Source organism: Sarcophilus harrisii, chromosome 3, assembly GCF_902635505.1.
Source record: "Sarcophilus harrisii chromosome 3, mSarHar1.11, whole genome shotgun sequence".
Taxonomy (NCBI): Eukaryota; Metazoa; Chordata; class Mammalia; order Dasyuromorphia; family Dasyuridae; genus Sarcophilus; species Sarcophilus harrisii.
In genome coordinates this window covers 325,475,028-325,619,206 of record NC_045428.1, presented here as the reverse complement: position 1 = coordinate 325,619,206, position 144,179 = coordinate 325,475,028, and positions in this window count along the sequence as shown.

The following is a 144,179-nucleotide window of genomic DNA, read 5'->3' as shown; positions in this document are numbered from 1 at the left end:
GATCTTAGATCAAGGAAAAAAAAGTAGATCCAATTAAAAGAAATGTGGAAGGAAACTACATCCTATTTAAAGGTACCATAGATAATGAAGTAATATCAAGTCTAAGCAAATATGTTCCAGGTGATATAGAATCCAAATTCCTAGAGGACAAGTTAAGAGAGCTGCAAGAAGAATTAGACAGTAAAATTATACAAGTGGGAATCTCAACCTTGTTCTCTCAGAATAGGATAAATCAAAGCACAAAACAAAGAAGAAAGAAGTTAAGGAGGTAGATGGAATCCCAGGAAAGTTAGGGAAGATAGACTTTAGGAGAATATTTAATGGAGACAGAAAGCAATATACTGTTTTCTCAACAGTATGTGAAACCTATGCAAAATTGACCAAATATTAGGGTATAAAGACCTCAGAATCAAATGTAGAAAATCAGAAATAATACATGCAAGTTTTTTTCAAATCATGATGCAATAAAAATAGCATGCAATAAAACACCAGAGGAAAAGAGATCAAACATTAATTGGAAACTAAATAACCTGATCCTAAAGAATAATTGGGTGAAACAATAAATCATAGACACAGTCAATAACTTCATCCAAAAGAATGACCACAATGAGAAAACATGCCAAATTTTATGGGATGCAGCAAAAGTAGTTATCTGGGGAAATTTTATATCTCCAGAAGCTTACTTGCATAAAATAGAGAAAGGGAAGATCAATGAATTGGGTATGCAACAACAACAACAAAAACTAGAAAAGTACCAAATTAAAAGCCCTCATTTAAATGCCAAATTTGAAAAAAGTAAAATTAAAAGAGAGATTAATACAATTGAAAGTAAAAACAAAAACTATTGAATTAATAAATAAAACTAAGAGTTGGTTTTATGAAAAGCCATAAAATAGACAAACTTTAGTTAATTTGATTAGAAAAAGGGAAAAGAAAAATCAAATTGTTAGTCTCAAAAATGAAAATGGAGAACTTTCCATCAATGAAGAGAAAATTACATCAATAATTAGGAGTTACTTTGCCCAACCTTATGCCAATAAATTTGATAACCTAAGTGAAATGAAGGACTATCTACAAATATATACATTACTCAGATTAACACAAGATGAAATAAATTACTTAAATAGTCCCATTTTAGAAAAAAAAAGAATAGAACAAGCTATTAATCAACTCCCTTAGAAAAAAATTCCAGGGCTAGATGGATTTACGCGTGAATTCTACCAAACATTTAAAGAACAATGAACTTCAATACTACATAAACTATTTGAAAAAAAATAGGGAATGAAGGACTCCTACCAAATTCCTTTTATAAAACAGACATGATTCTAATATCTAAACTAGATAGGATGAAAACAAAGAATAAAATTATACACCAAGCCCTCTAATGAATATTGATGCAAAAATCTTTCTCCATAAGCATCCTGGTTTGACTATTCTTGTAAGAGCTTTTCTTTTTTCTAGAATTTGTGGGATTTTTTAAGGCCAATTGTATTAATTTGTATATATGTATATATAGAATGTTCCCTTAGAAATTGAATTAGGACCATTATCATTGTATTATTCACATAGTTGATCTCCTACTAGTTTCCAATTATCTGCCTCTATTTCTTCTCCCTTGAAGAACCAAGGGGATATGTATTCTAATGTTTCCAAAAGTCCACCAATCTGCTCCCAAGTTACAAGCAAGCCTTGCCTCTTTATTAGTCTAAGTATGCTTTCTATAGAGCTCCCTCAGGGTTGGGGTGGGGGTGAGGTGGAGGAGAATCTTTTCTTAATATCTGCCCCATTTCAACTAGAAAATGAGAGTTACTAGTTTAGCTCTTAACAAAGTAAGTTCCCTGTTTGTCTATTTTAATATTCACTCTATTTTCTGGTCACAGGGACTTCTTCAATAAAATTAGGGTCCTTGGTCCATGCTGGCACCAAATGAAAAGTACGGGCTAGCTCCCTGGAAGGCCTTAGGGTCAGCCAGAGTCAAGATAAATCAAGGTCCTTTGTCTTTAGGGAGAAGTGAAGGAGGCAGGCAAGCTGCCACTTGGTTTGCCAAAGATGTATCCTGGATTCTGGAGGCTGGAGTCTCCAGCCTCTCTTCTCCTCTTCCTACCACCAAGTGACTCTCACTTTTCTCCCGCTGCCCTCCAATCCTTGCCTATGATTATCTTACTCAGGCAAGTACCAGTGGTGAGGATAGCCAGCATTCAAATATTTGGTAATAGAGCCATTGTCTCACATCGAATAGGTAGCCTTAAATGTTCTCCTGTCTGCTTCATAGATTTAGCCCTCTACATAATACCATTCTTTATGTCTAGATCATGAACCCATTTTGACCTTATGTTGGTATACTGGGTTAGGTGTGGATCAATGCCTAGTTTCCAATTTTCCCATCAGTGGGAATAGTGAATTCTTATCCCAAAAAGTGGGGTCTTTGGGTTTGTCAAACACTAGATTCTATTGTCATTGACTATTTTATTCTGTAAACCTAACCTATTCCACTGATCAACTAGTGTAATTCTTAGCCAGTACCAAATGATTTTGCAGACCACTGCTTTATAGTTTTAGATCTGGCACAGGTAGGCCACCTTCATTTTTTTTTTCATTCATTCCCTTGAAATTCTTGACCTTTGATTATTCCAGATGAATTTTGTTGTTATTTTTTCTATGTCAGTAAAATAGTTTCTTGGGAGTTTGTTTGGTATAGCACTAAATAAATAGATTAGTTTAGGTAGTAATATATAAAAATAAAAAGTAGCCAAAATATTTGTGGCAGCCCTGTTTGTAGTGGCTAGAAACTGGAAAATGAATGGATGCCCATCAATTGGAGAATGGTTGGGTAAATTGTGGTATATGAATGTTATGGAATATTATTTTTCTGTAAGAAATGATCAGCAGGATGAATATAGAGAGGCTTGGAGAGACTTTCATGAACTGATGCTAAGTGAAATGAGCAGAACCAGGAGATCATTATACACCTCAACAACAATACTGTATGAGGATGTATTCTGATGGAAGTGGATTTCTTTGAAAAAGAGATCTAACTCAGTTTCAATTGATCAAGGATGGACAGAAGCAGCTACACCCAAAGAAAGAACACTGGGAAGTGAATGTAAACTGTTAGCATTTTTATTTTTCTCTCCAGGTTATTTTTACCTTCTGAATCCAATTTTTCCTGTACAACAAGAGAACTGTTCAGTTCTGCACACATATATTGTATCTAGGATATACTGTGACATATTTAACATGTATAGGACTGCTTGCCATCTGGGGGAGGGGGTGAAGGGAGGGAGGGGAAAAATCGGAACAGAAGTGAGTGCAAGGATAATGCTGTGTAAAAAAAAAAAATCGCCCAGGCATGGGTTCTGTCAATAAAAAGTTATAATAAATATAAAAAAACCTCTTTATATTCATATGAAAAGGTGCTCTAAATCACTATTGATCAGAGAAATTCAAATTAAGACAATTCTGAGATACCACTCCATACCTGTCAGATTGGTAAAATGATAGGAATAGATAATGATAAAATTTTGGAGGGTATGTGGGAAAATTGGGACACTAATACATTATTAGTCTAGTTGTGGACAGATATAACCATTCTGGAGGGCAATGTGGAATTATGCCCAAAGGACTATCAAACTATGCAAACCCTTTTACCAGCAGTGTTTCTACTGGACTTATATGCCAAATAGGGAAAGGGACCCACATGTGCAAAAATGTTTGTGGAAGCCTTTTTTGTAGTGGTTAGAAACTGGAAAGTGAATGGATGGTCATCAATTGGAGAAGGGGTGAATAAATCATGGTATATGAATGCTATGGAATATTATTGTTTTGTAAGAAACAACTAATAGTATGGTTTCAGAGGGTCCCAAAGGGACTTACATGAACTGATCATAAGTGAAATGAGCAGACCCAGGAGATCATTATACATGGCAACAACAAGATTATACAATGATCAATTCTAATGGACATTGCTCTCTTCAACAATAAGATGATTCAGACTAGATCCAACTGTTTAGTGATGAAGAGAGTCATCTAATCCCAGAGAAAGGAATGTGGGAATTGAGTGTGTTTCACAACATAACATCTTCACTTCTTTGTTGTTGTTTGCTTGCATTTTATTTTGCTTCTCATCTTTTTTCTGGTTTGATTTGATTTTCCTTGTGCAGCATGATAATTGTATAAATATGTATATATATACATACATATATATATATATATATATATATTGGACTTAATATATATTTCTACTATGTTTAACATATACTGGACTACTTGCTATATAAGAGAGGTGCTGGGGAATGGGAAGGAAAAATTGAAACATGATATTTTGCAAGCGCTAATATTGAAAAAATATGTCCACACATATATTTTGAAAAATAAAAGGCTTCAATAAAATTTTAAATTTAATTAAATTAAAAAAAATAAAAATAGCAAGAAAATTCATCTGGAAGAAGAAAATATCAAGAATTTCAAGGAAATCAATGGAAAAAATTAAGGAAGAACACTTAGCCTTTCAAGATTTCAAACTATCTTAAAAAGTAGAAATCCTTATAACAATCTGGTATTTCCTTTGAAATATAGTGGTGGATGAATGGAATACATTAAGTTTATAGCATCGAATAATAAATAACCACAATACTCTAGTGTTTGTAAAAGATCCAAAGTTCCAAGCTTTTGAGACAAGAACTCAACATTTAACAAAAAATGTCTTGGTGCTGTAAAGCAATTTGGAAGAAACTACCCACTGATAAACATTATACTCAGCTTAAGAAGATATGGTGAAAATGGATAAACTACATAGAAAAAGTTGTATCATAAACCAATTAATGTATTTTTCAGATGTATGGGTAAGAGAAGACTGTATTACTGAGCAAATATTACAGTTATTATTAAAGGGAGTTAAATATAAAATTTTAATTACATACAATTAAAAGCTTTTGCAAAACAAAAATAATGCACCCAAAATTAGAAGAAAAATAAGAAATTGGGGATTATTTGCAGCATCTTTCTCTTATAAAGGCTTTATTTCTCAAATATATTAGGATCCAAACTATGCCTATAAAAATAAAATCCATTCCCCACTCCATAAATGGTCAGAAGATATCAGTAGTCACATAAAATGCTCTAAATCACTAGTGATCAGATAATTCAAATTAAACCAACATTGAGGTACCACCTCACACTTATCAGTTTGATTAACTTTACAGAAAAGGGAAGTAAATTCTATAGGGGCTGTGAAAAAATTGAGATATTATTGGGATATTGTTAAGGAGTTCAACTAATCTGGAGAATGATTTGAAACACTGTTTAAAGGCCTATAAAACTTTCTGTACTTCTTAAACCAAAAATACTGATACTGGGTTCATATTCCAAAGAGATAAAAGAAAAGGAGAAATGATCTATTTGTACAAGATTATTTATAATCATTATCTTTGTTTTGACCAAGTTTTTAAATAACATATACTTATCAATTGAGCAATGATGAACAAATCTTGTTATATGGTTGTGATGGAATACTATTTTGATATTGATATAAGAAATGTTGAGTGGAATGGTTTAAGAAAGAAAAAAAAAACTGAGAAGACTTACATGAAATCATACAAAATGACATAAGCAGAACAAGGATAACAGTGTATGCAATAGTAGCAATATTTTAAGAATGTGAAAGATTTGAAAGATTTGTGAAAGATTTACTTACTCTGATTAAGACAATGATACATGAAAACTCCAAAGGACTCAGGATGAAAAATGTTATCTATTTCCCCAGGGAGAACAGATACATTCTGAATGCAGATGGAAGCATAACTTTATTTTTCTTATTTCATTTTGTTTGTGTTTTGCTTAAGTGGAAATATGTTTTGTATGACTTTACATGTCTGATATCAAATTGCTTGCCTTTTTTAAGGAGAGGTAAAGGACAGGAAACGGAATTTGGAACTCAAAATTAAGGAAAAAGTTGTTAAAATTTTTATATGTTGTTGTGAAATGTTTAATTAAATAAATAAAAATATTTAAAAGATTGCAAAGGAAGGACTACACACAGAGTCAGTTGCAGCTCCATAGATGAAGGCTTAGAAATCTACTGGGTGCCTTATTGAAAATCATCTGGAAACATCCATTGATAAGAAGTAGGAGAAATGTCTGCTAAGGTTTTGAAGGAAATCCAGTAAAACTGTGTAGCTTCCAAGAGAAAAGGAACTAGTTAAAAATAAAGAGACAATTAGGAGAAAGAGACACAAACCAATAGATCAACCCAACTATTCTTTTGCTAGTATAGGGTATTATTTGTATACAAGGTTGTTTAACTCTCCAGAAGCTTCAGGTTTGGGCATCTTTGATGCAGTGTCTATTCAAAGTAGAAATATGAGTCTGAGAACTGTTTCTGAGAAAGGCCCAATGGAGATTATAAATATTTAGCCATTTAACTTACCATCTATCCTACCCAGAAGGACTACCCAGAAGAGTAAATGGGATTGAGGTAGGACTTACTGTGATTATGTATAGGTTTAGGTACAAGGTTTTTATGCTTTATGTTAAATGAAATAAAATCTAAACTATAGTTGATGTCTTGTGAACATTGTTCCTTTATAGAAGGTAATTGTATCATTTCTTTATTTTTTCTTTCTCTTTGAAACTTAAACTTAAATATCAATTGAATTCCAATGTTCCTAAAGAAAGATTTCCCTTTGGGTCAGAGCATAAGCCAAGGTGAGTTTTTCAGGGAAAAGGCTCCAACATTGTAAATCCTGAAGCTATTTCTTTGCAATGAGGGACTATGGAATATACCTAGTATCATAGGATTGGAATTGAATATGAATTTAGAGATGATCTATTTGGACACTATTATTTTAAAGATTTTTAAAAATTGAGAGTTAAGGTAATATGCAAATTATGTATTCTTTCCACTATGCTAGAATTCCTCTTTTTTTTTTTTCAGGACATTGCTCAGAAGTTGCTGGAAAAATAAAACAAAACAAAAAGGCTTTCTTAACTTCTTTGTATAAACATGAAACAATTACACTCACAAACATAGGAGCTCTGATAATGATAACTGAAAACAAGGATTTTTTATCCATAGAATAAGTAAGAAAAGGACTCTATATTTATGTGTGTGTGTGTGTGTGTGTGTGTGTGTGTGTGTGTGTTGGAGCGTTTGTATTTGTAGCTCATTTGAAGCATTACAACAAACTCAGAAACACTAAATGTCACTTCTACAGCGACCTTTAGCAAAGAGTGATTTAGAGATGAAGTAATGTGGAAGACAGAGCCCTGGTTTGTGGTGTTATAGATCTATTTCAACAATGTTGACATTAATATACTTTTTAAAAAGTCATCTCAGTGTCTGGCTTGGGAGAAGTTGAAAAGGACCACCTGATAATTATAAAGCTGACATAAATTTCATTTGGGGGTTTTATTAAAACAGATCTTCCTCCACCATTTTTAATGTAATCCATTTTAGAAAAATAACATAAATGCCATACTTCTTTTTTTAAAGCTTTTTATTTTCAAAACATATACATGGATAATTTTCAACATTCACCCTTGCAAAACCTTGTGTTTCAGATTTTTTCCCTCCCTTTCCCCCACCATTCCCCTAGATGGCAAGTAATCCAATATACATTAAAAATGTGCAATTCTTCTATGCATATTTCCACAATTATCATGCTGCACAAGAAAAAAAATTGATAAAAAAGTTTAAAAAATAAGAAAGGAAACAAAATGCAAGCAAACAACAAATGGAGTAAAAATGCTATATTGTGATCCTTACTCAGTTCCTTCAGTCCTTTCTCTGGGTGAAGATGACTCTCTTCATCACAAGACCATTGGAACTGGCCTGAATCATCTTATTGTTGAAAAGAGCCACATCCATCAGATTTGATCATCATGTAATCTTGCTATTGTAGTGTATAATGATGTCTTGGTTCTTCTCATTTCATTCAGCATTAGTTCATGTAAGTCTCTCAAGGCCTCCCTGAAATTTTCTTGCTGGTCAATTCTTACAGAACAAAAGTATTTCGTAGCATTCATATACTTTTCAGTCATTCGCCAACTGATGGGCATTCATTCAGTTTCCACTTGCTTGCCACTACAAAAAGGGCTGTGACAAACATTTTTGCATAAGTGGGTCCATTTCCTTGCTTGAAGATCTCTTTGGGATATAAGCCCAGTAGAAATCCTGCTAGATCAAAGGGTATGCACAGTTTGATAGCCCTTTGGGCATAGTTTCAAATTGCTCTCCAGAATGGTTGGATCACTTCACAACTCCACCAACAATGTATTAGTGTTCCAGTTTTCCCATTAATTAATTTTCTTCACTCATTTTTTAAATATCTTTTTCTAATTGTCCAACTGAGTTTTTAAGTGAGTTGTTTTGTTCTATGGAATTTTTTTTCCATTTAACCAATTTTTTTTTTTAGAGAGCTATTTTCTTTTTCCAGTTCACTAATTTTGTTTTTCAAGGATTTGATTTCTTTATCTACTATATCTTTAAATGAGTGGGATGACTTCTCCAGACTCTCTTCCAAGCTTCCTTTTCCTTTTCCCACTTTTCTTTTAGCTCTCTTGTGAGAGCCTTTTTAATTTCTTCTATGAGAGTCTTCTGTGTTGAGGACCAGAATTCCCTTTGGGAATTCATCCAGAGACCATCTGTTTTTCATCTCCTCAGAGTTTAAAGTCTGCTCTCTATCCATATAGAAGCTATCAATGGTTAGGGTCCGTTTAAATTTTTTGTTCATTTTGTCAGAGAAGAATCAAAGAAGACAAATTAGCAACAAACAAACAAACAAACAAATGCAGCCTGATTTTTTGGGGGGTGGGGTGGGGGTGGGGAGGAGGGACTGGATAGTGTTACCAAGCTTCCTCTACAGACTGCAGGGGACAGCAGCGAGGCACTAGCAGGACAAGAATGACTGCACTGTGTCTGCACTCTGAGGCAATGAGAGTGTGCTGAGACACTTCAGGTAGGTGTGGCCAAGTCCTGAGAGATCCTAGCTTTTCTGGGTTATATTCTTCACCCCCTGTGTTTTTAGCTTCTCTTCTTGTCTAGTGTGTTGCTGCCAGGGCAAAGTATCTAATAATGTAGTAAAGTTCTCCCCACAGAGACGGCTGAGATCACACCCTACCCTCCTCCTGTCTGCTCACCTGTGAGCTGCCTGTTGTGCTCTTGCTGCTGCTGCCTGTCCTCAGCCTGCACCACATCTAAAACTGTCCTTGCTCTTGAGCAAAAACAGACCTTTTCTGGTGAATTTCAAGGATGTCTTCACTTGGTAATTATTATTATTATTATTATTATTATTTTCAGTCAAGCACATATTCTGAGACATGTCATGAAAAATTCTGAGAGAAAATGCAAAGCTTAAGTAGATGTGTGTGTCCTCTCCGCCATCTTGGCCGGAAGTTCCAGTATATTTAGTTTTGAAATTATCTTTACTCTCTCTTTGGAATTCAATGTAGGAATCATCAGGATTCCATAGTTATGATTCATATCTGACTCTTTGTGTCTCCATTTGAAATTTTCTTGGCAAAAATATTGGAGTAATTTGCCTTTTGTTTCCATAGTTCATATTACAGAAGAATAAACTGAAGACAACAGGGTTAAATGACTTGCTCAAGGAGAGACAGCCAATTAGTATTTGAAGCCAGATTTGGACTTACAAAGATGAGTCTTCCTGACTCCTGGACCAAGCACTTTATTCACTGAGACACCTAACTATGGTTTGTTTTTAGACATGATATTTTGTGACTTTCTCAGTTCCCCAATGCTTTTCTCTAAATACTAGCTTTCATTTATTTTGTAGCGACTTATATATTTCTCCCCAGAAAAGAAATTGAACTCTTCAAAGGCATGGACTCTTTCAAGTGTGTATTATCCCTAACAGCTAGCATAGTATCTATTATATAAATATGCCTGATAAATGCCAGTTTGTTAATATTAAAGCAGAGGCAGGTTTGGATAAAAAAATTTGTTTTTAATCAGAGGGGTGAATTTCATAATTAAAGATCATGGAGATGAAAGTTTTAGGTGATGCTGAGATCTAATAGGTATGTACCTCTGAGAATACCTGAGATCAATCAAAGATATAGATCATGAGAGGTGAAGTTGCAGAACTTAAGGAAGTTCTTGAGTATCATAGCTAGGTATGAGAACAAAGAAGGCAATGGACAGGCACTAGGAAGAGGTAGTCAACAACAAGAAGTATCTAGATAATATTATATTATGTAGGCAACTTCTTCAAAAGAGGAGAAATTGATTAGTAACTGCAGCAGAGATAGTCTAAAAATACTATGCCTCCATCATTGTGTCAATCGTCAGAATATAGGAAGTTTGAAAATGAATAAAAACACAAAGAAACCTTCTCTCTCTCACTCACCCATCTCTATCAATTTTTGATGTTGCTTGCTATCTTTGAGATTCTATTTTGGTGTTTTCTTGTTAAAGACACTAAAATGATCTCACATTTCCTTCTCTAGCTCATTTTACAGATGAGGAATTGAGGGAAACAGGATTATGTGACATACCCAGGATCACATAGCTAATAATTATTAGAGGACAGATTTGAACTCATGAAATTGAGTCTTCTGATTGCAAGCCCAGAACTACCTAATAACAAATGGTAACCAGTGTGGCACAGTAATCTTTGCCTTCTTGGTAATGCAATTGTCTTTGTTGTTATTGTTATTAGATATAAACTCCTTGAGGAAAGAGGTATTTATCATTTAAATTATTTTGTTTGCTATTAAAGACATCCATTTACACTTTTTTCAGTGTCTTGAAGTTGTGTGGTGATGAATAAAAGGGATAAATGCTGCTTTTTAGTTATTTTTAATGTACAAATCTAAGGTACTTCTGCAGTGAAGACACATGAGATATGTATTAAACTACAGGGAACAATATTTGCAGAAAACTGAGAGTCAACATAGAATGTAATCCCTTTGTGGAATTATGAGTAACCATGTGGCATCGGAAACATTTTGTATTGTGTGGGTTTTTGGTACTAGTTTTCATTAGCAGTGGTCTCAGGTGCTTTCTTAAAAACTCATCATTTTCTCATCTTGACTCTTTCCCCTCAGTTTTTGAAATATTAGTCTGCACTTCTGATGGACATACACATTACTAGCTTTATCAAAGCATGACATTCCCTCTGAGTCTATAATATTCCTCACAGATGGTGTTTCTCAACATGAACTACTTTGTCAAACATGACATTTATTAACAAGGTTGCTCAGGTGGATTAGTAGCTACCTCATATTTTCTGGAGCTACAGGTCATTTTTGCATAATTCCCATTGATAATGTTTTAGTCACACTTCTTTGCTATTTGGAAGATGCAGTTTGCAAGCATTCAAATTTCTTAGATTCTTCTGTTTCTTCTCTTTTTTTAGAAGCTTCTAATACAATTTTATTTTTCATTATTTTTTGCAAGACTTTTTTGGGTTCTTTTTATATCACTGGGTTTCTTTTTATAATGTTGTGTGCATGTTTGTCTTCATATACCTTAAATTTGGTGTTGCTAAAAAGTAATAAAGTTTGTGGGAGAGAAAGAGTGTGTAGGAAAGAGAAGGTGAGTGGCAAGAAGGGAGAATGAAAGAAGATAATTATCTAAAAAAATCATTGTAGGAAGGCATCTCAAAGGCCATCTAGTCCAATCCTTCTACTTCATCTCTAATAAAGTTTCCTTTAGTTTCCATTCGAAAATATAAAATGATATAGAATACACTAGCTCCAGAAGCAGCTAAATTCATGTTTAAGTAGATATTTGTCCATGATTTTAGGTCTAGGCATTTTTTCTGGCAAAATTACTTTCTTCTAGTCACATACCCTTCTTACTTCCATCAAGCTTTTTTTAATGTGGAATCTTCTATGCTACAATACATCCATGCTATTAAAGTCTATGTTCCATGCAATCTCCCTAATTGGTTTTCTCTGGATGTTACATTAAAAGTAGAAAAGCATTCATCTATGGTTGAGAGAAAACCAGACTCATTTTATAAAGCCCCTGCTTCCAGACTGTACTTGCCCAAGTATGTGAACAGCCCTGGTATGAGAGGTCTTAGCCTGTTTTGGAAACAGGCTCACTTTGTGTGTGTTGTTTTCAGCACTCATTGGTTGGTCTGACTTCTTTGTGAATAATGTCCAAGCTCCTTTAAGTGCTAAAACTCATTCATATAACATAAAGACAGTCACAAAAACCTTCAAGACAACCTTGATGGGAACTTAACTTTCCAAACCCTGTCTTATTACCATAAATTAAGAAAGTCATAATATAAACTGTATCAATTATAATTGCATACATAAAGGAAGTTAGCTTTCCCAGACTATCTTGATTGGTATATCTTTAGACAGGTCTGGGAGCTGGTCTGACAGGTGCATTCCATCTAGTTCTTCCCTCTTAAGTTCATGCCTTTACTCCTGGGAAAACCCAAGACTATATTTCCCCTATAAAAGATCTGGTTATGATCTTCTTTTTCTCAGGACCACTATGAGGTAATTCTCTCTTTCTCTTCTCATGGTATCTTTCCTCTAATGTATTCTTTCTCCTTACTCTGGCTAACTTTGGTTAGTCTAACTATATGCTCTTCCAATTCTATTTCATATTTATCACTCCTGATGTCCATTGTATCCCTTTATTTTTTCTATAACCTTTTCCCCTAAATAAGCCTGCCTTTTGTCAAAGAGAATGGCCATTGTTAATTTGTCATGTGTTTATTTAGAATTAAATATCACTATGCTGACTCCATCACAAGAACATAGAAACTTTTATAACACTATTTTCTGTGCATTCAAATGATACAGAGCATTTTGATCTCATAATTCTTATAGAAATTTCAAAGAAAAAGAATAAAACTTGATTGTAATTCAAAGCAGCAGAATTGCCTATAGCAAGATGTAATGGGACAAAAAAAAATAAACCATATGATAAAGTCCTGACTGTTGGGTGTGGTAGGGCACAGAGAAACTAAACAATTGATTCCTTAGGCCAATAAGGAGAAGGCAAAGATAGAGATCAGCTTAACCCTGTGATCCAACCTTCTGGGAAATCAGAAATCCAAGATTTATGGGTATCATCTGGGATCTGGGATCATGAGCAGCTTCACCTTTCCGTGTCCTGTCAGAAATTTCAGTCATGGTCTTGAAGTTAAATTTTTCTTATAAAATTTACTTATGGCCATAACTCTTTGCCCTTCATTGGGTCAGCCCTCCATGGCACTCTGCCTCATGGTGACTTTCCCTTTACCCCTTCTCCATGGCATGTGATATCTCCCCTAATTTTACTGTGCTTCCCATCCCCACCTCTCCTTACACTTAACTAACTCTTTTAAGGTGCTAAGTCTCTTTCAGGATTTAGTCTGACAGCTAAGGACATGCCCCAACCTTATGGGGTACTCGCTTTCAACTGGGTAAATATGAGTTCCATTGAGGAAATTGTCTCTCATATGCTCTCCTACTCTATTTCATATTTACAATTCCCGGTATCTATTGTACCCCTTCATTTTGTCTGTAACCTCTTCTCCTAAATAAATCTACCTTTCGCCAAAAAGAATGGCTATTGTTAATACTTCACATGACAGAACCTCAACATTTGGTGCCTATCATCATCTGGTGTCTACATCACTCACATCACATGGCTTGTAGTTAAGACATGTGAATACAAAGTTCATTCAAGACTGGAAAAAAAATAAAGGTTTTTTCTGCAAGGTCAGAAGAACCAAATATGTACAAGACAGGGCAAAGACATATCATGTTAATTAATGTCATGTTAATACTCAATAGCCAATGAAGTTAATTTCCTTATATCCCAATAATATCATTTATCTTCGAGAAAGACATTAAACAAACTTATTAAAAATATATATCCTTTTAGGAACGATTAGAGAAATGTGGACAGGAAGATAATACTGTTAGATGAAATAAAAGGTAACCAAGCTACAAAAACCAAAATGAGGTAAGGTCTCCTCTCCTACCACAAAGCTCAATACTTGGCTTTTTCTGACTTTAGTATTTCTCTACCAGCAACTTGGATAAATATACAGAAAATCTGCCTATCAAATTTGAGGATGATATATAATTGAGAGTGCTTGATGTGCTTGAAAAGAGAGTATTTAAAAAATACTTCAAGTTGAAATGACACCTTAATATGAATAAGATGAATTTAATGTAAATATGTGCAAATAGAGGCTTAAATATAGGTTAAAATCGATTATATGGATATGGGATGGAAAAAATCTGGCTCAAAAACAACAAATCTGAAAAGGCCCTGGGTGTTTTGATGAAAAAGAAACTCAATATGCAGAAACAGTTGATTTAACCATTGGGATAGATGCCAATGAAATTTTAAACTATATTGCTAAAAAACATCATGTCAAATATAATAGTCCCAATTTATGCTGATCATAGAACACCTGGCATTATTTCCAGTTCAGGGAATCATATTTTATAGGAAACATTGACAACTATGGAGCATTCAAAAGTGCTTGCTCAAGGTTATGTCATAGAAGGAGATAATCTTCAACTATGTGTATGGTTTTCAAATGGAGTAAGTCTTCCAAAGGACCAAATTGAAACCTAGTTCAGAATAATAATTGGAAACTTTGAAAATGGAAAAGACTGCTATACAGGCACTAAGTGGCCTGATGATTAAGGGAACAGAGGCTGAGTTACCAATTGTAAGACAAATGACAAAGGTGATTCTAAATTGAATGAGGATAGAAATTTCCAAGATACTGTGACTTTTTGATACTTTCTATGCTTCTAGAAGTCAATCCCTAGGGAGTACTGGAACATGGAGGTCTGTGAATGAAATCATTTGAAAATAGATATAATTCTTACTACAGACTTGTTCCTGATAGAATTAGAGTGAGAACTTCATATGTTTAATTATATAAAATAATTTTATAATGTATTTTATAAGGAATAGATTGGAAAATCATCATCATCAACAACAGCAAAAACATCATCTAGCTCATCTAATCCAACCTCCGCATTTTACAGATGCAAATATTGATGCCCTGAGAGATCCAGCAATTTGTTTAGGATTATACTGCTAACTGATGCAAAAGAGAAGATGTGAATAGAAGTCTTATCATGCTAAAAATATTCTTTCCACTATATCATATATCATGTTATATAACACCTGTTGCTTGAAAAAAGACTCTATTTCATACTGTAGCTATTATATGTTTTTTTCATATACAGCATTTCCCAAAAGTATATGTAGTTGAAGTTTTAAAGTTCAGTAGCTTAAAACTATACTAAGAATATGCAAACACACACAAACAGAGCTGTGTTCTCTAGAATGTATTATTTTGTTCTTTTTTGTCTCTCCAAAAAGGATTTCATCTACCTTGAAAGTAATAAGACATCCTTTATGACCAAAGCAGAACTAGAGATCATTACTGATCACAAAATAGAAAATTTCGATTATACCAAACTGAAAAGTTTTTGTACAAACAAAACTAATGCAGACAAGATTAGAAGGGAAGCAATAAACTGGGAAAATATTTTTACAGTCAAAGGTTCTGATAAAGGCCTCATTTCCAAAATATATAGAGAATTAACTCTAATTTATAAAAAAATCAAGCCATTCTCCAATTGAAAAATGGTCAAAGGATATGAACAGACAATTCTCAGATGAAGAAATTGAAACTATTTCTAGTCATATGAAAAGATGCTCCAAGTCATTATTAATCAGAGAAATGCAAATTAAGACATCTAAGATACCACTACACACCTGTCAGATTGGCTAAGATGACAGGAAAAAATAATGATGATTGTTGGAGGGGATGCGGGAAAACTGGGACATTGATGCATTGTTGGTGGAGTTGTGAACGAATCCAACCATTTTGGAGAGTAGTTTGGAACTATGCTCAAAAAGTTATCAAACTGTGCATACCCTTTGATCCAGCAGTGTTACTACTGGGATTATATCCCAAAGAGATTATAAAGAAGGGAAAGGGACCTGTATGTGCACGAATGTTTGTGGCAGCCCTTTTTGTAGTGGCTAGAAACTGGAAACTGAATGGATGTCCATCAGTTGGAGAATGGCTGAATAAATTGTGGTATATGAATATTATGGAATATTACTGTTCTGTAAGAAATGACCAACAGGATGATTTCAGAAAGGCCTGGAGAGACTTACATGAACTGATGCTGAGTGAAATGAGCAGGACCAGGAGATCATTATATACTTCAACAACAATACTATATGATGACCAGTTCTGATGGATCAGGCCATCCTCAGCAATGAGATCAACCAAATCATTTCTAATGGAGCAGTAATGAACTGAACTAGCTATGCCCAGAAAAAGAACTCTGGGAGATGACTAAAAACCATTACATTGAATTCCCAGTCCCTATATTTATGCCCACCTGCATTTTTGATTTCCTTCACAAGCTAATTGTACAATATTTCAGAGTCTGATTCTTTTTCTACAGCAAAATAACGTTTTGGTCATGTATACTTATTGTGTATCTAATTTATATTTTAATATATTTAACATCTACTGGTCATCCTGTCATCTAGGGGAGGGGGTGGGGGTGCTAAGAGGTGAAAAATTGGAACAAGAGGTTTGGCAATTGTTAATGCTGTAAAGTTACCCATGTATATATCCTGTAAATAAAAGGCTATTAAATAAAAAAAAAGAAAGTAATAAGACATCAATATGAGAAATTTTATTTAAATGACCAAAAGATGCAAAGCAGTTTCATAACTAAGTCCCTTGAGAGTCAGACAAACTCTTTATCAGAGTAAAGTCCTTCATAACCTAGTCTCTCCCTATCCAGATTTCTTACCCTTTACTCTTCTGCATGTTCTCCATGATCCATGGACATTGGTCTCCCTGCTATTTTTGGAACTGGACATTCAATTTTTAACTTTGAAAATTTTCACAGGCTGTTCCCCATCCCTAGAATTGTCTTCTTCTATTATTTTCTCCCTGACTTCCTTCAAGTCTTAACTAGTCTCATCTTCTGCATGAACCTTTTTTCTGTCTTCCTTAACTTTGGTGTTTTGACCCTGAGACTATATTTTGCATGTACATAATTGTTTACATGTTGTTTCTACTATTAGATTATGATCCTCTTGAAAGCTGATACTGACTGCTGTCTTCTATTTTTGGAAATATTTTGTAAGTGCTAATTGACTGATTGATAATTCTCTTGTAGATTTTATAACTTCAGAATCAGAATCTATAATTTACCATGTTAACACTATCAACAAAGGGAAATATCTGAATTAATCACATGGGTGCCTGCTTGCACCATTTTTCTATCAATAGAAATAAATACAAGGTTCTATTCTTCCCAGCCCTGACCCCATGCCTCATTACTCTGTGGTGCTCATAGTTCCCTGTTACATTATCAGTCTAGCCCTCACAAGCACTAGGCCAGTGAATTTGCCTCTTCCTGTTATGTCTCTATGACTGTTTCAGATATTTTTTTGTTTGTTAAAGAACACACATTTAAAAAATTTCCTCCACTAATGAAAATCACTTAATTCTTTGTAACTTAAAATCATAGAGTTAAGCCTATAAATGATGATGTAGGTCCTTGAATTCAAACTTCTCATTTTATAAATGTGAAAAAAGAAATGACCATACATTCAAGTAAATGCCTGTGACAATATTTGAACTGAAGAGTTTCAATTTCTTCAAATTGAAGATTTGAACTGAAGATCTGTACATTGAAGAACAGATGCCAAGTACTGCATCTTATTTATGCTACCACAAGGCTTAGAGATTTAGTGGATTGCCTAAAGTTAAGTTATCTGTCTATGGTCACTCAGATAATTTATATCAGAAGCAAAATTTGGGTCATAATATGCACTTAATACATTCTTTCTTACTGACTGGCTAATTCTTCTTAACTGTGAAGCCATTATTCTTTTAACAATTGTATTGTGTTGGTTGTGTATTAATTACCATTCTCAGGGTATGTGATTTGAATTTAATTATGCCCAAATCTTTGCTATAAAATATGTTTTATTATGGGTTCCACTTGAAAGAAACACTTAATAAATGTTTATTTACTGGTTCACCACAACTGTAGCTCCATAATCCCTATCTTCAGGTTCATGCTTACTAAAGGCTTTGGAATCAAGCCATCCTTTAAGTATGGGGAATACAAAAACTCCTGATCTTGTGGCTTGAAGTAATGTTGTGTTTGATATGAGACATCATTCTATTGGGGTTAAAAAGGAGACCCAAAAAAGGTTGGGATTCCAAGCTGATGTTGCAAAGTGTCTCAAAAGAATTTTCAGACTTTAATCTAATTCTAAGTGAAGGGGCAATGGTAATGCCAAATGAAGGGGGTTTAGTTCCAAAAGAATTTAGCAAAGAATCAGGAGCAAGAATATAAGTTTATAGGAAAAATATCAGATGTTTCATTTCACTGATATGCTAATTTTATGGCTTAAAGGTAGAATTGAGAAATAGTCTTAGAGGCAGAGTTGGGGAATATTGAATTCTATAGCTTAGTGGTGGAATTGCACTTTAATATTGAATAATATTGAATTCTATGACTTAGATTCTTTTAAATTGTTATTACTGACAGATTGTTATCTGAAATTCAGCATTTGTTTTGGAACTATAGCATTCCCAAGCCCAGGTAGCCTTAGATTTATTGCTACATTCTCTCTATTTCCACACTACATCAATTCTATCCAGGGGTCCTCAAACTACGGCCCATGGACCAGATGCAGCAGCTGAGGACATTTATCCCCCTCACCCAGGGCTATGAAGTTTCTGTATTTAAAGGCCCCACAAAATAAAGTTTTTGTTTTTACTATAGTCCGGCCCTCCAACAGTCTGAAGGACAGTGAACTGGCTCCCTATTTAAAAGTTTGAGGACCCCTGAAAATAGGTCCTATTGGCCAATAACCAAATTTATTAAAGGAAAAAAGAAGTACAGAAACTCACTGAAGAAAATGACTCTTTGAATACCCGATATAGGTCAGTGGGAATTAATTACTCCAGAAAATATCAAAAAAACAAATAAAACAAATTTAAAATGAAACAAATTTAAATGAAGAGAAAACTAGGAGAAAATATGGGCTATTTTATCAAAAAAAATGTTGGAAAATAGATTGAGGAAAAATGCTTTAAGAATTTTTTTTTATTACGTGCAATCCATGATTCCAAAAATGACCTAAACATCATATATCAAGAAAGTATAAAGGAAAACTGTCTTCATAGCTTAGATCCAGAAGGTAAAATAAAAATTTAAAGAATCCATTGATCACTTCCTGAAAGAGAAATCAAAATAAAAAGATCAGGAATATTTCATCCAAATCCAGAGCTCCCAGGTCAAAGAGAAAATATTGTAAGTATGTAGAAAGAAAATATTCAAGTATTGTGGAATCTCACTCAAAATCAGTAATGATTCAGCAGTTTCCATGTTCAAAGTAGAGAAGAACTTCGTATATGATAATCCAGAAGGGAAAGGAACTAGGTTTGGAACCAAGAATAATCTACCTAGCAAAACTGAGCAAATTACTTGGAGGAGAAACTGAATATTTAATGAAATAGAAAACTTTCAAGCTTTTCTAAGGAAAACACTACAGTTGAATAGAAAATATCATATGAAGACACAAGATTCAAAAGTACTATATAACATGAAAGTGAATTCATAAGAGATTCAATGAAGTTAAACTCTTTACATTCCTATAATAGAAATTGATATGTATAACTCCTAATAATTATCATTATTAGGGAAGATATTCAGAAGTCACCAATGTGAATTAATTATCTTGGGAAGATCTAAAAAAAATGAAGTGAGAAAGAAGGATGAATTGAAAGAGGAGGGAAGAGCAATATAGAATATATTCATTCAAAGAAGAATTTTTATAGTGGAGGGAAAATGAGGAAAGGTAGAAAATTTTTGAACTTCAATTCTTTTATTAGAATTGGTAAAAAGAGGGGATATGTATGTGATATTAACTATGTATATGCATGTTGCATGTATATCATACTACATATAAGTATCATAGTATGTATATGTATATTGTGTGTACTCAATTGCATATGGACATCTGACTTAATAGGGAAATAAAAGAAGGAACCCAAAAGAGTGATTAAAATGAGAGAAGATTAAGGCAGGATATGGCCAAAAGTAAAACAAATCATTGGGGAGGGACAGGATAAAAATATAAAGGGAAAAAAAAAAAAAACTTAAGAAAATAGAATTGGGTGAGGGGCAGCTAAGTGGTACAATGGATAGAGCACCAGCCCTTAAGTCAGGAGGAAATGAGTCCAAATTTGGCCTAAGGCACTTAACAATTCCTACTGTGTGAACCTGGGCAAGTCACTTAACCCCTATTGCCTCTGGAAAAAAAGTTTTGGGGTAAAAGGATACACAATTAGTAGGTATAAATGTTAATGTGAAACTGTTGAGATCAACCATACAAAAGGAAGCAGATCAGAAATCAGAATCCAAAAATAAGTTGTTTAGAAGAGATATGCATAAAAAGAAAGACACACAGAGTTAAAATAAAGGCTGGAGCATAATTTATAATGCTTCAATGAAAGTAAAGCAAGCAGGGGTAATAATCATGCTCTCTGACAAAGGAAAAGTAAGAAGATAAAAAGTAAAAGAGATGATCAGGGAAACTACAACTTGCTAAAAAGTTCCATGGACAATGAAATAATATTCGAATGTTACAGCAAATTGAGACCACATTTTTTTTTCATATATGGAGGGCACTGAATCAAATTTGTAAAGAATAGGAGAAAATTTTCCCAGTTTATAAATACCCAAACAATACGAAGAGACTTTTTCATAGGAATAAAAGCTATCTGAAATCATGTGAAAAACATTCTAAATAGTTATTGATTAGAAAAGCAAATAAAAATTTCTTATATCTATAAGAAATAACAATTGGTGGAGGAGATGAATGAAAATAGGATGAATAAAAATAAACTTTTGGAGGTATAAACTGGTCCAATCATTCTGGAGAACAATTTGGAACTATTTCCAGTGGAACATAAAATTGTCTAGATTCTTAGCCCAGAAATATCATTATTAGATCTCTATCACAAAGAGATCAAAGGAAAAGGAAAAGAATTTCCACATGCAAAAATATTTATGGCCACTCTTTTGTGGAGACAAAGAATTACAAATTGAGGAGATACTTATTAATTGAATAGAGGATGAACAAATGAAGGCATATGATTATGACAATGTATTATTATGCTAAAAGAAATGATGAAGGCGTAATTTAAAAAAATCATGGCAAGACCTATATGAACTGATGCAAAGGCAATGGAAAAGAACTGGGAGGTCACAGTGTATGATAATAAATATCATAAATGATCAATTATGAAAGACTTACCTACTCTGATCTATATAATAATCGAAGATAATTCCAAAGAACTCATGATGAAAAAAATGCTATCTATCTCCAGGGAAAACACCGATGATCTCTCAGAATGAATTTAAACATAATTTTCTCATTTTCTGTATTTTTGGCTTGTTTTGAATTTGACTAATATGTTTTTCATGCATTCACATTTATAATTGATATGATTTTGCTTCTCAGTGCATAGGAAAGAGCTAGGAGAGAGAGAGAGAATTTGACACTTAAAAAGAAAGGTGTGTTAAAAATAAATAGTAAATTATGACATTTATTTAAAAACTAAAAAGTATCTATCTATATGTATGTATGTATGTGCGTCTGCATGTATATATATATATATATATATATATATAAGATTATACTATACTTTTTCTTTTTTGTTATTTTTTTTAATGCTTTATTTTTTCTATCATCTCATTTCCCAATATTTTCCTTTCCTCTCATGGAGATATAGTTTTTATGACAAAGAATATAAAAAAGGGGGAAAGCAATTAAACAAAATTAACAAACATATAGCCTACTACTCTGCAAAGCTTATCTTTTCTTTGGCTCATTCTCAACCATTATTAATTTTATGGCATTCAGTTATCATAGTTGCTGTTCTTGTCATTTACCTTGCTAATGCTTTTGCTTATTTTATTTTCCTATTTCTAATTCATATTGCATCTATTAATTTTTGTCTTCTCACACTTCTCTGATGTCTTCACATTTCAACAAAACATAGTAATGTTCCATTACATTTATCTAGGACAATGTTTAGCTATTCCCTAATAATGGCATCTACTTTGTTTTCGTTACTTTGCTATCACAAAGTGTGTTATTTATTAATACTTAGTTACAATGAGGTATATACTCTGTGGGTTTTCTGAGTCAAAGGCCTGATTATTTTTTCATGTCCTTGTCCAGTACCAAGGTTGAAATATAACAAATGCTTAATGAATGATTTCTATGTCACTCTTCTATAATGCTGGTTTGTTTCAACTACCTTGACTCTACAGTTATGACATTTGAAAATACATGGGACACATACTGAGTGAATACTATTAAATCAACAGGATTTCAGTGATATATATATATATATATATATGCATGTAGATGAATTGTACATATTTTACATATATTGGATTATTTGCCATTTGGGGAAGGAGGTGAAGGGAAAGGAGGGGAAAAATTGGACCACAAGATTTTGCAATATTGTTTAAAATTATGCATATATTTTGAAAATAAAAAAAAGCTTTAATTAAAAAAAGCTTTTTCATCAGAGAAATCAGGCAGGTATATTTGCTTGATTCAAAATAGATAGAAGAAATAATCATCAGTTGGCTTCAGTAAAACCAAATCATTCTTCTCTAAAATTTTTATTTCCCTTATTAAGATTAATAAAAACCCTTCTCCTAACATATCTCTTAAAGAAACACACAGTCCATCTATTTCCATTGCTTCTGAGTGAGTAAAACTATCTGGGAGATTGTTGTCCTGTTGCTAAGTCTCTCATTGTTTCTTCTTCAAAAGGTCTGTGACCCATCATTGATTCTGAATTGGGGGAATATTTAAAAGGTTGTTCTAATAACAGAAATGGTTTTCCTAAAAAGAATATCTAGTACATCACTGCAAAGTGAAATTTCCTCTCTATCTCTTCTTTTCCCACTCTTTTCTCTCTTCTTTTCTTGTTTTACACATCTCTCCCCTTCTCTCTTTCATTCCCTCTGTCTTTTCTCCCTGTGTCTCTCTCTGTTTCTCTGTGTCTTTATGTCTGTATCTGCATTTGTCTCTGTCTGTCCCTCTGTGTCTATCTCTGTCTCTCTTTCTCTGTCGGTCTTTCTCTCCTTCTCTCTCTTCCACCCCAGCTATCATGGCACCTCTACCACAACAAGATCAGTTTTAGGTCTTACATTTTAGGGAATACACTGCCAAGTTGCAGTGTAGACAGGGAAAAAAACCCTAAAATGATGCAAGGTGAAGGGTCTAGGTGTAGTTAACCTAGAGAAAGGAAGTCTTAGGAAGAAAAGTATCATGTGGAAAAGGGTTTCTTGATCTATTTTGCCAAAGCAAGCAAAACTTAGGGACAATGGTGCTCAAATAAAATTTAGGCAAAAAAAAAATTAAAATTTACTAAAAGGTGAAATAGATTTCCTTAGAAGTAATGTGAAATATTTCCTGAGGAACTATATCATACTATGAATTTTACAATGTAGTTTAATAATATATTTATCTGATTTGAGGAATACACCAAGTGAGTAAGTTACATAACTCCACATGCAATTATCTCTATTTATTAAGGAGGTAATATAGAGAAAGATTTTTTTTTTGTTCTTAGCTATATAATTAATAAAGGCTATAGAAATTACACAATCATATATTTTGACATGTAAGGGATATCAGATACTTTTTAGTTTATATTTTCATTTTATTGATAACAACAGCAACAAAAGCTGAATTCCCCCCAGCAAATTTCAATGACTTCAAGGTCAGGCAGATAGGGCATGAGGTAAGATTTGAATCCAGGTTCTATGACTCAAAAAGAAGTGCTCATTTCACTGTAACAAAATCAACATCTTACCTTGCTCTAGGTCTTTTACTCTTTCTACACCAAAGTGCTAGAATTGTGCATGAAGAATCAAAGTGACTGTTATAAGGGATATTGTAAAACTAATGACAAACTCAAATTGAAATCAGGACCATTAAATTGCAAATAAATCATACACACACACACACACACACACATATATATATATATATATATATATATATATATATATGTATACACATATATAATGGGCTTTTTGGTGACAAAAAGCTAGGGATGATACATAATACACTGCAAGATTAAATATGAATTTAAAAAAATGTCAGACAAAATAGAACTCTTTAGTTCACATCACTATCTTTCTTTCTTGTCCCTCTCCTCCCCTTCATACAACAGTTTCATAGTAGAGAGAAATAGTTTAACTAATGAGATGGTCTATATATGTTTTTGTAACTATGAGTTGAAGAGATATTTGAGGCATTGAAAGATTAAATGACTTTTCCAGGATCACATAGCCAGTACATGTCTGATACAGGATTTGTATTTTGCATCACAACCCAGGGTTTAGTGCCTTCTGCTTCATGGAAAATGGTTTTGCACTTGCCTACACACACACACACACACACACACATGCAGAAACACACACAAATACACAAATATACATATATATGTACACACACACACACACACACATATATATATATACACATATACATACATACACAAACACATGCAAGTAGAGGGGAGAGAGATACAAAAACTGTTCATGCAAATTCATACAAAAATCTCAGTTTATCTAATTTTTATTAAGGCTTTTTATTTTCAAAACATAAACATAGGTAATATTCAACATTCACCCTAGCAAAATCTTGTGTTATAAATTTTTTCCCTTCCCTCCTCCCACTCTTTCATATAGTCAGCAAGTAATCCAATATTTGTTAAACATGTGCAATTCTTACATAAATATTTCTACAATTATGATGCTATACAAGAAAAATCAGATCAAAAGGGGGGAAATGAGAAAGAAAAGAAAATGTAAGCAAACAACAAAAAAAAAGTGGAAATACTATGTTTTGATCCACACTCAGTACCCACAGTCCTCTCTATGGGTACAAATGGCTCTTTTTATCAGAAGAACTTTGGAACTGGGTTGAATCACCTCACCATCAAAGAGCCACATCCATCAAAGATGATCATCATATAATCTTGCTGTTGGTATGTACAAATGTTCTCTTAGTTCTACTCCTTTCACTCAGCAGCAATTCATGGAAGTTTCTTCAGGACTCTCTGAAATCACCCTGCTGATTGGTTCTTATAGATCCATAATATTCCATAACATTCATTTACCATAACTTATTCAACCATTTTCCAATTCACGGGGATCTACTTAGTTTCCAGTTATTTGTCACAATAAACAAAGTTGCTACAAACATTTTTGCCCACGTGGGTACTTTTCCCTTCCTTATGATCTTTTTGGAATACAAGCCCAGTAAAGGCATTGTTGAATTAAACGATATATATGCTTTGATAACCCTTTGGGCATAGTTCCAAATTACTTTCCATAATAGTTGGATCAGTTCACAATTCCACTAATAAAGAATAAGTGACCCAGTTTTCCCACATCCCTTCTAACAATCATCATTATCTTTTCCTGTCACCTTAGACAATCTGAGAGGTATGTAGTGGCACCTCATTTTTAAAAAATTTACATTTTTCTGATCAATGCTCTGATTTAGAGCATGTTTTCACCTGACTGTAAATAGTTGTAATTTTTTCATGTGAAAATTTTCTGTTTATATCCTTTGACCATTTATCATTTGGAGAATGACCTGAATTCTTATAAATTTGAGTCAATTCTCTATATATTTTAGAAATGAGGGCTTTATCAGAATCCACACATGTAAATGTTTTCTCCAGTTTATTGCTTCCCTTTCAATCTTGTCTGCATTGGGTTTGTTTGTTAAAACAAATAAACAAAATCTTTTTAACTTATTATAATAAAAATTATTCAATTTGCATTCTAATAATATACTCTAGTTCTTCTTTGGCAACAAATTCCTTCCCACAGATCTCAGAGGTAGACTACCCTTTGTTCTCCTATGTTGCTTATAGTATCATTCTTTATGTCTAAATCATGAATTCAATTTGACTTTATCTTAGTACAGGATGTTAGGTGTGGGTCAATGTCTAGTTTCTGCCAAAAAAATTTCCAATTTTTCCCAGTCATTTTTGTAAAATAGTGAATTCTTATCACAGAAGCTGGGATCTTTGGATTATCAAACACTAAATTACTATAGTCATTTACTAGTGGGTTTTGTAAACATAAACTATTCCACTGATCAACTACTTTATTTCTTTGACAGTACTAAATGGTTTTGATGACCACTGCTTTATAATATAGTTTTATGTCTGATACATCTAGGCCACCTTCATTTGCATCTTTTTCATTAATTCCCTTGAAATTCTTGATCTTTTGTTCTTCCAGATGAATTTTCTTATTATTTTTCTAGCTCTATAAAATAATTTCTTGGAAGTTTGATTTATATGGAGTTATTCTGTGTTTCATGTGCTCACATGTGTCTTTTGTAGTTGTATTGGAGATCTCACAGCTAGTTTGCTGATCCACTTGCTTCTGAACCAGTACTCAGTAGCCAGCACTACTGTATTTTGTCTGAGAGCCTCCTATTATATTCCCCCAGCAGGCAGACACCACATCATCCTGGATCCCTCCAGTGCACCTGTGCTCAGGCTGCCTCCCCATGCTCAATTGAAATGGATCCTTTCAAAAGTTCTTCCAAAATATCTTCTGCTGGAAATTTGTTATACTCCAAATATTTGTGAGTTCTTTCACTCCAATACCATTTTAGAGGCTTGATCTGGTGTTGATATGAGGAAGGTCAGTTAAAGACTTGTTGTCTACTCTCTGCCATCTTGGCTCCATCCCCCCTCAGTTTTTTTAAGACTATGAGATTAATAAAAATAAGTTATGGGATGAATAAGCCCCCCAAATGTTAAGATACAGTTAGAAAAATGAATGGACCATTTTAGGAAGAACACTAGCAAACTGGAATCCTTCCAGAGGACAGTAAATAAGAGAAGGAGCCTAAATATCATGCGACATAAGAATGACTTAAGGATGCATGCAGATTTTTTTTTCTGGAAAGAGTTAATTTTGTGGGTATGTTCAACTATTTGAACTGATTTCTATTGAAAGTGTGATAAAACTCAGCCTATTCAGCCCCTGGGGAAAAAGAGGATTAAAAAGTAAAAATAATGTCAGATTTTACTTCACCATAAAACAATAATTTCTTAGTTATTGTATTTGTTTAAAAGTATATATAAGCAGTATTGTTAGGGAATTTACTATCAGGGTAGTAGAGGCTATAGATATTGTAGCTATTTTCCCTGCAAATGAGGAATAAACCATATCATCTCAGAAATCCCTTTCAAGTCTGGCATTCTGTGATTTTATGCAATCCAGCCAAATGAAGGATCTGATTGGATCACACTTCCAAATTTTCCAAAGAAGTCTTCATCATAGCATCATAACAGGATTGCTTAGGGAATATGGGCAACTTAGGTTGTGTTCTGTTGATAAATTGTAGTCATTGCTTTTAAAACTGATTTTCATTGAGATGCTTTTTTTGCCACTTTGGCTTATCCTTTTCCAAGATTCCTTTTATATTTCTTGAAGCCACCACAGGGTTTGAGAACTGAGTCAATCCATACAAAGTGAATTAATCTATCAGAAAATTCTTATTCCATAGCCTCCTTTTTTTCTTTCTGAAGTCCTTATTGTTAGTAAACAGCCTGTCATTGCTGTTGTCATTAATGGGATATTGTTTAGCCTGAGCTCATGGAGTAGTGATTTCCGCACAGCTGTGTCTCTAGCACTAAACTTTTGATTTGTTACAGCTGTGACAGTTTCTTAGGCGCTAAGCTGTTTTGGCAGGAAACACAATATCTCAATAGAATCATAGAATGTCAGAGCAAGAAGAAACATTGGTAACAGATCTAGTCCAACTCTTTAATCTTACAAATGAGGACACTAGACCCAGGAAAACTGAATGATATCCTCAAGATCATGACACTAATAATTGGCAGAACTACAAACTGTGAGGAATCCTAGGCTTTTTAATTTCCAGGCCAGAGCTTTCAAAACATATTATTAATGGTGGATATAATCAAAACTGTAAATAACAAGGGAAAATGCCCCAAATGCTCACATTTTATAAGGCATGTCTTCTCCTGTGGTGGATGTACTTCCTGTCTCCAACCTCTTCCAGATACCAACTTCTGGATGGTCTTGCACATTTTCCATGTTGACAACCTGTTGCCTTTTCTAGATACAATATGTGGAAAAATTTTAGAAAGAAAAAATTTTTCCACTGAGGAAAGTAGATGCAAACACTATTTCTCTCTGCTCTAACCTACCATTTAGCTGTGTAAGATTGTGTGGATTGTTGGGAAAATAAAAAAAAAAATCTGACTCTTCCTTTCTCATGCTAGTGCTCTTGCCACCATCATTACTCACAAAATGCTTATTCCTAGCCCTCTTCTAATCTCTACCCTATTTACATCTTCTTTTTCCATTATGCCTTCTGAGAAGATGTCTCTATTCTGATATTATAAAAAGGCGTATTTAGGAGTGAGGAACTTGAGTTCATATCCTGGCTCTGTAACTTATTACATATGTAATCCTAGGGAAGTTAATTCATCTTTTGGAGCTGGATTTTCTTATGTATAAAATAAAAGAGTTTGAATTTGTTCTATAAACATATTTCTAGCTATCATTTTAGATTGTTTCCTCTCAATGTTCATTTTGATGATCACTGAAACCTTTGTCTTAAAGAGATAATATCTCTTAGAAGCTTCTGTCATAATTGTTTCTTCTCTTATAGGCTATAAGTCTGAGCAAGGAATTTGATATACTATTTGTTCCCTATTTTCACCTTCATACTATCTCTCTACCACCATCACTTTTTAAACTTGTCTCATTAAAAAAATTCAGTTCATCTTGTCTAGATCTATATTGTTATCCTGTATGGACTTTTAAGTTATTCTGTCTCCTTCCCCAAAATTTCAAGACCTGTCTCTTAGTCCAATGCCTTCCTTCTCTGAATATCCTACTCTCCCTATAATCCACAATTTTCCTGTTTGTCTCTAATATACCACAGCAAAAGACATGATATGTACCTTTTTCTTTTGCAAGACAAGCCCTTTGTCATTCCCAAGTTCAACAGTTTCTACCCCAATGTCAGAATTCTTTGTTTCTGCTTTAGTAATAATGACAATTTCTTGCATTTAAAGTACTTTATATTTTAAGCTCAGGTTTATGTAAATAGTAGGTATTTAATAAATGTTTTTGAATTTAAAAAAAATTGAAAGATCCTTAAACCACAAATATTAATTCTCCTCAGTTACATTAGTAAATATAGACTTCATGAAGTCTTTTATTGAGTTTAATGTTTTCCTTGCTGGGACATTTTATATTTCCTAGGCATTTGTATTTCCTTCAGGGCTCTCTACATAGCAAGAATGTGTGTGTGTGTGTGTGTGTGTGTGTGTGTGTGTGTGTCTGTGTCTATGTCTGTGTGTCTGTGTGTTTTGAAAAACCCAAGGTCTTCTTGGGTATCTCTGGACTGAGAAGTCTGGAACCCACCAGTATTGCTGCAGATTCAGCAGTCTGGCTGAACCAGGGTTGGGGCTAGATCCAGAGCTGCACTGGAGACTGTAGGCTAGACTCCCAACCTGGTGTCACAGACCTTTTCTGCTAAACTTCTACATTGTCTTAGGCTAAAGAATGTTCTTCTCCATCTTTTTGGCTGTTTCTGATGCTCTAAAATTTGTTTAGAGTCATTATTTAAAGGAATTTGGAGCAGTTTGAGTGAGAGGTGGGCAAGTTCCTGCCTCGACTTGGACATCTTGGGTCTATCTCCTTTAATGCATTCTTAATATTTGATGAATATTAATATCTAAAGAAAGTTAGCAAAAAATGCAAGTCTGCAGAATGCTCTCCTCCTGCATTATGCTTTTGGCGGTCCATTCTTGATAAGAATATAACATGTGTGGAGGAGGAAGGAATGACAGGATAGTGGTAAGTATTTTATACCTATGACTTTATTCAGAATAATTTCTACATGAAAATTACTACAAATCAGAGTTGTATAAATTAATTCACACTAGGTTGTAGATGGTCATTAACTGTACAATTTAAGCTTCTTCCTTTAAAATCCAAATACCATAAGGAAGTCATATTATTTTCTTTTATTGTCATGTGAATTAGTTTTTCAATTTGATCAAAGAGTTTTGAAATAATGAAAGTTTTGTTGAAGGAGTAATGGAAAGAGGAGAGTGGATTTTTACAAGCTAGATACCTTTCTAGAGATAACTATTTTGATCTAGGTGAGAAACCACAATTTACCCTGTAAGGCATTAGTTTCTGTAAAAGAAGTGTAGACAACAAAAAGGCTCAGGAATGATGTCAAAAGACAGGGCCTAAAAGAAATGTGACAGAAACACTTTATGTACTTCAATTTCAACAAAAGCCAGTCTTAAATAATATAGTAAATATAAGAGGATTTGGAGCTTGTATTTCAGATAATAACAACTCATATTTAAATAAATTTATTTCTTGGCATCAACCTGAGAATTACATAGTATAAATATTTTTATTTTCATTTTATAGATAAACAAATAAACTCTCAGGTAAAATGTACATATGAATATAATGTGAAAATCCATATTTGAACCCGGATCTTTTGATTCTGAGTGCATAGCTCCTTTCACTAGGTTACACTTCTTGAAGTATAGAACACTCCTTAAACCTACCTCCTCCAGGGGTGGAGCCAAGATGGCGGAGAAGACACACGCGACTTTCTAATTTCTTCTCTTACCTTCTTTATCAATATTATTTGGTCAAAATAGTCTTGACTCCTTTTAAAAAAGAAAGTAGAAAACTCAGGCCAAAGAAAATCTGCAGTCTCAAAAAGGTTGGTTCGGGCCAGGGGTTGGCACAGACGGGAGAAATTAGGTTTCGAGGAGAGTCTCAAACCGAGGGTGAAGGAAGATTCAGCAAAGGCACCCCCCCAGTAAGGGCTTTTTCCTTGGGGAGTTGGATCCTGCAAGGAGAGAACTCAGCCTGTTAGCCTCAATCTCTCAGTGGGAGGTTCCTTGGGGGCCATAGAGTTTCAGGCCTTTTGATCAAGACACTGGGGCAGAATTTGGTGGAATCTGCAGTCAGCTCATACTACAGTCCCAAAAGGGCTCCGGCCTGGGGGAGGACACTTTCACCCTTTTGTTCTAGCCAAGGGATTCCTTTTCCTAGCCCCTACGTTTGATATGGGCCAGTGCGAATCCTTCCTGTTCGGGAAGGGAAAATCTCACTCAAAACTCCCATCCTTTGGAGCCGGAAATTGGTTTTCTTTCCCTGCTCTAAGGGAAGGTAACCCCCTTTAGGGGACCTACCAAAAGGCTTTAAAACATGAATAAAAGATGAAAGGAACGATCCAGCTTCTATGCAGAAAAACGGTCAGCAAACCAGAAGAGACCTCAAACACAAAATGCATCAGATGTCCTCCTTTAATTTGTGCTCTCAAGAAAGAGACCATTTAAAGTCTCAAAGAGGTTAGAAGCAAATGGGGAAAGAAAAGGGCCTTACAAGAAACAACAACTTCCAAAACAGATTGGAAAAGTTAAAAATTAGGAAGTAGGGAAACAAAATTGGTTGGAAAAAATAAAAAAATCTCAGGAAAGAAAAGAATTGTAATTGGAAAAAATAAAAATTCACTAGAAAGTAGGATTTGTAATTGGAAAAGACAAAGAACCCAAAGAAAGTAGGATCCGGGAATTGGAAAAGACAAAGAACACCCAAAATGGATCTTGTTGGGAAAAGAAAATAATTCATAAAAAAAAATTAGTGAAAGGAAAAAATTCCACAGAAAAAACAATATTTCAAAACTCAATTGGACATATAACAGAAAAAGTAAAAAAGCTAATGAAGAAAAAATTTTTTTTTTTTTTTTTTTTTTTTTTTTTTTTTAATACTTTAATTTACAGGATATAAACATGGGTAACTTTGCTTAACAATTTAAACCTCTTGTTCCAATTTTTTCCCTACCCCACCCCCCCCCCTAAATGGCAGGATAATGATGTTAAATATATTAAAAATATAACTTAGTACACCAAATAAGTATAATGACCAAAAATTATTTTTGTACAAAAAGAATGACTTGAATTATTGTACAATTACTTGTGAAGGAAATCAAAGATGCGGTGGCAAAATATAGGGACTGGGAATTAATGTAATTTTTTAGTTCCCGGTTCTTTTTCGGTATAGTTAGTTCAGTTCATTACTGATTAAAATATTTGGTTGATCTTGTTGCTGAGGATGCTGATCCATCAGGACTGGCATATTATCTTGTTGTTAAGTATTAATATCTCCTGGTCCTGCCTTTTCCTTAGCATCAGTTCTGAAGTCTCTCCAGGCCTTTCGAAAATCATCCTGTTGGTTTTCTTAGAACATAATATTCCTAATTTTTCCACAATTTATTCATTTTCTCCAACTGATGGAAATTCAGTTTCCATTTCAACCCACACAAAAGGGCTGCCAAACATTCAGCCCATGGGTCCCTTTCTTCTTTTAATCTCTTTGGGATATAATCCCAGTAGTAACATGCTTCAAAAGGATATGTTTGATAACTTTTTGAGATAGTTCCAAACCTTCAAAATGGTTGGTTGTTCACAACTCCACCAACAAGAATCAATGTCCCAGTTTTCCCAATCCCCTCCAACAATCATCATTTTTTCCTGTCTTTAGCCAATCTGACAGGTGTGTGGTATCTAGGTTGTTTAATTTGCATTTTTGATTAATAATGACTTGGGCATCTTTTCATATGACTAGAAATATTTCAATTTCTTCATCTGAAATTTCTGTTCATATCCACCATTTTTCAATTGGAGAATGGCGATTTTTATAAATTAGGAATTCCTATATATTTTGGAAATGGGGCCTTTATCAGAACCTTTGACTGTAAAAATATTTTAGTTTATTGCCCTTCTAATCTTGTCTCATTAGTTTTGTTTGTACAAAAACCAGTTTGTATAATAAAAATTATTATTTTGTGATCAGTAAGATTCTAGTTCTGCTTTGGTCTAAAACCTTCCCTTCCACAGGTCTGGAGGTAAACTATCCTATGTTCCTCTAATTTATTAATAATTTATTTTTGCCTGGCAAGAACCCATTTGACCTTATCTTGGTGTACGGCGTTAAGTATGGATCAATCCTAGTTTCTCCATATTAGTTTAATTTTCCCAGAATTTTATCAAAATAATTTCTTATCCCAAAGCTGGGATCTTTGGGTTTGCAAAACTAGGTTCTATTTTTTTGACTGTTTTATCCCTTAACTTCTATTCCTATCAATAATTTTCTTAGAATCCAAATAGTTTTGGAATGATGCCTATATATGTTTTAGACTGGTACAGCTAAACCATCATTTGATTTTTTTCATTAATTCCTTAAATTTTGACCTTTTGTTTTCCATATGAACTTTGTTGTTTTTTTCAGGTCATTAAAATGTTTTTGGGAGTCTGTTGGTATAGCCTAAATAAATAGATTAGTTTAAATTGTCATCTTTATTATTTTCTGCCCTATCCAAGGATTTTTTTTTTCAATTGGTTAGACAGACTTAATTTGTGTGAAAAGTGTCTGTAATTTTACTCATAAAGTTTCTGATTTTCCCTTGGCAGATGATTCCTAAATTTTTATATTTCATATTACTTTAAATGGAATTTTCTTTGTAAATTTTGACTGTTGGATTTTTAGTGATATATAAGAATGCTGATGACTTATGGGTTTATTTTATAAAGCAACTTTGTAAAGTTGGGATTATTTCAATAACTTTTTTAGAAATCTCGGGTTTCTAAGTATACCATCTTCATCGGAAAATATAATTTGCTTCCTATTGCCTATTCTTATTCCTTTAATCTCTTTCTGCTCTTATTCTAAATGTTTCATCAATATTAAATAGTAACGGTGATGTGGGCAACCGCCTCGATCTTATTGGGAATGGTTGGTTTGTCTCCATTAATATATCACTGATGGTTTTTAAATAGATTTTGATTATTTTAAAGGGAAAAGTCCATTTATTCCCTATACTCTCAAGTGTTTTTAGGAAATGGATGTTGGATTTTTATCAAAATGCTTTTTCTGCATTTAAGGAGATGATCATATGGTTTTTTAATTTATTTATTGAATTCTATTATATTGATAGTTTTCTAATATTAACCAATCATTCCTGTTTATAAACCTACTTGATCATAGTGTATTATCAGGATGATTTTCGTTCTTTGCTAATATCTTATTTAAGTTTTAATAATATTCATTAGGGAGTTGGTCTATAATTTTTTTTTTTTTCTTTTTCAAACCTACCTGGTTTATATCATTGCTGTTATAGAAGGGTTTGGGGATTTCATTCCCTATTTTATCAAATAATTTATATAGCATTGGGGAAATTGTTCTTTAAATGTTTGGTAAAATTACATGTAAATCCATCTGGTCCTGGGGTTTTTTCTTGGGGAGTTGTTTTTGCCTGTTTTTTTTTTTGAAATGACTAAAAATTTACTTCTTCCTCTGTTAGTCTAAGTCTTTTTTTAGGTATCATCCATTTCATGGTTATCAAATTTTTGGTAAAGTTGACAAAATAACTCTATTATTTCTCTAATTTCCTCCAGGGGAAAGTTCTCCTTTTTATTTTTAAGACACAATTTTATTTTCCTCCTCCTTTTCTAATCAGATTTACCAAATTTATCTATTTTTTGGTTTTCTAGAACCAACTCTTAGTTTTATTAATTAGCAATGTTTTTTTTTCAATATTTTAATTTCTCCTTTTAATTTTAAATTTCCAATTTAGTATTTGATTGGGGTTTTTTAATTTGGTCTTTTTTTTTTAGTTTTTTAGTTGGCCCAAAATTCATTAATCTTTTTTTTCTGTTTTATTCAAGTAACCTCTAAGGATATAAAATTCCCTCTTATTACCCTTTGGCATCCACAAATTTTTTGATGTCCATCATTGTCATTATCTTAAAAATTATTAATTATTATAATTTGCTGCTTCCCAATATTCTTTAAGATGAGATTTTTTGTTCCCAAATTTTTGGTCTATTTCCTAACTTTTGTTAAAGTGGTTTTATTGCATCATGATCTGAAAAGAAAGCATTTACTATTTCCTTTCTTGAAATTTTAGTCTTTGTTCCTAATATTGGTCAATTTTTTAATAGGTTCCATGAACTGCTGAGGAAAGTATTTCCTTCATCTCCATTCAATTTTCCAAAGATCCCCTTTACCTAATTTTTCTAATATTCTATTTACTTTTTAAATTTTTCTTATTTGTTTGTGGTTTGTTTTGTCTAATTCTGAGAGTCAAATTGGATTCCCTACTAACAGTTTTGTTGTCATTTCTTCTTTAACTCTCTTAACTTCTCCTTTAGGGAATTGGGATACCATTGGTGCTTATGTTTAATATTGATTTCTTGTTGTTTATCTTTACGTGGGGAAGTTACCTTCCTTATCTCTTTTAATTGTCAATTTTTACTTTTGGATCTGGAAAGGTTATAACCCTCTTTTGACTTCACCTGAAGCATAATAGATTTTGCTCCAGCCTTTTTAACACTCTATATATCCCCCTTTAAATGTGTTCTTTAAAAAATATTTGTGGGTTCTGCCGCCAGTCGTACTGCCTCCTCCTTTTTGGGGAGTTCATCCCATTTAATTTACGGTTGAAATTCTAAATCTTTTCCTGCCATCCTAATAACCCCAGTTGTCTTTACTTATTCTTTAACCCTCTTTTCCCCTTTTAAACTTATTTCTTGTAAGTTTATCCTTTTATAATCCCTCCCTCCCCTTTGGTCTTTCCCCTTCCTTTTTATTCTCTTTTTCTTTTTCCCTTTTCCTCTCCCCTTTTTTAATGGGGAGGGAAAATTTTTCTAAAAAAATGTCATTATTTTTTCTTTAGCCAACTCTGTGGGGTTCACCAAATGTTCCTCCCCTTTAAATTCCCTCGATTATGGTTTTTACCTCTTTGTGGGATGTGGTTCCCCCTCTTTTTATCCCTCCCCCACCTTTTTCCCATCATCCCTTTTCCATATCTACTTCCCTTTTTTATGTTATACAAAATCAAATTGACATGTATTCTTTTGTATATCCACAAAGTACAATTCTCAAAGAGTTTTTTACCTTTTCTGCATCTCTTGAGTTCTATTCTTGGAGATAAATTTTTTGTTTGTTCTGGTTTTTCGAAACAAAAGTTATTTGTTTCATTAAATTCCATCTTCTTCCTGAAGAAAATGCTCACTTAGTGGGTAGTTTATTCTTGGCTGCATCTCAAGTTCTTGTGCCTTTCGGAATTCATATTGGCCCTTCTTTCCTTTAATGTGAGGCAGGATCTTGGGTGATCCTTATTGTGGCACCCGTTTTAAATGGTTTTGGCTGCTTTAAAATTTTTTCCTTAATCTTATAGTTCTGAAATTTTTCCACATTCCTTGGGGTTTTATTTTAGGGTTTCTTTCAGAAGGTGTTCATTAATTCTTTTTCAATCCTTTTTACCTTCTATTCTATTACATCTGGGATTATCTTTGTATTTCTTGTAAAATAGTATCGGTCTTTTTTTATATGTTTTCAGAAAGTCCAATAATCCTCAGATTATCTTCCTGATTATTTTCCAAGTCTGTCGTTTTTTAGATAATTGTGGTTTTCGTTTGTCATTTTGTTTTTGTGACTGATTCTTGCTTCTCAAGAATCATAGTTTCAATTTTTAGTTCTAATTGTTAAAAAATTATTTTCTTAATACTTTTTACTTCTTTCTGTATTTCAATTGGTTTTTAATTATTGTTTTGGTCTGTGGAATTTTTTCCATTTCACTAATTTTTTCTTTGTAATTATTTTTCTTTTCCAATTCCCAGATCCTACTTTCTTGGTTTCTTTGTCTTTTCAATTCAAAATCCTACTTTCTGTAATTCTTTATTTTTTTAATTCCCCTTACTTTTAGTTTTTTACTTTTTCCAATTGTATTTGGAAGTTGTTGCTTCCCGGGGGCTTCTTTTCCTTTTCCCATTTATCTTCTAACTTCTTTTGAGACTTTTAAATATCTTCCGAGCATTATGTAAGGAGGACAGTCTGATGATTTTTTGCTGTTTGGGTCCTTCAGGTTTGCTGACCTGTCTTTTCTGCAAAAGCGTCGATTTTCTTTTCATCTTTTACATTTTTAAAGCCTTTGGGTGGTCTCCCGGAAGGGGTTAACCCTCTGAGAATAGGGAGATTAAACCATTTCTGGCCCAAGGATGGGATCTCTGTGGAAGTTTTCCTTCCCCAACAGGGAGGTGGATTCAGCATGGGACTTCAAACTCTTATAGGGCTGGGTTTTTCCCTCGGCTGAACAAATGGGAAGTGTCACTGCCCAGGCCGGTTTTGGGGATTATATTAGCAGCTGAGCGCAGACCCAAGAACACAGACAGCCAAAACTCGCCCAGCCCTTTGCCGTCTCGGCCCTGAAAAAGCTCCCCCGACCCCCCCTGGGGTTGGGCTAACCCCCAAACCCCCCGTGCAGGATCACAACCCCAAAGCCCCTTTGCGGTTGGGCTGCTTCTGAATCTGTGCCTTCCCCTCGTTTGAGACTCTCCTTGGAACCCAATTTTCTCCCAGTCTCGATCCCCTGGCCCGAACCAACCTTTTTGGGGACTGCAGATTTTTGGCTTGGGACTTTTCTACTTTTATCTTTAAAATTGTGCATCAAGACTATTTTTGAGGCTCGATATTATTGATGAGGGTAAGAAGAGCTTGAAAAACTTTTTTCCCCATCTTGGCTCCAAAATTCTTTAAAAATTAGAACAAAAATGAAACTAATGATTCATTGGACACAAAATTAAACAAAAAAATGACAAACTGGAAAAAACCATGAATTATCTATTGCAAAACGGGACTTGGAAAATAGATCAGGAGAAATCGAGGATTATTGGACTTTCAAAATATGATGAAAAATAGATACTATTTTACAAGAAATCATCAAAAGAACTGCCCAGATGTAAGAATCAAATAAAATAGGCAAGAAAAAATTTCAAACCCTAAAAAAAAACCTAAAAAATAAAATTGGGAAAAAAGGCCAAAAAAATTTAAATCCCAGTTCCCAAAAAGGAAACCCCAAATCTGGCTGCTCACTTGGAAAGAAGGGCCTGGAAATGATATTCGAAAGGCACAAGACAGAAAGCCAAAAAAAACACCTTAAAGTGGATTTCCGGGAAGAAATAATTTAATGAAACAAATGAATTATTTGTTTCGAAGAAACAGAATAAAAAAAATTAAGAAAGAACCCAAGAGATCAAAAGGTAAAAAAAGAGAATTGATTTCTTTGGGCAAAAAGTACATGCGGTTGTCTGAAAAAAAAAGGGGAAAGAGAAATAAAAGGGATGAAAATTTGGTAAAAGGAGGGAAAAAAAAGGGAAAAAACCCACAAAAGGCTAAAAACATCAATATAGGGAAATTTAGAAGGGGAGGCATTGTGGAACACCCATAGAGTTGGCCAAAAAGAAAAATTGCTTTTTTTAGAGAAAATTTTTCCTCATTAAAAACGGGGAAGGGAAAGGGAAAAAAAAAGGTAATAAGGAAAAGGGGAAAAAGCAAAGGGGAGGGAGGAATAAAGAGGTTACAAAGGAACCAAGGGCAAAGAAAAGGGGAAAAAATTGGGAGAAAAAAAAATAAAACAATCTTTTTGGGGTGGTAGAAAACAGTTTTAAAACTAACCCAAAATGGAATGGGATGAACCCCCAAAAGAGAGGGTAGCAGGGCTTGACAGGAAACCAAAATGTTTTTACAAAAAAAAAAAGAAACTTGGAAAAGGTAAAAAAGGTGGAGCAAAACTATTACTTCAGGGGAACAAAAAGAGGGGAGCCTCCATCTGCAAGAAAGAAAAAATTGATCAAAAAAGAATAAGGAAGGCTACTCCTGCTTAAAAAAGGAGCAAAAAAAAACAAATCAAAAAAAAAACAATTACCAAGGGAGGCCTCAACTTTAAAAGGAGAAAAGGAGTTAGAGAAATGAAACAAAAAAGTAAAGTGGAGATTTCCCACCTTGCACCTGAATTGCAACCAAACCACAAAAAAAAGAAAGAAATTAAAAGAAATAGAATATTAGAAAAATTAGGTTTGGGATTTTGAAAAATTAATAATGGGGAAAAAATTTCTTCCCACATTCAGGCCTACAAAAACCAAAAGGAAAAAACCTAAAAAATTAAAAAAAAAATAGAAACGCCGCATAGAAAAAACTACATTCAACAAAAAGTTAAAAAAAACCAAAAATTGTAAACAATTTCACAAAAATGAGGAAAAAACAGCAAAAGAAAAAAAATAATTTATCAAATAATGCAAAGAACACATACCAAAATTTGGGAAAATCACCAAAAGGGAAAAAGGGAATTTTATCCTTAGGGTTCCCAAATAAAACAAAAAAAAAGAAACGAATTTAATTGACAAAAAAACTAAAAAACAAATAAAAACCCCAATAAATCAAATTGGAAAAAAAAAAGGGAGAAATTAAAAAAAAAAGAAAAAAACTTATTGAACAATTAAAAAACTAAAATTATTTGCCAAAAAAAATAAAACCAAATCTATTAGAAAAAAAAGAAAAAAAAATTAAAATTTAAAAAAAAAAACTTTTGACCCAAAAAAGGAAATTAAAAAATAAAAATTATTTTGTCCAATTTATCCAAAAATTTGAAACCTTAAGGTTAGTAAAACATCAAAAAAACCCCAACTAAAGAAAATTTTTGAATAGTCCCATTTTTCAGAAAAAGAAATAGAACGGGCATTAAACAACCCCTAAAAAAAAATCCCAAAATGGTTCATTGTTTAAACATTTAAAGAAAAAATTGGCCCAAGAATAAATTTTTAAAATAGGGAAAAGACCTACCAAAACCCAGAACAGACATTACTAATCAAAAATATTTGAAAAAAGAAAATTTGACCAACCCCTAATGAAAAGATGAAAACTTAAATAAATATTTAACAAAAGTCGAAAATCATTCCAAAAAATAAAATTATCAATTTATAAAAGAAGGGCTTTCAAATTGAAAAATATCAAAAATTGCCATTTAATAAAAATTAACAAAAAAAATATCATTCCAATAGATGCAAAAAAGCATTTGATAAAACAACACCTTCATTAAAAAACTTGAGGAAATATAAAGGAATAAAAATGGACTTTCTAAAAAAATCACATTATTTAATAATGGACTATTAAAGACAAACGCAACCACCAATTTAATGATTTTGAGAAAAAAAGGGCCCATTCACCATTATTTTTAGAGTTTGTATAGCAAAAACTGAAAGAGATTAAGGAAAGAATAGGAATGAAAAAATTATTTGTGATGACCAACGGATATTAGAGGCCCCGGATTCTGTAAAAAGGGAAATAATCCACAAACTTTGGCAAACTGGTTATAAATCCCACAAAGTCCAAACATTCTTAATTACTAAAAAACCAAAAATCGAGTTACAAAAAATTCCATTTAAAGTCTTGTTTAAAAACATTTGGAATCTACAAGCCAAGGGAAAATCAGAAACTTTTTAGGAAAATTAAATTTTTCCAAACAAATTTAAAATTTTATTAAAATTTAAAAATTAATCCCTCTTGGATAGGGGAGAAAAATTAAAAAGTGAAATTTTACCTAAAAATTATTTATTTAGGCTTTTAAATAATAAAAATATTTTAATATAAAAAATAAAACAAAAACATATAAAACAAAAAAAAAAAAAAAATAAAAAAAAAAAAATATTTTTGTAAATCTAAAAATTTATTTAAAGACGAGGGCAAAACTATTTCATTATTTGAATAATTTTGAAATTTAAAGGTTCAAATAAAACAGCCAAAAATATAAACAATAAGTTTTAGAAAACCCAAAATAAATTTTGGGATGAAATTCTTTTGAAAAAATTGTGGGGAAAATTTAAACAATATCAAAATGGCATTATTTATTAACCCTAAACCAAGATTTTCAAATGGGTCATGACCAAAAAAAAAAATTAATAAATTATAAAATAATATTTACCTTAATGTAAGGGAAAATTTATACCAAACAAATAAATCTTTTTGTCCAAATTGAAAATTTGATTATCAAATGAAAAGTTTTGTCAAACAAAAATAACAGACAAATTAAAGGAAGGGTAAATGGGTTTTTAAACTAAAAATTCAAAAGCTCATTTAAAATTAAGTTAACTCAATTTATAAAAATGCCATTCTCCAATTGAAAAATGGTCAAAGGATTGAAAACAACCGAAAAAAAAATTTTATCATTGAAAAATCCCAAGTCATTTATAATAAAAATAAAAAACAACTCTAAGATACCCTTTCACACACCTGTGATTGGTAAAATGACAGGAAAAATAAGATGTTTTGGAATGCAAAACCCCACTTGATGCAGGGGGTTTGAACGAATCTTTGTTTAATCTTATATTGTTCAAAGGACAGAGACACAACTATACTTCATTCATTTGAATATTATATTTGAAACTTTAAAGAGTGGCCTAAAATAAACACAAAGACATAATAATATCAAAGATACAGAGGTGGAAATGATTTCAAAGATGAAACAAAATTATAGAATTCAGGATTATTATTCTTTGGAACCCATATGAGCATTTGTGCATGCATATTTACACAATCATTCTACAACACATGTGTACATATTGTGCACGTGTATATCCTAGAACCAGGATTCTTGCTATTTGTAACAATGAAACACACACAATTAAAAAATTTTATTTTTATATATATGTGTATATATATATATATATATACACATATATATGTGTGTGTTTATGTTTGTGCATATGTATACAATCACAAAATAATCTGTGTGTTTGTGCATGTGTGTATGTATGCATATACAACTATATAGAAACCAGGGTTCTTGTTTTCAGGAACACTAAAATACACAGACACACATATATATATGTATGTAAGTTGGTTGGATGGCTGTTGTCCTTCCTACTTAAGGAGAATCAAAATGACATCACTCTGTTAAAGTCAAGTTATACTATGTCTGACTGTGGCTGATCAGAACAATATGAGCTTGGAATTTTCTGCTACAGGTATGTCAATATGTACAAACATGTATGTATGTGTAAACAACCAGCACACAAAAACACATATGGGTATGTATATACATGCATATGTATATATACATATGTGCATTGTGTATGTATGTACAACTATATAAAAAACAGGATTCTTGTTCTTTGAAATACATGCAGATTCATACACACACATATGAGTGCATTATTATTATTATTTTTTATTTTAATAGCCTTTTATTTACAGGTTATATGTATAGGTAACTTTACAGCATTGACAATTGCCAAACCTTTTGTTCCAATTTTTTCTCCTCCCCCCACCCCTTCCCCAGATGGCAGGATGACCAGTATATGTTAAATATATTAAAATATAAATTAGATACACAATAAGTATACATGACCAAACCGTTATTTTGCTGTACAAAAAGAATCTGACTCTGAAATATTGTACAATTAGCCTGTGAAGGAAATCAAAAATGCAGGTGGCAAAATATAGGGACTGGAATTCAGTGTAATGGTTTTAGTCATCTCCAGAGTTCTTTCACTGGGCATAGCTAGTTCAGTTCATTATTGCTCCATTGGAACTGATTTGGTTCATCTCATTGCTGAGGATGGCCAGGTCCATCAGAACTGGTCATCATATAGTATTGTTGTTGAAGTATATAATGATCTCCTGGCCCTGCTCGTTTCACTCAGCATCAATTCATCTAAATCTCTCCCAGGCCTTTCTGAAATTATCCTGTTGGTCATTTCTTACTGAACAATAATATTCTATAATATTCATATACCACAATTTATTCAGCCATTCTCCAATTGATATGCCTCCACTCAGTTTCCAGTTTCTGGTCACTACAAAGAAGAAGGCCACAAACATTCATGCACATACAAGTACCTTTCCCTTCTTTATGATCTCTTTGGGATATAAGCCCAGTAGTAACACTGCTGGATCAAAGGGTATGCAGTTTGATAACTTTTTGAGCATAGTTCCAAATTGCTCTCCAGAATGGTTGGATGTATTCACAATTCCACCAACAATATATTAGTGTCACTGTTTTCCCACATCCCCTCTAACATTCCACATTATCTTTCCCTGTCATTCTAGCCAGTCTGACAGGTGTGTAGTGGTATCTCAGAGTTATCTTAATTTGCATTTCTCTGATTAATAATGACTTGGAACATCTTTTCATATGGCTAGAAATAGTTTCAATTTCTTCATCTGAGAATTGTCTGTTCATATCCTTTGACCATTTATCAATTGGAGAATGGTTTGATTTCTTATAAATTAGAGTCAGTTCTCTATATATTTTGGAAATGTGTCCTTTATCAGAACCTTTGAATGTAAATATATTTTCCCAGTTTATTGCTTCCCTTTTAATCTTGTCTGCATTAGTTTTGTTTGTACAAAACTTTTCAGTTTGGTATAATCAAAATTTTCAATTTTGTGATCAGTAATGATCTCTAGTTCTTCTTTGGTCATAAATTCCTTCCTCTTCCACAGGTCTGAGTGGTAAACTATCCTGTGTTCCTCTAATTTATTTTATGAGTGCATTATATACACGTATGTTTCAATATAACATTTCTTTTTAGTACTTTATATTCAATTTAATGCATTTTAAAACATACTGAAAAGGAGTTCATAACACTTAACCAGAATTTTAAAATACCCCAAGACAAAAAGAAGGCTAAAAATACCACTTTTTGCAGATGATATACTTAGAAAATCCTAGAAAATCATCCAAAAACATACATGAAACAATTAACTACTTTAGCAAAGTTGCAGGATATAAAATGAATGTACACAAATAATCACCATTTCTCTATATTACTGAAAAGCCCAGAAGCAAGAGACAGAAAATTTTCATTTAAAATAACTGTTGAAAAAAATAAAATATTTTAGTGTCATCCTGCAAAGACAAAGCCAGGAACCATATGTATACAATAACAAAACACTTCTCACAGAAATAAAGATAAATCTAAAAAATTTGGAAAACTATCAATTGCTTATGAATAGGTCTAGCTAATACAAGAAAAATAACAATTCTAACTAAATTGATCTACTTGTTCCGTGCTATAGCAATTAATCAATATATATATATATATATATATATATATATATATATATATATATATGTGTGTGTGTGTGTGTGTGTGTGTGTGTGTGTGTGCATATATATATATATAGTTACAAATTAATCAGGAAGAACAAAAGGTCAAGAATATTAAGGAAATTAATGAAAAAAAAATACAAAGGTTGATGGCTTAGCAATACCAGATCTAAATCCATATCATAAAGGAGCAGTCATTAAAACCATTTGGTACTGATTGAAAAATAGAGAGAGGTTAGATCATAGTCAATGACAATAGTCAATGACTGTAGTAATCTAGTATTTGATAAATCCACATATTTTAGCATCTGGGATAAAAATTCACTATTTCACAAAAATTCTGAGAAAACTGGAAAATTATCTATTAGAAACTTGGCATATACCTATATCTCACACCCCATAACAAAAAAATTTCAAGATGGGCAAATGATTTGGGCATAAAAGGGTGATTCCATAAGCAAATTAGGAGAACAAGGGCTAATTTACCTATCCAATCTTTGGAGAAGGGAGGAATTTATGACTAAAGAAGAACTAGAGAACATTTTGAAATGGAAAATGGACAACTTTGATTACATTAAATTAAACGTTTTGCACAAACAAAACCAACACAAACAAGATTAAAAAGAAGTAAAAAAAAACCTGGGGAAATAATTTTATGGCCACTATTTGTCTCATTTTTAAAATATAAAAAGAAATGTGTTAAATTTATAAGAATACAAGTCATTCCCCAATTGATAAATGGTGAAATGATATGAACAGATAATTTTCAGGTCACTAACTTAAAATCATCTATAATCATATGAGAAGATGCTTTAAATCCCTATTGCTTAGAGAAATGTAAATGAAAAAAAAAACTCTATGGTATCACCTCATACCTCTCAGAATGGCTAAGATGACAGGAAAAGGTAATGATAAATGTTGAAGGGGATGGAGGACTCTAATGCATTTTTGGTGGAGTTGTGAAATGATTTAACCATTCTGCAGAGCAATATGGAGCTATGCCCAAAAGTCAGCAAACTGTGTATACCCTTTGACCCAGCAGTGCCATTACTGGGTCTATATTCCAAGAAAATCATAAAGGAGGAGAAAATACCCACAATGTTTGTAGATGAAAATAATACCATTCATGGAGAAGAGGTGGCTTGCCCAAGTTTACACATATACTAGGCATCAAAGGCAAGATGCATAAAAGCATGAAATGTCTGTGTCATTGACACATTGAGATTTTATTTAGATGATGGCTCTGAGGGGATCAACCATTTCCCCAAAGGAATCAGCTTGCCTAGAAATATAGGCAGGAATTGAGTATATCACAAAGATCAAACTGGATATATCTTTAGACTTATAAGACAAATGAAAGTTGGAGCCCTTTATAAATATACCAATCTAATATGAAACCCCAGTCACATTTGAAATAATTCATCAAATAGGATAAATATGGCTGATCACAAGGATTGATAAAATTACTTTAGCATCCATAGGATGGGACTTGACTCATCAGCAGTGGATACTGGAATGCCCTATCATCAGCTTTACTGAGGAGAAAGGTTGTAGAACTACAATACCATCATATAGCTTCAGTCAGTTGTATTGTGTATTTTCAATTATCTCCTTAATTCCTGTATTCTGCTGCTAGTTTGCTCTTTCAGTATTGTTTCTTTTCCCCACCCCTCCCCCGAGGAAAACAATGTCATATGAACCAAAATTTTCCATTGCTTCTTCCCTCCGAGCAAAACTTCTATTTCCTCAGTGTCTTGAAACAAATATATTGGAAACAAATTAATAAATTTACCAAAAAAAGTCAAGACTGATTGATATGGTATGAGCCTCCAAGGGCATTGCATTAAGCAGGGAAATACACAGAATTCATTGAGGAGGACTGGGTGCCCTTGAAAGAAAGGACTTGGAAAGAGGAAGATATCTGATACATTAGTTGTGTTAGTGGAATGAAAAAAAAGGATTAATTTTTATAAGACTGAAGAAATAATGTTTGGATTTATCAAATATGAATTGATTTGTACTCAGAATACGTATATACACTTAATACATTGCAAACATTTCTTTGTAAAAGAGCAATCTGATGGTCATTTGGAGGTCCCTTGAGTGCTTCCTCTCTGAGCTGATGGCCTATGTAATTAAATATTTATTGAATAATCATGAATATTGGTTAAGTCCTCAAATCTTGCCCATTGTCCTATAATTAAGCAATGACTGTTATGTATCAAATAAAAGCTGCCATTTAAAATGCATAAGTATACTGATAGCTTTAGCTATGACTATGTCCTGATTAATATCCTAAATCTGTGTGGGAAGTAGGTACCAAGTTAATATTTGATAGGTAAAGATGATAGTGATACATATGGTATCTATTCCATTTTAAAATTTACAAAGAGTTTTCTTCACAACTTTTTTATAAGTCAGATAATACAGTCATTATTAATATTACTTTGTTAAAATGCCATCAGGTTCTATGATTTCCTCAAGTGGGATTTTGGTTCTTTTTACACTGCAGATTACAAACTTCATATATAAACATAAGGAATTTCCTGAGTCATGCACAGTTCACTTGACTTGCTCAGGGACATACTAATAATGTATCAGATAAGAGGCATCATTTAAAACCACAATCTATTTTACTCTGACCAATATACTTGATAATATTATCATGGCTCCAGAGTTAGAAGAAATCTCAGTAGCTATCTAATCCAACACCATTTTATAGATGAAGAAATTGAGGGTTGGGAAAGTTACATGACTTTCTCAATGTCTAAAATGTAGTCAGGGGTAGGATATGATTCTAAATCCTATTCAATCCTATAAATTTCTTCAACTAATTTAGTTTTATAGAGGAGAAGGAAGTAAAGCTTGGAAAGTTGAAGTAATTTAATCAAGATCATAGTTCTAGAAAATGGCAAAACAATTCAGTTTCACATCATATGACCCAATTGCTCAGTGCTCACTCTATGATAGTATACTTCACATGGCAATGATTGTGTTCACTGAGAATCTTAAAGACAACTTTTGGAAAGTTCAGTCGAGACAAGAGTTTTCTTCAGTTGTTGAACAACTTCTAACCTTTTACTTTGCTTTATTTTGCATGGAATTTAAGAGGTGTTATATAACTTCTTTTTCATTTGTTAGTGTTGGATCTTTATTAACTCTAGAAGAGATCATAATTTTTGCTATTAATAGCTATCTTCTCTGATAATCATTAGTCAAAGTAGTCATACAAATACAAACAGAGGATTCCTATCTATTCTCACTTTGGCATAATTGTAAAAGCTTTCTGGCATAATAAAGGATCATGTCCTCTAAAAAAAGAAATCTGATCTACCCCAATATCCGTAATTTTACAGATGAGGATAATGAGATTCATAGAGAAGTGATTTATACCACAGCAGCTCTCATTTACATATTAATTTAAGGATTATGGAATATTTTCCAAACATTATCTGAAATGATCTCTATAATAACCTTGTGAGGTTGATGCTCTTAATACCTCCATTTTTGGTCCATTTCATCTTTTATTCTTTCAGATGAACTTTGTAATTTTTTTTAGCTCTGTATTTTACTGAAAAACTCTGGTATGGCACTGAATAAATAGATTAATTTAGGGATAATTGTCATTTTATTATATTAGCTTGTCCTAACCATGAGCACTTAATATTCTTCCACTGGTTTAGATCTGACTTTATTTGTTTTATAATTGTGTTCATATAGTTTAATGGGCTGAAGCTTGAGTTGATGCACTGAGGTCCCAAGCACGTGAGGCTAAATAGTATTTGTACCATATTCTATTAATATCTATGCTTGGAGAAAGAATGGCCCCCGCCCACTTTTGTGCAAATCCTGATGTATCTTACAGGAAATAGCATAGGGACGATTTTGGTGGGTGGAGACAGAGGGGCAGGAAGAGAGGCTGGGAGAGCTGCTCACATGCTATTGCCATCCCCCTTCACCTCCTCAAAGAATAAAGATTGAATGGAATTCATCTGATACTGGAAATTTTTTTTCTTAGGGAGGTCATTGATGATTTGTTCAGTTTCTCTTTTTAAAGCTAGATTATTTAAATATTTCATTTCTTCTTCTGCTACCCTCAGCAATATATATTTTTATAAATATTAATCTATTTCAAGTATATTGTTAAATTTATTGGCATACATTTCAAAAAAATTGATCCTAATAATAGCTTTTTATTATTTTTATTTTTATATTTCATACTGTTAATGTGGTTTTTAAATATTTCTATTTTTAAGCAAGTTAACCAATTCCTTGTATATTTTATTATCCCCCTCCCCCCCCAAAAAAAAACCCAAACAACTCCTAGGTTTGATTTTCCGTTGAATGGTTTTCTTACTTTCAATTTTCTTAATCTCTCCTCTCATTTTTATGATTTCAATTTGGCATTTAATTTAAAAATTTTAATTGGTCCCTTTTCTAATATTTTTTATATTCATGACTAATTTATTAATTAGTCTACTTTTTTTTATTTTATGGATCTAAGTGTTTAGAATTATATGGTTTCCCCTAAATACTACTTTGGCTTCTTCCCATAAATTTTGGTGTGTTTTCTCATTGTTATCATTGTCTTTAATGAAATTATTATTTCTATAATTTATTTAATCCACTTATTCTTTAGAATCAGATAATTTCATTTACAATCACTGTTTCATCTATGTTTCCATGGGCTTTATTAAATGTATTTTTTTTTTGCTTTATGACCTCAAAAGGACACATTTCTTCTTTTAGTAATGAGATCTTTATACCCTTATACATGTTAAATTTTTTGTGTAAATGACAAGTATAACTGGGATATATATATTTTTTTTACTCTTTTCTGTTCTCATTCAATTTTCTCCATAGATGTACCATGTCTAATTTTTCTAAAATTTTGTCCATCTTCTTAACTTCTTTCTTGGTTTTTTTTTTTTTTAATTAGATGTTTCCTGATAGAGGAAAGTGGAGTTCTCTCACTGATATGGTTTAATTCTCTATTTTCTCCTGTAACTCATGTAACTTTTCCTTGAAGAATTTTGTTGTGATACACTTGATGTGCATGTGTTTAGAATTGCTATTACTTCACTGTCTATGATTATTTGAATGCCAAATATATATTACCTAAAAGATTATTTTATGGAGAACCCACACAAGACAAATGCTCATATAAACATCAGAAAAAGCAAAACAAGGACATCCTCAAGATCCCTCTGAAGAACTTTGGAATCCATTGTGAGATATGGGAGACACTGACATAACCACTCAGGGTGGTGTGCTCACATCATGGCATGCTTTATAAGCAAAGAAAAATTGTTATAGCAAAAAAAGTGAGATGTATAAATCTAGAGAAATATCTACTCCAAATGTTCATATGGACTTTTTGTGAATGACTTGTGGTAGAGCCTCCTGACTTCATATTGTTCTGATCAGCCACAATTGGTCATATTGTACCTTGGCCTTAACATAATAATGCCATTTTATTCTTCTTTGGCACTGAGGGACAATCACCAGCATTCATTCTTGTTTTCATTTGGCTAATTCTACTTTCATAAAGTGATTGGTCTTTTTGTTTTTTGTTTTTTATTAAGTGAATTTTTGAATGATGTTTTTTTTTCCCTTTTTTGTGAATCTTTACCAATCTGTTTACTCTATTTTCATGATTCTCTTATATCATTTTCATTTTTTCTATTTTTTCTTCTAGCTCTCATTCTTACATTATTTCTTTTTGGTCCTGAGAAACTGAGGTTGTTCAGACTATTTTTATCCTGAAACCAACTGATTTACATTTTTCTTTGCAGCTTCACACATAACCAGTTTGACATGTTGTCTTATTCTATTTGTGTTTTGATATTCCCAGTGACTATAGTAAAATTTTATGGTCAAATACTATTTTTTTTGTTTTTTGCTCATTTTCCAGCTTATTTCATGACTTTTAACTTTATTTTAATGTTAATCTGTCCTCCTGGAGTTAAGAAGGCATGTACCAAGTTTCTTGCATACAGGATGTGGAACTTTGCTGCTGGCCTGAATCTACAACATGTGGCATTGTACTGGGGCATTGTACACGGGCATAGCCTGTTGACTAAACACAGACTGATCAACTAGGGCACAACATCATTTATGCTATTCTAAACTCCTTTTTACTTCAGTAAGATGTCTTTTCTGTTTACTTTCAAATTTCTCCTGAGCTGGAAAATAGTTTCATCTTATCCTTTTATTGGTTCTACCACTCCAGAATTTGTTTTAGAGCATTTTACAGTTCATTGGAGATGAATCTTGGGAGAATTCAGATGAGTTCCTGCCTTTTTGGCTGTGTTAATTTTTCCATTGTTTCTACATTTTTTTATTTTTTCCAGATATGTTGGAGAGATACACAAATTCTTTAGGTTTTGCATCCAAATGTATAAGCCCAGTAGAAACACTGTTGGATCAAAGGTATTTTTATTTTGTTTGACTGATTCTTGAAGCCTCTTAGAGTTATTAGATTAAATTTGCCCCCATTCTAGTTTTTAATGTGTGATTTTCTTCTATTAATTTGTGTATCTCTTTTTCTATTTGATTAATTCTATTTCTGAAGATGGTGCTTTCTTCAGTGGATTTTTTTTTTGCATTTAGCCTATTGTATTTCACTATTTGATAAATGGTCAAAGGATATGAACAGACAATTCTCAGACAAAGAAATTAAAACTATTTCTAGCCATATGAAAATATGCTCCAAATCATTATTAATCAGAGACATGCAAATTAAGACAACTCTGAGATATCACTACACATCTGTCAGATTGGCTAGAATGACAGGAAAAGATAATGCGGAATGTTGGAGGGGATTGGGAAACAGGGACACTGATACATTGTTGGTAGAATTGTGAACACATCCAGCCATTCTGGAGAGCAATTTGTAACTATGATCAAAAAATTATCAAACTGTGCATACCCTTTGATCCAGCAGTGTTTCTACTGGGTTTATACCCCAAAGAGATACTAAAGAAGGGAAAGGGACCTGTATGTGCCACAATGTTTGTGGCAGCCCTGTTTGTAGTGGCTAGAAGCTGGAAAATGAAGGGATGCCCATCAACTGGAGAATGGTTGAGTAAATTGTGGTATATGAATGTTATGGGATAGTATTGTTCTGTAAGAAATGACCAGCAGGATGAATAGAGAGAAGATTGGCTAGACGTACTTGAACTGATGTTGAGCGAAATGAGCAGAACCAGGAGATCATGATATACCTCAACAACGATACTGTATGAGGATGTATTCTGATGGAAGTGATTTCTTCAACTAAGAGAAGATCTAACTTAGTTTCAATTGATCAAAGATGGACAGAAGCAGCTACACCCAAAGAAAGAGCACTAGGAAATGAATGTAAACTGCTGGAATTTTTGTTCTTCTTCCCGGGTTATTTATACCTTCTAAATCATATTCTCCCTGAGCAACAAGAGAACTGTTCGGTTCTGCACACATATATTGTATCCAAGACCTACTGTAACCTATTTAACATGTTTAGGACTGCTTGCCATCTGGGCGAGAGGGTGGAGGGAGGGAGGGGAAAAATCGGAACAGAAGTGAGTGCAAGGGATAATGTTGTAAAAAATTACCTTGGCATGGGTTCTGTCAATAAAAAGTCATTTAAAATAAAAGAAGACGAAACTGAAAATTAGGCAAAGAAGCAATAGGGTCAGATGTGCAATAAAAAAAATTGACCAGTTGTAAAAAAATAAATAAATAAAAATACTTAAAAATGGTAAAAAATGTAAAATATCTCATTTGATAAACACCCAACCTGGAAATAGATCCAGGAGAGACCATTTAAAAACCATTTGTCTACTTGAAAGCCATGATTTAAAAAAAGAGCCTGGATGTCATTCTTCAAGAAATCATCAAGGAAAATTATCCTGATATACTAGAAATAATGGGCAAATAGTCATTAAAAGATTCATCAATAATTTCTGGAAAGAGATCCCGCAAAGAAAACCCCAAGGGACATTGTTGCAAATCTCCAGAACTATAATCTCAGGATAACTTACTCATAGTCACACAGCTAACATGTTTGAACTAGTGTTTGGATATGAATTTTCTGACTCCAAGTTCAGTGTGTTCTCCTTTATACTCTGTCTCTTATAATTGTTTTGCCTATTGCAAAGAGATAAAATTAAATTGGAAATCTAAAAATGTGTTTTAAAAGATAAAGTTTCAAAAGCAAGGCATTTTTTAACATAATGATTTGGTCTTACAATAGCTCAAATTCTTACCTCATCATCCTTTCTTCATAAACTATGAAAAGGTTTTGTAGAAAATTTGTGCAAGATGCTTGAAATGAAACATATTTATCCTTTTCAAAAAAACAAACTTCTTCCATTAAAATGGGAAATTTCTGATATCTTTTGAGGTATAATCTATATCAAATGATCACAGATAAATATAGCACTTTATTTTTTTCTCCCCATGGAGCTGGTAGCAAGAAAGATTCTCCCACATGAATCTCAGCATCTTCTGTTTGGAAAGAACACTCCATCTTTCTGGCAAATATTGTAATGCTGGGAAGTATAATAGGGAGAGGCACGACTCTTAGAGAAATGCCAGGTACAAGGTGTGAGGAAGAATTTGAAAGGAACCCAGATGGGATAAAAAAATGCACAACCCTGTTCTTCACAGTGGTGGGTAAAAATAAAGGGCATAAATAGCATGAAGGAGAACTCTTTGCTTGAATATACCCTGGAGAACAAGGCACTCTGCATTCAATGAGTGGGAAGCAGTATTGTTTCCAGATGCCCATAATGTTTGCCATGGCAGAACTTCACTGGAAACTCAGATGGGAGCTGGTGGTTTATCATGCCAACTGGCCATATTATTCAATCCCAGCTGCTGAATTACTCTGTATCATGGGGTGGCTTTCCATGATGGCCTCAGGAGAAACTCCCAAGCAATTATTATGGACTGAGAACTGCCAAATAGAGAGTATAATTTCCTAAAGCATAGGACATATTACTTTGAAAATATTTTAAAATCAGTAGGAAAATGTCATCATTGTTTCTCTACTGTCTCAGCAAATTACCCACAAGAAGTTGGAGAACTATTATGTTACTTTGTGATTGAGAAGAAAAAGGAGTAGAAAAAGATTTCACTTTTCATTGAACATTTGAGATAATTCTAACTCTTATTACCAAAACCCTCAATCAGTGAAAAGATCTATAGGTTAATAGGGGAAGAAATAGGACTGACATTTTTTATTTGGAAAATATTTTATGCATTTAAAATGTATATGCAGTGTCCCATTTGACCACCATTGGATTAGGTCAATATTATAGTCATTTCAGAGATGAAGAAACATATATAGAGAGCAGTTTCAATCAGTAAAAATAATATTTCAATTGGACTTTCCAAGGAATATCTCCTGAATAAGTAAAAAAAAAATGATAGAAAAGGTTAGAAAAGGTTAAAAAGTTAAAATTTGGAAGGGACTTCAGAAACCATCTCATTCTACACGTCACTGAACATGCTCCCCTCTACAACATATATGATAAACTGTCATCTAAGCTCTGCCTAAAGTCTTCTAGCAATGGAAAGTCTATTGGTCCTTGAAGATGTCCATTATATATTTGGAAATATATAATTATTAGCAAGTTTTTGTTTCCTTTTCTCAAGACTAAATTTAGCTCTTTGATACTTCTGAATATACATTATTCCTGTTCTACCTTATAGGTTCAAATCAAGGTAAGCCTAATCTTTTTCCTACCACACCAATCTTTTACCTAATTATATTGTATAGGTGAAAGATATCTGGGATATTTACAGAAGAAAAGATTTGCTTCCCAGCATAAAATGAATGCTTATATTTTAAGAGAAGAAGGAGACTTCATGTTATTAAAAAAAAAAAAAAGGAATGTAGAGAAGCCTACTGCACATAAAAAAGAAAAACTTATAGGGAACCAAGTGGTGATAGAACCTTAAAAAGAATGACAACTCTATTTAGGAACTTATCACTATGAGAGAAATAAGTTCAGGAAAGAACCATTTGTGCAAATGAGAAACCTGAAACTTTGCCTGAACAGTCACTGCAAATGTTTCTTAGATTTTGTGCAACTTATGGATAATGATATTAAAGAGAAGAATTTCTTGAGTTCCTCTAGAAAAGTAATATAAATTTTCTTGATAGTTGAGTGTTTCAAGCACATTTCCATTGGGCATTTTTGGTCAAGCTCAAACAACAATAACAACAACAATAAAACTTACCTGTATTTAATATATTGTTATCTTGAGTGCTTCCAGGGAAACTCAGCTTTCCGTAGGTGAGGCATGAGCCAGACATTTATGTTCTCATGTTTCTCTGTGTCTTGTTTTTGCAATACTATTTTCCAATCTTCCCAGCAATTTTTGTCAAACAGTGAGTTTTTGCCCCACAAGCTGTAATCTTTGGGTTTATCAAACACTAGACAACTATAATTAATGACTATTGTATCTTGTTAACCTAACCTATTCCACTGATCAACTATTCAATTCTTAGCCAGTACCAAAAGTACCAAAAGCTTTTGATAACCATTGCTTTATAATACTGTTTTACATCTGGTACAACAAGGCCACTTGAATTTACTTTTTTTTCATCAATTCCCTTGAAATTGTTGATGTTTTTTCCTTCCATTGAATTTTGTTGTTATTTTTTCTAGCTCTGTAAAGCCATTTTAGTATTTGCTTGTGTCTTGGAATGAACCTTACGATTTTTATTACCAATTTCCTTAAATTCCATTTGTGTTTTGTTTTGTTAGAACAAAGAACACATCAACATATTGGCTAAAATATCAAGTCTTTTATGATTAATTGACTTGTATTAAACTCTACTACATAAATCTGATTATAAGCCAGACCCAATGATCATTATTTTTATATTTTACTTGCATTTTCATGTCCCTCCCTTGGAACTACTCTTGTATTATAGGCATTCAGTTATTAATAAACTGAATTATAAACATGTTTTATAAAATATATATGTATGTGCATATACATTTATAAACACATATATGTTTGTGTGCACATATATGTATGTGTTTGGGTTATGTGTGTGCAACTGAATATATTGTATCAGGGAGTAAGAGGGGTACAATTAGGATATGAGAATCAGCTTACTTTGGCTATTTTGAAATGGAAGGCAATAAAAGAACAGCATCTTCAATACTATCAGTGCTGAGAAAATCGCTTTTATGAACCTGGGGTCACATTGTTGTGAGTATTCCAAAGCAGTTTTGTTGTCACTATCATTCCAAAATTCTCTCTAGAGAAGGTAGCCAACATGCTGAAAGTATTATAGATATTAAATAACTTTCAATCCAGAAATTTTGCCCTAAAGCCCTGTTGTCTTGATTGGTGGTTATGTTGGCTGCCTACTTCATCTAGACTCAGCTTTTTTCACTCCCTGACTAATGTCTTGATACTACCATGCCATTTGCATACCCTTTCTTTTCTCAGAATTTCTCTCTCCACCCCACACACAATTTGCAGGTCTGAAATAATAATGAAATCAAGTATGTCACTAAAAAACTGTCTCTTTCTTTTCTTCCCTAAGGCTTCACTCATAATCTCTGTAACTTTCGAAGTTTTTACATATATGTGTGGGCATGTGTGTAGGTATATGTACATAAAAACATATGTACACATCACACAGTATGCACAGTTTTACATGTTAAATAAATGTTAAATATAAATAAATAGGTACATATATGGTCATGTAAATGCACTTGTCTATAGGCATATATGCATATGTAGATATAGACATGTATGTATGTATATATGTAGACATAAATATATGTATGAATATATGAAAGAAAGATAACATTTATTCAGCACTTACTATTAAGCAAGACCTATCCTAAGCACTAGAAAGACAAATAATATGGGAGATTTCATGGAGAAATACATGGTAAATTGACAGAGAAGGAAAAATATACTTGAAGTCAGAACAATGAATCAGACATTTAGATTAAAATCCATTTCTAATATTTTCTAGCCATGTTTCCTCCATGGATGTGTCACTTAACTTCTAGGGACCTCAACTTCTTTATATGTAAAGTCAATCCTATTATACTATTTATTACAGTTATTATGAAATTCAAATGAGATGATTTGTAAAAAAGCTCTGTATAAACCTTAACATGTTTTATAGAGGTCTGTTATCATTATTTGTCAGTGGTGATGGCTGTATGCTGTACATTTACTGGTGTTTGTTTATTTCATAATAGTAATGGAAATATAATAAATCCTGATGGTGGTGGTGGTGGTTGCTTTTGATTTTGCTGGTACTACCACTGATGCTACTGTTGTTACTTTAAAAAAGATTCCTTTGGAAAGGCAGCATGGTGTAATGGTTAGTGAGTCAGTCTCAGAGTGAGAATATCTTAGATTGATATACTACTTCTGATATATCCTAATCATTAATAATTGGACAATTAGTTGCTTCTCATTCCCCCAAGAAATTCTCTTAGACAAAAAGTTGCAAAATCATTGCTGGTCTGATTCAGTACAGTTTCCCTATTGTTAACTCGCTAACATGATGAAATAACAGACCGTTCCCTCAAAAAAATAAAAATCCTTACTATTGCTACATACTTGGCCTTCCTCTTTTTCCACTCACTTATCCTTGATTATATCATAATGCTATACTTCTCTAGTGTAAAATAATTAATGGTGATAAACTCCTTGTGTCTAGGATATGTCTTCTCATTGACCTTTTGGTCACCAGAAATTCTGATTATCATACCATAAGACTTTCTGACATAGCATTAGTGAGAGAATGTTGGTGTTTTTAAAAAAACAAACAAACAAACAAACAGATTTTATAACATTGAATAATTCAAAACTTCTGTATCAATTCTTCACTATTGTTCAGACCCATCTCCTCCCCCAGCACCTATTTTGTCAGTGACAGGTATAAAGATAAGGCTGATGGTATCATGGTTACCCCTCACATCTCATTACCAAGTTTATAACTTTTGAGTCTAGTATTTGGGAGAGACTTTCATTGTGACAGTATTTTGCATCTGACATAATTCACCTCGGCAACTCAAAGGCTGTATCCTACTGAAAATAAAATAAACTCAAAATGATGGTCTTGTGCCACACCATTCCCCAAACCTCTAACCCATAGTTACTTTTCTGAGATACATGAAAAAGCTCCATATTTCCATTTTTACTCTGTGAAGAAATCCAAATACTTTGACAGTGGGAAAAATGTATTTGCATTAATGAAATGTTGAACCAAAAGCTGTAAGAATGTTCAGTCATTCATTATTTATCTCAGAAAATAGATAAAACTAAAACTACAAATAGATCCTGCCCTAGGCAAAGTTCTAAGATCAATAAAGTTTGCCTTTGTTACCCAAAGTCTGTCTTGAAACCCAGGTTTTTTTCCCTCATTCTAAATGTAAGCCCCCTGTTCCTCCTTCTTCTTAGGCACTCAGTATCCTTATGCTCCCTCTTCCTTTTCCAATCACATTTTGATCTTAAAAAAGAATCTTGAAAACTCATTCAGTCTAAGGAGAATTCAAAATATAGATGTAACCTATATATTGGAGATTTTAACAATGTGAAAGCCTGGATGCACTTAGAGCTTTTTCTTACTTCTTTGAGCTTAAGTGGCGTCCATTTGGAAAAACTTTAGTATGTGTGTGTCTATGTGTGTATATATATATATATATATGTGTGTGTGTGTGTGTGTGTGTGTGTGTGTGTGTAGGTATGTATCAATTTTATACATATATATCATGTAAATTGAGTTTTTCCATGCAGGACACTGATACAGCACATGCTTTGGAGCTACTCCCAGTTGCACTAATGAAGTGGGTTGCCAAAATATACCAACTACATACCTCCAAGACTCTATGATTCACTCTGAGGAATTGAAACTTTCTTTTTAGAGGTATGGTGTTTGAGATTTTACCTATGTCTTTTTTGTATCATGATTTTCAGTATCAATTACAAAGCCAGTCTTAATTAGTTTTTAAAAAGGGGTTTCTACTATTGTCAAAATGCACTTTTCTTAGTTCCTCCATTGAAGATTCTGGGTGGGAGTACCTATTTGAAGATTCTGGGTGGGAGTACCTATTCAAAATTCTCCAAACTAGAATCTTTTTTTAGTAGCATCTTGTTGACTTCCAGTTTTGAGAGACAATAGTACCTCAGGTTACTGAAGGAGAAGATTATTTAATGCATGAGAAAAATGGGAAATCTCCATTATATCTAAGTTTTCTACTTCTAAATTAGGATTTGCTATTCTGGAAGCTTTGAGGAGTTTCCCCTTGGGTGAGATCCATGATTCTCTCTTGTTTAAGCTGAATTATTTTGCTCTAATAGGAGAGCTTCTTGACTCTTTATTGCCTGGCATGTATTTCTATAACTACCTTGTCTGATTTTTTTGCCATGATTTAGATAAATGAGTTTCTATGCTAAAATAAAATACATCTCCCTGCTTGCTGAGGTTTACAATATTAAAGAAAATGTTTGCCTTGAGCAATTGATCATTGGTTTCAAAGATCTATGTATGTCCCTGAATTTGTTTATAATTCAAACTTAAGGACTACTCTAAATAACTATTCTCACATATCCTTTCATTGGTTACATTTACAAATGTTTAGGAAGTGATGTATGTGTGTATATGTGTATATAAGTGTGCCTGTATGTATTACTGTACATGAATTTAAATGCAAAAGAAGAGGTAGGACTCTCTTTTTTATTTTTTATTTCTTTATTTTTATTAAAGCTTTTTATTTTTCAAAACATAGATAATTCTGCAACATTAGCCTTTGCAAAACCTTATTTTCCAGTTTCTCCACCTTCTCCCACCTCCCTCCCTAGATGGCAAGTAGTCCAATATATGTTAAACACGGTACAAATATATGTTAAATTTAATGTATGCATACATATTTATACAATTATCTTGCCGTACAAAAAAAAAATCAAATGAAACCAGAAAAGAAAATGATGAAGAAAATAAAATGCAAACAAACAACAACAAAAAGTGTGAATATGCTGTGTTGTGAACCATATTCAGTTCACACTGCCCTCTCTGGGTGTAGATGGCTCTTTTGATCACAAGACTTTTGGAACTGGTCTGAATCATCTCATTGTTGAAGAGAGCCACGTCCATCAGAATTGATCATCTTATAGTCTTTTTGTTGCCGTGTATAATAATCTGGCTCTGCTCATTTGTACTGTCTGAAAGTTGTGATAAAAAAAAAAAAGGACCTTAACACAATAAAAGAAATAATCAAAGAAAAGTGTCCTGGATTGATAGAACCATGAAGGGATAGTAGAAATAGAAAAAACAAAACAAAACAAAACACCAATTACCACCTCAACAAGATCCTTTGTAGAAAACTCATAGGAATATTATCACCCAATTTTGAAACCCAGAACTTTCTATTAACCAAACCCAAATTTAATAGAAAATTTAACATATAAGTGTAATGATCTTTCTAAAATGTAATGTTCTCTGTTGAGGTTTTCTTGGGGTCTCTGGAGGCAGCTCAAATTTCAGTTCAGTAATCTCCACACTAGTATAGCCAGGGGTTAAAGTCCAAATCCTTGATTATCTCTTTCAAAGTCTTATCTCCTTCACTTGGGGTTCGGCTAGTTTTCTGGAGGCCTTCCTAAGTCTTGCTTTCAGAGGACAAGTAGAGGAGGAGAGCCTGCCACCAAGGTGGTGAGAGATGGGATGAATCTGTCTGAGTCCAACGGCTTGTGCTCCAGCCTTCACCCTCTACTTTCTGTCCACTTGTCTCTGAATCTCTCTGGCTGAGGCTTCTAGCTTATAAGCTCCACACTAAGTACAAACCCATCATTATATCACCAGGAAATCATTATTTGTTACAGGATTAAATCAGTGCTAAGCTAGATTTAACCATTGTCTTCTCAATTCAACTTAATACCTTGTTTCAAGTTCTGGCCCATAACATATCCTTGTAGAATTAAATCAATCATTCTGAACCATGCTAAACTAGATAATGATTGTCTCTATCAATTCCACTGACTTAGTACCTTGTAAGAATCCTTTGTTTCAAGTTAAGAGTTCTGGCCCATAACATATAAGAGCCAATATCAATGATCCCTTTCAAGAAACTCAAAATGGATAAATTGTTATATTTTTATGTGGGAAATTCATGCCATATATTTAAGATTAATATCAAAAATACGATAATTGAAAAAAAAGATTGGGGCAGAGTTAAGGTACAAATAGCAATTATTTCATGCAAATGAAGTACAGCGGAAGAATAGACAGAGGCATTAGAAGGGGGAGAAGGGTTCATAGTTCTAAAAATTACTCACATTGGGAATGGATTACATAGGTAATACTACATATATACTATGAAGGATATAGTATCCTCCAAAATCTTTAAGGAAATAAAGGGGAGGGATGGGTAGACAGCAAAGCAAAGAATGAGGGAAGAAAACAAGAGAGGGATTTATGGGTAGAAGGTTAAGTAATAACAAGGTTAGGAGCAGAATTAAAGCAGGGATATGAAAAATATGTGTGTGCCTATGTGTGGGTATGAGTGTACATGTATATACATGTATATATCTATATCTATAAATATAGCATTTTTTAACCATAACTTATTTGGGGGTGGGGAATGAAAGGGGGGAAAAAGAATAAAGTAAAAAAGATGCTCAGCAGAGAACAAAAGAACAATTTACAGGGAAATAAAGAAAAGATGATCATACCCATGAATATAATTTCCACTACTGATATATATATATATATATATATATATATATATATATATATATATATATATATCTCAGTTCAATAATATATATATATATATATATCTACACATATACTTTCTTGAACTGATATTTTTGTCACATATTTTGAATCCTCCCTGATATTCTGCTGCACACATGACAATGTTCTCTATTCTTTGCATTCCTTTGCCATTTTTCTTTTTTTATTGTTTCTTTAAATAAATACATTTTGAAAAAATGTGATTATTATATTGTCATATATTGTGAATAAATATAATTTAATTGCATTTTAGAAGTACATGTGAAAATATCTTTCACATTGTTTTTTAAAAAACTTAGATAGATGTGGAATAAGTAACAATAGTTTGAATTAGAAATGGTTGAAGGGCTGCCTTCAAGTGTTAGTGGTTTAATGTTAACTTGGTGAAAGTTAATGTTGTGATAGGAAAGTAATGGAGTATTTTATTAATTTTTTGTCAATTATATGAGTAAAATTATAAGTAGTATTTATTTTTAAAATTTGTTAACAATACAAAGCTTAGAGGGATAGCTAACACTCTGAACAGCAGTGCCAAGATAAAAAAAAAAGGATTATATAAGTTAAAATATTGAATAAAATATAACAGTAGAATTCAATAAAAATAAATAAAATACCTTTTGTTTTGCATTTTAAAATCAACTTCAAATGAACAAGTCTGAAGAAACTTAGAAAAATATCAGTTTTTCTAAAATACGATTTAAGTTTTAGCAAACATTCATTTATGGCTATTCAGTTCAATGTGACTCATCAATATGATGGCAAATAAGAAAGTTAACATATCTCAGCTTACATTAGGAGTACAAAACACCCAAAACTAGGAAAGTGATTCTCATGTTGTTTTTTGCATTTAGACCAATTTTGTTATATTATGTTCCATTTTAGGAATTACAAATTTGAAAAGTCATTGGAAATATGGGAAGAATCCAAAAGAATAAAATGATAATGAAGTGTCTTGAGGTCTTGATATATGAGCATTTTTTGAAGGATGCCCCTAATCCATTGAGATAGAGAAAAAAATGAAAATCCCTATTAAAAGCATGAATAGTCAAGCAAAACTGAATTTCTCATTGGTCATTTGTAAAAAAAATGTATAAATCTATATTATGAGTCCATCATTTATCTATCAATTCATGGTAGCATCCTCAGAAGTTATGATTATTCATTGTGTAGGTTAATCTTCTCAAGTGGTGTGTATGTGTGTATTTGTGTGAGTATACATAAATACATAATACATATATAATATATACATATATGTCCATGCATATGTATGCATATATGTACATAAATGCACACACATGTATTCTTATATAGAGATAGATACACATACTACATAAATATATATCTATTTCTATACCATACATGTATACATGTATCACCTGTCAGTGTATCTTTATTCTCTGTCTATCTTGCTCTAGTTTTTAATGACTCAGATCTGACTTTTATTCTATCACCATTACTACCACTGAGAAAATGAAAAAAAGAAAATGTATTATATATCTATATAGTATTTTTTTTTAAACCACATTCTCTAAACCTTTAAATATTATGTGTCTCATTCTCAATTCCAAAGTTTTTGTTTCTCTAGCAGAAAGTGAATAGGAAGTTTAATACATTATCGGGAATTATGATTGGCTACTATGATGATAAGGGTTCATCATGATATTATTTTATCATATTTGTATGCTATGCTTTCTTTATTCATGCCTCATTTTAAGTACCCCTTAAAATCCCAATCTTCTTCATGTCAAAAAGAACTATAAATACTTCTATTATTTTGAATATATGTAGCACATTTATTTTTTAATATACATTGCTTTATACATTATGTTGGGAGAGAAAAATCAGAGTAAAAAGGAAAAAAACATGGAAGGCATAAAAAAAAGAAAAAAATACATAGTATGTGTTGATTTACATTCAGTTTCCTTAGATCTATTTTTTGCATGTAGATAGTATTTTCTGTCCAAAATCTATGGGGATTGCTTTGGATCACTAAATTGTTGAGAAAACCCACATCTTTTATAGTTCGTCATTGAACATTTTTGCTAGTATTATGTATAATGTATTCTTGGTTTTCTTGTTTTGCTCAGTAAAAATTCATGTAAATTTTTCAGCCCTCCCTATAATCAGCTTTGTCATAAAGTTTTATAGAACAATAATATTCCAATATCTTCATATACCACAACTTATTCAGTGATTCCCATTTTGATAGACATCTACTCATTTTCCAATTCTTTGTTATCAAAAAAAATAAAAAACTGTTACAACATTTTTCCCATGTAGATCCTTTTTGCTCCTTTATGATTTTCCTGGGATACATATCTAGTAATGGAACTGCTAAGTCAAAGAGTATGCACAGTTTTATGCTCTTTGGGCATAGTTCCAAATTGGTCTTCAGAACAGTGGGATCATTTCACAACTCCATTAACAATGCATTGGTGTCGAGGGAGCCAAGATGGCGGAGAAGACACACGAGACTTTCTAAGCTCTTCTCTTACCCTCGTTACCAATATTATATCGAGCCTCAAAAATAGTCTTGACTGCTACAATTCGGAAAGATAAGAGAGAACAACTCACCTCGCCAAAGAAAATCCTGCAGTCTCGCCAAAAGGTTGGTTACGGGGCCAGGGGAGATCGGCGCAGACGGGGAGAGAAATTGGTTCCGAGGAGAGTCTCAAACCGAGGGTGAAAGCACAGATCTCAACAAGCGCAGCCCCTAACCCGCAGTAAGGGCTTTTCTCTTGGGGCAGTTGATCCTGCACGGCAGGAGGACGCAGCCCGGTTACTCAATCTGCACAGTGGGGAGCTCGGCTTAGGCCATAGAGCTTTCAGGGCCAGATTTGCATTGGGCAGAGACACTGGAACAGAGTTCCGGCTTGTCTGCGGTCTGCTCTCAGCTGCTAATACTCACAGTCCACAAGAGGCTCCGGCCTGGGGCAGTGACACTTTCACCACTTAGTCTCTAGCCTAGGGCAATCTGATAATCCACTCAGCCCTACTTGCCGTTTGATAGCTCGGCCAGTGCTGAATCCACTTCCTGTTGGGGAAGGGAAAACTCTCACCCAGAGCACTCCCATACCCTCGGAGCCGGAAATCCTTTGAAATCTTTCCCTGCTCTGCAGAGGAAGCTGGTAACCTTGCCTAGGAGACCTACCCTAAAGGCTTTGAAAACATGAATAAAAGATGAAAAAGAACAATGACAGCTTCTATGCAGAAAAAGAGCAGGTCAGCAAACCTGAAGAGACCTCAAACAGCAAAAATGCATCAGACTGTCCTCCTTTCATAATGCTCTCATGAAGAGACCATTAAAAGTCTCAAAGAGAGATTAGAAGATAAATGGGGAAAGGAAAGAGAAGCCTTACAAGAGAGCAACAACTCCTGAAATACGAGATTGGAAAGTTAAAAAATCTCTCATGAAGTGCAAATTGTGATTGAAAAATAAAAAACTCACAGGAAAGTAAGATAGGAATTGGAAAAATAAAGAATCTCACTAGAAAAGTAGGATCCGTGAATTGGAAAGAAGACAAAGAACACAGCAAGAAAGTAGGATCGGTGAATTGAAAAGAAAATAATTCACTAAAAAAAATTAGTGAAATGGAAAAATTCCACAGACCAAAACAATACATTCAAAAACTCAATTGGACATACAGAAAGAAGTAAAAAGCTAATGAAGAAAATAATTCTTTAAAAATTAGAACTGAACAAATTGAAACTAATGATGCATTGAGACAGCAAGAATCAGTCAAGCAAAACCAAAAATGACAAACTGGAAAAACATGAATTATCTACTTGCTAAAATGACAGACTTGAAAATAGATCTAGGAGAGATAATCTGAGGATTATTGACTTCCGAAAAACTATGATGAAAAAAGAGCCTAGATACTATTTTTGCAAGAAATCATCAAAGAGAACTGCTAGATGTAATAGAACTCAGAAGGGAAAATAGGCATTGAAAGAATTCATCGAACACCTTCTGAAAGAAACCTAAAATAAAAACACCAAGGAATATTGTGGCAAAATTTCAGAACTATCAGATAAAGGAAAAAATCTTACAAGCAGCCAAAAAAAAACCATTTAAATACCGAGGTGCCACAATAAGGATCACCCAGGATCTGGCTGCCTCTACATTGAAAGAAAGAAGGGCCTGGAATATGATATTCCGAAAGGCACAAGAACTTGGGATGCAGCCAAGAATAAACTACCCAGCTTAAGCTGAGCATTTTCTTCAGGGAAGAAGATGGACATTTAATGAAACAAATGAATTCCATTTGTTTCTGAAGAAAGAACCAGAATTAAACAAAATTTGATCTCCAAGAATAGAACTCAAGAGATGCAGAAAAAGGTAAAAAATAACTTTGAGAATTGTATTTCTGTTGTGGATATACAAAAAATACATGTCAAAATTTGATAGTACTGATATAACATAAAAAAAGGAAGTAGATATGGAAAAGGATGATAGCAGAATAAGGTGGGAAGGAGGGATAAAGAGGAAACCACATCCCACAAAGAGGCTAAGGAAACTTACTCATATCTGAGGGAATTTAGAGAGGGGAGGAACATTGTGTGAATCTTACTCTCATCAGAGTTGGCTCAAAGGAAAAATAATTGACATTTGTTTTAGAGAAAATCTCTCTCGCCCTCATTAAAACGGGGAGAGAAAAGGAAAAGAAAAGAGTAATAAGGGAAGGAAGGGAAAAGACTCAAAGGGGGAGGAGGATTATAAAGAGGATAGAGCATATCGTGATACAAGAGGGTACATAAGTTTAAAAGGGGAAAGAGGGTTGGGGAGGCAAGAATAAGTAAAGCACAATCTGGGGTTATTAGGATGGCAGGAAATACAGATTTAGTAATTCTAACCTGTAAAATGTGAATGGGATGAACTCCCCATAAAGAGGAGGCAGATAGCAGACTGGATCAAAGTCAGAACCCTACAATATGTTGTTTACAAGAAACACATTTAAAGCAGGGGGATACATATAGAGTAAAGGTAAAAGGCTGGAGCAAAATCTATTATGCTTCAGGTGAAGTCAAAAAGCAGGGTAGCCATCCTTATCTCAGATCAAGCAAAAGTAAAAATTGATCTAATTAAAAGAGATAAGGGAAGGAAACTACATCCTGCTAAAAGGGTAGCATAAACAACGAAGCAATATCAATATTAAAATATATGCAACCAAGTGGTATGGCACTCAGCTTCCTAAAGGAGAGAGTTAAGAGAGTTGCTAAGAAGAAATAGACAACAAAACTGTAATAGTAGGAGATCTCAACCTTGCACTCTCAGAATTAGACAAATCAAACCACAAAACAAATAAGAAAGAAATTAAAGAAGTAAAAGAATATTAGAAAAATTAGGTATAGTTGGATCTTTGGAGAAAATTGAATGGAGATAGAAGGAATATACTTTCTTCCTCAGCAGTTCATGGAACCTATTCAAAATTGACCATATATTAGGACATAAAGACCTCAAAATTAAATGCAAGAAAGCAGAAATAGTAAATGCTTTCTTTCAGATCATGATGCAATAAAAACTACATTCAACAAAAAATTAGGAGGAAATAGACCAAAAAGTAATTGGAAACTAAACAATCTCATCTTAAAGAATGATTGGGTGAAGCAGCAAATTATAGATACAATTAATAATTTCACTCAAGATAATGACAATGATGAGACATCATACTCAAAATTTGTGGGATGCAGCCAAAGCGGTAATAAGAGGGAATTTTATATCCTTAGAGGCTTACTTGAATAAAACAGAGAAAGAAAAGATTAATGAATTGGGCTTGCAACTAAAAAACTAAAAAGACCAAATTAAAACCCCAATCAAATACTAAATTGGAAATTCTAAAATTAAAAGGAGAAATTAAAAATATTGAAAGTAAAAAAACTATTGAACTAATTAATAAAACTAAGAGTTGGTTCTATGAAAAGGCCAATAAAATAGATAAGCCTTTGGTAAATCTGATTAGAAAAAGGAGGGAGGAAAATGAAATTAGTAGTCTTAAAATGAAAAAGGAGAACTTTCCACCAAGGAAGAGGAAATTAGAGAAATAATAAGGAGTTATTTTGCTCAACTTTATGCCAATAAATTTGATAACCTATGAAATGGATGACTACCTCCAAAAATATAGACTTCCCAGACTAACAGAGGAGGAAGTAAATTGTTGAATAGTCCCATTTCAGAAAAGAAATAGAACAGGCAATTAAACAACTCCCTAAGAAAAAATCCCCAGGACCAGATGGATTTACAATGTGAATTTTACCAAACATTTAAGAACAATTGGCCTAATGCTATATCAATTATTTGATAAAATAGGAATGAAGGAGTCCTACCAAATTCCTTCTATGACACAGACATGGTATTGATACCTAAACCAGGTAGGCTGAAAACAGAGAAAGAAAATTATAGACCAATCTCCTAATGAATATTGATGCTAAAATCTTAAATAAGATATTAGCAAAAGACTACAGAAAATCATCTCCAAGATAATACACTATGATCAAGTAGGATTTATACCAGGAATGCAGGGCTGGTTCAATATTAGGAAAACTATCAATATAATTGGCCATGTTAATAACCAAATTAACAAAACCATATGATCATCTCAATAGATGCAGAAAAAGCATTTGATAAAATCCAACATCCATTCCTATTAAAAACACTTGAGAGTATAGGAATAAATGGACTTTCCTTAAAATAATCAGCAGCATCTATTTAAACCATCAGTAAGCATCATATGTAATGGAGACAAACTGCAACCATTCCAATAAGATCTGAGTGAAACAAGGTTGCCCACTATCACCGTTACTATTTAATATTGTATTAGAAACGCTAGCTATAGCAATAAGAGCTGAGAAAGAGATTAAAGGAATAAGAATAGGCAATGAGGAAGCCAAATTATCACTCTTGCCGATGACATGATGGTATACTTAGAGAACCCCAGAGATTCTGCTAAAAGTTATTAGAAATAATCCATCAACTTTAGCAAAGTTGTTGGTTATAAATAAACCCACATAAGTCATCAGCATTCTTATATATCACTAACAAATCCAACAGTCAGAGTTACAAAGAGAAATTCCATTTAAAGTAACTACTGATAATATAAAATATTTAGGAATCTATCTGCCAAGGGAAAATCAGAAACTTTATGAGCAAAATTACAGACCACTTTTCACACAAATTAAGTCTGATCTAACCAATTGAAAAATATTAAATGCTCTTGGATAGGGCGAGCAAATATAATAAAGATGACAATATTACCTAAACTAATCTATTTATTTAGCGCAATACCAATCAGACTCCCAAAAAACTATTTTAATGACCTAGAAAAAATAACAACAGTTCATATGGAAAACAAAAGGTCAAGAATTTCAAGGAATTAATGAAAAAATCAAATGATGGTGGCTTAGCTGTACCAGATCTAAAATTATATTATAGAGCAGCAGTTACCAAAACTATTTGGTATTGGCTAAGGAATAGATTAGTTGATCAGTGGAATAGAGTAGGTTCAAGGGATAAACAGTCAACAAATATAGCAACCTTAGTCTTTGACAAACCCAAAAGATCCCAGCTTTTGGGATAAGAACTTACTGTTTGATAAAATTGCTGGGAAAATTGGAAACTATATATGGCAGAAACTAGGCATTGATCCATACTTAACGCCGTACACCAAGATAAGGTCAAAATGGGTTCATGACCTAGGCATAAAGAATGAAATCATTAATAAATTAGAGGAACATAGGATAGTTTACATCTCAGACCTGTGAAGGGAAGGCTCTTATGACCAAAGCAGAACTAGAGATCATTACGACCACAAATAGAAAATTTTGATTATACCAAACTAAAAGTTTTTGTACAAACAAATCTAATGCAGACAGATTAGAAGGGAAGCAAACTGGGAAAAATATTTTTACAGTCAAGGTTCTGATAAAGGCCTCATTTCCAAAATATATAGAGAATTAACACTAATTTATAAAAATCAAGCCATTCTCCAATTGAAAATGGTCAGTTGGATATGAACAGACAATTCTCAGATGAAGAAATTGAAACTATTTCTAGTCATATGAAAGATGCTCCAAGTCATTATTAATCAGAGAAATGCAAATTAAGACAACTCTAAGATACTACTACACACCTGTCAGATTGGCTAAAATGACAGGAAAAATAATGATGATTGTTGGAGGGGATGTGGGAAAACTGGGACATTGATTCATTGTTGGTGGAGTTGTGAACGAATCCAACCATTTTGAGAGTAGTTTGAAACTATGCTCAAAAGTTATCAAACTGTGATACCCTTGATCCAGCAGTGTTACTACTGGGATTATATCCCAAAGAGATTATAAGAAGGGAAAGGGACCTGTATGTGCATCGAATGTTTGTGGCAGCCCTTTTGTAGTGGCTAGAAACTGAAACTGAATGGATGTCCATCAGTTGGAGAATGGCTGAATAAATTGTGGTATATGAAAATTATGGAATATTACTGTTCTGTAAGAAATGACCAACAGGATGATTTCAGAAAGGCCTGAGAGACTTACATGAACTGATGCTGAGGAAATGAGCAGGACCAGGAGATCATTATATACTTAACAAACAATATTAGATGATGACTCAGTTCTGATGGATCAGGCCATCCTCAGCAACAAGATCAACAAATCATTTCTAATGGAGCAGTAATGAACTGAACCAGCTATACCAGAAAAAGAACTCTGGGGGATGACTAAAACCATTACATTGAATTCCTAATCCCTATATTTATGCACACCTGCATTTTTATTTCTTCACAAGCTAATTGACAATAATTCAGAGTCTGATTCTTTTGTACAGCAAAATAATGTTTTGGTCATGTATACTTATTATGTATCTAAGTTATATTTTAATATATTTAACATCTACTGGTCATCCTGCCATTTAGGGAGGGGGTGGGGTAGAGGTGAAAAATTGGAATCAAGAGGTTTGCTAATTGTTAATGCTGTAAAGTTACCTATGTATATATCCTGTAAATAAAAGGCTATTAAATTTAAAAAAAGAAAAAGCTTTTGACAAAAAAAAAAAAAAACAATGCATTGGTGTCTTAGTTTTCCCATATCCCTTCTAATATTTATCATTATCTTTTCCTGTCATTTTAGCCAATCTGAAAGGTATGAGATGGTACCTAACAATTGTTTTAATTTGTATTTCTAATCAACAGTGATTTAGAATATTTTTCATATATCTATAAATGGCTTTAATTTCATCATCTAAAAATTCTGTTCATATCCTTTGACCATTTATCAATTGGGGAATGATTTGTATTTTTACAAATTTGACACAGTTCTTTATATATTTTAGAAATGAGCCCTTTACTTAAAATACAGGCTGTATTTTTTTTCAGCTTTGTACTTGCTTTTTAATCTTGTTTGTGTAGGTTTTTTTGTGCAAAACTTATTAATTTAATGTGATCAAAGTTATTTATTGTGCCTTTCATAATGTTCTCTAATTCTTTTTGGTTATAAATTTCTCCCATCTCCAAAGAACTGATAGGTAAATTATCCCTTCTTCTCCTCATTTGTTTATGGCAGCATCTTTTATACCCAAATCATGTATCCATTTTAACCTTATTTTCATATGGGACATATGAAACAGGGGCAGACCTACATCCGTGCCAAGTTTCTGACATTATTTCCCTAAAATTTTTGTCAAATTCTGAGTTCTTATTCCAGAAGCTGGAGTTCGGGCATTTATCAAATATTAGATTGCTATAGGCTTTGATTATTGTGTCATATGTATCTAATCTATTCCACTGATCCACCACTCTATTTCTTAGCTCATACCAAATGTTTTTGATTACTGCTGTTTTATAATATAGTTTTAGGCTTGGTATTATTAAACCAACATTTTTTTGTATTTTTTTTCATTAATCCCTTGATATTCTTTCAGATGAATTTTGTTATTATTTTTCTAAGCCTAAAAAATAATATTTTGGCAATTTGGTGTGGTGCTGAACAAGTAAATCAATTTAGGCAGAAGTGTAATTTTTATTATTTAACTCGGTCTAGCTTTGAAAAATTGATACTTTTCCAATTGTTTAGATCTGATTTTATTTAAATGAGAAATGTTTTGAAATTGTGTTCACATAGTTCTTGGCTTAGTCTTGGCAGGTAAGACCCCCAAGTATTTTATTTTATCTACAGTAACTTTAAGTGAAATTTTTCTTTCTATTTTTTGCTTATGGACCTTGTCAGTAATATACAGAAATGCTGATGATTTGGATGGGTTTATTTTATATCCTGCAACTTTGGTAAAGCTAAGAATTGATTCCAATAGGTTTTTGGATGTTTTTTTTTAGGATTCTCTAAGTATATCATCTTACCATTTGTAAATAGTGATAGTTTTATTTCTTCACTGATTATTTTAATTTCTTTCTTTTCTTATAGCTAAAGCCAGCATTTCTAGTACAGTATTGATAATGTGATAATGGGCCTCCTTATTTTACCCCTGATCCTATTGGGAATATATTCACCTTCTTTCCAGGTTTTAGACAGATACTTCTTATTATTTTAAGGAAAACTCCCTTTATCCCCATGCTCTCTAGGGTTCTTAATAGAAATGGATACTGTATTTTTTCAAAAAAGTTTTTTTTGCATCTATTGAGATTATCAAGAGATTTCTGTTGGTTTTGTTATTGATATGGTCAATTGTGGTAATAGTTTTCCAGATATAGAACCAGCCATTCATTCTTGGTATAAATAAATGACACTTGGTCATAGTTTATTACCCTGCTGGTGATTTGCTGTATTCTCTTTGTTAATATTTTATGTAAAATTTTGCATTAATGTTCATTAGGGAGATTAGTCTATAATTTTCTCTCTCTGTTTTGGCTTTTCCTGGTTTACGCATTACTATAATATTTGTATCACAGAAGGAGTTTGGCAATACTTTTCCTTTACTTATTTTCCCAAATAATTTACATAGTATTGGAATTAATTGTTCTTTAAATGTTTGGTAGAATTTACTTGGTGAATCCATCTGTCCCTGGAGATTTTTTCTTAAGGAGTTCATTAATGACTTGTTCAATGTATTTTTCCAGAATGGAACTAATTATGTTATTTCCACTTCTGTTAATCTGAGTAATTTATATTTTTTGTAAATATTCATCCATTTCAATTAGATAGTCAAACTTGCTCCCAGAGAGTTGAGCAAAATAGCTTATAATTCTTGCTTTCATTTCTTTTTCATTAGTGGTAAGTTCACCCCTTTCATTTTTGATGCTGAAGATTTGTTTTTTTTTTCCCTTTCCTTTTTCTGATCAAATTAGGCAAATATTTATCTATTTTGTTACTTTTTTCATAAAACTCTTAGTTTTGATTATTAGTTCAAAAGTTTCCTTATTTTCTATTTCATTAACCTCTCCTTTGAGTTACAAAATTTGTAATTTGATATTTAATTGAGGCTTTTAATTTGTGCCTTTTCTATTTTTTTTTAGTTGCATGACTAAGTCATTGATCTTCTCTTTCTCTATTTTATTCATGTAGTTACTTAGAGATATAAAATTTCTCTTAGGATTGCTTTGGCTGCACCCCATAGCTTTTCATATATTGTCTCATTATTGTCATTCTCTTAGATGAAATTATTATTGTTTCTGTGATTTGTTTTTTAGCCCAATTGTTCTTTACAATTAGCATATTTAATTTCCAATTGTTTTTTATTTGACCATTCCCTGATCCTTTATTTAATATAATTATTATTATGTTGTGGTCTGAAAAGAAAGCATTTACTATATTTGCCTTTTTGCATTTGATTGTGAGGTTTTTCTATTCTGATACACGGTTAATTTTTATGTAGGTGCCATGTATTGTTGAGAAAATGATATATTTCTTTCTTTTCCCATTCCAATGATTCTGAGTCACACTGGGTAGTTAATTCTTAGCTGTAACCTTAGGTCCTTTTTTCTGGAATATGGTATTCCAGGCACTCAGATCTTTTATTGTAGAAGCTGCCATATCCTAGGTAATCCTGACTATTGCTCTTTGGCATTTAAATTGTTTTTGTCTGACAGTTTGCAGTATTTTTTCTTTGAGATTATATTTTTGGAGAGTTTTTCTTATGGGATCTCTTTCCAGAGGTGATTGATGGATTCTATGTCCTCTATTTCTAGAATATTGGGGCAGATTTCCTTAATGATCACTTGTAGAATGTTATTCAGTCTCTTGTTTTGTTCATGGCCTGCAGGTAGAACAATAATTTATAAATTGTCTTTTTCAGATCTATTTTTCAGATTGGCTATTTTGCCAATGACATATTTGACATTTTATTCCAGTTTTTCTTCTTTTTAGTTTGTTTGACTGATTCTTGCTATCTCACAAGGTCATTAGCTTCCATTTGCCCTGTTCTAGTTTTTAATGTGTTATTTTCTTCAGTTAGCTTTTGCTTCTCTTTTTCCATTTGCTTTATTCTAACATTTAAGGAATTGTTTTCTTCAAACAATTTTTTCTTCTTTTTCCAAACTATCGACTCTCTCATTTATATATCTCTTTCCTTTCTTATTTTTTCTTCTGTATCTCTTAATTGCCTTTGGAAGTCTTGTATGAACACTTCCACAAAGCCTCTTTGGGCTTCATATCATTCTTTGAGATTTCTTCTGTGGACATTTTGTCCTTGTCTGAGTTTGTTTTGATCTTCCCTGTTGCCATAGTAGCTTTCTATGGTCAAGGTTCTTTTTTGTTTCTTGATCATTTTCTTTCCTTTTCTTTTGGTAATTCCTCTTTGTAAAATTTTAATATTCAGTTCTACTCCTGGGGTAAAGCTTCTTGTGCAACTCTGAGCCGAGGCTTTGAGCACAGTGCCCCCTTGTTTTGCAAGGGTAGCTTTGCCTACACTGTTCAGGAAACAATCTGGTTTCCTAGAGTTTGTCTTCTGAACTGGGACTGGAAGCTGCCTCCCCTCCCATGTACTCCTCTACTGACCCAGAACTTAGTGTCTTACTTGCTGATTTGCTGTGATTACAACCCTCTCACTGGCTTTCCCAGAGTCTATCTGAGTTGGGCTAAATACCCTTTTTATCCCAGTGAGACTGACCTTTCTTGAAGTTGTTCAGTCCATCTTGAGCTAGAGAGAGGTTTCATTCTGTCAGACTCTGTTCAGAGACTTGGTTTCATGTGGTTTTCCATGGAAATTGGGAGAACTCAAGCAGCCTCTTGACTACTCCGCCATCTTGGTTCCACTCCTAGAATTCTATTAAGATCATCAGAACATTACAGATGCACCCGGAGAATTTGAGCTCCCTCTATGATTCCTGATGATGGTAGAACTCAAGACTGGCACATAAATCATCTCCCTCTATTTGAATGTAAGCAATTTATTTTTACGACCTTGCTTTATATCTCAGGACTGAGCCACACCAGTGCTGCTACTCCTTGTTGCTAAATGTCTTGCTTTTTCTGTACACCACTTACAACCTCTCAATCCAAAACACCACCACTAAATGCAAGTTTCTCCTTACTCCACATTGGATTTGTAATCAGGGGTTGAGTAATGAGCAACAAACCTTCCAGTTTATATCTGTCCCTCCCCTGGAAGTGAACTAAACTGGTGTAGTTTAGGAGTGCCTCATATGTTTTTTCTAAGAGCTCTTGCTCTGGCACACAGGCTGTCCTTGGGTGCTGAGTACTCCAGTTGCAGGATTTTTTTTATCCTAGTCCTTTACTAATGTGAAGGTATATAAGTAAAAGTTAATGATCAGGTTTGGGGTAAACAGAAGGAATTCTTATTCGTGTATTCTTTGGAAAGGATGATCTCTGAGGTCTTTTTCAACTCTAATATAGAGCAATTCTTTGAAAATCTCAGCAGGAATTAATAGTGAATTTCAAAGTTGGAAGAGGCGTGAGGTTATTGAGTTTAATTCTTATCAGAAGAAGGAAACACTTTTATAACAATTCTGAGAAGTGATTATTCAGCCAGTGCTTGAAAATCTCCAGTTTTGTGGAACTCACTTCCTCAGAGACAGTGAAGGAATCTTACTTGGATTTCAAAAGGAATAAAATTTGAAGTTAAAGAGTGAATCCCAAATTATGGACATCTGGGATTAGCAAACTGGTTTGAAATGGAACTCTTTCAGGGTACTTATGAAATAACATTAAATATTTTGCCTCTAATTAAAGTTGCCCAGTGTGTAACATTAATATATGGAAAAGGACAATAATCCTTTTACATAACATAACATTCTGTTGTTTTCTGCACTGTTTGAGCAAATACTTTTTCTTTGGAAACCAATGATTAACACTGCTATTCTAGTATGCTAGAAAGGAATGGAAAAAGTGATAATCCTCCAATTTTGCAGATTGGAAAAACTGAGGCATAGAATGAAGAAGAATTAAGCTCATTCCATACACTAAATGCCAAAACTGGAACTGAAAGGTCTTTTTTTAGTGACAATCTGAAATTCTAACATACAACATGGCCTCTACATGTGGATACCAATAACATCTTACCAAATTACCTGTTATCATAGGGCACAATTGATTAGGCTCAAATTCAGATTCATTAAAGAAAAAAATAATTTGTCACAAGATACATCCCAATTTTAGTCCATCTGATCACAGAGTGGAGAATCAAATTAAATTAACAAATGTTTTTTCATGTCATATTTGAAAAGTTTTAAAAAATGCTAAATCACTTTACAATGTTAATTATGAAAATGACCTCAAAATAAACAAAGGATTTAAAATAAGCATAGTGAATCAACTAATTTTATTAAGTTAAGGACTACAGTTTAGTCACTGGTAATTTTTAACTCTAGCTTTAATCTCTATGGTGCATCTATTGTCATTCTCCCCATATAACTATTAAATAAATTATCCTCAATTAAATTAATTTCAAAGCCCCACAACACAATAATTAATGATAATATGTTTTTGTATTCAATAAAAACAAAATCCATCTCAGTAACATTGAGTGACTGATAGTCTAAAAATAACTTAAAATGCTCCTAGGAAAATCTCTGTTCTTGTCAAGATGATTGAATTTTTGAATAACACAACACGTGTCCAATTAGCTAATGAATCTGGGCTAAATGAAGGAAAAAATCTAACTGCTGCCTTTTAGACCATGAAAATGACCTATGTTGGTACAAATGTGATATTTAATAACAATGACTTTGTATTGAATATTAGATTATATGACTGTTGAAATAATTTCAGTATTTGTGATTACTCAATGAATATTAGTTAGAACCGCTACTATTTACCACTTTTATTTTCTCTGGTGATATGACAGAGAGAAAGAAAAAGGTTGTCTTGAGAAATCCTCTTTTTCAAAATATTGGTATTCCTTTATTTTATTTGATGTTTTACTTACATTCCCTATTGGTAACAGAAAAAAAGAGACACTTTCATTCATATAATATTAAGATCTCTCCTTTTCATCCTAGGAATGAGCATAGGGCTTTTCCCCTCATAACTTCATTTGCCATTACTATATAATTTTAAACTTCTTTTCCTATATAGTAAGGCCCTTTGACTTTATCACTACAACTTCTTTTATTCCCAGAGTTATAGAATAGCATAATAAAAAGATTATCACATCTCAAGTAATGCTCCCTGATGCTTATTGTTTGTGGGGCCATAGACAAGTCACTTAAAACTATTCAAACTTCAGTTTCTTTATTGTAAAAAGGAGATCACAATACTAGCACTAACTGCTTCCTAGGCTGAGGTATTGTAATGTAAGACTTAAAGTACTCTAGAAATATGAACTGTTAATGACTAAAACAAGATAAATGGGAAGAACAGTTAACAAAATAAATGAAATTAAATACTGTGTAATTATTATGGACATATTTGTCTCACAAGAAAAGATGAGCAAATGCATCTTCCTTCTCTAAATAGGTCAGACACTTTTAGTAACAATGTACTATTGTTACTAATATCTGGTATTTACTAGTTACTACTAGTAATTAACTAGTAATTACTAGTTACCAAATAAAAAATATTTTAATAATCAAAATAAAAAATGATCAGTGTATATAAAACACTGATAATTTTTGATTAACACTGTTTTTGTCTTTCATTTTATTCTTTGTTTCAAAGATGTCTTATGAACAAACAGGTAAGGATATATATAGATAAATGAAGATGTGGTAAAAATGAAATTATTATAAATAAATAAATTTAAATTAAATTATAAATTATAATTATAAATCAATAAGTTATAAATAAATATAAACTTATTATAAATAAAATTATTTAAATGGAAATGTGAATTAGCATTACTATTATCTCTCAAAATTATACTTTACTTTTTTCTGCAGAATTTCCTTTGTTCATTTCTTCTTATACCTTCCAGAGTGTCTTTTATTCCTATTCATTTTACCAGACCCCAGCTCAAACCCATTGCCTTTACAGAATCACATAAAATCAGAATAGGAAGAGTTTTATTGGTAATCTAGTGCAACCCATGTGTGAAAGAAATCTTCATCATTATATTCCCTACAAGTTGTGGTTCAAATTCTGCTTAAAGATATACAAATGGGGAGAACCATCCACCTCTCTCAGCAACACATTCCATATTATAAAACTCTAATTGTCAGCAAATTCCTCCTAATTTTGCTTCTTTGCAACTTTTATCCATAACTCATGTTCCTTACCTCTGATACCAAATAGAACAAATAGAATATTTCTTATTTTTAACATAATTTCAAATACTTTATGACAACTGTCATGTTCTTTCCCTCAACCCCTCAACATTTCTCTTTTTCTGACCAAAGATTTCTAAATACTTCAACTATTCCCCACAATGAATAGAGTTAAAGCCATTCAACATTCTGATTACTCTCCTCTCAATTCTCTGACTTGGCAATGTTCTTCTTAAAGTATCGTTCCAAATTAAGCACAATATTCCAGGTGAGATTTGGTGAAGACAGAACACAATGAAACTTTCTATGACTATGAAGTCCCAGACCTTATGGTGATTTTTTTTATTGACATGTCCAAGAGCTGAAATGTTGAGTTTGCAGTTCACTATAAAGCCAGATCTTTTTCAGAAAAATGCTAGCTTGCCATGCTATCTTCTTCAACACTAATGGATTTATGGAATTTGTCCACAGAATGGGTTTGCCCTACATTGATTTACTGACTATTTCTCAAGAAAATGCTATAATTTATACTCTTCCTTTAAATGAATATCTCTGAATTCAGCTCAATTTTATGCTATTTAGTTCAATTCAACAAGCATTCTCTACACTTCCTCTCCGCCCCACACTTCATTCCTCACACTTCCCCTTTTATTTAGACATTTACTTTTTTCATATCATGGAAGCTTAGGATTGACCACCTAGAATTGGGAAAAGATTAAGAAAAAAGGTACAATTTGTGGTAAAGGAAATGACTTCTTTTTGGATGTATTGAGTTTGATATGAGTATTAGAAATCTAATTGGAAGTGTCTGACCAAACTGATTAATTTAAATCCTGAGGTTGTTGAAAAGACTATTGCATCAGATGGAGAGCCTATATCACTAGCCTATCAATTTATATATCTTGAATAGGCACTATGTATTTATGATTAATTTCTCCCAATATCAATAAGAGGAGCACATCAGGTTTTTAAAGGAAATTTTACAATATATTAATTATCTCAAATTTTCCTTGAAACAAAATCACATGTTTTTAATAACAACAGTCTTCTGGTCATGTTAGAAGTTTAGAAGTCATGAAATACATCAATTGTCAAAGAATCAGAGTTGGTAGTCACTCAAACATCATTTTGAAATGAAATGGCACAATTAAATTCAGGCTGTCTATCATAGGGTTATTCAATAGTTCAAGTTTATGATTCAATGTATTTTCTCATGATAGAAAGAAAAAGATCCATAAGAAGAGTGCTACATCTATGCAGGTTGATATGTCTCATCCATACATATTACATATATATATATATATATATATATATATATATATATACACATACACATATATATATGGAAAATCATATATGTGTACATGCATACATTCATTCTAACATTCATGCACACATCATTTCCTCATGGGCAGACCTTTTTATAAATTAGGTGACCAAGAGTGACCATCTTGAAAATTAATTCCTTGGACAAATTTACTTTCTGTATCAGCTTCTCTGTCTTTCATTGAAAAAACTAATATAGTTTATGGAGCCAAGTCTAGAACCATAGAAAAAATTAATTCAGTCTATTCCTCTAGATCTTAGTAATGACTTTATTTACTATAGCATATGTTTGCACAACTTATTTCTTTTTTGAAAGATCAAGTCTTTTGTTTTTGGATAACAGTTTTTACTTCTCTATCATCTCCAACTTGTTTTATCACCTTTTAACACTGACTATATGATTTTTAATCTTCCCTCTATTTCTAACATGTTATTTTAATTTGTGCATTGAATATTCCTATGTGATAAAAAGAATATAGATATGTTTTAGGAGATTTCTTACTTTTCTGATTTGCTGTACCCACCCAGAAATCTTGAAACCTCATTAAATGGAACTATCCAGAGCATATAGATAGGGCACCTACTACCCTTGTAAGTATACAATTCAGAAAGCTCAAAAAAATAAAGTTGTTTGTTTTTTGGGTGAAAAAAATTGAAAACTCATAACAAAATTCACTGGAAATTATAATATCTAACATGTAATTCTTGTCCAGAGACATGCATAGTACCAATTATTTACAGTCTGGAGCCCCATAACTCATTGACTCTTAGAGCCCTTCCTGAAGACTTTCATAGTTCTCAGTAGTCCTCTGTGAGAGAAGATATTTCTTTCTCAAATTATTCTATTTCAGTCATCAATTTGATTATGCTCAGCACAGTGCTCTGAGGCAGCAAACTAATTTTCTTTGAAAACATATTTAATAAAAAGGTAGATTATTTTTTAAAAAGATGTTATCCTAGTTTTAAAAAAAAAAATGTCCATCATTTCTTTAACTTGATATGGCACTCAGTTCTCTCTATGTATATTTGAAACTCAGTACCAGACAAAAGATCATCTCATCTTGACTCTTTTGGTTTTACTTCAGTTTTCTATTGCCATCTGCCTCATTCCTTCAACTTAGTCACTTCCTTTTGTCAGGAACAAGCCTAATAGATCTTTGAACTATCTTAAAATCATTTTCTATAATTGCCCTAGGCAAGACCATGGTATCTCCAAAACTTGACCAAAAAAGTAACCAGTCTCTCCAGAATCAATTGAGTAAGGTTAGTCAAATTACCTGGGAGTGACTTGCAGAATTTTATTCATATAGGAGGATTTGCATGGGGAAAAAAAAATATATATATATATATATATATATATATACACTCTTTCGGAATTATTACCTATCTGGATGATGGAGGGAAGAGAAAGTTGTTTCCACTATTTAAATTTTTCTATGAATCTTTTTGCTCTCTAATTTTCCCATTTACTACATCCTCAATATTATGATAGCTCTCTATTATACTTTGTGGCTTTCAGTTCACGTTGAGAAATTTTGCATATTTCAAGATGTCACAGTTTCCATGAATACCAACAACTTAAAGCAAGTACCTGGGTTTATTTTTTTTAATCATACCTTTAATTTACAAGTTATATGCATGGATAATTTTACAGAATTGACAATTGCCAAACCTTTTGTTCCAATGTTTCCCCTCCTTCTCCCCATTCTCTCCCCCACATGGCAGGTTGACCAATACATGTTAAATATGTTAAAGTATAAATTAAATAAAATATAATCATACATGTCCAAACAGTTATTTTGCTGTACAAAAAGAATCAGACTTTGGAAGCCTGTGAAGGAAATCAAAAATGCAGGTGGACAAAAATAGAGGAATTAGGAATTCTATGTAATGGTTCACAGTCATCTCCCAGAGTTCTTTTGCTGGATGTAGCTGGTTCAATTCATTACGGCTCTGTTGGAACAGACTTGGTTCATCTCATTGCTGGAGATGGCCATGTCCATCAAAATTGATCATCATATAGCATTGTTGTGGAAGTATATAATGATCTCCTAGTCTTTCTCATTTCATTCAGCATCAGTTCATGTAAGTCTCTCCAGGTCTTTCTGAAATCATCCTGCTGGTCATTTCTTACCGAACAATACTATTCCATAACATTCATATACCACAATTTATTCAGCCATTCTCCAATTGATGGGCATCCACTCAGTTTCCAGTTTCTGGCCACTAAAATGAGACCTGCCACAAACATTCATGCGCATACAGATCCCTTTTCCTTCTTTAAAATTTCTTTGGGATATAAGCCCAGCAGAAACACTGCTGGATCAAAGGGTATACATAGTTTGATAACTTTTTCAGCATAGTTCCAAATTGCTCTCCAGAATGGCTAGTTGTAGTCACAATTCCACCAACAATGTATTAGTGTCCCTGTTTTCCCACATCCCCTACAACATTCCACATTATCTTACCCTGTCATTCTAGCCAATCTTGACAGGTGTGTAGTGGTAACTCAGAGTTGTCTTAATTTGCATTTCTCTGATTAATAATGACTTGGAGCTTCTTTTCATATGGCTAGAAATAGTTTCAATTATTTCGTCTGAGAATTGTCTGTTCATATCCTTTGACCATTTATCAATTGGAGAATGGCTTGATTTCTTATAAATTAGAGTCAAATCTCTATATATTTTGGAAATGAGGCTTTTATGAGAACCTTTAGCTGTAAAAATGGTTTCCAGTTTATTGCTTCCCTTGTAATTTTGTCTGCATTAGTTTTGTTTGTACAAAAACTTTTCAATTTGATATAATCAAATTTTTCTATTTTGTGATCAATAATGATCTCCAGTTCTTCTTTGGTTATAAATTCCTTCCTCTTCCACAGGTCTGAAAGGTAAACTATCCTATGCTATTCCAATTTATTCTTTATGCCTAAGTCATGAACACATTTTGACCTTATCTTCGTGTACTGTGTTGTGATGATTCAATGCCTTGTTTCTGCCATATTAATTTCCAATTTTCCCAGCAATTTTTGTCAAATAGTAAGTTCTTATCCTAAAAGCTGGGGTCTTTAGGTTTATCAAACACTAGAGTATTAAAGTTATTGACTGTTTTGTCTTTTAAATCTAATCTATTCCACTGATCAACTAATCTATTTCTTAGCCAATACCAAATACTTTTGGTAATCACTGCTTTATAAAATAATTTTAGATGTGGTACAGCTAGGCCACCTTCATTTGATATTTTTTTAATTAATTCCCTTAAATTCTTGACCTTTTTTTTCCATATGAACTTTGTTGTTATATTTTCTAGGTCATTGAAATAGTTTTCTGGGAGTCTGATTGGTATGGCGCTAAATAAATAGATTACTTTAGGTAGTATTGTCATCTTTATTATATTTGCTAACCCTATCCAAGAGCATTTAACATTTTTCCAGTTGGTTAGATCAGACTTAATTTGTGTGAAAAGTGTTTTGTAGTTTTGCTCATACAGTTTCTGATTTTCCCTTGGCATATAGATTCCTAAATATTTTATATTCTCAATAGTTACTTTAAATGGAATATAAATGGAATTTTTCTTTGTAACTCTAACTGTTGGATTTTGTTAGTGAGATATAAGAATGCTGATGACTTATGTGGGTTTATTTTGTATACTGTAACTTTGCTAAAGATGTGGATTATTTCTAATAACTTTTTAGTAGAATCTCTAGGGTTCTCTGAGTATACCATCACATCATCAGCAAAGAGTGATAATTAGTTTTCCTCATTGCCTGCTCTAAATCTTTAAATCTCTTTCTCAACTCTTATTTCCAAAGCTAGTATTTTTAATACAATATTGAATAGGAATGGTGATAGTGGGCAACCTTGTTTCATTCCTGATCTTATTGGGAATGGTTGCAGTTTGTCCCCATTACATATGATGCTTACTGATGGTTTTAAATAGATGCTACTGATTATCTTAAGCAAAAGTTCATTTATTCCTATACTCTCAAGTATTTTTAATAGGAATGGATGTTGGATTTTATCAAATGCTTTTTCTGCATCTATTGAGATGATCATATGGTTTTGTTAATTTGGTTATTAATATGGCCAATTATACTGATAGTTTTCCTAATATTGAACCAGCCCTGCATTCCTGGTATAAATCCTACTTGATCATGGTGTATTATCCTTAGGCTGATTTTCTGTAGTCTTTTTGTTAATATCTTATTTAAGATTTTAGCATCAATATTCATTAGGGAGATTGATCTATAATTTTCTTTCTATGCCTTCAACCTACCTGGTTTAGGTATCAGTATCATGTCTGTCATAAAAGGAATTTGGTAGGACTCCTTCATTCCCAATTTTTTCAAATAGCTTATATAACAGTGGGGCTAATTATTCTTTAATTGCTTGGTATAATTCACCTGTAAATCCATCTGGTGATGGGGATTTCTTTTTAGGGAGTTGATTAATAGCTTGTTCTATTTATTTTTCTGAAATGGGACTATGTAAGCAATTTATTTCCTCCTCTGTTAATCTGGGAAGCATATATTTTTGGAGGTAGTCATCTATTTCACTTAGGTCAGGGGTCCTCAAATTTTTAAAATAGGGGGCCAGTTCACTGTCCCTTGGACTGTTGGAGGTCTGTATTGTGGGCCTTTTAATAAAGAAACTTCATAAACCTGGGTGAGGGGGATAATAGTTCTCTGTTGCATCTGGCCCGTGGGCCGTAGTTTGAGGACCCCTTACTTAGGTTATCAAATTTATTGGCATAAAGTTGGGCAAAGTAACTCCTTATTATTACTCTAATTTCTTCTTCATTGGTGTAAAGTTCCCCTTTTCATTTTTAAGACTAACAATTTAATTTTCCTCCTTCCTTTTTCTAATCAGATTCACCAAAAGTTTATCTATTTTATTGTTTTTTTTCATAAAACCAACTCTTAGTTTATTTATTAATTCAATAGTTTATTTTACTTTAAATATTATTAATTTCTCCTTTTAATTTTAGAATTTCAAGCTTAGTATTTGATTGGGTTTTTAATTTGGTTTTTTTATACCTTTTTAAGTTACAAACACAGTTGGTTGATTTTCTCTTTCTCTATTTTGTTCAAGTAAGCCTCTAAAGATATAAAATTTCCCCTTGTTACTGTTTTGGCTGCATCCCACAAATTTTAGTATGATGTCTCACTGTTGTCATTATCTTGAGTGTAGTTATTAATTGTGTCTATAATTTGCTGTTTCACCCAATCATTCTTTAAGATGAGATTATTTAGTTTCCAAATACTTTTTGGTCTATTTACCCCTAACTTTTTATTGAATGTAGTTTTTATTGCCTTGTGATCTGAAAAGAAAGCATTTACTACTTCTGCCTTCCAGCATTAAATTTTGAGGTCTTTATGTCCTAATATGTGGTCAATTTTTGTATAGGTTCCATGAACTGCTGAGAAGAAAGTATACTCCTTTCTGTCTCCATTTAGTTTTTTCCAAAGATCTATCATACATAATTTTTCTAATATTCTATTTACCTCTTCAATTTCTTTGTTGTTAGTTTTATGGTTTGATTTATTTAATTCTGAGAGTGCAAGGTTGAGATCTCCTACTATTACAGTTTTGTTGTCTATTTCTTCTTGCAACTCTCTTAACTTCTCCTTTAGGAAGTTAGATGCTATACCACTTGGTGCATATATGTTTAGTATTAATATTGGTTCATTGTCTATGCTACCCTTTACCAAGATATAGTTTCTTTCCTTATCTCTTATAATTATATCAATTTTTGCTTTTGCTTGATCTGAGTTAAGGATGGCTACCCCTGCTTTTTTTGGCTTCACCTGAAGCATAATACATTCTACCCCAGCCTTTTACCTTTACTCTGTATGTGTCTCCCTGCTTTAAATGTGTTTCCTGTAAACAACATATTGTAAGGTTCTGACTTTTGATCCAGTCTGCTATCTGCCTCCACTTAATGGGAGACTTCATCCCACTCACATTTATGGTTAAAATTCCTAATTCTGTATTTTCTGACATCTTATTATGCTCAGATTATGCTTTTTTTCTTGCCCCCCAACCTTCTTTCCCAGTTTTAGACTTATGGGCCCCATTTATGTCACGCCACTCAGCCTCTTTAGGATCCCTCCCTTCCCCCTTTGAATCTCTTCCCCTTTCTTGTACCCTTCCCTGAGTACTCTTTTCCTTTTCCTTTTTTATCTCCCCCTTTTTAATGAGGTGAGAGAAGATTCTCTGTAAAACAAATATGTCAATTATTTTCTCTTTGAGCCAACTCTGATGAGAGGAAGATTCACACAATGTTTCTTCCCCCTCTCTAAATTACCTCAGATATGATAGGTTCCTTTGCCTCTTTGTGGGATGAAGTTTCCCTCTTTTTATCCCCCCTTTCCCGTTTTTCTGACAATATCTCCTTTCCATTCCTACTTCCCCTTTTTATGTTATATCAGTAAAATCAAATTATACAGGTAGTCTTTATGTATATCTACAACTGAAATACAATTCTCAAGAGTTCCTTTCACCTTCTCTGCTTCTCTTGAGTCCTATGGTTGCAGATCAAATTTTTTGTTTAGTTCTGTTTTTTTTTTTTTTTTTTTTTTTCCTTAGAAACAAATGGAATTTATCTGTTTTTTTTATAGAATAATACTAATTTATCTGTTTCATTAAATGTCCATCTTCTTCCCTGGAAGAAAATGCTCAGCTTGGCTGGGTAGCTTATTCTTGGCTACATTCCAACTTTTTGGCCTGACCAGGGCCAGATTCCAGGCCCTTCAATTCTATAATGTGGAGGCAGCTAGAACTTGGGTGATTTTTATTGTGGCCTCTCGGTATTTGAATTGTTTTTTTCTGGATGCTTGCAATATTTTTTCCTTAATTTGATAGTTCTGAAATTTGGCCACAATATTCCTTGGGGATTTTATTTTAGGGTTTTTTTCTGAAGGTGTTCAATGAATTCTTTCAATGCCTATTTTACTTTCTGATTATATTACATCTGGACAGTTCTCTGATGATTTCCTGTAAAATAGTAACTAGGCTCTTTTTTTCATCATAATTTTCAGGAAATCTAATAATCCTCAGACTATCTTGAAGTGCCTAGGTGAGAGAAAAACAGAGTAGCTAAGATAATTAAGTTTTAAGAGCATTTATTGCTAGCTAGCGACTGAACCCCAACACCAACACAGGAGGGGTCCGTAATGAGTGTCATATATTTATATAAAGAACAGAGAGATATCAAAATGTTTCTTGATACATTTGTTATAATAAAGGAATTTCTATTCTAAACAGGAGGCAAAAAGTTATCATTCTAAGGGGGTCATTCTTAGGCAGCAGCAAGCAGCATTTCTTTAAGCTTATCAGGTTGTTAAGGTCTCAGGACTCTGGGTTGTTAAAAATACCATCTGCATTAGAGAGTGAAGAACTAGTAATAAACTTCTAACTACAAAGATTTAGGATTATGTTTCTCACGGTCCCATTTTGGGGTGCTTTTCTACTTTAATCTCTTCTAGATCTATTTTCCAGATCTGTCATTTTTCCAAGACGATATTTAATGCTTTTTTCTAATTCATCATTTTTTTTTTTTTGGTTTTGCTTGATTGATTCTTGCTGTCTCAATGAATCATTGGTTTCTATTTGTTCAGTTCTGATTGTTAATTAGTTATTTTCTTCATTAGCTTTTTTTGCTTCTTTTTGTATATATCCAATTGAGTTTTTAAATGAGTTGTTTTGCTCTACGGAATTTTTTTTTCATTTCACTATTTTTTTTTAAGTGAGTTATTTTCTTTTTCCAATTCACAAATCCTACTTTCCTGGGATTTTTTTTTACCTTTTCCAATTCACAAATTCTGATTTCCTGAACTTCCTGGGAATTCTTTACCTTTTCCAATTCACATTTCAAGAAGTTGTTACTTTCTTGCATCGCCTCTCTTTCCTTTCCCCATTTTACTTCTAACTTTCTTTTAAGACTTTTAATGGTCTCTTCTAGGAGAGCATTATGTGATGGGGGTCAGTTAACATTCCCCTTTGGGGAATTGTCTGGAGACTGTTTGCTATTAGTTTCCTTGGGATTGCAAACCTGCTCTTTTTCTATCTAGAAGCTATTGATCATTCTTTTGATTTTTTACTCATTTTTTAAAGCATTTAGGTTCTGCCTTCATGACAAGTAGGTTACCAACTTCTTCTGCAAAGCTAGGATTGGTATAAACGGGTTGCAAAGAGCAGCGAGGTATGGGAGTACTCTGGAAAAAAGTTCCCCCCTACCAGAAGTGATTCAGACCTGGTTACCACAGCCAAGCTGTGGAAGTGCCCAGTGAAGAACCCTACCATGCAAATTAGTGACTGCTCTGAGGCTCGAGGCTGAGCAGTGTAATTGTCACTACCCCAGGCCAAAGCCCACTGGAGCGCAGTAGGTTTTAGCAGCTGACCAGCAAATAGCCCCACAGGGACTGGAAGTGTCTCTGCCCAGGGAAGCACAGTTGCACTGCAGAAGTTCTATTTGCCCAGGCCGAGCCCCACACTGTGTAGATTAGAGGATGCCCCAGGCTGTGTCCCCTGTGCTGTGAAGATTTGTAATTGCCCCAGCAAGCCCCATACTGTAGAATGTGGCTGCTGAGCTGTGTTATCGTTTGCGCTAGGTCCCCCACTTCTGGTTTTGGGTGGGTATAGCCAAATCCTGTTAGGTTCTGGTGTTTTTTAAGAGTACTTTCTGCCTTTGGCTTTAATTTCTCTGCTGATCTGCTATTTTGCAACCAAGGTAGAGTAATCAGCTTATGCCAGAGTTGCCTCTGAATTTTCTAACCACAGAGGCCACCTCTTTCTCATCAGCTCTGTTTGCTAGCCTTTCCTAATTCCCTGCCTGTGCTGGTCTGTTCCCATCTCTCAGAACAAGCCTTTCCTGCTGACCTTCCAGATTATCTTCGTCTTGTTAGTTGTACTTCTAATCCTCATGGATTTTACCAGTCAAGCACTATTTTTGAGGCTGAATTTAATAATTGGTCGTGAAGTTATGAGAGGAGCTTAGAAAGTTGTTTGTGCCTTCTTCACCATCTTGGCTCCACCCCTACTTGGGTTTATTTTTAAATATACCTGCTGCTTTTCTTTAACCTCAATTTCTCAGCTTTTATTGAAAAAAAAAACCTAACTCTGAAAATTTGCTCTACTCAGGTATCCTTAATTGTTTCCCTTTCTACTTTCTCCAGATGGACTCTTTTATATTATGTCTTTAATATCTCATTTTGCATTGGGTTTTAATTCTGAATCTTTATTAAGTTCTTCTGGAAGCTAGAAAAATGCAAATCTTAAACAAGGAAATGAAAAATCCTTGAGACTACATAAAATCTTTGTTATAAAACACATCTCTAAAGAACACTTTCCAAAATCACAAAATAGCAGAAGTGCTATCAGAAATGATGAACACAGGCTGATTTCAGAAAATCCTGAAAGGATTTACATGAGTTGATGGTCAGTGAAATAGTCAGAATTGCGAAAACTTTGTACACAGCAATAGCAAGATTTTGTGTAATCAAATAAAATAGATTTAGCTCATTCTCAGCAACTCACTAATCCAAAATAATTCCAAAAAAATTTTGAATGGAAAAATGCCATCCATATCCAGAGAGAAAACTATGAGACAGAATGCAGATCAAAATACATTATTTTAATCTTTTTTTCTTCCTCATGGCTTTTCCATTTTGCTCTGATTTTCCTACCCCAACATGACTCATATGGAGATATATGTTAAAAATGAATGTACATGTACAACTTAAAAAAAATAAATTAAATAAAACAATTTTAAATAGCAGAGCCGAAAGTGACTTTAGAGGTCATAAAATTACAGTTCTATATCTATAAATGATCTTGTTCCAATACTCTGATTTTATAGATGAGAAAACGCATGAGAACCAGAATTCCAGATTAAGGCATTTGCCCAGATTCACATAGGTATTAAGAAGAAGAGCTGGCCTTCTGAACTCAGGGCAAATACTTGAATGTTTTAAACTTTAGCCTTTTTCTAATATTTGTCTTCTTTTACAGATAATCAAACCATGGCCTAGAGAGGTTAAATAATGTACCCTATGTCATACTACTAAGTGGAAAATTCTGCACTTGAAATCAGGTCATCTGACTACAACACTAGATGTAGTTTTAAATGCCAATTTTACTAAAATTCGTACTCTTCCCCATATAGCTTCTGGGAATGCAAAGGAAAAATAGATACACTGGTTTGGGCTATCATTCCTCCTTCTCAGCCAAATCAGTTTTCTGTTGCCTTTGGCCTTCCAAGGAATAGCCAGGGTATTAACTTGAGCATTGTAGGAAGGGAAATTAATAAGAATCTCCATCATTTCTTCTGAATCCCTGCCAAAAGGCAAGGTATTCTGTTTGTACAGAGAAAAGATTTATTTCTTGATAAGATGTGGCATTTCATTTCTGATATCTATGCTTTAGCTCACCTTTCTTAAGCATAGAGAAACAGGGAGGAGGTAATTGACTCAACACATACAAGACAAAATTTACTGTGACATCTTAGAGCTGTGACAATATGGAATGAGAATCTAGAAGGTACAGTTAGCTTCCATCACTGGAAGTCTTCAATAAGAGACTAGATGACAAGAAGAAACTAGATGACAACTTTGAATAAATGTGATAGATGGACTTAATCTTGGATATGAATTCAACTAGATGACCCCTGATATTCCTTCTAAATTTAAGATCTTAGGTTTCTATCAATATATAGATAAAGGTGGGATGTTAAATAGCATAATAGCTAGAGAAATAGTCTTAAAAGTCAGGAAAACTTGATTCAAAGTCCTACCTTTAACAAATACTAATTGTACAACCAGGGGTAAGTCATATAACTCCACATTATTCCCCTAAATTAGTTGAAATGCTATTCAGTGACAGTGCAAGGACAAAGGATTTGACCCTAGGTCTTCCTGTCTTGAGACCCAATACCCTTTTTAGTGCATTATAAGGACACAAAATGAATAATTATTCTAGGGGAGAAAATTGATCTATTTAAAACAATTAGAAGACAATTGAATGACAAATTTTATGGTAATATCTATTAGTTGCAATAGACATTCAGAGGGAATTGAGTACAGTCTGGAATAATGACTAAACATTCCTGGAAGCCTCAAAGAATGATTAGTATAATTGGAAGAGAAATGTTGTTGAAATAAAGTGAATATGAAGTATTTTCTAGTCAAGAAAAAAAAATTACATGCTTAAAGGGAGTAAAGGATGACTTAATTATATACAGAAGATAATAAAAAGGCACACCTAACTGGAGCAGAGGGTATGTATTGGGGACACTATAGGAGACAAGTTTTGTATAGTTGTCTAACCAGTCTCCCTCCATAGAGTCTCTCTCTTTTCCAATTCATCTTTCATATTACAGTCAGATTGATATTCTCAGGGCACTGGCCTTACTATATCTCTTTACTACTCATGAGATTTCACTGACTCCCAATTACTTAGGATAACATCAAAAAAAAAAAAAAACTTCTTCAGTTTGCCTTTATATCCGTTGGCAATATGATGTCAACCTGTCTTAGAGAACACTAATTTATGCTTCCTCATCCCCATATACTGTGTATTACCATGAAAGAGGTTTAGTATATGGCTCCCCTTCCTGACATTCCATATTTCATCTCTTTACTCTTGAATAAATGCTTATCATCAAGATTTCTGGAAAGTTTCCTCTCTTTACCTTTACCTTTATCTCTGAGAAACCTACAAATATCAGCTCAAGTGTCACTTCCGACAACAGACCTTTCCTGATTTCTCTAGTTATTTACCAACCTGCCCTTCCCCGAATTTATCTTTAATTTATTTTTACATATGTTTTATTTTCTAATTTATACCTATCCCTCCTCCCTGAAAATATGAACTTCTTAAAGAATATTTTTTTTGCTTTCATGTCTTAATATATTGCTATGTATTACGTTGTGCTTAATAAATGCTTGTTGATAATTGAATCAAATTGAATTATCTAGGGAAGCACTATTTACTTTTTCTAATCTATTTTAAAAAATAATATCTTAAAATACCCTCCTAGAATACATGGTACTCTACCTTCAAACATACTGAGTCTTCTGTGTTTGGCCCTAGGTTTCAACTATATGTGCCTCCCCCAGGGAATTTTGAAGTATGGACAGGTGTAAAGCACTGCCACCTTGGATAATTGGTTAGTTCTTGGCAGGCAAACAAGAGAAAGAAAAAGAATGGACTCACGAAAGATGGTGACAAAGTAATGAGCTTTAGTGGGATAATATGATTGAGAGTATGTGTGGAGAGAGTGGGCAGTAAAGAAAAGATCAGTTCTTAGCAAAGAATAGTCCACTGAAAGGTTTTGGCACTTTGATGTAGAATCTAGTAACAAAAGGACCATTGTGAAATTGAATTGACAGGGAATGTTCCAAAAGTTTGTTCACAGCGGGGACTAATATTATTACAACTTATTTGCAACCAGAAAAGACTGTATATATAATCTCCCAAATCCAAATGAATAATTAGCAATTGACTCATAGATTTCCAGTCAATCTTCCTGGTTATTCTACATTTATTACTGAGATTTTCTCTGCCTTAAAAAACAATTTATATGCTAAAGAAAAGTGTAGAGTTTTATTGCCTTAGAGGAAAAAGGAAAAATAATAAAACTGCCTAGCCTAGATGGCAATAATTTAAATAATTTTCCTTCTAGTCTTTTGTAAGGATAAGATAGTTTGTGGATTTATTGGTTGGAAAGAGGATAAATGGGTGAATAAATAAATAAAAGCTGAATGCAATTATGGGAGACTTGGAAATAAAGAGAAAAGACTAGTGAAAGTGACCAATGATACAAATTTTGACACTAAATATATAAAGTTTAGCGATCTTGAAAAATCAACTATTCTGTTCTTCCAGTCAGTCAGGTGTTTTCATTCTTTTTTGGCTTTTGACCTAAAATATTAACATCTACCCTCTGACTGTGCCTAGTTGATATTATAAAACCAATAACTATTTCCCCAACCCACCAGTCTCCCATTTTTGATTAGGGTAGTATTTCCTAGGTGATAATTCTAAGATTTGATTGCCCCAGAGTTGGAATAAGGCTGAATTTGGTCCTCCCTGGGTATAGCTTCTTGGTAGCATTGACCTGGTTAATTCTTTGCCTAATAGCATAAAATATTTTATATTTTATTTTATTTTTATTTATTTATTATTTTATTATATTTATTATGTTATATTTTAAAAGGGGACAGTGACCTTTAGACTGTGTATATGTCCCAAGTCTATCCAGGTCACTACATCTTGCCCTACTGACTAGATGAGGGACTGGGAGAGTTACATGTTGTTAAAATGAGTGCTACTGTATCCTATTTGAATATCCTTATTGTGTTAGGAGTAAACTTCTTTTGGACAATGTGGTGTTCTCTTCTTTTTTATAATATAATGGTTCTCTGGGAGCAGGTTTCTTGGGGAGGTTTTCTGGAGGCAGCCTTAGTTTCGGTTCAAAATAATAATCACCTCAAATGCAGCCAGCTGATAAAATCCAAATGTTTATTTTCTCCTTCCAAGTCTTACCACTTTCCTTGGACCTGATTAGAGGCCTCTCTTCCTCCTTAGTTCCAAGAGCTCTTGCAGCTTGTCTCTTAGCTCTTCCAGTTTCTGCCTCTAGCTCAACTCTGACTCAATCTCCTCCACTGACTGACTGACTGACTGAAACTCTAAGAACTTCTTATATATGATCTCTTAAAGGTGTGAACCCAAAGGTTGACTCCTCCTCTGAGAGTGGGATTATGGGAGGTGTGAATTCACAAAGTTACAAAGTTTTGTGTATCTGCCATACTTGTGAACTCCAATGTGTGAGCCAAGGTATGAATTCTCAAAAGTGTTAACTTAAGCATTGTTTCTACCAATTCTATTGACTTTACACCTTGTTTCAAGTTCTGGCTCATAACAGGGCAACTATTCAAGGACCAAGATATGTCTCATTTCATCTCAACATATAATCTGAATTAATGGAGTGTTGGTCCAAGTGAAACCTGCCTCTAATATCATGCTAATCCTCTCTCTTGTAATTCACTTCCTCCTCAGTAATCAATTTATACACAATTCTACATTCAATTCTAAGAATATGTGTGTTTACAAAAGGGGAAAAGAAAAGCTTACGTATCATTTCTACTAATAGTAGCAAAAGCTATAACTACATTATATTTTGACTTCATAATTGTGAGCCATGAATCACTTATCATTCTGAAATTTTTAATGTTCTTTTAAATAATGCATCTGTTAGCCAAAATCCTCTCCTTGCTGTAGCACTTCTTTTAAAAGTGCTTATTTTGACTGAATACTTCATACTGTAATCCTAAGGATTATAGGTAACATTGCCATTAAAGTTGTTCCCACTACAAGTGTAGTTCATTTCACAAATTATTGGGATGATTAGTGGGAGAATCTGTAAATTGAGAAGATAGTTTTGAGTCCTGTGAATATCCAATACCTATAGGAAATGAAATTGGCACAGTGGATAGAGAACTGGACTTGGAATCAGAAAGACCTGACTTTAAATCCAGATTCAGACCCCTTACTATCTGTATGACCCAAGGGCAAGATTTTCAACATCTCTCTGCCTTAGTTTCTTTACCTGTAAATTGGAGATAATAATAGTGCCTAATCACAAGGCTTTTTGTGAAAATTAAATGAGATAATATTTTGAAGCATCTAGCACAATACATGGTTAATAATGGGTGTTTAATAAATACTTACTTCCATCCTTACTTGTGCCTTTTTTTTCTCCATAGTATTTTTTAGATCATTTCCTCATAATCCTCCCCTTCACTAACCCAGATCTTCCTTTGTAATAAAGAAAAACAACTGTGCAGAAACAAAACAATGAAGATATTTGATAATGTATAGAATATACTAGCAAATAATATTCTGCCTGAGGAGCTAGCTATATTTTATTATCTGTTCTCTGGAAAGATTATATATTTCTCAATTACTCAGCACTCAACTTTCTCATGATCTTTTCATTTATTTAGACTGAAATAAGGTCCCTCTGGATGTAACAACATATGGTTATATGTTAAATGTTGCTAAATGTTTACTGCATGAAACTGCTGACTGGGTCAAATGTTCTATTATAAAGTTCTCTTATTTAAGTTCAATTGAGCCCTCATTAGCACAAAGCAATTATTTTCTATTTCTCCAATCAAAATGTTAGTCTACTCACTAATAGCAATAATCCTAAATCTTGTCATCCTTCAACCCTCTTCAGTAATACCTCCCTTCACACATTCTCAGTCAAGTACCTTGCCTCATACTTTATCCCAAAATTGAAACCACTCACTGAAAATTAATTCTTAACTCCTCATATCACAACTTAGATATCTTCTCTCATTATCTTTTCTTATACATTCATGTCAGATGAAAAGGTGGCTCTTCTTGCCAAAGCAAATTCATTTCTATTTACTCTGAAACCTTTCAATTTTCTCTAGCATATTGCTGCTCCATTCTCAACTATTCTTCATTGTCTCCAAAATCTCTATAAATATGATCATGTCTCCCATAGCTTAAAGAAAATGCTTATTCTACTCAATTATATTTAATAGAGATTCTAATATATATCATCCTTTTCTCAAACTCCTTGAAAAAGCCATATACACTGTCTCCTCCCTTTGTGTCATTTGCTTCTAATCCCACTACAATGTGGATTAACACTAACTAACATCACCATACAACTGAATATGCTCTTTCCAAAGTTAGCAGTGATATACAATAATGTCCAAATTGAATTGCCCTTTCTCAATTCTCATCCTTTTATAATAATCATCTTCTCTCTTCTACATGCTCTTATTACTGTTGAAGTCAAAGTTATTATTATTAATTAGTTAATCCAAATTAATCCAAAGTTGCACCTAAAACCATATTATAAAGCAGCAGTCATAGAAACTATTTGGTATTGCCTAAGAAATAGAGTGGTAGATAAGTGGAATAGGTTATCTGCACAGTACAAAATAATCAAGGACTATAATAATCTATTATTTGATAGACCCCCATACTCCATCTTCTGGGATAAGAATTCACTATTTTACCAAATTGCTGGGTAAACTGGAAAATAAAGTCAGAAAGTCAATACATACTTAATCTACTCCATACCAAAATAAGGTCAAAATGGGTATATGAGTTGAGCATAAAGGGTGATACCATAAGCAAATTAGAAGAGCAAGTGATAATTTACCTATCACATCTTTGGAGAAGGGAGGAATTTCTGACCAAAGAACTAGAGAACATTATGAAAAGCAAAATGGACAATATTGATTGCATTAAATTAAAAAAAAAAGTTTTGTGATTCTGATAAAGGTCTCAATTATAAAATATATAAGCAACTGTTTCAAATTTATAAGTATACAAGTAATTCCCCAGTTGATAAATGGTCAAAGGATATGAATAGAAAATTTTCAGATAATGAAATTAAAGCCATCTATAGTCATATAAAAATGTATAAAATGTATAAGAAATGATAATGAGAGAAGATATCTAAGTTGTGATATGAGGAGGTAAGAATTAATTTTCAGTGAGTGGTTTCAATTTTGGGATGAAGTATGAGGCAAGGTATTTAGCTGAGAATGTGTGAAGGGAGGTGGTACTGAAGAGGGTTGAGGGATGACAAGATTTGGGATAATTGCTATTAGTGAGTAGATTAACATTTTGATTGGAGAAATAGAAAATAATTGCTTTGTGCTAATGAGGGCTCAATTGAACTTAAATAAGAGAACTTTATAATAGAACATTTGACCCAGTCAGCAGTTTCATGCAGTAAACATTTAGCAACATTTAACATATAATTCCTATTGATTAAAGAAGTACAAATTAACACAACTCTGAGGTACCACTCAGATCTCTCAGATTAGTTGACAGAAAAATAAAATGATAAATTCAGGTGGGAATGTGGGAAAACTGCAACACTAAAGCATTGTTGATGAGGTTGTGATATGGTCCAACCGTTCTGGAGAGCAATTTGGAATTATGTCCAAAGGTCTATAAAACCATACCCTTTAATCCACTAGTGCCAGTAATAGGTCCATATGCCAAGGAAATCATAAAGGAGAGAAAAAGACCGAAATGTACATCAATGTTTGTAGCAGCTCTTTTTGCAGTAGGAAAGAATTGGAAAATGAATAATGCCCATCAGTTGGGGAATGGCTGAAAAAGTTGTGAGGTTAATGGAATAGTATTATTCTATAAAAAAAAAAAATGATGAGCAAACTGTTTTTAGAAAGGCCTGGAAATATTTACATGAACTGATGCTGAGCAAAACAAGCAATATCAGGAATACATTGTATATGGTAACAGCAAGAATATATGTTGATCAACTATGAAAGATAAGTTCTCAGTAGTTGAGTCATCTAAAGCAATCCCAATAAAGTTTGGATAGAAAATGCCATCTGCATCCAGAAAAAGAACTTTGGGGATTGAATGTAAATCATCATATGCTGTCTTTTTTTTTCCTGTTACTTTTTTCTCTCCCAAGGTGTTCCCCTTTTATTCTGATTTTTCTCTTCTAATATGATTCATAAAGCAATGTTTATTAAAAATAAATCGATAAATTCTTTAAAAAATTTCAAAATTGCCATCTCAGTGTCATCCATCACCCTTCAATTGTAGTATCTCCACACACAAATATACAAATCTAGTTTGTTGTCAAATCTTGCCGTTTCTATCTTCACAAAATCTCTAATTTCCTTCCCTTCATTCTTTTCTCCCCATTCATAAGACCCCAAGGCTAATATAAAATCTCATAATCTCTCATGTGGATTCTTACGATAGTTTTCTAATTCATTAAGTTGCCACCAAAATTCTCTCTCCTCTAACATATCCTCCTCTTAGTTGTCAAAGTAATTTTTCTAAAGTGCAAGTTCAGGACTTCAGGGCTGGAGTCAAGATGTCAGACCAAAACCAGAAAGCTATTCAAGTTCTTCCTGTTTCCCTCAAAAAAAAAAAAAAAAAAAAAAAAAAAACATGAAACCAAGTATCTGAACAGAGTCTGACAGAACAAAACCACTTTCCAACTCAAGGTAGATTGTAAGAAGGCTCAGTCTTATGGGGTGAAAGAGGTTTTTAGGTCAGTTCAGTATGAATTTGAGAAAGCCAGTGAGAGGGTTTTAAACAAACCAAATCAGCAACTAAGGTTGGGCTTGGTTCAGGAGAGGAGCAGACTAGGGAGGCAGAGACCAGTGCAAACTCAGATAGCAAATTCTGGCAATCCTGGCTCTTTCCTTGTAATGTTGCTGTTTGGTTTTCTGGAGGTTTTGGAGCAGTCTTTCTTTTAACAGATTAATCACCACAAGAATAGCCAGGTGTTAAAATCCAAATTCTTTATTTTCTCCTTGCCTGGGGCTGGGCAGCTTTCTGGAGAGCCTTTCAGATGGAACTTGGTCTCAGTGGGGGAAGTGCAGGAGGCCAGGCCAACCACCACAAGGCTGATAAAGATGCAATGAATCTCTTTGAGTCTGAGGGCATGTGCTTCATCCATCACAAAGATGGAGGATGGAATGAATGTATTTCTGTGTCCCATCTGAGTCTGTATCTGGCCTTTCTGAGTCTCTCTGAGTCTTCCAAGTCTGTCTTTGGCTCTGAGTCCCAGCTTGTATGCTCTACACTGAGTATAAAACAATCATCATATCACTAGGAAATCAATCATACTGAATTTAGAGAACTATTAATCACCATGCTAAACTAGATAACCATTGTCTCATCAATTCCACTGATTTAACACCTTGTAAGAATCCTTGTTTCAGAGTTCTGGCCCATAACATTTCCTGGAAAGAGCAGATAAAGAACCTCTTGCTGGGAGAAACACACCAAAAACAAGGGGCCTCTCTGCTCAAATCCAAGACTATAAGCTGCACAGCAAGCTTGAGACAGTGTTCCCTTTACCTTAAAAATTAGAAAAAGAGGAAATACAAAAAGAAAAACCCCCTTCCCCAAGAAGATTTATTGTGACATGACCTTCCTTTGAACTGCTTACAAACTGGTTTATATTATATCTCTTTTATTAGAATATAAACTCCTTGAAGTCAAAGCCTGTAGTTTTTGCCTTTTATTATATTCCCAGAACTATGTACAATGTGTTGATATATGGTAGGCACTAAATACATGAGTCTATTCTTTCTGTTTTGCTTGTTTTTCTTTACAGCATTTCAGATGGATTCATCTTTTTCTAAGTTCTTCATAGGTGTTACTTTTGTAATTAGTTTCAATTTTTCCAGTGCACACAAATATTCTATTAAACTCATGTTAACACAGTTTGTTTAATTATTTCCTAATTAATGCAAAAGACCTTCGTTCTTAGTTCTTTGCTGTCACAAAGATAACAAGCTATGTCTTATTATATGTCACTAAATTAAAGGCTCAGTTTCTTTTTCTATAAAACAGAATAACAATTGCACTGAATTCATCAATGTAGGGAGCTCTCAATAAGATAGTTCCTCTGTCAATGAAGATTGCCATCTTCTCTAAAATGTATACTCTTGAAGAATTCTTATAGGTACTGAAAGGTTAAATGTTTTACCCAGTGATCCAATGACTGTATGTGTGAGAAGTGCAACTTGACTCCTACTCTTCTGAACTTGAAGCCACTTTTTCTAATCATTGTGCCACACCACCTCAAAAGAGATTATTATTATTACTATTATTATTATTTTACAGAGGGAGTGATGAAGGTATGATTTATAAAATGATAGCCAGAGATAAATTTAAAAAAATTAAACACTTATCCTGTGCCAAATTTTTCTTCTTTGTTCAGTTGTGGAGGTTGAAGAAGGAAGAAAGCAAATTTTTTTATAAAGCATTTAAAGAAACCAAATTGCTAATCATGGAGGCAGGATTTGAACTTTGCAAAGTTGGGGGGAGAGCATCCAATCAGATATATTTGTCAAATTTGTCCTAATATTATATATCTATACATTTCACACAAAGACAAAAACTACAGGCTTTGACTTTTTAGTCAAAAAGGCTTCTATTTTTTAGTAGAATCTCTGGGGTTCTCTAAGTATACCATCACATCATCAGCAAAGAGTGATAATTAGTTTTCCTCATTGCCTGCTCTAAATCTTTTAATCTCTTTCTCAACTCTTATTGCCAAAGCTAGTATTTCTAATACAAAACTGAAGAGTAATGGTGATAGTGGGTAAACTGATTTCACTCCTGATCTTATTGGGAAGGGTTCCAGTTTATCACCATTACATATGATGCTTACTAATGGTTTCAAATAGATGCTACTGATTTACTGATTATTTTAAGGAAAAATCCATTTATTCATATACACTCAAGTATTTTTAATAGGAATGGATGTTAGTTTTATCAAATGCTTTTTCTGCACCCATTGAAATGATCATATGTTTTTTGTTCATTTGGTTATTGACATAGTCAATTATACTAACAGTTTTCCTAATATTAAATCAGCCCTGCATTCCTGGTATAAACCCTACTTGGTCATGGTGTTTTATCCTGGGGATGATGTTTCTGTAATCTTTTTTGCTAATATTTTAGTTAAGATTTTAGCATCAATATTAATTAGGGAGATTAGTCTATAATTTTCTTTCTCTGTTTTCAACCTACCTGGTTTAGGTATCAGTACCATGTCTGTGTCATGAAAGGAATTTGATAGGACTCCTTCATTCCCTATTTTTTCAAATACTTTATATAACATTGGAATTTTACTGAAGGTTATCTATTTTATTGGTATTTTCATAAAACCAACTCTTAGTTTTATTTATTAATTCAATAGTTTTTTTTTACTTTCAATTTTATCAATTTCTCCTTTTAATTTTAGAATTTCAAATTTAATATTTGATTGTGAGGTTTTTAATTTGGTCTTTTTCTAGCTTTTTAAGTTTCAAGCCCAATTCATTGACCTTCTCTTTCTATATTTTATTCAAATAAGCCTCTAGAGATATAATTTTTTTTCTTATTACAGCTTTGTCTGCGTCCCACAAATTTTGAATGTTGTCTCATTGTTGTCATTCTCTTGGGTGAAATTATTAATTGTGCCTATGATTTGCTCTTTCACCCATTCATTCTTTAGGATTAGGTTATTTAGTTTCCAATTACTTTTTGGTCTATTTACCCCTAGCTTTTTGTTGAATGTAGTTTTTATTGCAACATGATCTGCCTTCTGCATTTAATTTTGAGGTCTTTATGCCCTAATATATGGTCAATTTTTGCATAGGATCCATGAACTGCTGAGAAGAAAATATATTCCTTTCTGTCTCTATTCAGTTTTCTCCAAAAATCTTCCATACCTAACTTTTCTAATATTCTATTTACCTCTTTAACTTTTATTCTTTGTTTTGTGGTTTGATTTATCTAGTTTTGAGAGTGCAAGGCTGAGCTCTCCCACTATTATAATTTTGCTGTCTATTTCTTTTTGCAACTCTCTTAACTTCTACTTTGGGAAATTAGATTCTATACTACTTGGTGCATACATGTTTAGTATTTATATTGCTTCATTGTCTATGCTAACCTTTAGCAAGAAATAGTTTCCTTCCTTATCTCTTTTAATTAAATCAATTTTTGCTTTTGCTTGATCTGAGATGAGGATGCTACCCTGCTTTTTTGATTTCACCTGAAGCATAATAGATTCTGCTCTAGCCTTTTATCTTTACTCTGTATGTATCTCCCTGCTTTAAATGTGTTTCCTGTAAACAACATATTGTAGGGTTCTGGCTTTTGATCAAGTCTGTTATCTGCCTCTGCTTTATGGGAGAGTTCATCACATTCAAATTTATGGTTAAAATTACTAATTCTGTATTTCTTGTCATCTTATTATCCCCAGATTATGCTTTCCTTTTTATTGTCCTTTTTATCCTCCTCCCCAGTATTAAACTTATGGGTACCACTTGCCTCACGCAGACTTTCCTCTTTAGAATCCCTCCCACCCCCTTTGAATCTTTTCCTCTTTCTTATACCTTTCCCTTATTACTCTTTTCCTTTTCCCTTTTCCTTTCCAACTTTTTAATGAAGTGAGAGAAGTTTCTCTGTAAACCAAATATGTCAATTATTTTCTCTTAGAGCCAAATCTGATGAGATTAAAGTTCACACAATGTTGCTCCCTCTCCCTACATTCCCTCACATAAGATAGGTTTCCTTTGCTTCATTGTCACATGTAGTTTCCCTCTTTTTATCTCCCCTTTTCCCTTTTTCTGTTGCTATCCCCTTTACATTTCTACTTCCCTTTTTAAAAATATTATATAAGTGAAATCAAATTATATATGCACTCTTTATGTATGTCCATTATATAAATACAGTGGCCAAAAGATTTTTTTTTACCTTTTCCTGCTTCTCTTGAGTCTTATAGATGGAGGTGAATTTTTTTGTTTTGTTTTGTTTTGTTTAGCTCTGGCTTTTTCAGTAGAAACAAAGAGAATTCACCTATTTCATTAAAGGCCCACCTTTTTTTTTCCTGGAAGAAAGTGCTCAGTTTATCTGAGCAGTTTATACTTAGTTGCATTCCAAGTTCTTTTGCCTTTCCAAATATCATATTCCAGGCCCTTTGATCCTTTAATATGGAAATAGCTAGATCCTGAGTGATCCTTATTGTGGCTCCTAGCTATTTAATTTTTTTTCTGCCTGCTTGTAATATTTTCTTTAGTTTGATAATTCTTCAGTTTAGCCAGAATATTCCTTGGAGTTTTTATTCTAGGGTCTCTTTCAGAAGTTGTATGATGAATTCTTTCAATGCCTATTTTACCTTCTGATTCTATTAGATCTGGGCAGTTCTTTAATGATTTCCTGTAAAATAGTGTCTAGGCTCTTTTTTTCATCATAATTTTCAGGAAGTCCAATAAACTTCAGATTAGCTCTCCTAGACCTATTTTCCAAGTGTGTTGTTTTTCCAAGTACACATTTAATATTTTTTCTATTTTATTATTATTATTTTTTTTACTTTTGCTTTACTGATTCTTGATGTCTCAATGAATCCTTCATTTCCATTTGCTCAGTTCTGGTTTTTAATGAGTTATTTTCTTCACTAGTTTTTTTTTAACTTCTTTTTGTGTATGTCCAATTGAGTTTTTAAATGATTTGCTTTGCTCTATGGGATTTTTTTCCCATTTCATTAATTTTTTAATAAATTATTTTCTTTTTCTAGTTCACAAATCCTACTTTCCTCGGAGTGCTTTACTTTTTCAATTCTCAAATTCTGTTTCCCTGCACTCCCTGGGAGTTCTTTACCTTTTCCAGTTCACTCTTCTGGAAATTGTTTTCTTTTTCCATTTTATCAATTTTTTTCTTTAATTGAATTATATTCCTTTTCTGTACTCTCTTGCAGAGCTTCCCTTTCCTTTCCCCCTTTTTCTTTTACCTCCTTTTTTAGATCTTTTATAATTTCTTCTAGGAGAGACTTGCATGATGGGGATCAGGTTACATCCCCTTTTGGGGTTTTGTCTGGAGACTTTCTGCTATTAGTTTCCTCAGGGCTGATAATCTGCTCTTTCTGTATAGAAGATATGGATGGTTAGCATTCGCTTGGCTTTTTTACTCATTTAAAAAAAATCCCTTAGGGTCTGCTTTCAGGGCAAGAAGGTTACCAGCTTCCTCTGAAGAACAGGGATAGATATATGGACAGTAGATGTCCTGCAAATGGATTTCTAAGAGTAGTTGAGCTTTAGAAATGCCCTGGGAAGATCCCCTCACTGGAAGTGTCACTGCTCTGGGAAGAGCCCCACTATGTGGATCAATGCCTGTCCTGGTAAGAGTCCCTACAGGAAGTGTTTCTGCCCTGGGAAGGGCAGAAGTTTTATTGCTCCAGGCAGAGCCCTCCTGCTGTGCAGATTTGTGGCTGCCCCAGGAAAAGCCCCTTTGGTGATCGGAAGTGTGACAGCCCTGGGAAAAAGCCCCATTCTGCAGAATGGGGTTGCACTAGTGTGCTGAGTCACTTGTGGTGTTGGGTGGGTGTGTCAGATCCTGTTAGATTCTGGCATTTTTTGGAGTACACTCTACCTTTGGCTTTAACTTCTTTGCTGATCTCCTGCTTTGCAACTAAAGCCAAGCAGCCAATCTGTGGTAGAGTCCTCCCTGCAAATTTTCCATCCACTAGACCACTCATGCCCCGGTCCACTTTAGTTCTGCCTCTCTGCCTGTGTTGGCAAGCTCCCACTGATCAGGACAAACTTTTTCTGGCAATCTTCCAGATTATCTCCTGATGGTAATCTGTTGTACTCCCAATATTCGTGGATTTCACCAGTCAGGCACAATTTCTAAGGCTTAATTTGGTAATTAATAGTGAGGGTAGAAGGGAAGCTTAGAATCAGTGTGTGTCTTCTCTTCCATTTTGGTTCCTCCCCTAAATGCACATTTTTTAATGAATCATATTGGAAGAAAAAAATCAGAACAAAAAGGGGGGAAAAACATGAAAAAAAAAAAAAGAAAAAAGAAGTGAACATAGAAAGTGTTGATTTACCTTCAATCACATAATTCTTTTTTCTGGATGCAGATGGTATTTTCTATCCAGAGGTAAGTGAGATTGCCTTGGATCATTTAATTGCTGAGCAAAATAAGCAGAACCAAGAATATATTGTACACAGTAACAGTAAGAATGTGCAACAATTACATATGAAAGATCTGGTTCTTCTCACATTTGCTCCAACATTTATCATTATCTTTTTCTGTCACCTTAACCAATCTGAGAGGTATGAGATGTCACCTCAGAGTTGTTTTAATTTGCATTTCTCTAATCTATAGTAATTTATGCACTTTTTATGTGACGGTTTTAATTTCATGATCTGAAAATTTCTGTTCATATCCTTTGTCTATTTATCACTTGTAGAATGACTTTTATAATTTTGATACAATTGTTTATATATTTTAGAAAGGAAACTTTTATCAGGAACACTGCCTGTAATTTTTTCCCCTAGCTTTGTACTTGCATTTCAATATTGTTTCTATTGGTTTTGTTTGTGCAAACTTTTCAATTTAATCTAATCAAAGTTGACCATTTTGTTTTTCAAAATGTTTTCTAGTTTTTCTTTCATCATAAATTTCTCCCTTCTCTAAAGATCTAAAAAGTAAATTGACTTATGATATCACCCTTTATTTCCAAATAATATACTCACCTTGACCTTATTTTGATATTCAGTGTGCGATGTAGGTCTTTGCCAAGTTTCTGACATATTATTTTCAAGGTTTCAAGCAATTTTGGGGAAATAATAGTTCTTATTCCAGAAGCTGGTACTTTGGGGTTTATCAAAAACTAGATTACTATAGTTATATATCATTGTATATGTATATCTAATACATTCCACTGATCCACCATTTCATTTCTTAGCCAATACCAAATGGTTTTTAATGACTGCTGTTTTATAACATAATTTTAGATTTGGTAATGTTAGGCCACCATCCTTTGCAATTTTTTCTCATTAATTCCCTTGATATTCTTGTCCTTTTGTTCTTTCAGATAAATTTGGTTATTATTTTTTCTAGCTCTATAAAATAATATTTGGCAATTTGATTGGTATAGTACTGAACAAGTAGCTCAATTTAGGTAAAATTGTTATTTTTTTATATTAGCTTGGCCTAAATTTGTCTTTATTTGGTGAGAAGCCTTTTGTAATTATATTCACATAGTTCCTGTTTTTTTTTTGGGGGGGGGGAGTTAGCCAACAAAAATTTTTATTTTGTATGAAGTTATTTTAAATGGAATTTCTCTTTCTATTCCTGGCTAGGTTTTGTCAGTAATATATAGAAATTGTGATGATTTGGGTTGGTTTATTAACCAATTAATTTATTTAATCCTGCAAGTTTACTAAAGCTGTTAATTACTTCAAGTAGGTTTTTGGAGAATTTTCTAGGATTTGCTAAATTATCATCTGCAAAGAAAAAGAATTTTATCTCTTCATTGCCGATTTTAATTTCTTTAATTTATTTTTCTTTTCTTATTGCTAAAGCTAACATTTTAATACAATGTTGAATAATAGGGGTGAGAATGTGCATCCTTGATTCACCCCTGATCTTGTTGGCAATGTGTCCAGCTTCTCTCCATTACAAATAATTCTTACTGTAGGTTTTACACAGATATTGCTTATTATTTAAAGGAAAGTTCTCTTTATCCCTATGTTCTCTACTGTTTTTAATAGAATGGGTGCTGTGTTTTGTCAAAAGTTTTTTCTCCAAATTGACTCTAATTTATAAGAATTGACTCTAATTTCTAAGAAATCAAACCACTCTCCAGTTGATAAATGGTCAAAGAATATGAACATACACTTTTCAGATGAAGAAACTGAAACTATTTCTAGCCATATGAAAAGATGCTCCAAGTCATTATTAATCAGAGAAATACAAATAAGACAACTCTGAGATACCACTATACACCTGTCAGATTGGCTAGGATGAAAGGGAAAAATAATGCGGAATGTTGGAGGGGATGTGGGAAAACTGGGACACTGTTATATTGTTGGTGGAATTGTGAATACATTGAGCCATTCTGGAGAGCGATTTGGAACTGTGCTGAAAAAGTTATCAAATTGTGCATATCCTTTGACCCAGCAGTGTTACTGTTGAGCTTATATCCCAAAGAGATTTTAAAGAAGGGAAAGGGACCTGTATGTGCAAGAATGTTTGTGGTAGCCCTCTTTGTAATGATCAGAAAATGGAAACTGAGTGGATGCCCATCAATTGGAGAATAGATGAATAAATTGTGGTATATGAATATTATGGAATATTATTGTTCCGTAAGAAATGAACAGCAGGATGATTTCAGAAAGGCCTGGAGAGACTTACATGAACTGATGCTGAGTGAAATGAGCAGGCCCAGAAGATCATTATATAATTCAACAACAATACTATATGATGATCAATTCTGATGAACATGGCCCTCTTCAACAATTACATGATCCAAATCAGTTCCAATAGAGTACTAATGATCTGAACCAGCTATACCCAGGGAAAGAACTGTGGGAGATGACTATGAACCACTACATAGAATTCCCAATCCCTCTATTTTTGTCCACCTGCATTTTTTATTTCCTTCACAGGCTAATTGTACACTATTTCAAATTCTGACTCTTTTTGTACAGCAAATTAACTGTTTGGACATGTATACATAAATTGTATTTGAGTTATACTTTAACATATTTAACATGTATTGGTCAACCTGCCATCTGGGGAAAGGGGTGGGGGGAAGGAAGGAAAAAGTTGGAACAAAAGGATTTGCAACTGTCAATGCTGAAAAATTACCTAGGCATATGTCTTATAAATAAAAAGCTATAATAAAAAAAAGAAAAGACAAAGCTTTTTCTTCACTTGTTGATATTATAATATGATTTCTCTTGGTTTTGTTATTGATATGGTTAATTATGGTAATAGTTTTCTTGATATTGAACCAGTCCTGCATTCCTAGTATAAATCCCACTTGGTCATAGTGTATTATCCTGCTGATAAACTATTGTAAACTCTATGCTACTATTTTATTTAAAATTTTCTATCAATATTCATTAGGGAGACTAGTCTGTAATTTTCATTCTTTGCTCTTGGTGGTTTAGGTATCAGTATCATGTGTGTGGCATAGAAGGAATTTAGTAGGTCTTCTTCCTTACCTATTTTTCCAAATAGTTTGCATAGCATTGGAACTAATTGTTCTTGAAATGCTTAGTAGAATTCACTTGTGAATCCATCAGGATCTAGTGAATTTTTTCTTATGGAGCTCATTGATAACTTGTTCAATTTCTTTTTTCTAAAATGGGACTATTTAAGTAATTCATTTCCTCTTGTTAATCTGGGCAATTCATACTTTTGTAAATATTCATCCATTTTAGTTAAATTATCAGACTTGCTGGCTTTCAACTGGGCAAAATAGCTTCTAATTATGGCTTTAATTTGTTTTACATTTGTGATAAAAGTTCACCCTTTTCTCTTCTTAATTAAAGCGTTTTATTTTCAAAACAGATGCATGGATAATTCTTCAATTAACCCTTGCAAAACCTTATGTTCCAATCCCCCACCCCTTTTTCTCCCCCTCCCCTAGGTGTGAAGTAGTCCAATATATGTTAAATATGGTAGAAATATATGTTAAATCTAATATATACATACACATTTATACAATTATCTTGCTGCCTAAGAAAAATCTAATCAAGCCAGAAAAAAATGAGAAAGAAAATAAAATGCAAGCAAACAACAACATATATATTGAAAATACTATGTTGTGAACCATACTCAGTTCCCACAGTCTTCTCTCTGGCTGTAGATGAGTCTTTTCATCACAAGATCATTGGAACTGATCTGAATCATTTCATTATTGAAAAGTTTCACATGCATCAGAATTGATCATACAATCTTCTCATTGCTATTTACAGTGATCTTCTCGTTCTGCTCATTTCACTCAGAATCAATTCATGTAAGTCTCTCGAGGCTTCTTTAAAATCATTCTGCTGATCATTTCTCACAGAACATTAATATTCCATAACATTCATTTATCATAATTTATTCAGCCATTCTCCAACTGATGGTCATCCACTAAGTTTTCAGTTTCTTGCCATTACAAAAAGGGCTGCCACAAACATTTTTGCACACATGGGTCCCTTTCCCTCCTTTAAGATCTCTTTGGGATATAAACCCAGTACCAACACTGCTGAATTAAAGAGTATGCACAGTTTGATAACTCTTTGGGCATAGTTCCAAATTTCTCTCTAGAATTACCCCTTTCATTTTTGATGCTTGTGATATGTTTTTTTAAATTTCCTTTTAAAAATCAAATAAACCAAAACTTTATCTATTTTTTGCTTTTTTCATAAAACCAACTCTTAGTTTTCTTAATTAGTTCAATAGTGTTCTTAGTTTCAGTTTTATTAATCTGTCCTTGGATTTTCAGAATTTTTTATTTGGCATTTATTTGAGGATTTTTAACTTGTTTCTTTTCTAGATTTTTCATTGCATGCCCAATTCATTCAGTTCCTCTTTCTCTATTTTATTCACATAACTATTTAGAGATATAAAATTTTCTCTAAGAACTACTTTGATTGCATTCCATAGATTTTGGTACATTGTCTCATTATATTCATTCTCGCATGAAATTATGGATTGTTTTTTAGAATCAGATTTCTTAGAATCAGATTATTTAATTGATTTTTATTCTTTAATTCCTTGGTCTTTTATTAAATATAATTTTATTGCATAATACTTTGAAAAAAAAAGTATTTACTATTTCTGCCTTTATGCATTTGATTGTTTATTCATTTTTATGTCCTAATACATGGTCAATTTTTGTGTACTGCTTTTCTGTCCATATTTAATTTTCATATCTAGATTTTCTAGGATGTTATTAAACTTCTAAGTTTCTTTCTTATTTATTTTATGTTAAGATTTGTCTGATTCTGAGAGAGTTAGGATGAAGTCTTCCACTAAAATAACTTTGCCGTCTATTTCTTCTTGCAATTGGCTTAAAATCTTCTCTATGGATTTGTTTGCTCTACTACTTGGTACATATACATTTAGTATCATTACTACTTCATTATTTAAGGTACCTTTTATCAAGATGTACTTTCCTTCCTTATCTCTTTTAATAATTTCTATTTTTACTTTTTCCTTTACCTGAGAACAGAATTGTTACCCTAGCATTTTTTACTTCAGCTGAAGCATAACAAATTCAGTTCCAGTATTTAACTTTTACTGTGTCTCTCTGTAACAAATTTGTTTCTTGTAAAGAAATTATTATTAACATTCTGTTTTTTAATTCACTCTGCTATTTGCTTCTATTTTTTGGGAGATTTCATCCCCTTCACATTCACAGTTGTGATTATTAGCTCTGTATTTCTCTTCATCCTATTTTCTTCTCTGTATTTATTTTTCTTTTCTCTTTATACCCTGTCCAGAGTAGTGTTTCTTTTTTTACCGGCCCCACTCACTACTTTATCTTCTATTACCCCACCTCCTCTTCTCTTACTAGTGTTTGTGTCCTCCCTTTATTTTGTCCCTCCCTGTTATTTCCCTCTTTCTTCTCCTACTTCTTTCCAGGTTTAGATAAATTTCTATACTCAACTAAATGATTGAATTATTCCCTCTTAGGGACAAAACTGATGAGATCAAGCTTCAGATAATGCTCATTTCGCTCCTTTGTTCTCTCTAATTGTAATAATTCTTTTGAGCCTCTTCATGTGATCTGGTTTGTTCCATTATATCTCCCCATTCCTCTTCTTCCAGTACAGACCTTTTTTCCATCTCATAATGTATTTTTCTTTGATATCATCACATCAGAGTCCATTCACACCATATCTGTAGTCTATGTGATGTCCTCCTCTGTCTGCCCCAGGGACAGATACAGTTCTCAAATGTTACAGATATCATTTTCTTATCTAGGGATATAGTGCTTTGTTTTTAACCAACCCCAATCTCTACCTGCCTTACCTACTATTTTCACCCTATCTTCTCTTACTTTTTTATCCCAGAGTTTCTGCCCTCCCTTCTATCCAGCCTCTCCCTTTTATTTCCTCTTTCTCCTCTTCTTTTTACAATAAAATAAATTTCTATAAGCCATTGGATGCTTAACATATTCCCTCTTTGAGCTAAAAGTGATGAGTTTTAGACAATGCTCATCCCATTTCTTTTTTCCCTGTTTTGTAATAGATCTTTTCTGCCTCTTCATGTGACCTAATTTGTCCCATCATATCTCCCCTTTTCTCTTTTTCCCAGGACAGTCTATTTTTCACCTTTTAATGTCTTTTATTTTATATTATCACATCAGAGATCATTCACAATTATACCCTCTCTCCATATGATGCTACATGTAATTGCCCCAGTAATACATACAATTCTCAATAGTTACAGATATTTTCCCATCTAAGTATGTAAACAGTTTAGCCCTTAAATAATATATATTTTCCCCTATTTCCCTTTTGATGCTTCTCTTTAATCCAATGTTTGAAGATAATTTTTTTTTCCAATAGAAATGATCTAAGGTCTCTTATCTCATTGAAGATCCCTCCCCTCCCCTGAAAGATGATGCTTAGCATCTTTGGATAGTTAATTCTTGGTTATGGTTCTTTGCCTTCTAGAATATGATGCCTGAGGTCCTATTTAGATGCTGCCATATCCTGAGTTATCCTGACTGTTGCTCCTTCATACTTGAATTGCTTTTGTATAGCAGTTTACAGTATTTTTTTCCTTGAGAATATAGTTCTGGAGTTTTGCAACAATGTTCCTTGGGGTTTTGCTTTTGGGATCTCTTTCAAAAAGTAATTGATGGATTTTTCAGTTATTATTTCTCTCTGTTTCTCTAGAATATCAAAGCAGTTTTCTTTGATGATCTCTTGAAGAATGATATACAGGCTCTTTTTTTGGTCATGACCTTAAGTAGACCAAAAATTTTAAAATTGTCTCTTCTGGATCTGTTTTCCAGATTGGCTGTTTTTCTATTGATGTATTTTACATTTTCTTCCACATCTTCATGTTTTTAGTTTACTTAATTGATTCTTGATGTTTCATATCTTCATTAACTTCAATTTGCCCCATTCTGATTTTTAATGTGTGATTTTCTTGAGTTATCTTGTGTATTTCTTTTTCCATTTGATTAGTTCTACTTTTCAAAGTCTTGTTTTATTCAGTGGATTTCTTTTTGCATTTGGGCAATTGTACTATTTTAAGGAATTGCCTTCCTTTTCTTCCTGGTGACTTTCCCTTGCAAATTGTTCATGTCCTTCCTTTTTTCCTTCTACTTCTTTTATTTGCCTTTTGAAGCACTTTTTTGAGTACTTCCAAGAAGTCTTTTGGGGTTTGAGACCAATTCATTTCATTCTTTGAGATTTCCTCTGTGAACATTTTGATCTCAGATGAGTTGGTATTTTGGTTTTCCTTGTCACCATAGTAGTTTTTTTAGGATGAAAGTTCTTTTCCATTTCTTGCTCATTTCATTTCCTTTTCTTTTTTTGTATTTCCTCTCTTTTACTTTGGTGATCCAGCTGTGCTCCTAGGGTAAAGGTGGTATGTCCCAACTATTCTGTGAAGCTCTGAGCCTTGGTTTTGTGTGCAGGGGCCCCTTGTGTTCAGTATTTTGTTTCCAGCAGAGATTGCCCTTTCCAGGAAAAACACTGATTTCCCAGAATTTTCCTTGTGAGCTCATACTGGGAGCTGCTTCATTGTTCTGCTCCACTTCGGAACTAGGACCAAGGGTCTCAGTTGCTAATTTTCTATGTTTAAAATTCTCTCACTGGTTTTTCCAGATCCCATCTGAGCTGGCCTGGACATACCTTTCACCCTACTGAGACTGACCTTTTTTTCAAGTCCTTTCAATCTATCTTGAGCTGAAGAGAGGTTTAATTCCAGTATACTTTGTTCAGAGGTTTGATTTCATGTGTTTTAGAGAGAAATTTGGAAAGCTCCAGCAGCTTCTTGGCTTTATTCTGCCTCCTTGACTCCACCCCCTTAAAGGAGACTTTCAAATTTTTTGAGTAAAATATTGGACAGAGTAAATCCAGATGAGGAGCAGGACACTTTTGAACAATAAAAATTAGAAAGTGTGAAGGTTCAGCACAAATATAAAGAAATCAAAGTTCTTATATAAAACTATCCTGAGAACATCAGCTCCCAAGTTTCCCATAATTAAGGGATAAAGGCAATTGTCTTTGAAATGTTGGGAAAAAGTAGAAGATAAACCAGTGTTATTTATCCAGAAGATTCTGATAAACTGTGGATATTGTGGTTGAAGAAGCTATCATTTTGTATCTTTAAAACAGTGGGGGATGGAAGATATTCTGGAGATAGAAATATTGACTGGCAAATAGAAAAAGGTGGCAGTGATCTGAGCTAAATATTATAAGATACCAAATGTATTCTGGGACATGTTTAATTATGACCAAGAGTATATGAGAAGAAATGTTCCACCTTCTGCAAAACACTCTAAAGAGAATCTCTGAAGAATTTGTGCTACAACTAATCAATTTGATAAAGAACCAGCTGTGAGAGATTAAGGCCAAACCCCAAGAGAAGCTGCAGGATTTGGTTATTCTGGGCCAGGCTCTTGTGTCAGCTCCCAGAAGAGTTTTATAAATTAGTGCAGAGAATAGGGCCACAAAACCACAAAGAAACCAGAAGAGTTCTGAGGGACTGATCTTCCAACAGCATACTGTTGTTGGTTGTTTTTCATTTTTGAGAGAACCATGACATGGAAAGGGAGAAGTCATGATGTATAAGTGAATTTGGACTTACGTGAGGGAGGACTGTGCAAAGTCATCAGCCTTACTCTTTTCTCTGGAGCCATCTGGATCCAATGGCAAGATATATATATATATATATATTAGGAGAACTGGTGATGGACCAGGATGTACTGGGAGGTCTTGAATTGTTTAAATTAAGGTATTTCCCAGGTCTCAGTTTGTTTGAACAAAAACCCAATCAGAAATTAAGACTAGGTAATTTGAAGTAAAGAATACCCTATTTTACCTAGTCCAAAAATAAATAAATGAAGTCAATCTGGGAAGAAAAGACCCTCAGGATTCCTGGCCAAAATAGAAGCAATTGCTGTTTAAATTTACTTTGAGCCATCAGAATCCAAATAATGGCCAAGTGAGGTTTAAGGTGGGATCAAATTGCTGGACAGTCAATGTGAGCCAGATGATTTGTGTCCCTGGCATGGCCCATAAAAAAAAATCTGGCCCATAAGAATCAAGACATCTTTTTAGGTTTCAGCAATCGAAATTTATATTCCTTTATATTTCTTTAGTTAGAATACACAAATAAGGGTTTTGTTTTATATATGGACAGAGGGAGAAGAAGGAAAGAAGGAAGGAAGAAAAGAAAGAAGAAGAAATAAACAAGGAAAGAAGGCAAAGTGAGAGGAAGGGAGGAAGAAAGGAAAGAAGGAAAAAGGGAAGGGAGGAAGGATAGGAGGGAATGAAGAAGGAAGGAAGGAAGACAGATTGCATTTGGAGGGGCAGCTACTTACTCACACATTGTTATTTGTCCTTCATTCTTGAAGATGGTGAGGACAACAAGAAGGTCATGCCATGTCTTGCAAAGTAATTGGATTTAAGTGAGGAAGACTGTGAAAACTTTTATCCTCCTCTCCCTCTTTCCCTCTCCCTCCCTCCCTCTCTCTCTCTCTCTCTCTCTCTCTCTCTCTCTCTCTCCCTCTCCCATCTGGGTCCAGTGAAAAATTATAATCATGCACAGATTGAATCTTTGCACGGAAAGGTATTTTGATATTTCAAAGGACTGGATTCTAGTATGATGCCCACTGTCAACACTTAATTATGTCTGATTCCAAGTCAAGGAAAATCCAAGAAAACAAGATATGTGCAAGAGGGAAAATCTCATGAACATATTGACATATTTTAACCATGAAAAGACCAGAATCGTTGCAACAAATCCTTTAGAAAGTAATGAAGGTGAATGACAAAGGAACATTCTTTTAATCCACTTCTACAAAGGCTTATTAAGCATTTGATATGTACAAGATACTATATCAAATATTAGGAATATAAAGATGGGGAGCCAAGATGGCGGAGAAGACACACGAGACTTTCTAAGCTCTTCTCTTACCCTCTTTATCAATATTATATCGAGCCTAAAAAATAGTCTTGACTGCTACAATTTGTAAAGATAAGAAGTAGAACAACTCACTGGCCAAAAAAAATCTGCAGTCTCGCCAAAACAAGGTTGGTTCCAGGGCCAGGGGGGAGATCAGCACAGACTGGGAGAGAAATTAGGTTCCCAGGAGAGCCTCAAACCGAAAGGGAAATCACAGATCTCAGCACAAGCTCACAGCCCCAACCTGCAGTACAGGGCTTTTCCTTGGGGCAGCTGTGATACTGCACAGCAGGAGGACACAGCCTGGGTTAGCCTCCAATCTGCACAGTGGGGAGCTTGGCTTGGGGCCATAGAGCTTTTCCAGGGCCGATTTGCATCAGGCAGAGAGCTGGGCAGAGTTTGCTGCTGTCTGCGGTCAGCTGCTAATACTCACAGTCCCACAAGAGGCTCTGGCCTGGGGCAGTGACACTTTCACCCCTTAGTCTCTAGCCTAGGGCAATCGCTAACCCACACAGCCCAACTGGGCACTTCAATAGATCCGCCAGTGCTGAATCCACTTCCTGTTGGGGGAAGGGAAGACTCTCACTCAGAGCACTCCCATACCTTGGAGCCAGAAATCGGTTTACATCTCTCCCTGCTCTGCAGAGGAAGCTGGTAACCCCCTTGCCTAGGAGACATACCCTAAAGGCTTTAAAACATGAATAAAAAGATGAAAAGAACAATCGACAGCTTCTATGCAGAAAAAGAGCAGGTCAGCAAACCTGAAGAGACCTCAAACAGCAAAATGCATCAGACTGTCCTCCTTACATAATGCTCTCATAGAAGAGACCATTAAAAGTCTCAAAAGAGAGTTAGAAGATAAATGGGGAAAGGAAAGAGAAGCCTTACAAGAGAGCAACAACTTCCTGAAATACGAATTGGAAAAGTTAAAAAATTCCCAGGAAGTGCAAATTGGTGAATTGGAAAAAATAAAAAAATCACAGGAAAGTAAGAATTGTGAATTGGAAAAAATAAAGAATTCACTAGAAAGTAGGATCCGTGAATTGGAAAAGACAAAGAACACGCAAGAAAGTAGGATCGGTGAATTGGAAAAAGAAAATAATTCACTAAAAAAAAAAAATTAGTGAAATGGAAAAAAATTCCACAGACCAAAACAATACATTCAAAAACTCAATTGGACATATACAGAAAGAAGTAAAAAAGCTAATGAAGAAAATAATTCTTTAAAATTAGAACTGAACAAATAGAAACTAATGATTCATTGAGACAGCAAGAATCAGTCAAGCAAAAAAAAAATGACAAACTGGAAAAAACCATGAATTATCTACTTGCAAAAACGACAGATTTGGAAAATAGATCTAGGAGAGATAATCTGAGGATTATTGGACTTTCCGAAAGCTATGATGAAAAAGAGCCTGAATACTATTTTTACAAGAAATCATCAAAGAGAACTGCCCAGATGTAATAGAATCAGAAGGTAAAATAGGCATTGAAAGAATTCATCGAACACCTTCTGAAAGAAACTGTAAAATAAAAACCCCAAGGAATATTGTGGCAAAATTTCAGAACTATCAGATTAAGGAAAAAATTTTACAAGCAGCAAAAAAAAAAAAAACCATTTAAATACCGAGGTGCCACAATAAGGATCACCCAAGATCTGGCTGCCTCTACATTAAAGGAAAGAAAGGCCTGGAATATGGTATTCCGAAAGGCACAAGAACTTGAGATGCAGCCAAGAATAAACTACCCAGCTAAGCTGAGCATTTTCTTCCAGGGAAGAAGATGGACATTTAATGAAACAAATGAATTCCATTTGTTTCTGAAGAAAAAACCAGAACGAAACAAAAAATTTGATCTCCAAGCATAGAACTCAAGAGGTGCAGAAAAGGTAAAAATAACTCTTGAGAATTGTATTTCTGTTGTGGATATACAAAAAGAATACATGTATAATTTGATTGTACTGATATAACATAAAAAAGGGAAGTAGATCTGGAAAAGGGATGATGGCAGAATAAGGTGGGAAGGAGGGATAAAAAGAGGGAAACAACATCCCACAAAGAGGCTAAGGAAACTTATCATATCTGAGGGAATTTAGAGAGGGGGAGGAACATTGTGTGAATCTTACTCTCATCAGAGTTAGCTCAAAGAAAAAATAATTGACATTTGTTTTAGAGAAAATTCTCTCTCGCCCTCATTAAAACGGGGAGAGGAAAAGGGAAAGAAAAGAGTAATAAGGGAAGGAAGGGGAAAGGACTCAAAGGGGGGAAGGGAGGGATTATAAAGAGGGTAAGCATCGTGATACAGAAGGGGTACATAAGTTTAAAAGGGGGAAAGAGGGTTGGGGGAGGCAAGAATAAGTAAAGCACAATCTGGGGTTATTAGGATGGTATGAAATACAGATTTAGTAATTCTAACCGTAAATGTGAATGGGATGAACTCCCCCATAAAGAGGAGGCAGATAGCAGATTGGATCAAAAGTCAGAACCCTACAATATGTTGTTTACAAGAAACACATTTAAAGCAGGAGATACATATAGAGTAAAGGTAAAAGGCTGGAGCAAAATCTATTATGCTTCAGGTGAAGTCAAAAAAGCAGGGGTAGCCATCCTTATCTCAGATCAAGCAAAAGTAAAAATTGATCTAATTAAAAGAGATAAGGAAGGAAACTATATCCTGCTAAAGGGTAGGATAAACAACGAAGCAATATCAATATTAAACATATATGCACCAAGTGGTATGGCATCCAACTTCCTAAAGGAGAAGTTAAGAGAGTTGCAAGAAGAAATAGACAACAAAACTGTAATAGTAGGAGATCTCAACCTTGCACTCTCAGAATTAGACAAATCAAACCACAAAACAAATAAGAAAGAAATTAAAGAAGTAAATAGAATATAGAAAAATTAGGTATGTTGGATCTTTGGAGAAAATTGAATGGAGATAGAAAGGAATATACTTTCTTCTCAGCAGTTCATGGAACCTATTCAAAAATTGACCATATATTAGGACATAAAGACCTCAAAATTAAATGCAAGAAAGCAGAAATAGTAAATGCTTTCTTTTCAGATCATGATGCAATAAAAACTACATTCAACAAAAAGTTTAGGGGAAATAGACCAAAAAGTAATTGGAAACTAAACAATCTCATCTTAAGGAATGATTGGGTGAAGCAGCAAATTATAGATACAATTAATAATTTCACTCAAGTTAATGACAATGATGAGACATCATACCAAAATTTGTGGGATGCAGCCAAAGCAGTAATAAGAGGGAATTTTATATCCTTAGAGCCTTACTTAAATAAAACAGAGAATGAAAAGATTAATGAATTGGGCTTGCAACTAAAAAAACTAAAAAAAGACCAAATTAAAAACCCCCAATCAAATACTAAATTGGAAATTCTAAAATTAAAAGGAGAAATTAAAAATATTGAAAGTAATAAAACTATTGAACTAATTAATAAAACTAAGAGTTGGTTCTATGAAAAAGCCAATAAAATAGATAAGCCTTTGGTAAATCTGATTAGAAAAAGGAGGGAGGAAAATGAAATTAGTAGTCTTAAAAATGAAAAGGGAGAACTTTCCACCAAGGAAGAGGAAATTAGAGAAATAATAAGGTGTTATTTTGCTCAACTTTATGCCAATAAATGTGATAACCTAAGTGAAATGGATGACTACCTCCAAAAATATAGACTCCCCAGACTAACAGAGGAGGAAGTAAATTGCTTGAATAGTCCCATTTCAGAAAAAGAAATAGGACAGGCAAGTAAACAACTCCCTAAGAAAAATCCCAGGACCAGATGGATTTACATGTGAATTTTACCAAACATTTAAAGAACAATTGGCCCCAATGCTATATAAATTATTTGATAAAATAGGGAATGAAGGAGTTCTACCAAATTCCTTCTATGACACAGACATGGTACTGATACCTAAACCAGGTAGGCTGAAAACAGAGAAAGAAAATTATAGACCAATCTCCCTAATGAATATTGATGCTAAAATCTTAAATAAGATATTATAAAAGACTACAGAAAATCATCTCCAAGATAATACACTATGATCAAGTAGGATTTATACCAGGAATGCAGGGCTGGTTCAATATTAGGAAAACTATCAATCTAATTGGCCATGTTAATAACCAAATTAACAAAAACCATATGATCATCTCAATAGATGCAGAAAAAGCATTTGATAAAATCCAACATCCATTCCTATTAAAAACACTTGAGAGTATAGGAATAAATGGACTTTTCCTTAAAATAATCAGCAGCATCTATTTAAAACCATCAGTAAGCATCATATGTAATGGAGACAAACTGCAACCATTCCCAATAAGATCTGAGTGAAACAAAGTTGCCACTATCACCGTTACTATTTAATATTGTATTAGAAACACTAGCTATAGCAATAAGAGCTGAGAAAAAGATTAAAGGAATAAGAATAGGCAATGAGGAAGCCAAATTATCACTCTTTGCCGATGACATGATGGTATACTTAGAGAACCCCAGAGATTCTGCTAAAAAGTTATTAGAAATAATCCACAACTTTAGCAAAGTTGCTGGTTATAAATAAACCCACATAAGTCATCAGCATTCTTATATATCACTAACAAAATCCAACAGTCAGAGTTACAAAGAGAAATTCCATTTAAAGTAACTACTGATAATATAAAATATTTAGGAATCTATCTGCCAAGGGAAAATCAGAAACTTTATGAGCAAAATTACAGAGCACTTTTCACACAAATTAAGTCTGATCTAACCAATTGGAAAAATATTAAATGCTCTTGGATAGGGCGAGCAAATATAATAAAGATGACAATATTACCTAAACTAATCTATTTATTTAGCGCTATACCAATCAGAGTCCCAAAAACTATTTTGAATGACCTAGAAAAATAACAACAAAGTTCATATGGAAAACAAAAGGTCAAGAATTTCAAGGGAATTAATGAAAAAAAAAATCAAATGATGGTGGCTTAGCTGTACCAGATCTAAAATTATATTATAGAGCAGCAGTTACCAAAACTATTTGGTATTGGCTGAGGAATAGATTAGTTGATCAGTGGAATAGATTAGGTTCAAGGGACAAAACAGTCAACAAATATAGCAACCTCGTCTTTGACAAACCCAAAGATCCCAGCTTTTGGGATAAAAACTTACTGTTTGATAAAAATTGTTGGGAAAATTGGAAACTAATATGGCAGAAACTAGGCATTGATCCATACTTAACGCCGTACACCAAGATAAGGTCAAAATGGGTTCATGACCTAGGCATAAAGAATGAAATTATTAATAAATTAGAGGAACATAGGATAGTTTACCTCTCAGACCTGTGGAAGGGGAAGGTCTTTATGACCAAAGCAGAACTAGAGATCATTACTGATCACAAAATAGAAAATTTCGATTATACCAAACTGAAAAGTTTTTGTACAAACAAAACTAATGCAGACAAGATTAGAAGGGAAGCAATAAACTGGGAAAATATTTTTACAGTCAAAGGTTCTGATAAAGGCCTCATTTCCAAAATATATAGAGAATTAACTCTAATTTATAAAAATCAAGCCATTCTCCAATTGAAAAATGGTCAAAGGATATGAACAGACAATTCTCAGATGAAGAAATTGAAACTATTTCTAGTCATATGAAAAGATGCTCCAAGTCATTATTAATCAGAGAAATGCAAATTAAGACAACTCAAAGATACCACTACACACCTGTCAGATTGGCTAAGATGACAGGAAAAAATAATGATGATTGTTGGAGGGGATGCGGGAAAACTGGGACATTGATGCATTGTTGGTGGAGTTGTGAACGAATCCAACCATTTTGGAGAGTAGTTTGGAACTATGCTCAAAAAGTTATCAAACTGTGCATACCCTTTGATCCAGCAGTGTTACTACTGGGATTATATCCCAAAGAGATTATAAAGAAGGGAAAGGGACCTGTATGTGCACGAATGTTTGTGGCAGCCCTTTTTGTAGTGGCTAGAAACTGGAAACTGAATGGATGTCCATCAGTTGGAGAATGGCTGAATAAATTGTGGTATATGAAAATTATGGAATATTACTGTTCTGTAAGAAATGACCAACAGGATGATTTCAGAAAGGCCTGGAGAGACTTACACGAACTGATGCTGAGTGAAATGAGCAGGACCAGGAGATCATTATATACTTCAACAACAATACTAGATGATGACCAGTTCTGATGGATCAGGCCATCCTCAGCAACGAGATCAACCAAATCATTTCTAATGGAGCAGTAATGAACTGAACTAGCTATGCCCAGAAAAATAACTCTGGGAGATGACTAAAAACCATTACATTAAATTCCCAATCCCTATATTTATGCACACATGCATTTTTGATTTCCTTCACAAGCTAATTGTACAATAATTCAGAGCCTGATTCTTTTTGTACAGCAAAATAATGTTTTGGCCATGTATACTTATTGTGTATCTAAGTTATATTTTAATATATTTAACATCTACTGGTCATCCTGCCATCTAGAGGAGGGGGTGGGGGGGTAAGAGGTGAAAAATTGGAACAAGAGGTTTGGCAATTGTTAATGCTGTAAAGTTACCCATGTATATATATCCTGTAAATAAAAGGCTATTAAATAAAAAAAAAAGAAAAAAAAAAGATATATTTAGTTTATTGATGCTTTGGAAGGGAGGGTGGTTACTTAAGAGCATGACATCAATGTCACTAAGATAAAGTCTGCAAACCCCAAATGAAAATCTTTTCAGTCTTCTTCAGCTAGAAGGGCTTTTAGGACCCAGTAGAAATATCTTTAGTGGTATTCCTAAGAGGATCACTGTCCCTAATTTTTCTGTACAAACTATTGATGAAACCTCGGATGACAGACATAGTATATGTGGCATGGTGGTATACCTGAGAAGTTCTGGTTCAGTTGAACCAGGAGAATTAGGAGACAGAGAAATTAAGGGAATAATTATACACATAAAATAAGATGTTCAGATACCAATAGTAACAGTGATAAAAGATATCAGTATGTAACATTAGCAGATTTTGAGGAGCCAATTCTAACAGAGTCAGTATTAGACCAAAACAGACATAAACACACACAAAAACATAAATAGAGGTAATGAATACAGAAGTGGAATATTATTGTAAAATCCAAAACCCACAAAAAAAAAAAAAAAAACCCCACCACACACAGATTTTGGAGCCCAATAAGCTAAGATTAAAAATACATTCTGATTGTCCTTTATTTATGTGTTTTTAGAAAGCAAGACTTTATTTGGAGGGAAAGAACTGGATTTTGAGTTAAGAGTGGGGTTTGAATACTCCCCCATATTTATGATTCCAGAGAGGTCACTTAAAGTCCCTGAACCGTAATTTCTTTACCTGAAAAATGAGAACTACCTAAGGGACAGGCTTATTTTAAGTAAAATGCTTTGCAAACATTAAAGGTTTGAGGCTAGGCTTAAGCCGTCATTAATCTAATACACTGATGTACTGAAAGTTCTGTTACTTTCCCAGAATTCCATTCTCTAACCAACATTTGGCAGAATTAGAGTTTGAATCCAAATCTTCCTGACTCTGAGACCCGTCTCTAACCCTTGGACACTACTTCCCCTAATTCAGTATCTATTGTACACTTAATGGAAATGTATTGAATGAATTAATATTGAATGAACTCTGGTCTTTTAACTTATTTCCTCTGCACTATTCTACCTACACTTGTTTACCTTATAGTGGTTTTGATTAGATTAAGGAAAAAGCTTTTTATAATTTGGTTTAAACTCATTTGGAAAAAACAAACAAAAGAAAAAATGAGAGATGTTATTTAAATTCAACGTATGGTGCTCTGTTTTTTTTTAAATAACTATGAATACAGTTTACTGTATTCCTTTTTGTAGTGTATAAGACAGTAAGATAGAAATATTGATTAGCATGTAAATGAGGTACAGATATTCTTATTTCTACTATCCAAAGCAATCAGACAATACAGTTTACTAACATCTTAATGTTTTTAGATTTCACAATCACCCAATACCTAAACTTCCCTGTTCTGCTAACTCAGCATTTTTCTTTCCTCTGTGTAATTACAAAAGCTGCCTAGAGAATGTGAGAAGAATGCATGGAGACATATTGTAGGTTCAGATCGTAAACTGATAATCACCTGCTACATCCCATAATTTCCCTAAATGCAGGGAGGAGATATTTTTTAAGTAATGTAATTATGGTTTTACACGGTATCCTTCCCATTTCTATTTGTGTGCATTGCATTCCCCAACTGCCTCTCATTTGCTACTAAAATTGAAATGCAAAACTAATTGGAGGCTAATGTGGAATTACCACTGTTGCCATGTTCACTATTTAAACATACAGATTGCATTTTTGAATTAAAATGCTCCTTCATAATATCCTAATATTAATGGAAATATTTCACCAGGAGTGAAAAAGGCCTGTAATCTTCAGTATTCAAATGGAATCAGAGTTTTAGAAGTGGAAAAGATCTTAAAATTCATCCTTCCTCACTTTTTTGAGCTCCCATCAGGGTTAGCTGATTTGGTCAAGGTCATAGTGGGAAGTAGCAAAGCTAGGATTTTTTTATTCCAAATTCTGTGATTTTTAAATATCCTGCGTCCCTTAAATTCATTTGTGACATAATGATAAGTCTTGTTCTGACCACCTTGTATCAATAAGGATATGGGTCACATAAGTGTTTTATGTTTTGATTGTTTGGCTCAGTGTCTTCACCTGGAAGCCTGTGGAAAATTTATCATAATGCCCAATTTCACCCTTGCAAGCATATCTTACCCAATATCAGAGGAAAATATTGTGTAAATGGCCCAGAGAAAAGAAAAAAGAAAATCTATCAATTACTTACTGTGATTCCACAAGAGAATCACTGATTTAGAATTGGGAGTAACTTTAGCAGTCTAGTCAAATCTCTTTATTTTCTGAATGAAGAAACTATGCTCTAGAAAAGTTTATAGAATCATAGTATATTAAAGGGAGCTTAGAAGCCTTGTAATCTACTTCCTTCATTTTAACAGATCAAGAAACAGACCCAAGGAGATGTAAGCCTAAAGTAGCAGTATACAAATCCATCTAGCTTTCAAGTAAAGGATTATGTGAGCTATAATTTTAACAACACTAGAATAATTTTAGCATTACTTCTCTTTGTGAAAAATTAAACTTATTCTGTTAAACACAACCAGACTTCCCATACATTGCTCCTATAGCAGTCCCTGTAAGTATTCTCATCTCTACTTACTTTTCTGCTCACTTTCCTCTGCATTTCTGCTCATTTCTCTTCAAATAGGACTTTTCTTTGAAAATCTAATAAAAAAGAAACTGAGTTTGTTTTACTTGACTATATTACAAGGATTTTTTTTTCTTTCTCAATAAGAGGCAGTGAGGGAAAATGTTAACAAAAAACATAATTCAAAATATAAAAAGATTGTCATAATGAGCCTGGGTTTAAACCAGGAAGTGCTAATTACTGCCTATGTGTCCTTGGTTGACAACATCAGGAATTTGTTAGTTGGCTACTATAGACAAAACATTATATTAAGAACTAGGAATAACTATATTTAAAGGGATTGAGATCTTCCCACCAAGGAGCTTACATTCTCTCTATTTTTATGATCTAGACAAAATACCCTTCTCTTTTGACCTCAGTTTTCTTATATGTAAAGTAAAACAGATGAAATAGTTACAATTTTAAAATCTTTCTTTCTCTAAATCCTGTGATACTGTAAGGATTCTATGCATGGTAGTTTACAGGTTCTCAAAAGAATCTGCCACCATCTTCCATGAAAAAAGGCATGTCTCCTATAACTACTTTGCAGGAGTCCCTTCAGAATTATGGTGTCACCCTACCTAGCTAATAAGTTATTTAGGTAATTCCTCCTCACACCCCCTTTTATGTCACTCTGCTTCTGAAAATACTTGCTTGAATACCATCTTAATCAATCTCACAGCATCTTCATGGGAGATAGAACACCATTATTCTCATTTGACACAGGAGGAAACAGGTCCAGGAAAATTAAGAGGTTGGCCTAAGTTGCCATGCAACTAGAGAATGATGGAGAAAGGATAAGAAGTAAGGCTTTTGATTGTTGTTGAAGAGCTTTTCCCTCCTTTGCCATGCAGTGGTAGAGAGACTGCTTTCTCTCACAGAGCTTCCTAGTCCCTCATATTTTATTTTTATTATCCTATAATTCCACCACAGCTCATGATGATGAGAAATATAGAAGTGCTTAGTAGATGATAACAGTTTTTAATGTTGACCCTCTCCTTTTCCATTTAAATGCTAACGACAATTACATCGCACATCACTGCAATTAGTATTACTTTAACATTTATGCTGTGCTTAATGTTTTCAAAGCACTTCAGAGCTATCTAGTTAAGCCATACAACATCCCTGTGAGTGATGGTAGTATTATTATCTACTTGTTCCACATATAATGACACCACTGAAATTAACGAACTTGCCAAAGGCAGTTGGCTCATTTGTAAGTGATGTTAATTTGTTAGAATCTTTATACTTCAGAGTAATGTTGCAACAGATAGACCCATTTCTTTATTCATACAACAAACATTTATCACGTGTCTTCCACATCCTGGACATTGTTAGGTGAAGGAAACATAAAAAAAAATGAATCAGTCCTGTCTTCAAGAAGTTCAAATTCTTCTTTCTTCTGCTGGATGATCTGAAACAAGCTAGGTACTCTTTCCCTTTTCCCTTTCCTTTTTCCATTCCTTTTCCCAAAATTGTTCAAATCCACATATACTATGCCTCATTTCCCAAAATTGTTCAAAAAAGGGAAGATTTTATTGCTCAAAAATTTACATAAAAAAGTACATTATTGGAAATTACCCTGAGGAAGAAGATGGCGCAATAAGTCTATTATTTCCATTCTCTTATGAGGAAATCATTTTCTTAGAAAATGAAGAACAAATATTTCACTGTAGAAGTTAGAGAGAAGTACTCCAATAGTGAAATAAATAAGTTGAGAAAGTGGTATAACTTGCTGAAATTGATGAGGAAGGGAGGCAATAGAGGCAGTAGGTGTTGTCAAAAGTTCATAGGCTTGTACCAGTATTGTTAGCAAATAAACCTTGAATAAGACAGAAATTAGCTGTTTAATGTAGAGGTTGGTCCAACATATATTGCACTAGAATACTATAACTGATTATTTTGGTGAGGTATTTTTAGGAGTCTTGAAGTTTTCAGTGCTTCCAAAGTGGTGTACTATGAGGAGAGATGATTTTATCTGTTTTTATGTGTCACTTTTGTTTTTAATCTGTCTTCTCAATTTGACTTCAGGAAGGGCCCTTGGTTTCTTGGGATTGTTATCAATCTTGATACTGATCCTGAGTGTGCCTTGTTTCTTGGGACCTTGAATGATTGTTCCTCAGAGTTCCTGCTTCCTTGTGAATAAAGATTCTCTTTCCCTTTGCACTATGATCCAGAAATGAATATGGATTATGTACTTACCAAACATTTCATCTCTACCATACTAGCCTAGAGGTATCCTTTAATATCTTTCTGAGTGGTTGCCAGGGAATTTAGTGTTCTGTCTCTTTCTCTACTGGAGTAGAATGGTGTATGTATTCTTACACAAATGAGAAAGCTGAATTTCAGGAACCAGAAGTTGGAAAAGAAATTTCAGGAACCAAGCAGGGAACTTGAAGATCAAAAAGCTTGAAAATTAAAGGGAAAAGATACTAAATTAATGCAAATAATTGGGACCAGAATGAAGGAGTAAGATCTGTGCTCCTTTGATGGAAGCTAGAAATAGGAAGATAGAAGACCAAATACATCAGAAAAAGCTGAGAAAATGCAAATCATCTCTGAGTAAAAATAACCCAGTCTGGATATAAATGATGGATATAAAACAAAATATCCATTGAGGTTTAACCTTTGGTGACTTAAAAGCCTATGGAATGACTCTGAGGGTTCAGACAAAAAAGGTAGTCAAGACTACAAAACCATTGTTTTCAGCTGAAAGTTAGTCTGTTAATCAGTCAACAAGTATTTATCAAACTCTTAATATGTGTCAATTGTCTTAATCAATGGGGATATTAGGAAAGGCAAAAATGTAGCCCATGTGCTCTCAAGGAGTTCACATCCAACTTGAGGACATAACATAAAAACAATCACTGTTTTTTTTTCCCCCCCGGGGATGACTTTTTGTAATCTCTTTGCTAATATTTTGTTTAAGATTTTTGCACCAATATTCATTAGGGAAATTGGTCTCTAATTTTCTTTCTCTGTTTTTACCCTACCTAAACCAGGTATCAGCACCATATCTCTGTCATAAAAGGAATTTCATAGGACTCCTTTGCCTATTTTTCCAAAATATTTGCATAGTATAGGAATGAATTGTTCTTTAAATGTTTGGTAGAATTCACATATAAATCCATCTGGCCCTGGTGATTTTTTCTTTAGGAAGCTGATTAATAGTTTGTTTATTTTCTTTTTCTAAAATGGAACTATTTAAGTAATTTATTTCCCCTTCTCTTAAACTGGGCAATCTATGTCTTTTTAAGTATTCTTCCATTTCACTTAGATTTCCAGATTCATTGACATATAGTTAGGCAAAATAACTCCTAATTATTACTCCAATTTCCTCTTCATTGGTGAAAAGGTCTTCCTTTTAATTTTTGATAATAATAATTTGATTTTCTTCTTTCCTTTTTCTAATCAAATTAACTAAAGCTTTATTTAATAAAACCAACTGTTAGTTTTATTTATTAATTCAATAGTTTGCTTACTTTCAGTTTTATTAATCTTCCTTTTAATTTCCAGAATTTCAAATTTGGTATTTAATTGAGGGTTTTTAATTTGTTCCTTTTCTAACTTTTTTGAATTGCAAACCCACTTCATGGATCTTCACTTTATTTTCTGCAAGTAAGCATCTAGAAATATAAAATTTCCCCTAAGAACTGCTTTGGCTGCATCTCACAAATTTTGGTATGCTGTCTCATTATTGTCATTTGTCTTGGATGAAATTGTTAATTGTGTCTGTGATTTGTTGTTTCAACCACTTATATTTTAGGATTAGATCATTTAGTTTCCAATTAATTTTTGGTCTATTTTCCCCTTTCTTTTTACTTCATGTAATTTAGTGTATAGTGATCTGAAAAAAAAATGAATTTACTATTTCTGCCTTTCTGCATTTGTCTGAGGCTTTTATGCCCTAATATATGGCCACTTTTTATAAAGGTTCCATGTGCTCCCAAGAAAAACAGGTCTCCATTCAGTTTTCTCCAAAGGTCTATCATCCCTAACTTTTCTAGGATTTCATCTGTTATCTTGACTTCTTCCTTATTTATTTTGTGGTTTGATCTATCTAGTGCTGAGAGATCAAGGTTGAGATTCTTCACTAGTATTGTTTTGCAGTCTAATTTTTGCAGCTCTCAACTTCTTATCCAGGAATTTGGATGAGACAATGCTTAGTGCATGTATGTTTACTACATTATCTATGGTATATTTTAATAGGGTGTAGTTTCTTTCCTTGTCACTTTAAACTAGGTGTATTTTTGCTTTTGCCTGATCTGAAATCAGGATCTATCTCTACCTTTGCTTTTTTATTTTTTTTTTATCTCAGATAAAGCATAAATGATTCTGCTCCTTCCTTTTACCTTTAGTGTAAATGTATCACTCTGCTTTAAGTGTGTTTTTTGTAAAAAAAAAAAAAAAAAAATTGTAGGATTCTGCCTTTTAAGCCAGTCTGCTATTTGCTTCCATTTTATGGGAGAGTTTCTCTCATTCACATTCACAGATAAAATTATTAATTCTGTATTTCCTACCATCTTGTTTCTCTCCAGCTATACTTTTTTATTCCTTTGTCCCCTTTCCCTCCTCTCCAGTAGTTTGTTTCTGACTTCCCCACCCCCCAAACAGCCCTCCCATTTTGCAGGCCTTCTCCCTTTCTCGTGCTTTTCTCCTTTACTTCCTTCTCCCTTCTATTAGCCTCCCCGTTTGCTTTCCTTTCCCCTTTCCCATCCTACTTCCCTATATAGTGAGACAAGCTTCTCTGTGAAGCTAAATATGTCTGATATTTTCTCTTTGAGCCAAATCTGATGAGAGTAAGATTCACAAAATGCTCATCCTACTCCTATCTTTCCTTAAATTGTATTAAATCTTTTTTTTGCCTTTGTGTGAAATATAATTACCCCATTTTAACTCCCTTTAGCTCTTCTTCCAGTAGAATCACATTTTCTCCTTTAGTTTCTTTTTTATATCATCATAATAAATCATATTATATCTGCACCCTCTAAGCATACCCATAATAGAGATACAGATCTCAGGAGTTAAAAATTTCATCTTTACCTATAGCAATATAAGGTCTTTAACTTTTAAAAGAAAGTTATTTTTTTCCTTTCCTTTTTAACTTTTTATGCTTCTCTTGACTTCTGTATTTGAAGATCAAATTCTGTATTCAGCTCTGTTTTTTTTTTTTTTTTTCATCAGAAATAAATGGAATTCACCTGTTTCATTGAATGTCCATCATTTTCCCTGTAAAAATGATGCTAATTTTTTTTCTGGATAGTTGATTCTTGGCTACCATCCAAAATTCTTTGCCCTTCAGAATATCAGATTCCATGCCCTTTGATCATTTAAAGTGGAAACTGTTAGTTCCCGGGTAATCCTGATTGTAGCTCCTTGATATTTTAATTATTTCCTTATAGCTGCTTTCAATATTTTTTCCTTGATTTGATAATTCTGGAATTTAGCTATTATGTTCCTTGGAGTTTTCATTTTGGCGTCTCTTTCAGGATGTGATCAGTAAATACTTTCAATTGCTACTTTATCCTCTCATTCTAGGACAACTGGGCAGTTGTCCTTGATGATTTCCTGAAATATGATGGCTAGGCTCTTTTTTTTTTTCCTTCATGGTTTTCAGGAAGAACAATAATTCTTAGATTGTCTTTCCTAGATCTATTTCCTAGACCTGATTTCCATTGAGGTATTTTACATTTTATTCTATTTTTCAAAAATTTTTGGTTTTTTTGATTAATTCTTGCATTCTCAAGACATTGATTTCCATTTGTTCAATTCTAATTTTTAGTGAATTATTTTTTTTCAGTTAGCTTTTCTAATCTCCTTTACATTTGGCCAATTGAACTTTTAAATGAGGTGTTTTGTTCCTTGCATTTTTTTCCCATTTCACAGATTGTGTTTTTCAATGAATTGGTTTGTTTTTCATCTCTATTTTCTAAAGAGTTATTTTTTTCCCACTTCATCAAATCTATTTTTAAGGAGTTTTCTTCAGATAATTTTTGTTCCCTTGTTCAAACCCTCCTCCAAAGATCTCATTTCCTTTTCCCAATTTTTTTCCTTACTGCCTTTTAAGATCCTTTTAGAATTTTCCAAGAGAGTCTTGTGAAAAGGGGACCAACTCTTATCACCTTTTGAAGCTTCATTTGGAGATTTGTCTTTAAGATTCTTAGGATTTAAGGTCTCTTTTTCTCTTTCTCCATAAAAGCTGTCTATGGTAAGAGTTCTTTTTGCTTTTTTTTTTTTTTTTAAGTTGAGGTCTTCTCTTAAGACAAGCCCTGGGGCTGGTGCAGGAGACTGACTTCCAGTGTTGGGTAGGGAGGTCCAAGTCCCATTTTTTCTGGGGTTCTGTGGTTTAGATGCTCCCAATTTGCCTTTTGTCTTTTCTTTGGTTGTCTCACAGTTAATCTACTGAACCATTGGCTTGTAACCAGGACAGAGTAGCCTAAGAAGCTCACACCATATTCCCGGCATTCATTGCATTGTCCTGCCTCCTTGCCCCTGGTTCCATGTGCTGTGCTTAGCTGTCTCCCCCCTTGCCTGATTGAAACAGACCTTTTCTGAAATTCTTCCAAAATATCTTTTGCTGGAAATTTGTTATACTCCAAATATTTGTAGGTTCTGTCAATCCAAAACCAGTTTATAGGCTTGATCAGTGTTGATCTGAGGGACACTAAGAGTAGCTCAGATGAAGATGTGTCTACTCTCAGCCATATTGTCTCCAACTCCCCAGGGAAAGGCTTCTTTAAAAAATGGGATTTTAACTGAGACTTGAAAGAAGCCATTCAAGGTAGGAGGCAGGGATAATAAAGGATTATTCCAAGCTTGTGGGATAAAAAATGTAAATGGAGTATCTCAGAAAGACAGTATTATCAGTGAGGGAACCTTAGACTATACAAGTATATGGGGGGTAGAGTTGACACTGGGATTGTGAGATTTGAGTAGTACCTATCTTCCATAAATTATTCCATCTGATTGTCACCTTAAACAAATTGCTCCACCAAAAAAAAAAACAAAAAACAAAAAACCCTCATAAATTTTCGTATTTTATTGTTCTCTAAATCACCCTTTTCCCCTTTTCATATGTTTTTCTTTCTTTCTGCCACATCTTGTATAGCCCAATTTTCTGCCTTTGCTATTTGAAATGTGCTACCATTTCCTTCCTTGATCCCAAGAATAGAGCATTATAATTAAATTCTGAGTGCCTCATTCCTTAATCTTTGTTGATCTTCTCCTACTTGCTGATCATCTGATAATCTTTGGCATAATAGCCTTGTCCAAATTTAATGATGATAATAGTGGGGGAAAAAGGAATTAATAGGACACAGCACATGTATATTTGTAGGTATAAATGGAGCCTTGTGAGTCATGGAGCAATAGGAAGATGGATGATAAAGAGCAAAAGTACCCAGTGAGTCCTGAACCAAGTCTCTTTGTATAAAATGTTGGCAAAGATGGTAATTAGTATATTGAAAGCAAAGTATTTGAATTACTCTTTGCTCCATCTAGAAATAAGTGTTCTCCTACAAGGCTATATAATCTTATTTCAATCTTGTTTACTATACCACTTGCTATTCCATTATCATATTATTTATAGTAGATCAGTAACTTTCTTCATACTGTGTGTGCTTGATTTCTAAATGACATTGTCAGGGCTATTATTGCTGCAGTTTGGAGGATGTCGGAAAGCTGTCAAACCCAGCAGAATCAAACTATTTGCAGCAAATAGAAAATGAAACTTGCTCATAAATGATTAAAGACACTTCATAAGTGATACTTACTGAGGAAATGGAAATGTTGTCAGATCTCATCGTTATCCATCTTCAACATTCACCATCAAGCAAAGGAGACACTTGCTACCTATAACTAGGATCCCTTCCTTGACACAGAGAAGAATAGGAGAACTGTTCAAAGTGAACATTACTTGACTTGGATATAGTCTTTTCATATAGCCTTTGGCTGGTAGACTTTCGAAATATATACATTATTCATTTTGCCTATAAACCAGTAAATAGACAACTAAACTCATTTACAAATAGCTGCATTATCAGAAGGGAAGTGTCACCAATATTTAGACCTTAATTTCCCATCTCAGGGGAAAAAAAAAACTTTCTGTTCAACAGGAGAGAGAGGAAAATTTATAAAGTATTTTTAGTAAAGTTTAAGTTCAATAATCCCACAGGCTAACAAATTAATATGATCCCATTTTGACATCAATGATGCTCATTCATGATGACATGGATACTTACCACTTAGCTCTTCATTCTCACCTATTGATATTTTTCATTTAATTCTGAAATTCACTTCCATATGTCCCACTAAAAGAAATATATCCATGTCATATCCCAAAATTAAGAAATCACATTGGGAATAGAAGGGCAAATAATAGTTTATGTCTTAGAATTATTGTCATATCCTTTTACATAGCTACAAATATTATTCTATGTATATGTCTTCATAATCCCACAATTCTAATATTGTCTCTCCATTTTCTGTCTTCAGATCAGTAGTTTTCTGAGATATTTTTTTTTATTTTTTTCATTCTAGTAATTTTGCTTTATTACATTTTGGCAAATTATAACATCATTCAATTTACCTTAACCAATTTTAGTTTATAAAGAGTTATTTTCTTTCTTAGGATTTTGGAAAATTTTCCCAGTTGACTTTGTTGACTGTCTTTTCATAATTTTCTTGATTTTCTTAAATTGCTTTTTCCCTTTATATTTTCATTGATTTCTCTCATATGATTTTTGAAGTCCTTTTTAAGTTCTTTCAATAACTCTTTTTTGGGGGACTTGTGACCACTGACATTGCTTATTATTATTATTATAACTTTTTATTTACAAGATATATACATGGGTAATTTTTCAGCATTAATAATTGCAAAACCTTTTGTTCCAACTTTTCCCCTCCTTCCCCCTCACCCCTTCCCCTAGATGGCAGGTTGACCAATACATGTTAAATATGTTGAAGTATAAGTTAAATACAATATATGATTACATGCATTGACTTTGCTCTTTGAGATAGAAGTGGCTTTTTTTTTAAACTTCACTGTCTTCCACTAAACATAAACCCAAATCTTCTTTTACATATACAGATTTGTGAAATCAGATAATACAGATAATACAAATGTTATTTACATCATTTACAGATAATAGCTTTCTGTCTATAGTTAGTTTTTTAGTTAGTTTTTTTTCTACTTTGCTTACTCATTTTTATTTTGGTTTTAGCAGGTTATTATTATATTCAGGTTTTACCAGAACTTAGGTCAGGGGTGAGGAATAGATGGCCTGCAGACCCCATGAAATAATTTGCTAAGGCAATTGTAGGTGAAGATGAGTTAAAAGCTAGATATAGCAACCTCCCACTGCTTGAATTCTATGAGTTGATAATTTTGTCCATGAATGATGTTATATACACATATACATACATATATATGTGTGTGTGTGTGTGTGTGTGTGTAGGTGTGTGTAAAGATGACCTTTGACAGAAAAAAAATAATTATTTTCCACCCTTGCCTTAGGTTCTTTACTGTTATTTTCTGAATTCTGTCTAGGGCTTTGGATATTCATCTTTTCCCTTATGCTACATCTAAGACCCCTATCTACACTGACCCCAAAGTGCTCTTGCTCTTTCTGGACTCACTGGCTTCACTGGGTGTGTGCTTACCCCCCTCACTCACACAGTCATAGGCCAGGATCACTTCTGGTTAAGAGTTCTAAGTCTGGCATAGGGAGAGAGTAGAGGGTCCTTCAAATATTCTCTTCCTCAGTTGTCTGATCTCTACATAAGTCTCAATTGAAAGTTTGTGAAGTGAAAGTCTGCTAGATGTGAATTCCTAAGAATGTGAGGTTAAAGTCCCCAGTACAGCTGTCCCCAGGCTTGTTATTGATTAAGTCAATAGAATCTCTCTAAAGGTATTTGTACTTCAATAAGGTTAAACCTCAGTCCCTGGAGGGTGTGTCTTTCCTTGAGACTCTCAAGTTCTTTATTTCTATATTTTAAACAATATTTAGTGTTAATTAATTAACTCTATATTTGGAACTGTTTCCAATACATATTAGCAATGATACCACTAGGTCTGTATCCCAAAAGAGACAAAAAAATCAAAGTAAAAGGACCCTGTACATACAAAAAATATTTATAGCAGGTCTTTTGGGGCAAGGAATTAGAAATGAAGAGGGATGGCCATCAATCAAGAAACTCAGCAGAGTCCATGTTGACAAAAATGTTTAGGTGAATGGCGACATTTTCTAAATGTTCCCGGTTTCTGGATGGCATTTTTATACTTATTTAAAGCCCTATTGTATTGTACTTTATCCACCCAAAATTAATTTGTTCAGACTCAATCAAGAATTTGTTTGTTTTTTCTTTTCAAACAGTCCAAATGTGAAGGGGTAAATGTGGGAATGATGAAGATTACAAGTGTGACATGAAGTTCATATAAGATCTTTTTTCATATTTTCTCTTCAATGATTTTTTATATGGTGCACTTTTCATTTTACATAGTTTAAATAGTTATTTTATAATTCTTCTATTATTTCTTCCATTAAGAATTCAGTCCTTAGCCATAGTTATAAAATAGATCTGATCTTGCATTTTTTTGTATCTTTGTTTTGCCTTTAAATGGGTACTCTTATATTTAGATGATACAAAGGCAGCTTGGTATTATGTGTACAGAGGAAGTGAATTTGAATCCTGCCTCAAACACTAGTTTAAGTGACCTTAAGTCACCTAACTCCCATCTGCTTCATTTTTTTTTTATTCAGTAAAACTGTAACCATAATACCTCCCTCCTGTGGTTATGAAGCTAAAATGAAATATTTTATATGAAATGCTTTTCAAATCTTTGATAATAACAAACCACTTGGAATATCCTTCTATACTCTTTTGAGCTCACCAGTTATTATGAGTTCAATTATCATCTCTATATAAATCTACCAATTTATTTATCCACTCCTAATTTCTGTAGCATACTAGTCTTTTATCACCAACTACCATATATGCTTGATATTCTATCTATCTGTAAATTTAATATGTCCATGTGTTCAAAATGTGTCTTATTATCTAGCCCTGGAGCAGGGTCCAGGAGGAATGCCTCTTCCATAGATGCCTATTTATGCTGATGACACCTTCATCCTATCAGTAATCCAAGTTCATTGTTTTTAAAGTTCTATGTATTTCCTTATCTGACCCACATCCTTTAATTAATATTGACTCTTTTAATTTCAAAACATCCCTCACATCCTTTCATTTCCACTTTCTTTACAAAGATATATGACTAAAGGGCCAGTTTATATTCTCCTCACTAATTCATTTTGAATATGATAATATTCTTCTAATTGTTCTCCTTATCTTTCATCCACTCTTTCATCTTCAATCTATCATACACATAGCTACCCAAATCATCTTCATAAAACTCAAATCTGCACGTTTCCTCTTTCTTCAAAAAAAATCACCTCATTTTTACCCTATATTTCCAAAAGTAAAATGTGGACAATCACACTTAGAATTGGATATTCTTCATAGACTGGCTCAAGCCAACTTTTCTGAGAATTTTCCCCAAACTCTCTTTGCTCTTTTAACCAAATTGGCTTATTTTGGGATTTCCAAATTTGGCACTCCATCTCCTGTGCATGTTCCTTGTGCCTAGGAAATTCCCTCTTAATCCTTTGCTTTTAGAAATCTCACCACCCTTCAAAGTGGAAGTTAGGCATCATTTCTCATGGGTTTTCCTGAGCTCTCTAACTTTTAGCACTCCTCTCCCCTCAAAATAAACTCTGTTTATTTATCTATTTAAATATTATTTTATTCTAAATCAAGTGTTCTTAATATTGAGCCAATTAACAGTTTGATGAAACCCAATTTGATGAAACAAAAATGTTTTTAATAAATAAAATAACACTGAAATGAAGTTACTAAAATTTAAAAAAAACCTACAAATTCATGGATTGTAGATCAGAAGCCTTTAGCATAAATTCATATATAAGGAGGGAAGATTTTTTCTCCTTGATTTTCTGGATCTAAAACAGTGTTTCACCTGTTCTAAGTATTTATTAAATGAATAGATTAAGACATATTAGCTTTTTTTCCCCTCAAAATGTTTAGTTTTTTTATCTTCCTCATCTTTAAGAAAGGGATAAATCGCCTGGGCCCAGTTCTTTTTATAATGAAAGAATTGTTTGGTAAGTGTTATTAATATCATAGATAGATGTGGAGATAAATAGTGTTTCATGGTCATTAGGTTTGCGTAAATAAAATACATGAAAAGCCTGAAGCTCTAGAGCAAACTAGGTCAGGCAAGAATATGGCATGTAAGAAAAAAAGATGTGAAAATAAAAATAAAAACAAACAATTCCTAACCCCCCCAAAATATAAATCTCTTAACCTTGGAGTTTGGGACTATCAAAAATTGAGATATTAAACTTCAGGTAATGAAGTCTAGACAACAAAATAAATGTAACTTTTTCACTTAAAATTCTATTAATATAAAATCCTAGAATTAAAAAAAAAATCTCCCAAATGTCTCTAAAAAGTTGAATAGTTTGCTCTTGTCTACATGGTTGCAAATATTTCAGTCGAGTTTGAGCAAATAACTAGTTAATTAACCCTGTCTTCTGATTCAGTTTGTACAACTCAATGATTAATCAGTTTTTGTAACTTTTTGAGAAGAATTTGCTAATACAAATATTAGGACCATAGATTGTATTGTTGGAAACTATGGGGAATCTAAAGAAAGTCAGAAAATGGTCAAATATTCTAATTTCGGAAAGAGGAAATGATTAAGAAAATGATAGCTGGATACATGAGGTGTTAAACCCCAGCAAATTTCTAGAATTGAATAGCATCTAGATATTTTAGAAAAACTTGGAAAAAGAAATAATGATCCAATATTAGTTCCTTGTCCATAGAATAGAACTCTTTATTCAACTTCCTGGTTCTACTGCTTTCTAGGTATGAACCTTGGACATTTCTAGGCATCTCATTTTTTTTTCCAGAAACAATTGGGTTTAAGTGACTTGCCAAGGGTTGTATAACTAGGAAGTATTCAGTGTTTAAGGTTAGATTTGAACTCAAGTCCTCCTGAATTCAAAGTTGGTGCTCTATCCACTGAATCATATAGTTGCCTCTCATTTTTAATTTTTAAGTTAATACATTGAGATGATGTCTAAGATAGAATTTCTAGGGAATTTAGGAAAAAGTAACATCTCTTGGGGCAGTGCTTACTGATACCTTTTAAAGACTGATTATCCATCTTTGGTGAATTATCCCACCTCTCACACAATTCTTATCTGTGACTCTAAGAACTGTAGCATGTATCACAGTCATACCCTAGTAAAAATTGTCTTGGCAGTGGAATTAAACTAGATTGAAGCTAACTAATGAGCCTTTGGTGAGGTGGGAGATGTCTACCCCAAGCATGTGAAAACTTGCTCCAGTGGAAATCGGTACAATTTGTTCCAAAATTCATAAAGACAACTGAAGTAGGTTCTGTGGAGCCCTGGTGAAAATAGTAATTTAAAATTGTAAATAATAAAACACAAAGGAATAGCTAATATATTTAACAACAAAAACACACTTAAAACATATAAACATTTGTCATTATAAGATTTGGCCTAATTATCTTGATATTAGACTAAAAGTCTCCCCTTAATGGAAGTGTAAATTTATAGAACTCATGGAAAAAAAATAACAATGATTTTTATATAGGTAGTAAAGTAGTATGACCCAAATAATAACTTGTCAACATGCACCCTGTTCAGTCTTATGTAGTCTTGGAAGAGTGGATGTTATTGAGGGTAACTTTGATTGGTTAACAAAAAGGCGAGAGAGAATATTATGAGAGATGGTCCTATTCTAATAAGGGATTAGGGTATGTAGCTTTGATTATGTCAACTGCTTCCAATTCACTTTCAGCCTAGAAAATCAATGAATTTATCCCCACCTAAACCTTAGTCAGACAAAATGATTTCTCCACCTAAATGGGGTCTGAAGAAAATGGAAAATAAAATTATTAATTCATTCTCATTATCAGCAATGCTTTTCAGATGCTGACAACAACATAATAGAAGATAAGATTTCAGAAAGGAATAAATCTTGCATCTTCCTAATATTAACAATTAGATATTTAATAACCATTTTTTTCAAATTTTAGTTAATGAAAAATTCAATTTTTTCCAGCAATGAAATCTGTGTACCAAAAGCTATAATAACGTAAGTCTACATTAATAGATTCCAAAGTATACATTAAAGAGGATATTTCCCCTACATTGTTTTGTACAAGTTAATCCATTTAAATGAGAACTGTATTACTGAGTATCACATTTTAAGAATGGGTATCACATTCAGCAACTGGAATATAAGAAGAGAAAGATGATCTTTCACCAGGAAGGGTCTAGAAATCATGTAACATGTATGGGAAAAAAAGGAATATTTATTCTAAAGAAAAGAAGACAGAGACTTGAGATAATGAGATTATAGAAAAACATAAACCTGAACTATAGAATGTATTTTCAAATTGGAAAAGGCCTTTTATTTAAAAAGAAAAGAAAAGAAAAGAAAAGAATGCCTATATTTTAATGTAGCTTTTTAGATGTTCACACTACTATCTCAGATGGGAGATGGGAGGGCTGCTGAGCCATTTTCAGAGTTGCTTCCCACTTCTGGTGTTTACCTGCCCCTGCCCCTCTACCCCCAACTCTCACCTCTGGTTCAAAGAAGCTGTACAATGTGTAATGGCCATATCCCATTGTGTGTGCAAACTGTTTCAGCAGATAGGCTAAACTTAATTGAGGGTAGCTAATGAGTCTAAGTTAGGAGGGAGGAGTGTCTACCCCAAATAGGTGAAGACTTTTCCTCTGAGTAAAAATGTAAGATGAGATACAGATAAGAACAGTTTGTTCCATCAGGTGATAATGTTGTTCACCTTATCCTAGGCCATTGCCAGTAATCTTGACTTTTGTCATACCCCTGAACTTTAATCATTCTGGAAGAGACGAGGATAAAGGGGTTTAATTTGCACCTTTACATTAAGTCTTCTCTAGTATTAATACTTACATGGAATTATATTTTTTAATCAATATATCTCTCTGAGGAGAGCTGAGAAGCCAGTCTCTGGCAGCTCCAACCTTCCATTTCACCCTCTGGCAGGAATTAAAATCTTCCTTGGAAAAAGGGGAGAAGAAATGATAGAGATGCATCTATTATTTTCTATATTCAAGCAACAAACTAAACCCCAATGCAATATACTGGGAGTAGAATCTTGTTATACATATATATATATATTAATACAATATTAGTATATTAATTTTATGTAGTATATTAATTTTATTGCTTTTATATTTTGAATTTTAGAAACAAACACTTTAAAACAACTTTTTTTATGAAGGATAGTTTTCCTGTCAGATCTCTTTCACTTCTATTTTGTTTATATTATTATTATATTTATTGTATTTTGTCTTTTATTTGCAGTATAGTATATACTGTATATTACTTGTAATTAACTAAAAATAAGACATTTTTTAGTTTCTTTTTTGGATACATTGAATAGAAATATTCCTAGAGCAAATCACTATCCTGTGATTATTATTTACTGGTAAATTATTTAAAGACTATTCTATATATACACATACACATATATGTATCCAGATAATATAACTACTTTTTGTAACTGAATGAAATTAGTGGAACATAGGTTTATCTTCTATAGGTTCACTGAAAGCATTTTCAGGATAATTCCAGTAGCAAGCTGGATGGATAAGATTCATGACATTCTCTCAGAATTTAACTTTCTTCTCTCATGACATTTCAAAATCCTTATTTTTAAGACTTTATTTTTCACACAACTTGGCATTTGTGAATATTTGACACAACCACATCAATTATAGCATTAAAAATTATTAATCTTTCTTCTGGACAATTGTGAACAATATGTATAATATTATGGTTCCATTCCATTCTAGATTAGTTGATGAATTCAATGTTATCAGTTTTTATCTTTTTGCTTTTCAGATTTTAATAGTTGCTTGATTTCAGCTCTTATTTTAAATAATATGTTCTCTGGGGATAAAGTTATTTCTTGCAATTAGATTACTCTGTAATGCATTGTTCATGACTTGGCACTGAAGATTCCATTGATTAAAAAAATACTTTCAAGTCCCTACCTGTAACCAGCAATATTTATTTCCAGTTTTGTTATGACATAATACTTTAAGACAGCATTCACAATGACCTCCCTTTATGTATCCTTCTTGTTTTCCTTCTTCAGTAGACAGTTCCCATCAAATCAAAATATTTTCAGGAAGTTAATGCTTGGTATTTTCTATTTGTTCTGCTGCATATTGTGGAATCAGAACACAGAGGATCCACACTGACTCAGCTGTCTTCCATATAATATCCATGTTTATAGGTGTTTTGTATAGGGCAACCTGCAATTAATTATATGCCACCCAGTCTATATTTTTGAATCTTAAGGAGAGAAGTAAATTCACAAGAATATGACCTTTGTTGTGTGCTAAGCATTGTGCTGAGACCTTACACATTATCTCACTTAATCCTCATGACAACTTTAATGTAAGTTATGGTAATTTTCTGCATTTTACAACTAAAGAAGCAGGCATATGAAAGCTAAGTGATGTTCATTTTAAGTGGCTGAAGAGGGATTTGAACTCGTGTCTTCCTGACTAGACCCAGCTTTCTCTCTATTGCATCATGTTGTTGCCTAAGAGCCTGGGAAAAAATGCATGACACTTACTAATGTGCTACCTCCAATCAATGTATTTTCTTAAAATTTTTATTTCTCTTCCACTTAATACAAATTTATTTTCAATTTGTCCATTAAAAATGTAACAAGTATTCAAATAAAAAAAAAAAACATCGCATTAAGCACATCAAGAAATTCTCATTTTGCACCCTGAGTCCATCAACTCTCTGTCACATTTATGATATTACCTCATTGATTTCTCTAGAAGTGTGTCTGGTCATTGTTGTAAATTGGACTTTCACTCTTTCAAAGATGCTTGTCTTTACAATATTTTGTTGCACAAACTATTTTCTGGATTCCCTTTATTTTCCTTTGTATCAGGTCATAAAAATCCTCCCAGCTTTCTCTGAAACTGTTCTATTCCTCATTCTTTACAGCACAGTATTCATCTCATTTATACTTCAGAAATCAATTAGATTTTTACATTTCCTGATGGTCCTCACAGACAATAGTTTGAGGAAATTCAGAGTATCCCATTCATATCATTCTAGCTTATACTTTCTGCCACTGCTCCTCTTCTCCTGTAGATAGAGGTTTACATCATCAGCACCATCATCATTAGTACCATCATCACCATTACCATCATCATTATCATCATTTTAATTTTTTTAATCTTTTCTGCAATAGATTTAATATAAAAATATTATAGAACAAATTGTTATCCTGTCATTCTTTTCATATATAAAGTTCTATAAACTATTGCATGGGTAGATAAAAATAATTGTTGTTTGTGATTTAGTAAAAATAGGAATATGGGGGCAACTAGGTGACACAGTGAATAAAGCACCAGCCCTGAAGTCAGGAAAACCTGAGTTCAAATGTGATCTTGGACATTTAACACTTCCCAGCTGGGTGACCCTGGTCAAGTCACTTAACCCCAATTGCCTCAGCAAAATACATATGTGTGTGTGTGTGTGTGTGTGTGTGTGTGTATGTATGTGTGTGTATGTATACATATGCATATGTAAGGCTACCTTCTGCAGTTACACTGAAAGCATCTTGAGTATAACTACAGAGTTATATGGGAGGCCAAGCCAAAATGTCAGAGTAAGGCAAGAACTTGCCCAACCTCTCCCCCAAACTGCTCCAAATTCTTCTAAATAATGTTTCTCAACAAATTTTAGAGCATCAGAATACCCCCAAAATGGAGTAAAACATTTTCCAGCCAAGGGCAACTTAGAAACTCAGCAGAAAAAGTTGGTGACACAGAGGTGGGAATCCAGCCTGCAGTCTGGGTGCAGAATGGACTAGTACAGCTCCGGACTCAAACCCGTTGAGTCCTGCTGACCTCTGAATCAGCAGCAGTACTGATAGCTTCCAGACTTCTCAGCCCAGAGATCTCAAGGAGGACCTTGAAGGTCAGCAGAAAAGCCCACAATCTTAGCATAGGCTCAGTCCCTATCCCAGTTCCAGCCCAGACCCCAGCATCAGTGAGGTGGGACCTCTGAATCAGCAACAGTGTTGTAGGCTTCTGGACCTCTCAGTCCAGGGACCCCAGAGAGGATTTGGAAGGTCAGTGGAGAGAGTCTGTGTAGTGAGGTGGGAGTCTGGTGTGCAGTGCAACAGTAACTCTGGTTAGAAGTGCCTCAGACCTGGCCATCACATTAGATCTTACAGTTACAGTGGAGCTGGGTCATATCTAAAAGCATTAGGGTACAAAAGAGTGCTTATGGTCAGATTCCTAGAAAGATTTCTGAACATAGCTGCACAAAATCTATGATGTTTGGGACAGTGCACCCTCTACCCTAGAAACAGAACCCTACTTTAACAAAGAGTTAAAACCTGAGGAATAGGCTAGGAAAATAAGCAGAAAATTAAAAAAAATAGTTTCTGACAACTGAAAGTTATTGTGGTGACAAAGAAGATCAAAACACACTCTCAGAATATGATAACAAAGTCAAAGGTCCTAGATTCAAAGCCTCCAAGAAAAATAAATATTGGGCTCAGAAAAATAGAAGAGCTCAAACTTGAAAATCAAGTAAGAGATATAGAGGAAAATTTAGGGAAAGAATTGAGAGGTGCAAAAGTAAATATAGAAAGGTAATGAGGACAACCATGCCTTAAAAAACAAAATTGGCCAATTGGGAATGAAGGTATAAAAGCTCACCAAGGAAAATAATTCCTATTTTTAAAGTTTTTTTTTATTTTCAAAATATATGCATGGATAATTTTTCAACATTGGCCCTTGTAAAGCCTTATGTTTCAGATATTCCCCTCCTCCCCCTCATCCCCTCCCCTAAATGGCAAGCAATCCAATATATGTTATCTATCTAAAATATATGTTAAATCCAATATAAGTATACATATTTATACAATTATAATGCTGTAAAAGAAAAATCTAATCACAAAGGAAAGTAAATGAGTAAGAAAACAAAATGCAAGCAAACAACAAAAAGAGTGAAAATATTATGTTGTGATCCATATTCAGTTCCCACAGTCCTCTCTCTGAGTAGGGGAAGTCTCTCTTCATCACAAGACCATTGGAACTGGCATCAGTCATCTCATTGTTGGAAAGAGTCACGTTTATCAGAATTGATCATTGTATAATATTGTTGTTGCTGTGTACACTGATCTCCTGGTTCTGCTCATTTCACCCAGCATCAGTTCATGGTAGTCTCTCCAGGCCTCTCTGAAATCATCCACCTGATCATTTCTTACAGAAAAATGATATTCAATAACATTAATATACCATAATTTATTCAGTCATTCTCCAATTGATTGGCATCTATTCTGTTTCCAATTTCTTGCCACTACAAAAAGGGCTGTCATAAACATTTTTGTACATCTGGTCCCTTTCCTTCCTTTAAGATTTCTTTGGGATATAAGCCCAAAAGAAACACTCTTGGATGAAAGGGTATTTACATTTTGATGACTTTTGGAGCGTAGTTCCAAACTGCTCTCCAGAATGGCTGGATCTGTTCTCAGTTCCACCAACAATGTATTAGTTTTTCCACAGCTCTTCCAACATTAGTCATTATCTTTTCCTGTCATTTTAGCCAATCTGAGAGGTGTGTAGTGATATCTCAGAGTTGTCTTAATTTACATTTCTCTGATCAATAGTGATTTAGAGCACTTTTTCATTTGACTAGAAATGGTTTTAATTTCTTCATCTGAAAATTGTCTGTTCATATCCTTTGATTATTTATCAATTGGAGAATGGCTTGAGTTCATATAAATTTGAGTTAATTATTGAGTCAATTAAGGAAAATAATTCCTTAAAAATTAAAATTGAGAAAATTGAAGGTAATGACTTCATAAGAAATCAAGATACAATAAAGCAAAATAAAAAAATAAGAAAAAAAATGAGAAAAAGGTGAAATATCTCATTGTAAAAACAACTAATTTTGGAAATAGATCCAGGAGAGATTTTTTTTAATTAAAGCTTTTTATTTTTTAAAACATATGTGTGGACAATTCTTCAATGTTAGCCTTTGCAAAACCTTGTGTTCCAATTCCCTCCATCATTCCTCCACACCCTCCCCTATATAGCAATTAGTTCAGCATATATTGGATAAATCTAATATATAATTTATACATGTCCAATAATTGTTAAACATGGTAGAAATATATGTTAAATCCAATCTATGCATACATGTTTATACAATTATAGTGATGCATAAGAAAAATCAAATCAAAACAGTAAATAAAAAGAGAGAGAAACAAAATAAAATGCAAGCAAACAACAACCAAAAGAGTAAAAATACTGTGTTATGAACCACACTCAGTTCCCAGATTCTCTCTCTAGGTATAGATGACTCTTTTTATCATTGAACAATTAGAACTAGTTTATATCATCTCATTGTTGAAGAGAGCCACATCCATCAGAATTGATCATCTTATAGTTTTGTTGTTGCCCTGTATAATGATCTCTTGGTTCTGCTCATTTCATTTGGCATCAGTTCATGTAGGTCTCTCTGGGGCTTTCTGAAATCATCCTGCTGGTCATTTCTTATAGAACAATAATATCCCATAACATTTATGCAACATACTTTATTCAGCCATTCTCCAATTGATTGGCATCTATTCTGTTTCCAATTTCTTGCCACTACAAAAAGGGCTGCCACAAACATTTTTGCACATCTGGGTCCCTTTCCCTCCTTTATGATCTCTTTGAGATATAAGCCCAGTAGAAATATTGCTGGATCAAAGAGTATGCACAGTTTGATAACTTTTTGATCATAGTTCCAAAGTGCTCTCCAGAATGGTTGGATCCATTCACAGTTTCACCAACAATGTATTAGTGTACTAATTTTCCTGCATCCCCTCCAATATTCATCATTATCTTTTCCTGTAATCTTAGCTAATCTGAGTGGTATGTAGAGGCATCTCTGAGTTTTCTTAATTTGCATTTCTCTGATCAATAGTGATTTAGAGCACCTTTTGAGATGACTAGAAATAGTTTCAATTTTTCATCTGAAAAAGGTCTGTTCATATCCTTTGACAATTTATCAATTGAAGAATGGCCTTAATTCATATAAATTTCAGTTGATTCTCTATATATTTTAGAAATAAGGTCTTTATCAGAACCTTTGAATGTAAAAATTGCTTCCTTTCTAATCTTGTCTGCATTAGTTTTGTTTGTACAAAATATTTTTAATATACTCAAAATTATATATTTTGTGATCAGTAATGATCCCTATTTCTTCTTTGGTCACAGGTCAGGAGAAATATATTTTTTTAAATTATTGGTTTATCTAAACATCATATTCAAAAACAAAACCTGGACCTCATTTTTTAAGAAATTATCAAAGAAAACTAGAGGGTAAAATAGAAATTGAAAGAATCCACTGATCACCTCCTAAAGTGATCCCACAATAAAAACTACTGGAAACATTTTAGTCAAATTTCAGAACTCCCAGGTTAAGAGAAAATATTGCAAGCATCCAGAAAAGCATCCTC